A 144179-nucleotide genomic window follows, 5' to 3' on the forward strand; every position below is an offset into this window, starting at 1 on the left:
TAGTTATTATTATGGGTAACTGGGCTTACCTACACTGGCATACTCTGGATCCAACACAGAATGCACACCTTAGAGTCATCCACCAGGTGGATTGACAGCTGGGACTTCATTCCCCATCTTTCAATTGTCACAGGTTGGCAGCTACTCCTGGGAGGTGTTAATTTCCCAACCCTCCTGGCTTCCCCTTCTAGCCTCTGTCCATGGGCAGAGTGGACTCCAATGATCAAAGAGAGCCTTCAAGGAAAGAGACACAGGCACCAGCAGTTGCAAGTTAGGCCAACTTCCAGGGAAATGGTGAGAGCTGATAGGAGATGACTGGCCACCAGCAATACCTGCAAATCAGTGGACCAGGACAGAGATGGGGATGTAGCCCAGCCCTCCAGCCCTCTGGCCATGTTGGATAAATCACGCTTCTGCCTTTAACATCAAGAGAACACCTGGCATGATTTCAGGCAAGATCGGGCACGTTCAGGGTTGTATGGCCATAGACACCTGGCATGATTTTTTTTTAATCATACTTTATATTCTAGCATACATGTGCACAACGTGCAGGTTTGTTACATATGTATACATGTGCCATGTTGGTGTGCTGCACCCATTAACTCATCATTTGCATTAGGTATATCTCCTAACGCTATTCCTCCCCACTGCCCCCACCCCACAACAGGCCCCGGTGTGTGATGTTCCCCTTCCTGTGTCCAAGTGTTCTCATTGTTCAATTCCCACCTATGAGTGAGAACAGACACCTGGCATGATTTCAAAAGTGTGGTGGGTTAGTCCAGCTCCAGGAACCTGCTGGCTGGAAGTCAGCTTGCTGCCTCTCTTTGTGTGGTCCTAGAAAATGACACAGTAGAAAGATGATGAGCCAGTAGGACTGGTTCTGCCACTAGCGATTACCTTAGGAAAGTCACTTGACCTCTCTGAAACTCAGTTTCTTCTATCTGTGATTGATATAGATATAGATGATTGATTGATAGATACATAGATAGATGATAGATAGATAGACAGATAGATAGATAGATAGATAGATAAAACTATCTAAGATGTGATCTCATTAGTACTTACCCTGAATGAAATATAATATTATCTCATCTATAATTAAGAAAGCTACAGTGTCCCCTGTTGCTGAGTCAAATGAGATAACATACTCATCAGGCTCTGTTATGAACTGAATGTTTGTGGTTCCCCAGAATTTGTAGGTTGTAATTCTAATCTTCCATGTGATGGTATTTGGAGGTGGGGTCTTTACCACGTAATTAGTTTTACATGAGGTCATGAGGGTGGTGCTCTCACAATGGGATTAGCATCCTTCTAAGAAGAGGAAGAGACAGAATAACTCTCTCCAAGGACACACACCATGGAAAGGCCATGGGAGGATGCAACAAGAAGGAAACCGTCTAGAAGCCAGGAAGAGGACCCTCAGAAGACACTGAATCTGCAGACGACTTGATCTTGGACTTCTCAGCCACCAGAATCATGAAAAATAAAATCTGTTGTTTAAGTCACTCAGTCTCTGGTATTTTGTTACAGCGGTTCTAGCTGACAAAGATAGCATCCTATAAAAGATAAGGTAGTATTGATAAGAACTCCATACGGGATGCCAAAAATACAGCCCAAAGTAACCCAGGCTGTCCCGGGTTACTAAAGATAGTGTAACCAATGTACGAAAATGGATATGAGATTTCAGGGGTTGTAAGAAACATAAACATCAAATGTAACCCATGATCTTTGTTTGGATCCTGGCTTTTTAAAAAACAGTTATAAATATATATTTGAAACAATGGAGAAATTTGAATATGGAGCAACATATTAGATGATGTTAAGGAATTTGTATTTATTTTGTTAGGTGCAATATGGTACTATGGTTTTGTAGGAAAGCGATCTTTTTTTTTTTTTGAAACGTAGCCTCGCTCTGTCACTCAGGCTGGAGTACAGTGGCGTAATCTCGGCTCATTGCAACCTGCACCTCCTGGGTTTAAGTGATTCTCCTGCCTCAGGCTCCTGAGTAGCTGGGACTACAGGCGCACGCCACCACGCCTGGCTGATTTTTGTATTTTTAGTAGAGATGGGGTTTCGCCATGTTGGCCAGGCTGGTCTGAAACTCCTGACCTCAGGTGATCCACCCGCCTCAGCCTCCCACAGTTCTGGGATTGCAGGCATGGGGCAACACACCCAGCCAATCTCATTATTTTGGAGCTGCGAGTTCATACATGTAGCGGTGAAATGTTATAATGTCTGCATTTAATTTAAAATAATTGGGTAAAATGTGGTAAAAAGCTAACAAATGCTATATGGTAGCTATATTCATTATACTGTTTTCTGTACTTTTTATGTGTTTGAAAAGTTTCATAATAAAAAATTTATTGTGTTTTTAAGGAATTTTAGAATATATTTTTTCAAATATCAAAAAAGTAGACAGCACAATTGGGATTTATTTATGTTGTTGTATTGAACCCTAGTTCATTTATTTTTTATTGAAAATTTTATTGGGATAATTATAGATTCACATGCAGTTGATAGAGTTTCCATGTATACTTTACCCACTGGTAACATTTTGCAAAACTAGAGTATAATATCATGACCAGCATATTGACATTGATCCAACATAATCTTCTTCCAAATTCCCTTGTTTTACTTGTACTCATTGGTATCTGCGTGCATTGTGAATTGTATACAATTTTATCACGTATGTAAGCGCGTGTCACGATACTGAGAAGTTCCATCACTCCAAGGACCCCTCATGCTGTCTTTTTAAAACCATACCCATCTCCCCTTCTTCACCCCTCCCCATCTCTAAACTCTGGCTCCCTTACTTTTAAAATTTTGTCATTTCAAAAATGTTCTATAAATGGAATCATACAGCATGTAGCCTTTAGTGATCGGCTTTTCTTACCTGGCATAATTTCCTGGAGATTTATTCGAGTTATTGCATGCATCAAAAGTGTAGCCCTTTCTCTCATTGAGTTCCGTTCCATGAAATCTCCATATTACAGTTTGCTAAACCATTCACCTGTTGAAGGATGTCTGAGCTGACTCTAGTTTGTGGGCTATTACAAATAAAGCTGTTATAAATATTTGTATACAGGTTTGAGCATACATTTTCATTTCTCTGGCAGAAACATTCAGGAGTATAATTGCTGGGTCATATGTTAACTGTAGGTTTCGTTTTATTTTTAAAAACTGCCAAACTGTTTTCCCAAATGGCTGTATCAATTTACATTCCCCACCAGCACTGTGCCAGGGATCCAGTTTTCCACAACCCTGTCAGCATTTACTGTTGTGACTACTTTTTATTTTAGCCTTCTGATAGACATGTAGTGATTTCTCATTGTCTTAATTTGCCTTCCCCTGATGGCTAAAGATCCTGAGCATCTTTTCCTGTGCTTATCTGCCATCTGTATATCCTGCTCTGTGAAATGCCTGTTCATGCTTTCTCATTTCCTAATTGGATTGTGTTTGTTTTGTTTTTACTGTTGAATCTTGGGAGCTCCTTGTATCTTTAGATCCTAACACCTTGTCGGATACGTGGTTTGTAAACATTATTTCCCAGCCTATCATGTGTCTTCACACGAGCTTTCTCAGAGCAAAAGTTTTTATAGTTTTGATGAGATTCAGTTTAAGCTCATGGATTCTTTACTGTTCTATAGTAATCCACTATGTGACTCTACCACAATGTGTGGGCCAGACCAAGTGACTTCCTTCTAACAAATGGAATATCGCCAACGTGATGAGATGATTGAAGTTAGGCTATTAAAAAAAAAAAAAAAAAACTGTGCCATCAGTCTTGCTCATCCTCTCTCACTCTTTCGCTGGTTCACTCTAAGAGAACACAGCTGCCAAGTTGTGAGCTGCTCAATGGACAAGCCCATGGGGTAAGGAACTGATGTCTCCAGCCAATAGCCAGTGAGGGTCTGAGGCTGCCAATAACCAGGTGAATGGGCTTGGAAGTGGATCCTACCCAGTCAAGCCTTGAGATGATGGCTGTAGCCCAGCCAACACCATGATCACAGCCTATGAGAAGGACTGAACCAGGGGTACCCAGCCAGTTCCCATCCCAAGGAAACAGTAAGAAGATAAATTTTCTAATTTTAAGCTTCTAAGTGTTGGCATAATTTGTTATGCAGCTAATACACACAGTATGTCCTATTTATGGCCATTTAAGATGTTTCCATTTTTTATTATTATAAATAGTGAAGCAATGAGGATTGTTGTAGAGATGTACTTGAGCACATATGGAATAGTTTCTTGGGGTGTATGCCTGGTAGGGAAATGTATTCACTATGGAATATCAAATGCAAAATTTTACTAGATTTTACCAAACCGTTATCTACAGGAGTTGAAACATTCCCAACAAAAGGTATCCCTGTTTTGCCACATTCTACTCAACTTTTGGTACTGCCATAGTGATGGGTGTGGAATGGCATCTTATTTCTCAAAAAAAAATTTTGAGATAGGGTCTTGCTCTGTTGTCCAGGCAGGAGTGCAGTGGCACAACCACTGCTCACTGCAGCCTCAAAACTTCGAGACTCAAGGGATTCTCCCAACTCTTCCTTTCAAGTAGCTGGGCTGAAGGGTGCTCAGTACCATGCCTGGCCAATTTCACTTGTTTTTCTTTTCAGGGAGACAGGGTTTTGCTATGTTGCCTAGGGTGCTCTCAAACCTCTGGGCTCAAGTGATCCTCCTGCCTCGGCTTGGAAAAGAGCTGGGCTTACAGATAGGAGCCACCATGCCTGACCACTTAATTTTCAAATTTAATTGCCCTAATTAATAAAGAAGATATTGGTTCATATTTATCGGTCTTTGGGGTTTTTCTTCTGCAGATTGCCTGTTCTCGTCATTTACCCCTTTTCCCTTTGGTTGTGTTAAATTGCTAAGGTAAATAAGCAGGAAGCCATTGACCTGAGGCTGTCTCTGTACTTTGAGTTCCTATGTAATGAACTAATTTAGCATGTAAACAAACCAAAATATAATTTAGGAGTCTATTTTTTGTAACAGAGAGCCAGGTCTCCACCAATCACAAACAGCCAAGCCTCACCAATCATAGGCAGCCAACTGATCAGACCATGTCCAAATAAGGCAAAACTCAACTGTAACCTATCAAGCTATTTCCGTATTTTACTTCCATTTTCTGTCTATAAATACTCACTGCCCACTCAGAGATGAGCTCTCCAAACTTCTCCTGGTTCTGCATGCTGTGTGATTCCTGTCATTCTTTGCCCAAAAAAAAAAACTCTGCTAGATTTATTTTTGTTGAAAGTTTTTAACAGTTGTTTGTAGTTTTGGAATTGACTTGTAGGAGTTCCTTATGTCTTTAGGAAACTAATTCTCTATATTGCAAATGTATTCTGCCAGTCACTGGTTTGTTGTTACACTTTGCTTATATTGTATTCAACATACAGAAGTTTTAAATTTAGTGTAGCCAAATTTATCAGTTGCTACACTTCAGGGTTCTACTTTCTTCATCTTAATTAAGAAACATGTATTTTCCAAAGATGTAAAGATATTCCACTTCAGTTCCTTCTAAAAGCTGTAAGGCTTTGCTTTTTTTACATTTAGATCTCTGATCCACCTGGAGTTTAGAATATGATGTGACCTAAGGATGTATTATGTAGGGTTTTCTCATTTGATAATCAATAATCCTATTCATTTAATACTTTTTCCCACCAATTTTACTCTTTTCCTGCTGATCTTAAATGCCAACTTTGCCATACAACCAGTTTCTCTCTCTCTCTCTCTCTTTCTGTGTGTGTGTGTATGTTTGTGTGTGTGTGTGTGTGTGTGTGTGAGAGAGACAGAGAGAATGTGTGTGTGTTAGGGTTCTAAACTCTGTTCTGTTGTGTGTTAGGGTTCTAAACTCTGTTCTGTTGTGTGTTAGGGTTCTAGACTCTGTGTGTGAGAGAATGTGTGTGTGTTAGGGGTTCTAGACTCTGTTCTGTTCACTAGTTTATTGTCTATGCCGGTGCTGATACCTCAGTGTTTTAATGAATATATGTTTTGAAGAGGTTTTGATATCAGATAGAAAGAGCCCCACTTCTGTTCTATTTCTAAATTTTCTTCCCTTCTGTTTGTGCATTATTCCTCTGTATGGTTTTCAGAATTGGTTTACCAATTCAAACAATGATTTTGGTGGATAAAATTTATTATTGGGGTGGGGGGGCAAATTTGCATAAAGATAATATTGAGTCCTCCCACAAGACAGAAAACATCCTAAGCAGAGAAAAATCAATTCTTAGGAAACATCTGAAAAGGGTTGTATTTTATGTCCTCATCCCAGCATGTAAAGACTGTCTATAGAGCACCTGCTAAGCTTGAACTTGGCCCTCTGACCTATTATCTTTGTACATTTATAACAACTCCGAGATGTCCATCAGACATTCACATTATATGTTGGAAATGTGGTTCTTAGTGCTGTTTGTCAATATTCTACACAGAAACCCAGGAATGCCCAAACCCTTTCCAACCTTATACAAAGGATAATAGAAGAATAAAAATAAGAATACCACTGTATTAAGATCACAGCAAACACCCAATAATTCCCAGTGTAATAATTATCTGTGTTTAGAAAAGTTTGAACCATGTAGCTTAAGCATTTTACCCAAGCAAGGGCTTCTCCTCCCCTCCATAATCTAAATATTGGAACAACTTAGAGACAAGCAGAAGAGAGATAAAGGAGAAAGAAGACTGGCCTGAAGGGCAAATTCTGGTCTAAGTTGACTAACCAACTTCAAGCTCAGAAGAGGTATTAAAAATAAAAGATGGAGATAAAGGGTGGCCTGACATTAGGTCTGTAACAAGAATCACAAGAGCAGAGAGTAGAGATTAGAATTCTGCCTAAAGTATACAAAATCCACTGCACCTCGTAAAACAGCACTCAATTAATATTATAGCTGCCAACCAAGGAATAGCACATCCTCCTTCCTTGGGTAGAGAGTTAGGAAGATGGCAATGGAGGTGAACTTGGTGTGGGCAGATGGACCAATTCAGACTCCCTCCCTCAAATTTGTTCACAGGCCATTCACTCACTCACTTGTTCAGTCATTAATTTCTCAAACACTGTTAAGTACAGTCAGTCCTCACTACCCACAGATTCCAAATTTATGGGATCACCTGTCTTGATCTATTTTGTGCTGCTATAATAGAATATCACAGACTAGCCAATTTACAATGAACAGAAATGTATTGCCTCATGGCTCTGGAGGCTGGGAAGTCCAAGATTGAAGTGGCTGGCATCAGCAAGGGACTACTTACTGCTTCATCCCACAATGGAAGGGTGAAGAGAGGAGGAGAGAGAGACAAAAGGGAACCAAACTCAACCTTTTATAAAGAACCAGCTCCCAAAATAACAAGCCTACTCCTGTGATAAGAGCATTAATCCATTTATGAGGGCAGAGCCCTCATGGCCTAATAATCTCTTGAAGGTCTCACCTCTTAATACTGTTACAATGGTAATTCAATTTTGATAGGAGATGAGGAAGGGAGTAAATATTCAAATCATAGCATCACCTACTTACTATAATTTATCTATGACCTTTAAATGCCTTTGAGGTCATTTGCAGATAAATGAAGAATAAAAAGTTTGAGGCACTCAACACACACATTCCCAGTAGAGGTTAAAGCAACATTCTGCCTTCTTGCTTCAGCTCTCCTACTACAACCAGTTCTTGCAGTCAACTTAGTCCCATAGTTTTGCGTTGTACACACACACACACATATATGCACACATACATACAGTATATATACTATATATGGTATATATACACCATGGAATACTACTAAGCCATTAAAAAGACTAAAGTAATGTCTTTTGCAGCAACATGGATAGAACCGGAGGCCTTTATCTTAAGTGAAACAACTTAGAAACAATTTAGAAACAGAAAGGCAAATTATAAGTGTGTTCTCACTTCTAAGTGGAGGCCAAATAATATGCACACATGAATGTAGAGAGTGAAATAATAAACACCGCAGACTTGGAAGGGAGGAAGGGTGGGAGGTAGATGAAGGCACAGAAGTTACTTCACGAGTACAATGTATATCCTTTGGGTGATAGTTACACTAAAAGCCCAGACTTCATCACTTTGCAATATATCCATGAGATAAAACTGCATTTGTACCCTTTAAATTTATACAAATTTGTCTATTTATTTTATTATACTTTAAGTTCTGTGCAGAATATGTGTGCAGAACGTGCTGGTTTGTTACATAGGTATACAGGTGCCATGGTGGTTTGCTGCACCCATCAACCTGTCATCTACATGAGGTATTTCTCCTAATGCTATCCCTCCCCTAGCCCCCCACCCCCAGACAGGCCCTGGTGTGTGATGTTCCCCTCCCTGTGTCCACGTGTTCTTATTGTTCAACTCCCACTTATGAGTGAGAACGTGTGGTGTTTGGTTTTCTGTTCTTGTATTAGTTTGCTAAGAAGGATGGTTTCCAGCTTCTTCCATGTCCCTGCAAAGGATATGAACTCATCCTGGGAATACACCCAAAGGATTATAAATCGTTCTACTATAAACACACATGCACACGTATGTTTGCTGCAGCACAATTCATAATACGAAAGACTTGGAACCAACCCAAATGCCCATCAATGACAGGCTGGATACAGAAAATGTGGCACACATACACCATGGAATGCTATGCAGCCACAGTTATTTTTAAACATCATAAGAGGTAAGACTAGATTGGGTGCCAGAAAACCTGGATTTGAGTCCAGGTTCTCCCACAAAATGAATATATTTCTTGGATATGTCATCAACTTTATCTTGACCTTCATTCCTTCATCTATAAGATTGATAGCTTGTCTTCTAAGTTGGAAGACTTCATCCAGGAGACAAAAGGGTCCTTTGCAAGAACTTCTATATGAATAGTAGCTGCTGGGGTTATGTAGGGCACTACCAGGGCGGGTTGATGCAGACACCCTGCCTCCAGCATGCCATATTTCCTCATTTTCAGTGATTATAATGACATTCTGCAAGCTTGATTGGATCAAGCTGTCTCCCCAACGCCTCAGAAGATGTTCTGCATTTCTGTGTTGATGTAGAAGGTTTCTTGACCTGTAAGATCCTGGACCTTGATAAATCCATTCCCAAAGTAAAGGCCACTATGTGGGGTTTCTTGTTAGACAGTTAAAACTCTGCTGATTCCTCCCTGACTTTACTGCCAACTTCTTTTACATTCTAACAGATGATCTGACCTTTTCAGAGTCTCCGTTTCCTCTTCTATAAAAAGAGGATAAGCAACAATTGGAATTCCATATCACCAGGATAGAACAAACAGGGTGGGGATGCTTTCTTTGCACTCTTGGAAAGTTTAAATTCATGACACATGCTCCTGTCTTCAGCCAAAGTGTAACTCCAAAATTGTTTAATTTATATTTAATTATTTATTCTGCTGTTTTGCCTTCTCCAATTACTAATAGATAATTGCATAAGGGGAAATGAAATCCAATACACGATGGTAGTACAAGATCATTTTATAGACAAATTCCTGGCTTGGAAACACTGAAATGGGACACTAGTGATTTAGTAAAAAGCAAGCAGGAAGATGGTACCCTCCCCCCTCAACACACACACAGCTCTTTCATTAGATCCTTAATTTATTTAATGACACCTCTGGGTCTGGAAAGCTGTTATTGTTTAAGCGTTTAATGTGCCATACAATTCAGGGAAAGGAGACCAGCAAGGAAAAAGACAACAAGCATTTAGGACTCCAGTTATTGGTGCGACCTGCCTGGCATCCCCAAGCAATCCTGGTGATGATATTTTGTGTTCTTTCCGCCTTCTGTGTGTCAAATATTGGTGGAAAGATGCTTCTGGAAACACTGTGCAGCAATTTTCCTCAAAAGTTTATTTTACAACCTAGCAACGATGTATATTTCCACTTCCCACCTCAGCACATTTGTAATCAACAAGAAGTGTTGTTTTCTCTGCAGTTATTCTTCACCTTAGGTAAAAAAAAAATCAGAGTCCAAAAACAATGGGCAAGAGATGCAATTATTGGCCGAGCACGGTGGCTGACTCCTGTAATCCCAGCACTTTGGGAGGCTGAGGTGAGTGGATCACCTGAGGTCAGGAGTTCGAGACCAGCCTGGTCAACATGATGAAACCCCATCTCTACTAAACACACAAAAATTAGCCAGGCATGGTGATGCACACCTGTAATCCCAGCAATTTGGGAGGCTGAGGCAGGAGAATCACTTGAACCCAGGAGGCAGAGGGTGCAGTGAGCCGAGATCGTGCCATTGCACTCCAGCCTGATGACAGAGCAAGACTCTGTCTCAAATAAAAAGAAAGAAAAAAGAAATACAATAATTTTTCTAAAACCAAATGCACTTTATTACCAGATTTTATTTTAAGTGGAAGATAGCAGCTTGCTCTCAATAACTTTGAGGTCCCCCTCCCGCTGCGGTTGCCTCGAAGCATACTTGGTTTCAACTCTCCACGCATTCATCAACCTGTTTCCAGTGCTTGTCTTTCTGGGTGAGGGTACAGGAGTAACATGCGACCTTCCTATCAGAGCAAGCATGTATTCTAGGTGAGCAGCGTCTGGATTCAATCATCTTCTTTTTCCTCTTCTTGCTGGGGCTGTTTCTATTGCCGGCAGTGTCTCATTCAATATATTTTTCTGTCTACATTTAGCTTTTCCTTGTATTTCTCCTCTCATTCCAGTTATGCATCCTTTGTGACCTTTTCCACATGAATCAAACACCAGAGATTATAGATAAGAGAGCTGAAAACATGGTAGAGAACTCTGAGATAACTTAATAGAACTCTCAGCTGGTAAAGAAACACCCACAGGTAAAGAAACTGAGGTTCAGGGACATGTTTGGGTCAGAATTGGGACTAGATGCCAGGGCATCCCAGCAGCTGACTAATCCCCCCTCACTAGGAATAAATAGTTCCCATTTTCCTAAGATCTGAGGTTGAGAGGTGGAGCGTGTCAACTGTGACATGTCTGAGCTGCATAGAGGATGGGGTATTGTGTTCAAATGCAGCTTTTTCTCTGATGGAAGACCTGAAATTCTTCAGAGACATGCATAATTAACATAACCACTGTCTTTGGGCAGGTGGCTGTTCCCTGCCTCAATGTTCTCATCTGTAAAATGAAGAAAATAACGGTATTCTTACAAGGATTAAATGATATAATAAAGATAAAGCACTTAGTACAGTTTTTTATTTGTTTGTTTGTTTTTGTTTTTGAGATGGAGTCTCACTGTGTCTCCCAGGCTGGAGTGCAGTGGTGCAATCTCAGCTCACTGCAAGCTCCGTCTCCTGGGTCCACGCCATTCTCCTGCCTCAGTCTCCCAAGAAGCTAGGACTACAGGCGCCTGCCACCACACCCGACTATCTATTTATTTATTTATTTATTTACTGTATTTTTAGTAGGACGGGGTTTCACCATATTAGCCAGAATGGTCTTGATCTCCTGACCTCGTGATCCACTGGCCTAGGCCTCCCAAAGTGCTAGGATTACAGGCGTGAGCCACCGCGCCTAGCCAGTATAGTTTTTGATATAGAGTAAGTGCTCAATGGATGTTAGTTATCATTAAATCATCATTACCATCATCATCATCATTATCATCATCATCATCATCTTATCACTTATTGTTTGGAGACCTCTGCTATACTTTGATGCTTGAATCATTCTGTAAAACAGCAGTACTGCTGGAAGAATTCTTCCAGTCATTCATTACCAGATATTTATGTAAAGGGTAATTGGCAAAATAGCCCTTCCTTCCTCTGTGTGGTGGGAAATGATGCCCTTGTTAGCTTTTCTTTCCTGCTGGGAAAATGCTAGGCCATAAATAAACATCGAAATATGAAATACTCAATGAATGAATGAAAGTAACATGGCGGTATAACTAAAAACAAGTCTGCAAAATGTTATAATCAACTTTGAGTTTCAATATACTATTAACAGTGACAGAAATAACTACAAAGAGGGCTTACAGACCAGACAAATTGCGTCTTTGGATGGTCAAACATCTGCAGTAACTGTTCTTCTTTATTCTTCTCCTTTCCACCCTAAAGGATTTGGTATACCTCTGTTAAGGCCTGAAGATGTGTTTGCCTGGAGTAACTACAGCCCTCTACAAACAAAAAAATGAAAGTCGAAAAGTGAAGAATTAGGGTTGCCAGACAAAATAAAGGAAGCACAACTAAATGCGAATTTCAAATAGATAACAGAATTATTTTAGTATGTCTCAAATACCACATGAGCATCTGTTATTGTTGATACTTGCTTTTGCTTTGTTTTGTTTCTAAATCTGGCTACCCTTTAAATAATACCCATTTTCCCTATTTGGCATATAAAACATAGGTAATTTAGTAGTCTGTCTGGCAATGTCTGGTAAGAGCTTATTTGGATTATGAAGAGATGAAATAAGACCACTGTACATATAATCAGGGATCTCCCTGAGAAGAAATAGAGGTGGCCTCCACAGGCTAATTTATCCATCGCCTGAAATCGTACCACTTACAGAATGGGTTAAGGTTTGTTTTGAAAAAGGAAGAATTAGAAAAGACTTAGATTTTAGAGAATGTAACATATTTATAAAAGCCTATTTTTATGAGGTACTTTTAGACTAGAGCATTACCTGATTCCCATGGGGAATTCTATGTTTTAATAAACTCCAAAGACTCAATAATGGGGTAATATATTTGTGCTAATTTCACTGTCCCAATACACCTTAGTATTTGGGATATGGGGAGAAATATCCTAACCCCCAAAAATTATGTGTCAGACATTTAACACATGTTACTTCAGCTAGTCAACAGAACAGCCCTATGAAATAGAAACTGGGGTTCAGAAAGTTGAAAACGAACTGAAAAATGTGTGCATACCATATGACCCACTAATGCCACGGTTACTTCCCCTCAAGAAATGCAAACTAGTCTGGGCACAGTGGCTCATGGCTGTAATCCCAGCACTTTGGGAGGCCGAGGCGGGTGGATCACTTCAGATCAGGAGTTCTAGACCAGCCTAGGCAACACGGTGAAATCCCGTCTCTACTAAAAATACAAAAATTAGCCAGGCATGGTGACACATGCCTATAATCTCAGGTACTTGGGAGGCTGAGGCAGGAGAATTGCTTGAACCCAGGAGGTGGAGGTTGCAGTGAGCTGAGATCATGCCACTGCACTCCAGCCTGGGTGACAGAGTGAGACTCTGTCTCAAAAAAAAAAAATGAAATACAAACTTATGTTCATACAAACGCCTGTACACATGTGTTGATAGCAGCTTTACTTACACCTACCCCAAAATGGAATCTTTATTCATAATTGCCCCAAATTGTCCCTAAACGCCCTTCAATGGGTAAAAAGCTTTATCTAACTGTGGCACACTCATACTATGAAATGCTATTCGGTAATGAAAAGGAATGAACTACCGATACACACAACAGTGTAGACGAATCTCAAAGACATCGTTTTAAGTGAAAGAAACCAGTCTCAAAATGTTGCCTACTGTGTGATTTCATTTATATGACATTCTTGAAAAGACAAGACCATGGTGACAGAGAACAGACGACAGGGGTTGGCATGGGGATTACAGCATGACTACACTAGCATAGCAGGAGGGAGTTTTCTGGGGTGATGGAACTGTCGTGTATTCTGATTATGGTGATTATATAAATATATGCCTACATAGTCATAGAACTGTACATGAAAAAAATCAGTTTTACTGTATGATAATGTTAAAAAAATAAAATTAACTTAAAATGCAGAACTAGCAAATTTGAGGGCTGACATTCAAATCTTAGTCACTTGAGCCCTATAAGACAACTCCCTAAAAGCAACTATAACTCAGTTGACAACATGTTTCAAGATGGCAAGGATACTGATATGTACATATACATATTATACATATATACACACACACATACACATACATATACATACATACATTACATATATATATATACCTCTTCTAAATGCTTAGCATAGTGTCTGGAAAGTTCTACAGGAATAGCTTGAATTTTTGGCCTCTAATACTCTATTTACTTAATTGCTCAATGTCCCTGCCAGCTGGGAGCTTGACTAATCACCTATGCTAATATAAAGTCAGTGCCAATGGAAGCTCATTTTTCTGTCCTTTAGCTGGAAGACTTTCTTTTTTTTTTTTTTTTGAGATAGAGTCTTGCTCTGTCACCCAGGCGGCTGGAGTGAAAAGGTGCAATCTCAACTCACTGCAACCTCCGCCTCCTGGGTTGAAGTGTTTCTCCTGCTTCAGCCTCCCTAGTAGCTGGGATTACAAGTGCCTGCCACCACGCCTGGCTAATTTTTTGTATTTTTAGTAGAGATGGGGTTTCACCATGTTAGCCAGGATGGTCACAATCTCTTGACCTCATGATCCGCCCACCTCAGCTTCCCAAAGTGCTGGGATCACAGGCATGAACCACTGCGCCCGGCCTCAGTTGGTCACGGTTTTCACCTGACCTCTCCCTTGAGCCCCTGGCTCAATAGCCCCATGTTAATGTCTATTACTCACCTCAAACTCAACATGGCCTAAACAGAACTATTGAGTTCCTGCCCCCTACATAAAACTTCAAACAAAAAATCTTCAATTTACTAAATGCCCACAAGAGAAAACAGGAAAGATCTAAAATGGACACCCTAACATCACAATTAAAAGAACCAGAGAAGCAAGAGCAAACACATTCAAAAGCTAGCAGAAGGCAAGAAATAACTAAGATCAGAGCAGAACTGAAGGAGATAGAGACACAAAAAACCCTCCAAAAAATCAATGAATCCAGGAGCTGGTTTTTTGAAAAGATCAACAAAATTGATAGACTGCTAGCAAGACTAACGAAGAAGAAAAGAGAGAAGAATCAAATAGATGCAATAAAAAATTATAAAGGGGATATCACCACTGACCCCACAGAAATACAAACTACCATCAGAGAATACTGTAAATACTCCTATGCCAATAAACTAGAAAACCTGGAAGAAATGGATAATTTCCTGGACACTTACACTCTCCCAAGACTAAACCAGGAAGAAGTTGAATCCCTGAATAGACCAATAGCAGGCTCTGAATTGAGGCAATAATTAATAGCCTACCAACCAAAAAAAGTCCAGGACCAGACGGATTCACAGCCAAATTCTACCAGAGGTATAAGGAGGAGTTGGTACCATTCCTTCTGAAACTATTCCAATCAATAGAAAAAGAGGGAATCCTCCCTAACTCATTTTACGAGGCCAACATCATCCTGATACCAAAGCCTGACAGAGATAAAGCAAAAAAAGAGAATTTTAGACCAATATCCCTGATGAACATCGATGCAAAACTCCTCAATAAAATACTGGCAAACCGAATCCACCAGCACATCAAAAAGCTTATCCACCATGATCAAGTGGGCTTCATCCCTGGGATGCAAAGCTGGTTCAACATAGGCAAATCAATAAACATAATCCAGCATATAAACAGAACCAAAGACAAAAACCACATGATTATCTCAATAGATGCAGAAAAGGCCTTCGACAAAATTCAACAGCCCTTTATGCTAAAAACTCTCAATAAATTCAGTACTGATGGAACATATCTCAAAATAATAAGAGCTATTCATGATAAACCCACAGCCAATATCATACTGAACGGGGCAAAAACTGGAAGCATTCCCTTTGAAAACTGGCACAAACAGGGATGCCCTCTCTCACCACTCCTATTCAGCATAGTGTTGGAAGTTCTGGCTAGGGCAATCAGGCAAGAGAAAGAAATAAAGGGTATTCAGTTAGGAAAAGAAGAAGTCAAATTGTCCCTGTTTGCAGATGACATGATTGTATATTGAGAAAACCCCATTGTCTCAGCCCAAAATCTCCTAAAGCTGATAAACAACTTCAGCAAAGTCTCAGGATACAAAATCAATGTGCAAAAATCACAAGCATTCTTATACACCAGTAACAGACAAACAGAGAGCCAAATCATGAATGAACTCCCATTCACAATAGCTTCAAAGAGAATAAAATACCTAGGAATCCAACTTACAAGGGATGTAAAGGACCTCTTCAAGGAGAACTGCAAACCACTGCTCAGTGAAATAAAAGAGGACACAAACAAGTGGAAGAACATACCATGCTCGTGGATAGGAAGAATCAATATTGTGAAAATGGCCATACTGCCCAAGGTAATTTACAGATTCAATGCCATCCCCATTAAGCTACCAATGACTTTCTTCACAGAATTGGAAAAAACTGCTTTAAAGCTCATATGGAACCCAAAAAGAGCCCACATTGCCAAGACAATCCTAAGCCAAAAGAACAAAGCTGGTGGCATCACGCTACCTGACTTCAAACTATACTACAAGGCTACAGTAACCGAAACAGCATGATACTGGTACCAAAACAGAGATATAGACCAATGGAACAGAACAGAGTCCTCAGAAATAATACCACACATCTACAGCCATCTGATCTTTGACAAACCTGACAAAAACAAGAAATGGGGAAAGGATTCCCTATTTAATAAATGGTGCTGGGAAAATTGGCTAGCCATAAGTAGAAAGCTGAAACTGGATCCTTTCCTTACTCCTTATATGAAAATTAATTCAAGATTGATTAGAGACTTAAATGTTAGACCTAAAACCATAAAAACCCTAGAAGGAAACCTAGGTAATACCATTCAGGACATAGGCATGGGCAAGGACTTCATGTCTAAAACACCAAAAGCAATGGCAACAAAAGCCAAAATTGACAAATGGGATCTAATTAAACTAAAGAGCTTCTGCACAGTAAAAGAAACTACCATCAGAGTGAACAGGCAACCTACAGAATGGGAGAAAATTTTTGCAATCTACTCATCTGGCAAGGGCTAATATCTAGAACCTACAAAGAACTCAAACAAATTTACAAGAAAAAAACAAACAATCCCATCAAAAAGTGGGCAAAGGATATGAACAGACACTTCTCAAAAGAATGCATGCATACAGCCAACAGACACATTAAAAAAAATGCTCATCATCACTCGCCATCAGAGAAATGCAAACCAAAACCACAATGTGATACCATCTCACACCAGTTAGAATGGCAATCATTAAAAAGTCAGGAAACAACAGTGCTGGAGAGGATGTGGAGAAATAGGAACACTTTTACAGTGTTGGTGGGACTGTAAACTAGTTCAACCATTGTGAAAAACAGTGTGGCGATTCCTCAAGGACCTAGAACTAGAAATACCATTTGACCCAGCCATCCCATTACTGGGGATATACCCAAAGGATTATAAGTTATGCTGTTACAAAGACACATGCACACGTATTGTTTATTGCAGCACTATTCACAATAGCAAAGACTTGGAATCAACCCAAATGTCCATCAGTGACAGACCGGATTAAGAAAATTTGGCACATATACACCATGGAATACTATGCATCCATAAAAAAGGATGAGTTCGTATCCTTTGTAGGGATATGGATGCATCTGGAAACCATCATTCTCAGCAAACTATCACAAGAACAGAAAACCACATACCACATGTTCTCACTCATAGGTGGGAACTGAACAATGAGATCACTTGGACACAGGAAGGGGAGTATCACACACCAGGTCCTATTGTGGGGAGGGGGGAGGGGGGAGGGATAGCATTAGGAGATATGCCTAATGTAAATGACGAGTTAATGGGTGCAGCACACCAACATGGCACATGTATACATATGTAACAAACCTGCACGTTGTGCACATGTACCCTAGAACTTAAAGTATAATTAAAAAAAAAAAAAAGATGAGCAGTACAAAAAAAACCCTCAAATTTAAAGCAATTTTTCTTTCCCATGTCAGTAAATGGCACCAACATTCATCCGGGTGCCCAAGCCAAAAACTGAATATCACTCTTGATTCCTCCATTCCCTCACCTCCCCACTGCCAGCTCATCCACTCCCATCAAATCCGTCATCGTCTCTCCATCTTTATCCCTCTCATCCTAGTCCCCATCTTCTACATGGAAAACTGCAAGAGCCTTGTCTTTGACATCCTGGCTTCCACACTTGCCCTGCTATGGGCCATTTTCAGCAGAATGAGCTGGTGTTTTTTAATTAAAATTGCATCATGCCACTAAAGCCCTACCCTTCTTCCTTTCATGCTTCACGTACCACTCGTTGCCTGGACTGCTATGATTTGACCCTTCCTCATCTCTCTGATCCTCTTTTCAATGTTCCTTTCACATAGGCTTTCAGGCTTTTATACTGTTTATCAAATATGCCAAACTACCTCCTACTCTAGTGCCCCTATCTTCACTGTCCCTTCAGCCTGGACCACTCTTCCCCTAGATCATGGCTGGTTTCTCCATTTCATGAAAGTCTCACCTTAAATCTGACCTCTTTGCATGCAATTTATTTAACCTCCCAATCCAAGGAAGCCTCTTTCAGATCAAAGAGCATTTATTATTTTCATTAAATAACCCGACATTCTTATTTATAAGAATAAGTTGTCTGCTGTTCTCCTCTGGAATATAACCTCTATGAGTATAGAGTTTTCATCTGCTACAGCCTCGGTGCTGAGAATGGTGCCTCGCACCTAGTAGGTGTGCAGTACATGTTTAATGAATGGATTGGAAAGAAAATGCATGCAATGTATGCAAAGAAAAAAGAATTGGGGTATCCTTGGAGAAACTCTAAAAGACTGCATAAGCTGGCCGACAGATTCCAGAGGACACATTTAAAGAAAAAAAAACTCCCTAAGGTACAAAAGATTTCAGCAAAAATCTACAGTCCAGGGGCAAAAAATGTCCTTCACTCTCTGTGTTAAAACTTCAACCCTGAACACTTAGGAGCTTCTTCCCTCAACCAATCAGGTACCTCCTCTGAGGGTAGACAGCATGGCAGATATTCCAAAAATGAATTAGTATGTTTATTGGGTCACATCCCCCGAGACAAACCACTTGTCTCATCAAAGTTACAGCTGTCTCCAAACCATGGAAAAGCCTCTCCAATCAGCAAGTTACATGGGCCGACTTAACATATTGTACAATGTTGATTTATGGTGACAATTAAGAACATATTACCAGAGTCTATTTCACCATTAACACCCCTGGGGACTGGATAACTTTTAAATCTTCCGGCTGCTACCTCCCGAAAGGCTTGGATCTTGGCTAAGGATTTAGAGATTATAAATTTAACAAAGGATGAAAACTGCAAGAGGAGAGTCTTGAACAGCAAATAATGAGTTTAACCAGCTTCTCAACTTCTCAGTGAGATTTATAATGCCTTCCTACCTGAGGGCAAGGAATCTTTTATTTTGAAGTTTATAGCCTCTATCACTTACTGTTTTAGCTCCAGATGTGAGAGTCTGGCATTTGGATGGGATTCTTTTTGGAAGCCAGTATTCATCAGTTCAGCAAATCTTTCCTTCTGACAATCTTTTTGGAGAACAGTACAGTGACCAGAAGGCCATGACTACCACTTCCAAAGATAGGCACCTACTACTTCAACAAGTTGCTGGATGTACAGACCCTGCACTACATATTCATCTGACCAAAAAGCCCAAGGACAAGATTTCTGATAGTCTGACATGAAATTGGTTCCATGGTTCTAGAGTTGGATTCTCACCTCTGGTGCAGCTGGGTCACCTTTGTGACCACCAGTACCAGCAAAGAAACATGAGCCAAACGTTATCTATGTAGGGTTGAACTGGCCAAGTTTGAGAGCCAATCACCTCCAGGTCACATTTTCCCAAAGTACGGATCAGAGACCATCGGAATCACCTGGGGTGCTTTCAAAGGAAGAAAAACCCCCTACACCAAACCTACAGAATCAGAATCTCTGGAATTTGGAGTTAGAAAACTCCATTCTTTTTAAAAATATTATTTGTAGAGGTGGGGTCTTGCTATGTAGACCAGGCTGGTCTCAAACTCCTGGACTCAAGCAATCCTCCTGCCTGGCCTCCCAAAGTGCTGGGATTACAAGCATGAGCCACCACCCCGAGTCGGAGTCTCCATTCTTAACATGTTCTATAGATTGTTCTTATGCGTTCCAGATGTTGGGAAACTCCGACCAAGCTTTGTTGCAATGCACGCAATGCAACCTGGAAGGACAAGTCACCTACTCCAGGTGGAGACCTCAGGTGCCACTAGTAAGCATCTCTCTGCTGTTCGTTATTTTCTTCCGAAAATGTAACCCATCATCAGGGCCCCATGGAGAGAAAGGAAGATGAAATTCCTGCAGAGAGTTCATCTCTTTGAGATATTTACCTTTCACTGGACCACCCACTAGCATAACATTTCTATACAATCATGCTCAACTTTGAGGTGAAATATGTATCTACAAAATACTTGGCACTCTTCTGGTTGTTAGAATATTTTTAGAAATGAAAATAACTTAGAACTCAAGTAATGAATATACAATAGAAGCATTTCAGGTATCATGAGGCTGGTGGAAGAAAATAACTTTACTCTATTTATAGGCAGAACTATCTATCCTTTTTCTGACTCTGCTTCAAAGGAGAGTCATATGAAGTTTGGCTTGGGACATGTATTAGGGACTGGAAATTTGTCCCATATGTGCGTTCAAATTTCCAAAGTTATCCAGTAATGAGAATTTCAGAGTGTGACATTTTGCCACGGGGTGAACTGATCACCAAATGCAATGTGTGCTACGTGCAAGCATGCGTACACATGTACACACAAAGAAATCTGGGAAAGGTACTATTCTCTTTGGCAGGAACTGGCAGAGAATAGTGGTTCAGTGAACACAAAGTGTATATATTGTAGTCACCAGAATCTATCTATCTATCTATCTATCTATCTATCTATCTATCTTTCTTTCACTTTCTTTCTCTTTTTATTTTCTTTCCTTTTTTCTTTTCTTTTCTTTCCTTCCTCCCCTTCCCTTCCCCTTCCCCTTCTTTCCTTCCTTCCTTCCTTCCTTCCTTCCTCCCTCCCTCCCTCTCTCTCTGTCTCTCTCTCTCTTCTTTCTTTTTTTTTCTTTGAGATGGAGTCTCACTCTATTTTCCAGGCTGGAGTGCACTGGTGTGATCTCAGCTCACTGCAACCTCCGCCTCACAAGTTCAAGTGATTCTCCTGCCTCAGCCTCCTGAGTAGCTGGGACTACAGGTATGTACCACCATGCCTAGCTAATTTTTGTATTTTTAGTAGAGACAGGGTTTCATTATGTTGGCCAGGATGGTCTTGAACTCCTGACCTCAAGTGATCCATCTGTCTTGGCCTCCCAAAGTGCTGGGATTATGGGGTGAGCCACGGTGCCCAACCTATTCTGGTTACCAGCGTCTTAACTGTAATAATCAAAAAGCATTAATAAACATCAGATATTCATCGATAACATTTCTCCTACAAGGTAAATTTTCACAATGTGACTTGGATGTGGTATGTCACACTGATGTGACGATTGTGGTGACTAACATTTGTTGGGACTTTTACATGTGTGGTGGGTGATCCTTACTACCATGTATGAGTTGGGTGAACTTTTTAATCTTCATTTTACAGATGAAAAAACAAAACACTAAGTGACCTGCCAAGATTATAAAGCAGAGGAGTGCGGGAGATAGGATTTCAACCCAGATGGTCTCACTCCACAGACAACTTTTTCAGCAAAAGGCCACCTAAGTAAATGTTTTAGGCTTTGTGAGTCACATGGTCTTTGTGGAAAGGACTCAACTCTACCACCATGGCATGAAAGCAACCATAGACAGTAGGTAAACAAGTAAGTGTGGTTGCATCTGTGTGTCAATAAAACTCTATTTATAGGCACCAAAATTTGAATTTCATGTAATTTTCACAGGTCTTAAAATATTACTTTAGGTTGTTGTTTTTTCAAGTATTTGAAAATGTGAAAACTATCATTATCACATGGTCCATACAAAAATGGGTGATGGGATAGATTTTGCCTGCAGGGTGTAGTTTGCAGACCCCGATCTAAAGCATTGACCTTTCCAAGATTTAGGTCCTGCCTTTTCCTACCATTTTGTAGTTGTGATATCATGAGCAAGTCATTTAACTTCTCAGTGTGCTTGCTTTTAGTCACTTAATCTTTTACCTTGATGGTATGCAGTCAGCTCTTCATACATTCATATATTCATTTAACAAATATTTATTGAACCCATGCACTGGGCTAGTTACTGGAGGTGCTAGATTTAGTCCCTGCCCTCCCTGGGCTTACATTTCAGAGGAAATAACAGATAAGGAAGCAAGTACCTTACTTTCAGGACAACCAAATAGGAGAAGGAGCTCTGAACCTGTCAAAGGCATCATGGGGAAATTAGAAACTAAAGAGAATTTATGGACACAGGCAGTTCCATGTCAGGAGGAGGACCTCAAATCATACTTTCACCTCTCCTGTCCTAGTCTGATCCTCTTGGGAGAGCACTGAGTTCTGTGAATCACAGAACCTAGTATACTGCTATCATTCTTTGACAAAAGATGCCTTTGTTTTCATTGCCATGTTACAAGTTATCATACACTTAGCAGCTTAAAATGACATATATTTATTATCTCAAGTTTTCATGGATCAGGAGTCTGGACACAGCTTAGCTGGCTGTTCTGCTCAGAGCCCTATGAGGCTGTCAACGAGGCATCATTTGGGCTGTGTTCTTATCTAGAGGTTTGAATAGAGAAAAATCAGCCTCCAGGTTCATTCGGATTGCTGGCAGAAATCATTTTCTCGTGGCTGTAGAACTCACGGTGGCTTGCTTCTTCGAGGCCAACAGGATCATGAAAATGAGTGTTCTCAGAGTCACATATGTAGTAAGATAGTGAGGGTCGTGACATCCCATCACCTTTGCCATACAATGTAGTTCAATCAAGGCAGTGACACCCTATCCATCACCTTCGCTGTATTCTGTTGGCAAGAGGAAGTCACAGGTCCTACCACGTGGAATGAGAGGGGATCACCAAGACATAACACTAGAAAGCAGAGGTCACTGGGGTTGTCTTGGAATCCTGCCTGCCATAAAATAAGTCATCTGAAACATCGGACTGATAGTGGTGCCTGGGTCAAAGGGTTGTTCTACATTTAAAGAGCTTAGAACAGAGCCCGGCACACAGGAAGAATCCTTTTTTTGTTTTTTTCTTCTTGAGAGAAAGTCTTGCTCTGCCACCCAGGCTGGAGTGCTGTGGCAAGATCCCAGTTCACTGCAACCTCCACCTCCAAGGTTCAAGTGATTCTCCTGCCCCAGCCTCCCAAGTAGCTGGGACTACAGGTGCAGGTGCAGGTCACTAGATTCGGGCTAATTTTTGTATTTTTAGTAGAGAGGAGGTTTCGCCATGTTGGCCAGACTGGTCTTGAACTCCCGGCTGCAAGTGGTCTGCCCACCTCGACCTTCCAAAGTGCTGGGATTACAGGCGTGAGCCACTATGCCTGGCCAGGAAGAACTAATTTTGTTTTCCTTATCATCTGCCACTATCATTATTAGGAAGGTTCCAGCTGTGTCTCACCCAGCTCAGAGCATCATTCAACCTCTTCAAGGTGATTTGGGATACTGGGATACTCCTGTGGGGAGAGCAACTTCCCTTCTATACTGCCAGGGATGTCTATGTATCACCTGCTGAGTCCACATTACCTCTGACATCTTGAACTTCTCACACTGGACCTAACAGCTCTGTGCCATCTCATTTTCTAGGTGGAAATGTTTCCATGAGAGATGGGGGATGTCAACTTTTGCCCATAACCTCTGATCTCCCAAATCCTAATTTTCTTTCATTCAACAAATTCATTTTACAATCTTTTATTAAGTGCCTACTACCTATCAAGTGGTAGGCTTTCTCCTTCTCAGCAGGTCTGCACCAATCCGTAACCTCAGAATTTGTTTCTCATTTTGCCTCTTTAATTTGGATTCTCTGTCGCTTTTTCCCATTCTAGTTAAGATTAGGCTCGTGTTTTAAGAGCAATAGCTCTTAAATAATAATAGCTTTGTGCTGTTAGAGAAATAGTGCATCTTATTGATCTGCTCTCTTATTGTATAGAATGGCAGAGAACTGGCCTGGTGCGGTGGGTGGCTCATGCCTGTAATCCTAGCACTTTGGAAAGCTGAGGTGGGGGGATCACGAGGTCAAGAGTTCGAGACCATCCTGGCCAATATGGTGAAACTCCATCTCTACTAAAAATGCAAAAATTAGCTGGGCGTGGTGGCGCATGCCTGTAGTCCCAGCTACTCAGGGGGCTGAGGTGGGAGAATCGCTTGAACCCGGGCGGTGGAAGTTGCAGTGAGCCAAGATCACGTCACTCTGCTCCAACCTGGGTGACAGAGTGAGACTCCATCTCAAAAAAAAAAAAAAGAAATGCAGAAAACTGAAGTTTCTTCTCTCTCTTCTCTCTCCATATATTTTATATATATATGTGTGTTCTTTTTTTTTTTTTTCCTACTGCCTTATCTGCCTTATCCTGCCATTTAGATTCAAATTGCTCCCTGCCTCCCTTGTAAGTGATTCCCCTCAAAAACCTGGAAACTTAGTTGACTGGTTTTTTTCTTTTTTTGCCTCTGATCTCCTAGAAATTCTTTTAGCAAGATTTCCTTCAAACTAAAAGATTCACATGATCGTCACTATATAATCAGTAATAATAATACTATTAATAATTATGATATTAATAACAACTAATACTGCTAGAGCTCTTCCTATATTACAGGGTCTGCTGTAAGATCTTGGTAAATTTTAACCTATTTAACACTCATGTTGGATATCAGGAAACCGAAGCATAGAGAAGTTAAGTAACTTGTCAAAGGTCACACGACTCAAAAGTGACAGCTGAAATTCATGCTCAAGCTGTCTAATTCCAAGGTCTACACTTTTAACCACTATGTAATTTTGCCTCTTCACATAGACCATGAGAAAAATGTTAGTGGAAACAGAATTCCATATCCAGAAATAGACTATAAGAAAAATGTTAGTGAAAACAGAATCCCATGTCCAGAAATATACTTTGAATCCAAATGACAGGGCAAGGTAGTATGGTAATACGGAGAGAAAAAGGGAAAATTTTAATCTTCATCCCTATGAAATGTGAGTAAGGGTCAGGTCAATAGGTCGGGCTCTATCTCTGACACCTCAGTGCTCTAAATATTGCTTTTACCAAATCATTCTAGCTGAAGTACAACGTGAGAAAAAGTGACACTGAATCCAAGTTAAAACAGCCGCGATTGGAGAGGGTGTGGATTTGCCAAAACTAGGGTCAAATTCTAGTCTAAGACTTAATATCCACTTGAATATTGGGGGGACAAGAAGTTTATGCCCAATTTCATGTAAGAAAATAAATGTCTGTTCCTAAAATGGAGCTAGCAAATTACAAATGGATTCTTTTTTTTTTTTTTTTTTTTTTTTTTTGAGACGGAGTCTCGCTCTGCCGCCCAGGCTGGAGTGCAGTGGCCGGGTCTCAGCTCACTGCAAGCTCCGCCTCCTGGTTCACGCCATTCTCCTGCCTCAGCCTCCCAAGCAGCTGGGACTACAGGCGCCCGCCATGTCGCCCGCTAGTTTTTTGTATTTTTTAGTAGAGACGGGGTTTCACCATGTTAGCCAGGATGGTCTCGATCTCCTGACCTTGTGATCCGCCCGTCTCGGCCTCCCAAAGTGCTGGGATTACAGGCTTGAGCCACCGCGCCCGGCCTACAAATGGATTCTTATCCATTAATTAGAACATGGTGCTATGTCTAAGATATATATTCTAGGTAGTGATGTTATTTATTTTATTTTATTTTATTTTATTTTTAGTTATATGTATTCTAGAAAGGGATGTTATTTATTTTATTTTACTTCTATTACTTTATATTTTTTTCAAGGCAACAAAATCAAGATATACAAAATTATAAATAATATTTAATCATTAAATATTATAATATCAGCACCAGGCGTGGTGGCTCACACCTGTAATCCCAGCACTTTGAGGGGCCGAGACAACCAGATCACTTGAGCTCAGAAGTTTAACATCGGCCTGAGCAACATGGTGAAACCCCATCTCTACAGAAAAAATACAAAAAATTAGCTTGGTATGGTGGTAAGCACCTGTAGTCCCAGCTACTTGGAAGGCTGAAGCAGGAGCATTGCTTGAGCTGTGGAAGTTGTGGCTGCAGTAAGCCATGATCGCACCACTGCACTCCAGCCTGGGTGACAGAGCAAGACTCTGTCTCAAAAAAAAAGTTATAGTATTAGTACTCAACATGGGAAATTTCACTTCATTTCTTTTTTAAAAGAATTAAACCTTTTTATATATTTTTTTGTAATATTTGGTGGGAGAATCCAGTCCATTTATTCAGCAAATAGTTACTTACATTGTATTAGTCCATTTTCACACTACTGATAAAGACATACCCAAGACTGGGAAGAAAAAGAGATTTAATGGGACCTACAGTTCCACATGACGAGGGAGGCCTCAGAATCACCATGGGAGGCAAAAGGCACTTCTTACATGGCAGCGGCAAGAGAAAAAATGAGAAGGAAGCAAAAGTGGAAACCCCGGATAAACCCATCAGATCTTGTGAGACTTATTCACTATCATGAGAATAGCACAGGAAAGACTGGCCCCCATGATTTGATTAACTCCCCCTGGGTCCCTCCCACAACATGTGGGAATTCTGGGAGATACAATTCAAGTTGAGATTTGAGTGGGGACATAGCCACACTATATCATGCATTTACAAGGATAATATTTGTTATGTTTCTACATTAAGCCAGGCTCCATGCTAAAGCCTTGGTCTGGAATGGGTTATCTAGACCAGACCCATTCTTTAAACTTCAGGTGCTTACTCTCTATTGAGTATTGAACCATAGGAGATGGCAAACATTCAATCATTTTTCACTTATAAGAATGGCAATTTCCTATGATGCAACCTTATAATAGGGAAATACATCAAATGATTACACAAATGGAAGTACAATTATAATGTGAGATAGCAGCCTCATAGGAAAAATGTAAGGTTCTACACAAATCAGGAAAAAGACAAAAGGCTAGTTTCGGAATAGTGTTGGAGATTCTTCTTTTCTACCCCACGTTGCTTTCCAAGTGCAGAGAATGCCATTAATCAATCAATCCTAACCTCCCTCCATCCTCCTCCACCAGTAAATCAGGGAGAGAACTGCTGCTGGGCCCCTTCCTTCTCCTTCGTCTTAGGAGCTAACCACTACAGAAAACCTGCTTTGCTCTGTTCCTCTATGCTGTGTTTATGGTTTTGTTTCATTTTGTTTTTATTGTAGTAAATATATACAACACACAACTTACCACTTTAACTATTTTTAATGTACAGCTCAGTGGCATTAAGTACGTTCACGTTGCTGTGCAACCTTTACCACCATCCATCTGCAGAACTTTTACCATCTTCCCCAAACTGAAACTCTGTTGCCACTAACAACTCCCCATTCTCCCTCTCTCCAACCCCTGGCAACTACCATTCTACTTTCTGTCTCCATAAGTTTAACAGCTTTAGATATCTCATATGAGTGAAATCATACAGCATTTGTATTTTTGTGACTGGCTTATTTCACTTAGCATAATGTCCTCCAGGCTTATCCATATTGTAGAATGTGTCAGAATTTCCTTTTGTTTTACGACTGGATAATATTTTATTATGTGGATATATGACATTTTGTTTCATTTAATGATATTCATTATCAATGGACATTGGAATTACTTCTTTCTTTGGCCGTTCTGAAAAATACTGCTATAAATATGGATGCAAAAATATCTGTTCAAGTCCCTGCTTTCAATTGTTTTAGGTATATACTCAGAAATGGAATTGCAGGACCACATGAAAATTTCATTTTTAATTTTTTAAGAAACCACCATACTGTTTTCCATTGGGATCACACCATTTTACCTCCTCACTGGCCACGCACAGGGTTCCAATGTTTCTACATCCTCACTGACACCTATTATTTTCCTTTACAAAAAACAAAACAAAACAAAAAAGCCTTTCTATTCCAAGGGGTGTCAAGTGGTAACTCATTATGGTTTTGATTTATATTTCCTTAATGATTATTGATGTTGAGCATCTTTTCATATGCTTATCAACCAATTGCATACCTTCTTTGGAGAAATGTCTACGCAAGTCTTTCATCCATTTTTAAATCATGTTTTTTGTTTGCTAGTTGTTGAGTTGTAGGAGTCCTTAATATATTCTGGATATCTATCTCTTATCAGGAATATAATCTGCAAATATGTTCTCCAATTCCATGGGTTGCCTTTTAACTGTGTTGATAGTGTGCTTTGATGCACAAACGTTTTAAATTTTGATCTACTCCAATTGATCTATTTTTTCTTTTGTTGCCTATACTTTTGATGTCATATCACGCTGAAGTTTTACAAAGGCAGGCCCACCATGGGGCATCCCGTGGGGTCTGGTGATGCCTGTGACTAAGTGGTAAGTTTAGTTAATTCTGGATTCAGTATAAAAATCTTACCCACAGAAATGAGCCATATTTCCAACATCAGTTTTTCTGATTTAACAAAGATATATTTTGATCTCCATCGGAATCACTCCTTGACTTTTTCTTAATTTGTTTAGTATCAACTTATGCCCCCATCCCAATACCAAAAGGAAGCTGGGCATAAGTGGTTTTTGGAAAGACATCTCAAGAATGCATAGAAGTTAACAATTTAAGGGAAAAGACAAGAGTAGATCGTTCAAGGCAAGGCAACGAAAAGAGAGTATACAAATGCCCTGGAGTAGGAGAAGTATAATATGATTTTACAAAAACACCAAAAACAGCCTTAAAACGGTCAATAAAAAGCAGAGAGAAGAGAGCAAAAATAACGGGGTGACAGATGAGGCTCCAGACAGGAGCAAAGCCAGGGTCCCACACCGGCAGGATCTTGTAGAATATTGTGTCTGTCCTTAACTAGAGAGAGTTAAGCCTGTGATCCTTAAAGGTTTGCCCACCCTCATTCCTGAGTATGAATAATGGAAGCTTCAGATTTCCCCCAGAAGGCGAGGATTCCTATTGAACAATACAGATAAGCATGCCATTTTGCTGCCACCAAAGCCTTAGGTCAGAAACACTTTAATTGGCTAAGAAGATTCCCTTATATCAAAAACAGGAAAACAAAATCATGAAAAAAGGCAACACAAATTAAACTAACAAAACAAAGTGCTTATAGTGGGAAGACATCAACATTATTATTCCCCTAAAATTGTCCAACAATGAAAACAAAAAATAATCTTCCCAAAATGCATCTGGCTATTAAAAACATAAACACCTGGCCAGGCACAGTGGCTCATGCCTGTAATCCCAATTGGGAGGCCAAGGTGGACGGATCACGGGGTCAAGAGATTAAGCCCATCCTGGCCAACATGGTGAAACCTCATCTCTACTAAAAATACAAAAATTAGGCCAGACATGGTGGCTCATGCCTTTAATCCCAGCACTTTGGGAGGCCAAGACATGCGGATCACCTGAGGTCAGGAATTCAAGACCAGCTTGGCCAACATGGTGAAATGCCGTCTCCACTAAAAATATAAAAATTAGCCGGGCGTAGTGGCACATGCCTGTAATCTCAACTACTCGGGAGGCTGAGCCAGGAGAATCACTTGAACCTGAGAGGCAGAGGTTGCTGTGAGCCGAGATAGCGCCACTGCACTCCAGCCTGGCGACAGAGTGAGACTCCACCTCAAAAATAAATAAATACATACATACATACACACATACATACATAAATACATACATAAATAAATAAATACACTTTGTCCTAGTCTTTGGAAAGGGATTAGAAAAAAAAAAAGAAACACATTGATAATACTTTCCTCTGAACACCTCAATCAGCCCACAGTAGCTAGGACTACATAGAGCTACACTACCTTGTTTAACTCTCACAACTTCCCCAAGAGGATAGCTACTACCATTATCCCCATTTTGCAGATTAAAAAATGAAGGCATTAAAGAAGTGAATTCCCAACAGTCATTCTACTAATGCATAATGAATGGATTAAAAATCAGATTTGTCTGTTGCCAGAATTTATGTTTCTAACCATTATAACAGCCTCGTTTGCACGAATTCTGTCCCAGAGGAAAGAACAGGCATCTTTGGCTAGCTTAGAGAAACGACCCTTCCTTAAATATGAGGAGATCATCACATTGAGTTGTCCCTTCATTCAGCCAATTCCAGGCCCTGATGACAGACCTGCAGAGTATAGTGACTGGGAACACTGAGGGGAAAGGGAAGATGGGTAAACTGTAAAGAATGTAGATCCAATGAGAAGAAAAAAGAATAGGAATGAAAGAAAGGGGAAAGGGGTCATCCTCCTTCCAAAAGCGTATCCATTTTAATTAAGCTAGTTACCTGCAGTCGCTTTTTCATCTAAACATTAGCTTCTCCCACCTAAAAATTGAAACGCAGAATTAAAGAGAGATATTTCAAAATAAGAGTAGTCCTTCCTCATTCATTTATTCTCTAACATTAATTTATGGAGCCTCTTCTCCATGCCAGGCACTGGTCTAGGCAGTTGGGATAGGTCAGTGGATGAAATAAAGATCCCTTCCTATGTAAAGCTTACTTCCTACTGAAGGAAGCTAGACAATAATCAAGAAACAAAATAAATAAAGTCTAAAATGTTCAATAGAATTTTTTGAAAAGTTGATTAATAAGGGACACCAAGAGTATTGTAACAGGGAGAGGAAGCGTAGTGGCAGGAGTTAAATGTCCTCATTAAAAAGGTGAGGTGGTGTCCTCATGTGGTGTTCAACTTGCCCCTTTTGGGATCATTCCCTTCAGGTTGTTCTTGGGCAAGTATTACCTCAAATACATTCCCTTTCAAGGTTTCCTTGGCCCTGGCATCAGGTGCAGGAGGACAATGACGTCACCTCGTTCTTGAGACTGGGCCCAAGGGAGACCATGATGTGTGGCAGGACTGCTGAATCCAACCAAGAAGAGGACTCTGTAGCTTCTTTTTTGTGACTTGTCCCCAGATATCCCTGGATGGAAGGGGAGGAGACAAACCCAACCTGAGGAAGCAGCCCATAGATCTCAACGTCAAGGCAGTTATAAAGACAGATGGAAAGAGGGACCCATGCTTCTTTCTACCCACATTTATCTTCACTGGCTCGAAGAGACTTAGCCTAGCCAGCAAGATCCCATGGGCTGGGGCTAAAAAGTGTCTCTTCATCCAAAACCATGGATGAGGATGAGGATGATGATGATGATGCTAAGATGATGGTGGTGATGATGATAAAGGTAGTGATGGTAATGAAAATGACAATGATGGTGATAGTGATTATGATGATATGATGGTGATGACGGTGACGATGATGGTGACGATGATGGTGATGATGATGATGAAGATGGTGATGTGATGATTATGATGATGGTGATGATAATGCAGATGAAGATAAAGATGAAGACGGTGATGATGATAGTGATGATGATGATGAAGATAATGACAGTGATGGTGATGAGGATGATAATGAAGATGATACTAACGGTGATGGTGATGATGATGATGGTGGTAAAGAAACTGATAATGATGACAACAACAACAACTATTACTATGCATCATGTCCTGGGCCAAGCATTTTATGAACATTGAACAATCAGCTTACATGACAAACCAATGAGAAAAATATTACTATTATCCCTATTTTACAGATGAAGACATTGAGGCTTCTGAGTTACTTATCTTTGTCTCATAGAAAATAAGTGGCAAAAGCCATATTTAACTGTATAACATCCAGGTTCCAAAATGGAATCAGGAGAGTATTGATGGGAATGGAGATACACCATCTGGTAAGCCAGAAGACAGAGACAGAGTAGTTGGCCAAACCAAAGAGCCACCAATAAAAGAAAAACTGTAATATTAGATACATGATATAGCTTGGATGTTTGTCCCCTCCAAATCTCATGTTGAAATACAGTCCGCACTGCTGAAAGTTGACCTGGTTGGAGGTGTTTGGGTCATGGAGGTGGAGCCCTCATGAATGGCTTCATGTCCTCCTCATGGTACTGAATGAGTTCTCACTCTATTTGTTCACATCAGAGCTGATTGTTAAAAGGAGGCTGGCACCTCCTCCCTTCTCACTTGCTCCCTCTCTCACCTGTGCCATACCCACACCCCCTTTCACCTTCCACCTTGATTGTGACCTTCCTGACGCCCACACCAGAAGCAGATGCCAGCACTATGGTTTTCATGCGGTCTGCAGAACTGTGAGCCAAATAACTTTCTTTGTAAATTGCCCGGCCTCAGGTATTCCTTTACAGCAACACGAAATGGACTAATACCATGCATATTTGCTGCCTTCCCTTTTTCTCCTGTTTGCTAAGGGTGTACATTTTCTGGGTCTAAGTAGTGGGTGACAGGAGAGGCAGATTACAGAAGTCAGAGGGGCAATGTTAATCTAAAAATATAAACTGAAAGCAAGTAGGTTAGCAAGACCACCATGAACACAGTGGCTGAGTTGAGCGTTAAAAGTTCTGGATTTGAGAAAGTAGAGGAGAAACTATCTCGAGGACCAATGTCTTGAGGGAAACAGGGAGAGGAGGCTGGGATAAAGGTCTGTTCCAGGTTGTAGACAGAATTTCCCATGATGTTTGTTGAGAAACTTCGGTAAAGATGTGAACTGGGTATTCTTCATTCAACTTTTCTTTCACTGTTGGGGCTCCTTCCTGGTGTCATTCATTCAGGGAAGATGGGGCCTCCCAATTAGCTCTCTGCGGTCAGTTCTCCCTTGCCATTTCCCCTGACTCTCTATTTTTCAGTCTGTAGCCAGAATGATCTTTAAGACACATATGAGATTGCATCATTACCCACAACACATACTTCAAAACCTATGCATCACGAGAGATTTAAACTCCTGAACATAACCTATAAAGTTCTCTGTGATCTCACCTCTGCTACCTCACTGACTTCATCTCTTTGTCATTTGATCTCTTACCATTCTTCAACCACTGCCTCCTTTTGAATTCACCTTGCTCCTGGCCACCGCGGGGCCTTTGTATGTGTTATTTCCTTTGCTTTTAATTAATTCCTAGTCACCTTCCACATGTCAACTCAAACATCACCTCCTCAGAAGACTTTTCCTTGAACACCCCCTCATGAACCCCAGACTCCAGCAGGCCTCTCTGTAATATGTCTCATTAGCCTTTATGTTTCTTTTTCATTGCATTGTCATCACAGTTTATGCATGTGATCCATGCTCTCCTCAACCTCGCCCCTGTAACTCTCATTAAAGCAAAAGAGTATTTTATTTACTATTGTATATTCAAAAATTAGCCCAATGCCTAGCCCCCTCCACCCCCAAAAATGAGAAAAATAAAATGGGAAGAGTGGCCTCAGGGTTCCCGTCAGTCTTAATCTGAGCTTTGAGAAATATAGATAGCCATGGGAATGCTCTTGGTTGGTGTGGTCTCTTTGCTGAGAAAGACTATAAGCCAACAATGTAGGGGCTGCTGCAGGGCCATAAGCTAAATATGAATAAAACATACTTTAGAACATGGGAAAATTCATGTCCTATAACAGAGTAACACCTGGTTTCAATACCACTTCAGTCCTCTAACTACCTGTGTTGACCTTGGGCAGGTTACAAAGGTGATCTGAGACTCAATATTCTTTTTCCTTTTTTTTTTTTTCTTTTTTTTTTTTGAGACAGAGTTTCACTCTCGTTGCCCAGGCTGGAGTGCAGTGGCATGATCTCAGCTCATTACAATCTCTGCCTCCCAGGTTCAAGCAATTCTCCTGCCTCAGCCTCCCAAGTAGCTAGAATTACAGGTGCCGGCCACCATGCCTGGTTAATATTTTTTGCATTTTTAATAGAGATGGGGTTTCACCATGTTGGCCAGGCTGGTCTCGAACTCCTGACCTTGGATGATCCACCTGCCTTGGCCTCCCAAAGTGCTGGGATTACAGGCATAAGCCACCGTGCCTGGCCCTGAGATTCAATATTCTCATCTGTAAAGTGAGGTTAATGGTAGCCCAGGCCTTACTGTCTTGTTGCAAGGATTCAATGAGATAACACATACAAAGGGCTTAACACAGCACTTGGCATATGCAAGGCTCCACTATTAATGGTAGCTATGTCAAACCAGATCATCTACATCAGGGCTGTCCAATAGAACTCACTGCAACAATGGAAACATTCTTCTGTGCTGTACAATAAGATAGCCATTAGCTATCTGTAGCTATTAAGTATTTGAAATATGACCAGTGTGACCGAGGAACTTAATTTTTAGTTTATGGTTAGTGGCCACCATATTGAATAGCACACCACTCTAGACTGGGGTCTTCATTCACTGGTTCTGAGGGGTTGGTGCTGTCCCTGGTGCTAAACTTCTTGGTGTTCAGATTACTTGTTCGTTTCATAGGCAAAGGAAGCACTCCTTTGTAAATACCTCTGAGTAGCTTCCGTATCACTAGACAACAGCTGTTCTGCAGCTTCTCACAGAAGCTTGATGTAGCCACAAAGAGTGAGCAATAAGTCTTTCTTACCCCTCTATAATTCCAAATTCTGGTGATGGTAATAGCTAGTACTTATTAAGCTCTCATTCTGTGACAAAGTCCAAAGACAAACAGAGGTTTGTCTCACTTAATCTGCTTGAAATCCTGTGAGGTAGATCCCATTACAATCCCCATTTTGAAGTAGTCTGTTTAGAGGTCCACATCTCGTAAGTGGCAGATCTTGGATTTGAATTCAAGTAGCCCGATTTTGGAATCTGTGCTGTAACCACCAGCTAGACGACCTCCTCATACTAGGTTCCAATTTATAAACAACAGAAATGAACTCTATTTAACTTAAACAGCAAAGGGATTATTAGAAGTTTCCCCAATAGATCACAGAATCAAAGAGAAAATTAGACTTTCAAAGTGGGGAAAAAATCAAAAAATCAAGGGAAACTAAGTAACTGAAATCATCTAAACTCTCCCTGCAAAAAGGGCCCATTAAGAGTGTCTCGGTTGGGCGCAGCGGCTTACGCCTATAATCCCAGCGCTTTGGGAGGCCGAGGCGGGCGGATCACGAGGTCAGGAGATCGAGATCATCCTGGCTAACACAGTGAAACCCTATCTCTACTAAAAATACCAAAAAAATTAGCTGGGCGTGGTGGTGGGCCCCTGTAGTCCCAGCTACTTGGGAGGCTGAGGCAGGAGAATGACGTGAACCCAGGAGGTGGATATTGCAGTGAGCTGAGATCACACTATTATACTCCAGCCTGGGCAACAGAGCAATACTCCATCTCAAAAAAAAAAAAAAAAAAAAAAAAAGAGTGTCTCCACCTCCTCTCAGCTCACCTCTTTATGTCAGTAGCCCCAGATTCAAGGACCTAGGAAGAAACATATTATTAACTGAACTTAGATCTAAAAAGCCGGTACTCTTATCATCCAGAGATCATGGAAAGCAAATTTTGGCCTTTTAGGTTCTATAGCAGAAGCAACCGCCAAGGATATCTTCAAGATCGGCTGTAAATGATTCTCTAAACATAGTAAACGGGTTAAACGTTGAGCAGTCAAAAAATTATCAACATCCACTACCCACTGCCCTTACCTACATCCTTATAAATGTTGTCATTAATAGCGTGTTTTTCTTTCCAGGTTACAAGGTATTGTTTCTAGCCAAGTAAGCATAATCAAAGTCCAGGCTCCTCGTCTGGGTGTCTTCAACACTTAACAGAAAGTATCATTTGAGAATATTTTTCTTTAAGAGGTTATTTTCCATGCTCCAATCATTCAAGTGCTGCCTTCACAATTTTCTGTCATATTGGTGCATCACTGCTCTATTATTTGCTTAATATTTCTCTTCAAACAGACTCTACATTTTACTTGATTCATTTTAAAAGGAAACTTTATATTACTGCTGAGAACATGGGGTTAGCATACTAGCTATATTTCGTCTTCTGATAGTCATTAAAATAAACATAAAACTCTGAATGTTTTTTAAGTTTATTCAGGAACCGTCTAAAAGCATCCTCTGCTCCAGAGACACTGCTCTAATATAAATAGCCACCTTGCAGTTTTCCGTAAGGTTGCAGTGATGTGAGATGGATAGCAATGCCCAGAGAGACCAGGGGAGGCTCAATTTTTACTGCCAGAATTCAGAATCAGGGACCTCTAGGAAATCTACCTTAGCATTCTCTCTTCTTCCTTGTTTGGCCTTCATCAAACACCATGATTCTTTTGTTTCTTGGTCCACTCAGTGCCAGCCCTCGAGCAACGAACGTGTAATATAGCACAGCACACCCTTGCATCGCAGACACATGTGTCCTCTGTACTACCCAAAATGCTCTTTAGGATTAATGTTTATTTCCTTCTAAGAAACAGAAATCAAAGTCTGGTTTCTCTTGCACTTTCTGTGTACTGCCTTTATCCCAGACCCAACGAGCTGACACGCTAACCAAAAAAACACACAATCAAACATGAGTCTTCAAAAAAAAGGAGGCGAGGAGCAAGTGGAAGTGGGGAAAAGAGGCAATTCTGTTCAGGAATAGACTCTTTTCTTTCCAGTTAAAGCAATGAGCACATCTATTTACACAACATAGATCCACCTAGGACTACCTTTGCCCTGCAAGGATATAAATGCTTCTTTAAAACTACTTTCTCTTTGCACAGAAAGTCCTGTAAACAGACCTGCTGTGAATGCAAAGCAAGAAACCCAGCTGGAAGGAGAAAGGCTTTTGGAGGAACCTGAGAAGGAGATGTTAGTCTTCTCTGCCCGGTACACAGATTTGCACTCTCCTCATCTTCCTCTCTTTCTCCCCTGACTCGTCCTCCTCTCCCCTCTTCCCTGCTCTTCTTCTTTTCCTCTTTCTCTTCCTCCTACCTCTCCTTTTCTTCCTCCTTTTCCTCCTTCTTCTCCCTTTCTCTCCTCCTTCTCCATCCTCTTCTCCTTGCTACTTCTTCTGGAGGAGGTGAGTGAGCAGGTGGCCAGAATTCATGGCCTGGAGAATTCTGGATTCCATCAACAAAGACGCTGTCTTGGAAAAAGAGCTGCTATGCTCGTTAACAGAGATGCTGTCTTGGAACAAGAGCTGCTATGCTCATTTTCCTAAACTGAAGGAGATGCTCTCCACATCTCTGATCTTGTACCCAAGAAGTGGGCAGACCACAGAAGTGGAACACACTATACTGTAAAACTCCATGGTTTTACAATATGCTCTTCTGAGCATTTAGCCCTAAGTTCCTCTGTTTAACATAGTTAACTGAATTCATTAATCAATTAATTAGTAAGTCACACTGCTCCAGACGAATACATATGCCAACGCAGCAAGAGACTGGAAAGACACAAGGGAAATGAGAGTGAAGAGGCTTCCTCTGTAATACTGGAGTATTTACTTTGAGTGCAGCATCAGTTCAGCAAACATCTGTTTATTCAGAATACGAGCAACCAGGGAACTCAAAGTAACCAGAAAGGTTTCTCAAAATTTGAAAAGAACAGTTGATGCTCTTAATCATAACACGCTCAGCCCTTATGAGATTTTGAAGTGCTCTCTGAATCAAAAGGAGACTTTTTCCCCACTATGGAGTTTTACAATATAGTGTGTTCCAACTTTCTAAAACTGAGCTGAAAGGATATGTTTTCTGGGGCAGTTCCCAGTTAAGTTGGATATTCTATTCACCAAATAACCCACTTCTCAACCATTCCAGGGCATGTGGGCCAAGGATATGGGAAAAACAAGATGGAAACCATCATGATGGGCTTATGCTAGGAAGGCTGTGTTGTAACTTAAAGAATACTGATCTTTGAGTCTAGAAAACTGCATGGAAACCCTAGCTCTTTGGTTTACCAGAGGGAAGACTATTTGTGCAAGTCTCTCAGAACCTCAGCTCCCAATCTGCATAGTGAGAAAATCACTTTCTCTTTACAAAGTGGCTGTGAGAGTGAAATAAGAAAGGGTACGTATGAATGCTTTCAATACCACAGCACGGTACTCAAATGCAAGGAATAATTACTGTCATTTATAACAACACACTCTCAGCCTTGCGTTATCCTCTCACTCTTTCTTCTCTTTTTTCTTCTCTCTCTCCCTCCTGGGGAGCCTAATAATATCTGTGATAACTATTACTCATGAAAATTACATGTCTCCATTAGTTCTCTTTACAGAATAAATTTCATTGAAATCCATTAAAATATTTTAGACAACACGTCTACCTTGAAAGTGTTGTTAATCACTATTTTATTTTGAGATGTTAGTCCAAGGGAAAAAAGGGGGGATGGACTTTAGACATTTGGTACTAAGGTGGATTTTGTTAGACTGCTCCTTTCAAACTGTCACCAAACAGAAAGATAGGGAAAGAAAGCCAGACAATCAGCAAATACCTAGCAATTCATCCAAATCTCTAATTTGTTTATAAAGGTGGTAATGAGTTGGGAAGGGAATGTTTTGCCTGGAATTCAGTATCCACCCAAATGGCAAGTTTACACCCTGCTTAGTCTCTAGGTATGGAAATGTTTTAAAACTTTTTCATATTATTCCTTGAGTGTTTAGGGAAGGAGACTATGGATGGATGGAGGGATGGAAGGAGGGATGGAGGGATGGAGGGATGGAGGGATGAGTAGATAGAAGGATGATTATACAGATAGATTAGTGGGCGGATCACACAAGGTCAAGAGTTTGAGACCAGCCTGGCAAACATGGGAAAACCCCATCTCCACTAAAATACAAAAATTAGCTGGGTGTGGTGGTGCATGCCTGTAATCCCAGCTACTCGGGAGGCTGAGGCATGAGAATCACTTGAACCTGGGAGGCAGAGGTTGCAGAGGTTACAGTGAACCAAGATTGTGCCACTGCATTCCAGCCTGGGTGACAAAGTGAGACTCCGTCTCAACGAAAAAAAGATAGATAGATAGATAGACAATAGATACCAATAGATAGATGCAGAGATAAATTCAGATGTAGAGATGAATACACAGATGAATTAAATTCAGATAGACTATTTCTCCTGTCCATGAGGGCATGTAAAACAAAGAGACCTAAGAAAAATAGGCAATATGGCTGAAGGAAACCAAAAAATCATCTTACCCCACCTTCTCATTTTTAAAAAGTAAAGCACTTGAAAAGAGGATTAACTTACCCCAGGTCACAAAGCCAGTACTGCCACTGTTATTACTAATAGCTGATAGGCATTAGACACTTACTTGCATCAGGTTTTGGACTAAGCTGTCTAAGTGTGATATCTTATTTAATCTTCCCAGGACAATCAGAATGCCGGCCTTACTGATTGGAAAGCTGAAACTCAGAAGGGTGAAGCCGTTTGTCCAAGGTCACTCAACTGGTGAGATGCAGAGACAGACTTGGAACCAGAGGAATACACTGAGCTACACTGAACCCAAGACTCCTGGTTTCCAATCTAGTACAAGGTCCCTTTGTATATTTCAACCTGAAATTTTAACATAAAATATTTCTTTCCTTCCACTGGTAACTGGAAAATTCATTTTTGTAAATGAACTTACAAAAAAAAAATTACCTTCCCAAATTGCACATTCCCTTTTTTCTGGTGAAATCTATTGCATGCACTGAGGGCTCGTTCAGCAGGGGCTGGGCTGCCCCATAAATAAGTCATGCCTAGGTTGATCTGTGTGGCTGTCACTGCATATATAATAAAAGAGACAGTGTCAGGGAGCAACCAACATTCACCTCCTTGAGCACATGTTTCCAAATTGCCCTTGACAGGTTATGAGCAGAGCATTTCAAAGGGATGCATTAAATACAGCACAAGTGCTTTGAGAGTCTGCCTTTCTACATCCTGGGGCTGGCACTTTGATTTCTTCCAATTCCATTTGGTTCTCCCCTTCCTACCAGAAGGAAGGAAGCTGAGAGCAACCCCTAGGGCAGTTGGTCTGGCTGCAGGGTTACTCCCCCAGCCTCTGAATATTAGAACAGAACTATGAGTCGATGAGGTACATGGTATCCGAGGCTAAAAAACATGGGTTGAAATCCTGGCTCTACAATTTACTAGCCACATGGCCTTCAGAAAGTTATTTAGCCTCTCACCTTTTCAACTACAGAATAGAAATAATAACCCTCTCCTCCAGAAGGTTATAGTGAGGATAAAAAGAGCATGTTAGTAATAGCTAATATTTACTGAGTTCTCATTATGTATCAAACACTTCACTAAGCACTGAACATGTGTGGATTACTTATGTCATTCTCATACAGAAATAGGTAAGATTGTTATCTCCCAAGTCACAGATGAGGAAACAGAGGCACCAAGAGTGTCTATAACTGCCCCATTGTCTCATAGCAGGCTTTGCACCAGGCTGTCTGGCTCCAAACTAAAACTGCTTAGTGACCACACTGGGAGCAGGGAGTGCCTGGCACATAGAAGGTGGTCAATAAATTGTAAGGTTGTTTTTTTTTTTTTTCTTTTGTCGTTGAGTTGCCTTGTAATTGCTCACCTATTCAGAAGGAACAATTGTCAGTGTCTTGGGAAAGAATAACAGAATTTTCATTTTCTGAACCTCAGATGTGTGCCAAATGCTTTACTTGTATGTTCTTATTTAATCCTCACAGCAAAACTGCATGCTGATCCTATTACTCCCATCGCCTGGATGGGAAAGCTGAGACACTAGAAGGCCAAGGACTCCCCCAAGGCAAATAGGAGAGCCAGGATTAAAGTCCAAGTCTCTCCAACTTCCAAGTTCACACCACACAGACAACCTAGATAAACCCTCGATGCTTGTATCATCTAAATCAAACAGACCATTTCTGCCTCCCCACTTTCACCACGGTCATGTAAGTCAGAGCTTCTTAAAGTTTGCTGTGCCCACAGATCATCGGGGCATCTTGTTAAATGCAGGTACTCATTCAGCAGGTCTGGGAGGGAGCTAAGATTCTGCATTTCTAAGAAGTACCAAGGTAGACAACACTTTGAATAGCGAGGATGTTAGCGAGTCCTTCAACCCTTTCCATGTTTTCTCACTCTTTGCCACTTAAGACTCAAGAGGCTTGTGAGGTTGGTGACTGAGAGTGGAAATTAGTTCCACCTTCTTCAGCTCTATGGAGTCAGATTTTCCAAAGCACCCCCTTCCCCACCAATACCATCCTCACCGCCAATATCACCATCACACCTGCACACATACACACACAGGTACCCCCTTGACCTCTCTTGAATTTTTATGTCTTTTTGACATGTGGTTGTTGTGCACATGTCATATTAAATCACTCCAATGTCAAAAGAAAATTCAAATTGTTACTAAGCATATTTAACTCCAAAGAAGAATTCTACCATAAGGCTAAATGCAGCAATACAGCAATTTACAACTGAATAATGCTTTAAGTAATGATAATGAGCCTGATGACATTTGGTTGTACATGGTTAAATCTTTTGTAAGATAGTCCCTTTCCGCTCTCAAATTTAAACCTAGTGAAGTATTTAAAAGGTTCTTCATAAAGCGCTTTCTCTTGCCAGCCCACAGTTTTAAGCTGTGATTTTTTCCTGTCCAACCTCATCTCCTGATTCTTTCCCACAATACCCTGCTTTCCCAGTTGTGCTGGACTTTCAGATCTTTGATCCCCATGATCATTCCTTCTCAGGGCCTTGGACCATGTTCTTCCCTCTTCCTGCACTCTCTTCTCGCATCTGTAATTCCCTGGAGATCTGTCTCCAAACCCAGAGTGTCCTTCCATAGAGAAGGTTTTGTTGTCAAGATGCACTCAAAGGCTCTGCTCACCACTCCAAGATGTTGACTTCATATTCCTTCATATCCTACTCTCACTAGTACATCAACCCCTGGGTAGAATAAAAATAATAACCGTCTCTGCCAGAAGATTACAGTGAGGATGCTAATCATAGGTCATGTTTATTCAGTACTCATTATGCACCCAATACTTCACTAAGCACTGCATGTCTGTATCAGTCATCTAATTCTCACCAATTATAGGAGAATACATCATTCTCATATAACCCACATGTGTAACATGATTCCATATAGTATATGTAATATATGTAATATATGTACATATGTATATCCATCCATATACATACACACATATGTGTACATATACACAAATGTATGTATATGTGTGCACACATGTACATGCATTGTGTATACACATGTACACATGTAAACGGGGGTATATGTGCACGTATGTGCACATGTGTACATGTGTATATATGAATACATATGTACAAATACATGTTTACATGTACATACATATGTATACATGCATATATGTATACATGCACATATTTATATGTAGACATATATATGCCTCCATGTACATGGACATGTCTACAGATTTACATATGTGTGAGCATTACATATATGTATATGTGTGTAATATATGTAGTATATGTATATATGTAATATACATGTAAAATATATAGCCCTATATATGTATGATACTCTCATAATAACCCCATGTCACAGATGAGGAAACTGAGGCATAGAAAGGTTATACAACTGGCCTATTGTCTCCTAGCAGGCTTTGCGGAGAGAGGGCAGTGGAGAAGTTGGGAGGGACCCATTTGGGCGTATGTTTCAGAAGTGGAGGAAGCACCAGTTGATGTGGTCCTTGAGGGAGATTTGCCAGCACGAGAGAAAACCAGAATGAAGAGCAGAATAATAGTGAGAAGGGAAGAAGGAAAATGAGGGAATCCCTGACCTTAACACCAAGCCTGCTATTCTCCCTAGATCTTCCCACCTACTCCTTCCGTCACTCATGATGGAAGTCCTTTGGATGATAAAATCACAGAGTAGCAAAGTGGCTCATCTGGCAGATGAAGAAATGAAGGACCAGAGTGGGTGAGTAACACAGCCAGATGGCTCTGTGTTTGCCTGTCCCTGCCCTTGTATCCGACTCCACCATCCAGAGGACACTCTGAAGGACTGTGAGGCAGAGAAGCACCATGGATTTCGCCACAGAGCCTCAATTCACTCCAATCCCTTTAATAGGTCTTGTTCAGACAACCTTGTAAAGCTACAGAATATGGTTTCTCTCTCTTTGACACTAGAAGTGTCAGGAGCCTCTCTGGCCATTTGTTTGATGGAGAGGTTGCTAAATGTTACGGCAAATGGCCGTATCAATCTGGTTAATGGTTGAGCATTGGTGTTGGCTGAAACCCTAAGACCTCACCAACCAGAGAGGAAAGTTTTCCTCGTCTCCAGACCATGCTGTACATGAATATCTGGAACAGGAAAGTCATGTGATGTGATGAACTCTGTTCCTGGAGCTAAGGGGTGTTCTATCTTAGCCTTGATTCTGCTGCCAACTTGTGTGGCCTTGAGGAAATCAGCTACTCTCTCTGGGAAGCTTTTACAAAAAGGAAAAAGAGGCTAGTATAAATAGCCCAGAACTTGTACATACAGACTTTAGAAGCAAATGTACCCTTTCAGAATTTGCTGATGCCCATGAATTCCTTTGCTCCTCTCTCAGTTTACTGTGGCTACAGGTCTCATGCTTACTGCTGTGTAACAACCGTAAAATCCCAATGGGTGCAACAATAAGAATTTATGTAGCTCATGCATCTGCAGTTGTGCTAATGCAGGCTCAGCTGGCCTGGCTGATTCGTCTAGGCTTGGCTGGAGTGGCTGGCTCTGCTTCAGATGTGTCTCATTCTCTTCCAGCTCTAAAAGACAGTCCCAGGTAGATGCATCACGTGATAATGACATTCACACAGTGACACAGAGTAGGCAGAAATGTGTGAGGCCCCTTAAGGCTTAGCTCAGAACTGGAATGCTGTAACTCTCACCTTATTCTACCGGCCAAAGCAGTACACACGGCCAAGCCCAAAGGGAAAGTTGGGGAAATATATTATACTCCAGTATGTTGGCACAAGGAGCTATAAAGTCATGTAGGATGGGGCATGCAGAGAGCCAATGAATTAATCCACCTGCCCTCTTTAACAGGAAACATGGGTCTCCATTGGGAGTTTTCTCACTGATCTGCACACTGTTTTTCTTATGTTGTGCCTCCAATTCGTCACCTGGAATCACTCCCGCATCCACCTATCTAAAATCTGTTTATTCCACAAGACCCAGGCCAACAGCACCCTCCACTGTGAAAGCTTCTCTAGACCCAGAGCTGGCCACTTGAACTGTTCCAATCCTCTGGCTTGTGGGTAGGTGTCTCCTCTCTCTCTGGCCAACTAGCAGCTGACTCGTAGAAGACCATATGTAATATGTCTCATTAAGTGGTGCTCACTGGTGGGTTAGGCTGTCTGTGAAGGGGGTGTGGCATTGGCAATTAGGTTTCCTAAGAAGGAAGGGAAACGTTGACTATCTCTTCTGTAACTGCCCTGCCTAGGTAAAAACCTTGGGAAGCAGGATGATGGCATTTTCCCTTCTGGGTTCACTGAGTCAGTACCACCCCCTTTTGTTCACTGGTAAGGGCGCTACACTTTGTCATGTTGGCCCCAGGGCAGCCCTACTTGTATGCAAATCTCACATGCCAGCTGGGCGTGGTGGCTCACGCCTGTAATCCCAGCACTTTGGGAGGCTGAGGCGGGCAGATCATGAGGTCAGGAGTTCGAGACCAGCCTGGCCAACATGGTGAAACCCCATCTCTACTAAAAATACAAAAATTAGCTAGGCGTGGTGGCACATGCCTGTAATCCCAACTACTTGGGAGGCTGAGGCAGGAGAATGGCTTGAATCCAGGAGATGGAGGTTGCAGTGAGCCAAGATCACGCCAGTGCACTCCAGCCTGAGTGACAGCGCGAGAGTCCGTCTCAAAAAAGAAAAGAAAAAAAAAATCTCACATGCCCCCTTCAGCTTGTACAAAGACCCTTGATTCTTCGTAGAGCCCACACCTAGCCCATGTACTAGGGCAGAAAAGCAGATATCACAGTGAAAGAGGAGAGTTCCCCTATCCGTCTTCACAAGGCATGTGATAGAGTGTGGCTCGCTCCTTTGGTTGACCCGCTGCTCAAACCCCTAGGGGGAGCCTGCAGATGGGCAGGTGCAGAGGCCATAGGGAGTGCTTTTAGGTGATTTTCTTTACTCAGTCATCAGATTCTAATGCTAATCTCTTTGCAAATGCCCTTAGAGACACAGCCAGAAATAATGTTTTATCAGTTATCTGGGTACCCCTTAGCCCAGGGATGTGATAAATCAATCCCATCAATTGATTTATAGGTCCATGTATTAAGTTGACACATATTACAGCTGCCTTTAGGGTTATTAAAGTCAATAATAAAATACATGTCAATGGACAAATTTTCTGCCATAGTGCTCAATGGATGAGCTTTCTTTCTACACCCTTCTGCATCTCCCTTAGCCTCTTGGATTTTCAAGGTCTCACTGACCTCTAGCTACAGGACCAGGCCTGGCGGGTCACAAAATAAACAGTCAGAACCTATGTGGGTTCCTTCCCATCCTCCAGGGCCAATCTCTCAAAGTCCAGTCCTAACCATTTTTTTTTTTTCTCCAAAGTCAGAAGCAGCCCCGCCCAGCCTCCTGCATGCCAGGCTATAGATCCTTTCCTCCTCTTCGTGTTAAGTGCCCCAGGACCATTTTGCACACACTTTTCAGCAGCGGCTGCAGCAGAGACTGTAAACCTGTACGCAGAATTCATTAGCTCTGCCACAGGTCCTTGTGCTCACCCTCCTCAGCACTCTTGTTTCTAAGACGCATCTGTGGGCTCTGGCCGAGTAAAGAGAGAAGGAGTCCAGCATCCCGATACCCAGCCATGGCTCCAGTGGCCACCTGGAGCACATCAAAGTGGGCTCCTGACTTTGCAGGCACGAACTAGAGAGCCTGGCAGATGCGTTTGAGGCCTGGCCGTGCCACCTCTGCTCAGAGTACAATTTAACAGATTTTTTCCATACTGCTCTGGGAAGTGGGGACCTATAGAGATTTTTTAATTGGCATCCGAAGTCCTAGCATGCTCTGATCTCTGCAGCACCTTGTTGCTCTAATTGCTTAGAGATTCATTTTCCTAACCCAAGACCAGGAGCCAGAGACTCTGCAATCACCTGAAGGCAACAGATATTAAACTGTCTCATTGCCTCTGCTCTGAACATAATGAAGTTTTCAATTTCAGCCATAGTGGCAGGGCAGGACAATTCTAGGGATACCTAGGATCTAAGAAGTTTCTTCTGATAAATAGGGGCCATGAGGAGAAGGGATTCAACAGGTACCCCCCATGTGGAATGGGCTGGCTTGGGAGGTCGTACAAATTAGCGGGATTCAAACTCATCATCTGTCAAGTCAGAAACCTGGGCATTATCCATAGTTCTCTTTCTCTCCCACACACCCCATCAATCAGCAAGTCCTGACAATGTCACCTGCTAAGTAGCTCTTGAATCTGTCGCACCCTCTCTCCTCATTCCCATGACCACAGCTTCAGTCCATCTCTTACCTATTTTCTGAACACCTCTTTCCAGTTTGAGCCTCCAGCCCTCTAAACCAGGGACCAGCAAGTATAGCCCATGGAAGGATGGGACCAAATCTGGCCCATCATCTGCTTGTCTTGTAAATAAAGTTTATGGGAATGCAACCATGCCATTTGGTTATGCATTGTCTACAGCGGTTCCGTGCCACAACAGCAGAACTGAGTAGCTGCAAAAGAGATGAAGCTCATGGAGCCCGTGCAGTCAAAAAATACGTCTACTCTCTGGCCCTTTAAGAAAATGTTCACTGTCTCCTGCTCTAAACCACCACCAGTTAAGTTCATGTCTTTTTCTCTCCTTCAGAATTCATCAACCATTCCTCCTGCCAACTAATAACATTTGAAATTCCTTGCCACACATGCCTCATTCTTTATGAATGGATTCTTAGCTAGTTCAGGAATTACAACTTAGCAGGCAACAGACTTTGTCTGCTGCGTATATTTCTACTATGGCCTAAATCGAATTTGAAATATTAAACTAGTGGCCAACTTTTTACAGAATGGTAAGACTATATATCAAAATTCATATTTATGACTTATCTCAAGGAATAGGAAATTCTAGCAACACCTGGCCTTCATTGACAATAAGCAGCTGGAATCAATACATATCCACCCTCTTTAGGTAAAGCCACAGACTCTACCTCTCCCTATTGTCCGACACCTGTCCTGATTCACTTGTACAAGCGTATGAGTTTGAAAAGCCCTGCTCTTCCTTCTTTCTCTGCCAATCGGCCCTCTTCCTAGAACTGTTTTCCTACAGTTATACTGCAAGACAGAGTTCCCAAAGAAGCCACACTCCATCCCACCTCCACATTTTCATGCGTGCTACCTTCTTGTATCAGTTTGCTGGGGCTGCTATCACAAGCACCAAAGCCTTGGCAACAGTAATGTATTTTCTCACAGTTCTAGAAGCTGGAAGTCCAAGATTAAGGTGACAGTAGGGTTGTCTCTTCTGAGGCCACTCTCCTGGGCTTGTAGATGGCCGTCTTCTCCTTGTGTCTTCTTGTGCCCTTCCCTCTGTGTGTGTGTGTGTGGTGTGTGTGTGTGTGTGTATGTATGTGTTTGTATGCGTACATCTAATCTCCCCTTCTTACAAGAACACCAATCCTATGCAGTTAGGGTCCACCCCAATGATCTCATTCAACTCTAATAAACTCTTCAAGGACCTGTCTCCGAAGACAGTCACAATCTTAAATACTAGAGGTTAGAGTTAGAACTTCAATATTTGGTGGGGAGCACAATTCAGCTCATAACATCCCCCTTCCATGAGTGCCTTTCCCTACTGTATTTACCTAAAAAAACACACACTCTGACTCTAAGAACCAGACCATGCACAACCTTCTCCAACAGCCCCTGCAGGGTTGGTTTTCTATCCTATGTTTCTTTGCAACTTACATACACCTTTACTAGAGAACTATCATCTTGCCCTTTAATGATTTATATTCCCCTTTTCTCCCAATAAAGGAAGTTTCTTCACTTCCACTAGTGAACTTCTAGGTAGTAGTAACTATACATTTTTTCACCCACTGGGGGCCTACCATGTGCCAGGCACTGCTAAAGCCACTGAAGATTCAGCAATGAACAAGACAGGCAAGGTCCCTGTCTATATGGGGCTCATATTCTAGTAAGGGAAAGGAATGGTAAATAAGTCAAAAAGCAGTAGTGATAAATAGCAAACACTATGCTTAGTCCATTGTAGGTGTTCAAAAAGCTTTGAACTGAATGCCATGGGGAGGATGCATTCATCTGGGAAGGATGGGAGAAGAGGGGTCTAAAACCCTGACAACATTTTCAAACCTGAAATCTCGTGATTTTTTTTTTACTCTGAGTTGCTGAGGGAGTTATTATGTAGAAGGTCAAAGAAGGCTCCCCTTGTCCTGAAAACTCATGTCACTTAACAATGCAGAACCCTGGGTTGCTGCATCATGAGACCTCACAGCATCCCTAAGAAGAGAGGTGACAACCAAGACAAAGCCCACCAAATGTCTCCCATCTCACGGTCTCAAAATTCCCAGAGCCAAGGATCTGTTTGCCAGTGGCCAGACCTAGAGATGAGGTGTATTTTCCTGCATTCAATTTTTGGATAAATGCATGGGGGAGTGGGGAATGCGGTAAGGGCAGGTGACTAGGCCTAAGGGGACTCGCACTGTGTAAATGATGCCCATTTCAGGTGCATCAGAGCCCATATCAGCCTTTAAGGAAGAGAAGGACCATTTCTAGAAATTCTCTAGTAATGAGGCATGGTATCAGCCATACTGGGACTCGTGCTCTGCTAAAAGCACAAAGCCTGTGTTAGCTCAGCATGTCCACAATCATGTCCATCCCCTTCCTATCTGCTGTCCACAATTTTTTTAAATTAAGTGCTTTTTGGGTAACAATGTATAAATTTCATTTTACAGAAAGCATTACATGGATTAAAATGTAGAAACAAAATTCATCCATGGAACTCGGGGTCCTCACATATTTATTCATGCAAAATTTAGAATCATTTTTGTCACATTAAAAATTTACATTAAGTTTGTAACTTAATGTTAAATTTATAGATTAATCTAGTGGGAGGTGGCTTAGGAATCCCAAGAATATCATTCTAAAATACATCTTTTAAAACACTGAGTACACTGTATAAATATATTCCATTATGTCTTGCATATCAATTATCTACTGCTAGGTGGTTTCTATTACTTGGTAACTACACTCAATGAAATCTTTTTAAATAATATTTTCTACCTGATGATTGTTGGTTTTAAAAAAAGGTAAAATTCAGCCAAATGACTAAACTCTTTTATTACTTCTGTACGTTTTTAGTTGATTCTACGATATTTTCTACATAGATATTCTCAACATTTTAAGTAATGATTATTTTTCCATGTTGATTCCAAGACTTATTCCTAGTTCATTTTCTTCATCATTGCCTTGGTGAGCAAATGTAAATAAACAATGACTGAGAGAGCAGTTTGTTTCCACATTTGGTAGAAATGTCTTTAGTGGGGCCAGGCGTGGGGGCTCATGCCTGTAATCGCAGCACTTTGGGAGGTAGAGGTGGGTGGATCATCTGAGGTCAAGAGTTTGAGACCAGCCTGACCAACATGGTGAAACGCTGTCTCTACTAAAAAGACAAAAATAGCCAGGTGTAGTGGCGCAGGCCTGTAGACCCAGCTACTCAGGATGCTGAGGCTGAAGAATCGCTTGAAACACCTTCTCAAAAGAAACTCTGAAGAAAGAAAAGAAAAAGAAAAAGAAAAGAGAGGGAGGGAGGGAGAGAGGGAGGGAGAGAGGGAGGGAGAGGGAGGGAGGGAGGGAGGGGGAAAGAGAGAGAGAGAGAAGAGAAGAGAAGAGAGGAGAGGAGAGGAGAGGAGAGGAGAGGAGAGGAGAGGAGAGGAGAAGAGAAGAAAAAGAAAAGAAAAAGAAAAGCCTTTAGAGTCCTCCTGTATTAACAGGTATAACATTGGTTGGCCTTGGTTGATTGTATTTTGGTTATGTTTTTAAAAATGCATTTTCAGATTCAAGCCTTTATTATCAGTGAGAGATGTCAGATTTTATCAAATATTTTTCGCAGCCTTCTGAGATGATCTTAAGATTTATATAATCCTTTCTTCTATGCTACAGATTTTCATAATCCTTTATTTTCCAACATGTTACAGGACGAATGGTGGAGTTATTTGATCGAAGATATGCACATTTGAAAGTCTGTATGTGTTTTGTTAAACTGCATCCCCAAAAGATTAGGTCGATTGACACCTCACCCCCAGCAGTAGATGAAAATGCCTGTTATACTGAACTCTCACTAGCAATGTGTTTTTACAACTAAAATCTCTCTTAATTTATAAGACTATTGAATGTTAGATACAAAATACACAAGGTATATTGCCTCTTTCCTATCCTCTTACCGCACTCCTTAAAAAGTAATTGTTGGTTCTCACGTTTATGTTATCTGCTGACATTTCATAAAGATTTTAACACAGTTCCTCCAGAAGAGTTCTAATGGAATATCTGGAAACATGTTGGGGTCACATAGCTCTAATATTCTGAAAAAGCTATTGGATTAGGGCCCACTGCAATGACCTCATTTAACCTTTCAGAGGTCTGTAAGGACCCTGAAGACAGATTCTTAGATATTAGGGGTTAGGACTTCAACACAGGAATTTGTTGAGTTTTTTTGTTTTGTTTTGTTTTGCTGTTGTTCGTTTTTTTTGAGACAGAGTATCACTCTGTCACCAGGCTGGAGTGCAGTGGCGCAATCTCAGTTCACTGCAACCTCCACCTCCTGGGTTTAAGCGATCCTTCTGCCTCAGCCTCCCGAGTGGCAGGGACTACAGGAGTGCACCATCATGCCCAGGTAATTTTTTGTGTTTTTAGTAGAGACGGGGTTTCACCATGTTGGCCAGGATGGTCCGATTTCTTGACCTTATCAACACAGGAATTTGAAGGGGAGAAAAACAATTCAGTCCATAACACCCCTTTTCTAGGAATGTCCTTCCCTCCCTTATTCACCTGTCAAATCCTCATTCACTCTTACTTTAAACATCAGATCGAGCACAGCCTTCTCTGATAGCCAGAGAAGCCACACTTTCTCTGACAGCCACATTTTCTTCCCAGAAAAATGTACATACATGCAAATTTTTTTTCATTAGTTTCAGATCTAACAAGAGTGTCACAGACCCACAAAGAAGAAATCTGACCTGTTTTATTATCCCTGTTTTACAGATAAGAAAGCTAAAGCCAAAAAAAAAAATCTGCTTTTCCTAAAAACTAAAACATTTTTTTTCTCATTTTAAAGGCCTTCCCCCACCCCCAAAAAAACCAAGTAGAAAAGCATATATTGCTTTCTACTTAAAAATAGATATTTTGATTTTGAAAAAGAAAAATGCTTTGAGAAACAGTGGCATGATCTGAGTAAACACAGTGTGTCCCAAGGCGAACACTTTAAGGGGGTTCACGTCCAGTCTCGTGGGGTAAGATGGGAAAAGTGCTGATCAGGGAACATAAAACCCAAAATGTGGTCCTCATAGACCACAGACTGAATGTAAATCCTCGAATAACTCACAAGCCCCATGAGCCTCACTTTCCACACCGATAAAGTCGGGTACTAATGTTAGCCATGTTCTAAGGAATAAATTAAATTTCTGGACACATAAGGAAATGCCATGTAGGTAGGTTGCCACTATATATTGTTAAAGACTATTTTTCAAATGAATTCAGCAAATACGTATGGGGCACCTATGATACGCCAGGCACTGTTCTAGATGCTAAGGGAAAAGGCCTAGATGGGAGAGTTGGGAGGGCTGCTCCTCTAGAGTTTGCCATCTGGCAGGCACAGCCAACCTTAAAGTGGGGATTTGTATTAGGCCCTTGTTGCACTGCTATAAAGAAATGCCTGAGGCTGGGTAGTTAATAAAGAGAAGAAGTTTAATCGGCTCATGGTTCTGTAAGCTGTACAGGAAGCAGAGCAGCATCTGTTTCTGGAGAGGCATCAGGACGCTTCCAATCATGGCAGAAGATGAAGAGAGAGCAGGCACATCACATGGCGAGAACAGGAGCAAGAGAGAGAGACTGGGACATGCGGAGGGGGAGATGCCATATGCTTTTTTAATATTTATTTTTTACTTTTTAAGACAGAGTCTTGCTCTGTTGCCCAGGCTGGAATGCAGTGGCATAATCTCGGCTCACTGCAACCTCCGCCTCCCAGGTTCAAGCAATTCTCCTGCCTCAGCCTCCTGAGTAGCTGGGCGTGTGTCACCAGGCCTGGCTAATTTTTTGTTTTTTAGTAGAGACGAGTTTTCACTGTGTTAGCTGAGATGGTCTCGATCTCCTGACCCCGTGATCTGCCCACCTCGGCCTCCCAAAATGCTGGGATTACAGGCGTAAGCCACAGAGCCCGGTCTAAACCACTAGACCTTGTGTGAACTCAGAGTAAGAGATGTCTCACTTATCACCAAGGTGATGACCCAAGCCATTCTTGAGGGATCCATGCCCATGAGCCAATCACCTCCCATCAGGCCCCACCTCCAACACTGGGGACTACAATTCAATTTGAGATTTGAGCAGAGACAAGTCCAAACTATCTGAGGATTCAAATGGGATAATTATCAGGAGCAAAGAAGTGCAAGGTGCTGAGGGTGCTTATAGGGACAGGAACCAACCCCACCGAAACTGGTCAAGATGTCCCGTCTAAGGAGATCTGAGTTTACCTGAAACCTGGAAGGGGAAGAGGGGTTTGTCCGTAAAAGGAAGAGGGTATTCTAAGGATCAGGAATTAAGAGAGAGCTTTGCATGTTAAATGAACTTTCAAAAGTCCAGGGTGTGTAGGGTGCCTGTGTGTGTGTGTGTGACACACACAGAGAGTGTTGTAGTTGTGTGTGCTGTGAGTGTGTGCAGGTTGTAGGTTTATGTGTCTGTTAATAGGTTGCATGTGTGTTTGAGGGTATGTGGGAGTGGTTGTGAGTTGTGTTTGTGTATGTTGTGGTTGTGTGTGTTGTGAGTTGTGTGTGGTGTGGGTTATGTACCTTGTAGGTCACATACATGTGGGTGTATGGCTTTATATTCTGGGTTATGTGGGTGGGTTTTAGGTTGTGCGGAGTTGTGTATGAAGTGTGGTTATGTGGGGGTGGTGTGTTATGCTTATGTTGCAGGTTGTATGTGTGTATGCTGTGGGTTGCGTGTGTGTGAGTATGAGTTTTAGGTTATATGGGAGGGGCTCTGTGTGTGTATGGGCTGTGGGCTGTATGGGTGTGTGGTGGGTTGTGTGTGCTATATGTTGTATGTATGTAAGCCTGTGGCAGATTGTATGTTGTTAGTGGCACTCATTGGGTGTGTATTTTGGGTTATGTGGTGGGGCTATAGGGTGTGAGGGGTTGTGTGTATTTGTTGTGCATCAGTGTGGATTATGGGGTTTGCAAGTTGTGTATGTGGGTTGTGGGGTGTGAGAGGTATGTGTGTGTGGGATGGGGGGTGATAAGGCTCAAGGGGTAGGCTGAGTCAGACTCCAGAGGATATAGCAGACACTGTTGGTTCCCCTTCTTCAATGAAACATGCCTAACTTCCAAATACCAGAACCTGCTCTGCTTTGCCTGGGGGCTTTTTCTGGGTCTGGGTCCCACCTTGTTCCCACTCTTGGCAGTGCCAGCGAATTCACGCTCCCCACTCCCAGAATCCTCCAATCAATGGCTGAGCAGGGGTGGGTGGATAAATACCCCAGCTCCCTCACCCCTCGGGGGAGATAATGCTGACATGTGTGTTCTGTGCTACTCTTCATCCTTGCCTGGCAGGATTTAGCTCTAGATGCACACAGTGGTCCCTTGCTTGGTAGTGACCTTTTATTGGTTCTTTTCCTTCCTTGTTTCACTTTCACACCCCTATCTGGGTGTTTCCTGAGCCCTTTCTCAAAAGAAAGACCTGGTCTCACATCCATTACCTCATTGGTATACCTCTAGGCCAACCCAAGCTGAGACAGCCTTGTAAGCCATCCTGGACTTCACTCTGAGGGCAGTGGGCAGCCATGAGGGTTATTGACAGAGGCATCCCAAAATCCATTGTTTTAAAAAATTAAATGAATAAAACAAGGTTCCAGCAACTTTCTATCATCCACACTTCATGCCTCGGAAAAGGGTGCCTATATTGTCCATGCGCAACAGCCCGCCAGTCAAGGAAGGGTATTTGCCCACCTGCCAGGCCAAGGTGGTCCCACCCTCCAGCAGGTCCTTGAGATTCCAGAGCATTCAGGTGACTCATCTGAGGCCACAAAGCTAAGGAACCATCAAGCCCAGAGTGCAGTCCCAGCCACCTGCACACCTGCATCTCAGCCCCATTCTCACCAGGATGCTTCTGCAGTAAAACCTTCAAAGGCATTTCATCCAAACCAGTTAAGATCAGGACCCTGGGCCAACTCAAAACCTCTCAGTCACAACTGTCATTTCAAGAGGACACTGTCACTTTCACTTAGCCTCCACTGGGAAAATGAGAACCAAAGCCACATCCCTCCCTGGAACAGGAGCCAGGGGCCTGTTTCTTTTGCAAGTCAGGCAGCTGCTCGCAGGCCTACTTGAAAGGAGGGGATCTGGGCAGTTGTAAGCGCCCGATCCTGTCTGGCACAGCTCTCCTGGGGAGCACTGTCCCTGTCATGCGGGTGAAGCCTGCCAAGATCGTCAGTCTCTAAGCGTGATAGACGGACAGTGCAGCCCAGCTGGCTGGGGGTCCTTTGAAATTTTTCTGTGTCAGGCTCATCCTTCAGTGTGGATGAAAAAGGACAGAGCTGGAGCCTCGGAAGGTCTGGGAAGAGGATATCAGAATGGTGTGCACACACGCGGAAAGAAAAAGGAAATTGACTAGGTGATGAGTGACCCTTGGTCTGATGGGATGGACAGGAACACCCCCCTCCATGCTGTGGGGGCTGTCAGTCCCACCAAGACACCTGCTTCCTGGCAGTCCCAGGAGGGCAGGCATTGCCAGAAAAACAGAGTGTGGTGCAACCCTACACGTTTTTCCTGTATATGCATTCTTACATCACTTACCCTCTCTGTGCCTCGGTTTCCTCCCTTATAAAATAGGGCTAATAATACCTATTTCAAAGCATTGCTGGGAGACTTATATGAGACAGTGTGTATAGACACCCTCAGGCAGATGCTGTTAGATATGCCTTACTTTCCCCATCATAACTAACATTTGGAGAGTACTCACTACACACCAGGTGCCGTCAAAACATCTTTACTGCTCAATCACCCTGGGAAGCAGATCCTACAATTCATCCCATTTTAGAGATTAGGAAACTGAGAGAGGTTCCATAACATTCGCAAGATCTAGTACTCGCAGGGAATGGCAAAAGTTGCAACCCAAGAGCCCGACCTCTGAGCCCTTCCAATTTCTCCCCTATTTACAAGGGAAACAGAAAGCCCACTTTTCCCAGGAGGAGCACTTCTGTGTCATCAGGCATGGGTCATGTTCATCGCCCACGTGTGATGTCTTTTAAGGATATAAAGCTATAGTGTCATTGGTAGTGTATTTCATAGCTCTGGCTTGAAAATCCCATAAATCAAAATCATGATGCTGTACAGCAGTGGTTCTCAAAGCGTGGTCCACGGACCTCAGCATCAACAGTACCTGGGAAGGTGTGAGAAATGCAAATCCTGAGTCCCAGCCCACGCCTACTGTGTCAGAAACTCTGGGAGTGGAGCCCAGCGATCTGTGTCTCACCAAGCCTTCCTGGTGACACTGATGGACACTATAGTTTGGGCACCACTGCCATCGTAGGGTACATATTTTCACTCTCCAGTAACTACAGGTTGTGAAGGAGACTGTAAATAAAATAAATAAATAATAAATTGTTACTGTTTTATTTCCAGGTGGGGTTGGTAGGAAATAGGAGCAGGGGCCATGTTCATTGAGGGTTAACAAGTTCATTCATTCATTCATTCATTCATTCACTCGATATTTATTTCTTGGGAACTATACACCAGGCACTACCCTAGGAATAATAAAATGTACTTAAAAGGACACAGGTGTGTGTGGTTCCTACTTTTGTCATCTAACAGTTCAGTGAGGGGCGGGGGCAGTCATGTAACAAAAGTGACACAATTATTAAATTGTGTTTGTAGCAAGGACTATGAATGGGGAAAGGCATGAATCTGGAAAGCAGAATGGGAGCCCCTGATCGAATCTTGGAAAACGTCTCAGAGGAAATGACACTGGAGTCAAGACACTCGCCAGTGAAGCCAGTCGGGGGCTGGAGGGAGGTAATGACCGTGATGGGGAGAGGGAGCCAGCCCTCTAGCAGAGGAAGCAGCCTACACAAAGGCTCCCAGGGCAGCACAGGCAGCTGCCCTGGGGCGGGGAGTGGCTCCGCGGGTGATCTCAGGTGTGCCTCCAGTTTCTGCGTGAATCCCTCCACTTCCAGTTCCCTCACCTTGTAATGGGCAAAGTCAGAACCTCCACCTACAGGGCCCCACGTGATTTCAGCTGCTCAAAGAGGACACTCTTCCCAGCTAAGGCCCAGACAGCAGTTCAGCTTCCGCGCTGCACTCTTCAGCCAGCAGATGGAGGGTTTTGAGTTCCCGTTTCCCTGGTGGGTAAGTTCCGCGTGAAGCCAGGAGCTGCGCACACACAGGACACGCCTGGGACTGCTAAGCTGCAGCTCCTGTTCGTCACGGGAGCTTTTCGTTTCCTCTTTTTTTCTGCTGCTTGAATCTCTCCCTTCTTTTTTCCGAGCTCAGCTACACTTCTTTTACTTGTTATATTTTACCCAGCACCTCTTTATAATTAAAGAGAAGCAGTGAGAATTCATTTGCCACATCAGCGCACTTCACTGTATTGATTTTTTAAATCCTGCCTCCCAAACCAAATCAGATATCATTGCGATGCACTTCCAGAGTATCTTGGGCCTCCCATCAAAACCTGGACCACACAGGATTGTAATCTGTGCTTTAAGCATGTCCTATCTGCACCCCCATCCCCCACCCCACCAAGCTGCAAATTCCATACAGGTATGAACCTTCTGGCTTCTGCTTACCCATATTCCCAGCACCTAACCCAGTGCATGGCACATAATAGGTGCTCAATAAATATTTTTGAATGAATGAATGAGTTCATTGTTAACCTTCACACAATTCTGTGAGGTAGACTGCCGCTCGGTTCCCCTTTTTGAAGGTGAGAAAATGGAGGCTTGGCATGTTTAGCAACTCTCTGAAAGTCAAACATCAAGTTGCAGATCTTAGATTCAAAATCTGGGCTGCTACATGCCAAAGATCACTCTCTTCTCCATCCATCACACTATCTCTTCAACAACCGTTAAACTCCAGAAGGGGTAAGTGTGTAGATGAGTGCGACTGGACAGAAAATAGGACTGTTTCTTTCTGCCCTGAGTCAAGACACTGTTTGTATGATTGGAAATGAAGGGTAGGAGCCTTGGGACGTCGAAGGAAAATTGGGCTAGTGACAGAATGGGGTGAATGCGGACATCCTGCACAGTGGCAACAGAGAGGAGACGCCCTTATCCCTGTAAAGTTTAATCCCTTATAAAAATAGCACCATATTTGGTGGATTGCATCCCTCCTGTAATGTAAAGAGCAGCAGGATTTTCCAGATGAAAAGTCAGCTTAGACTGGTGCACACTTCCCTCGGGGCTGATCCCTGAACACAGAGCTCCGGAGCATGCAAAGACGGCCTCTTAGGGACCAAACTGTCACCAGGAAAATCACAAGAAGAGAGGCCAACAATTCTCTGTGACTCTCAATCCAGGAGCTCTAACTTAATTTTGTAAGACATTCAGGATTCTGAAACCGTAGCAAATCTGAAATTATGATTATTACCTCATCAACATAACAGCTGAGTGAAGAAAAGCAGGGTATAAATTGCATTTCACGATGATTTCCACCTTGGTTAAAAGCAAAATAAAAATATATGCAGCATGAAAAAGCCCCAAAATTAAGGGCAATACATGAAAAGTTTCAGGAGTAGAACTTAGAGTGTTTTTTTTCTCTCTCTCATTTTCTATATTGCCCTAATTTTCATTAATGAAACTACCACTCATCAATTTAAAAAAAATCCATTTTAAAGGAATATAATGATGTTCAGTACATGCTTGTTATATGGCCATTTCATTCTATTTTACATAACCTGGGATAGTGCATATTATGAGCCTTATTTTACAAGTGAGGACATTAGGTTCAAACAGACTGAGTAGCTTGACCAAGCTGTAGCTCCTAAGTGCAAAGCCAAGGTTTAAAAATAAATTTTGAGCTACTCTAAAGCAGCACTTTCTAACTTTGCATGTTAGAATCATGAGAAGCTCTTTAAAATCCTGATGTCCAGGCCATGCCCCAAACCAATTAAATTTGAATCCTTGAGTGTGGGACTCAGGCATCCAATATTTCTTAAATGTTCTCAGCAAGGCTGGGCGCGGTGGCTCAAGCCTGTAATCCCAGCACTTTGGGAGGCCGAGACGGGCGGATCACGAGGTCAGGAGATCGAGACCATCCTGGCTAACATGGTGAAACCCCGTCTCTACTAAAAAATACAAAAAATTAGCCGGGCGAGGTGGTGGGCGCCTGTAGTCCCAGCTACTCGGGAGGCTAAGGCGGGAGAATGGCGTAAACCCAGGAGGCGGAGCTTGCAGTGAGCTGAGATCCGGCCACTGCACTCCAGCCTGGGCGACAGAGCGAGACTCCGTCTCAAAAAAAAAAAAAAAATGTTCTCAGCAATTATAAGGTGTAGCCAAGATTGAGAACTAATTCTCACAAGCCTATGTGCTCAAACACAGTGCTATATTGCTTCTCTATATACAGAAATCTATTCTTTATCATTTGTTGGGAATATAGATAATTATTATTGAAAACTCTTAATACCATCAAATATTGCCTAAGAACCCTGTTGATTTCCAAGTCTGGTCCACATGGCCAGATCAATTCATGGAAAGAGGGTAGCCACCCTACAGAAGAATAGTTCAACAATCAGAGCAAGGAAAAGAATAATGATGACAAGAATTGATTTCTGAAGGTTGAACCCACTCAGAAAGGTTTCCTGAGAAATCCAAAATCTGAACAGACCAATAACAAGTAACGAGATCAAAGCCTTAATAAAAAGTCCCCCGCTAAAGAAAAGCCCGGGTCTGATGGCTTAACTGCTGAATTCTATCAGACATTTAAAGAGCTAACACCAATCCTGATCCCAAAAACAGACAAAGACACATCAAAAAAGAAAACTACAGGCCAATATCTCTGATAGATATTGATGCAAAAATCCTCAACAAAATACTATCAAACTAAATTAAACAATACCTTAGAAAGATCATGCATCATGACCAAGTGGGATTTACCCCTGGGATGCAAGGATGGTTCAACAAATGCAAATCAATCAATATGATACATCATATCAAAAGAATGAAGGATAAAAACCATATGATCATTTCAACTGATGCTGAGAAAAGCTTTTGATAAAACTCAACATCATGTCATAATTAAAAACCCTCAAAAAACTGGGTATAGAAGAAATATACCTCAACATAATAAAAGCCATATATGACAGACCCACAGCTAGTATCAAAATGAACGTGGAAAAACATAAAACCTTTTCTGTAAGATCTGGAGCATGACAAGGATGCCTACTTTCACCACTGTTATTTAATACAGTACTGGAAGTCCTAGCTAGAGCAATCAGACAAGGAAAGGATATGAAGGACATTCAAAGTGGAAAGGAAGAAGTCAAACTATCCTTGTTTGCAGATGATATGATCTTACACTTAAAAAAAACTCAAGACTCTACAAAAAAAAAAAACTATCAGAACTGATCAACAAATTCAGTAACATTGCAGGACACAAAATCAACAAACAAAAATCATAGCATTTCTATATGCCAATAGTGACCAATGTAAAAAATAAATTTTAAAAAGTAATCCCATTTACAATAGATACACATAAAATTAAATACCAGGAATTGACTAAACCAAAGAAGTGAAAGATATCTATAATAAAAACTATAAAACACTGATGAAAGAAATTGTAGAGTACACCAAAAAATGAAAACATATCCCATGTTCATGGACTGGAAGAATTAATGTTGTTAACATATTTATACTACCAAAAGCAATCTACAGATTCAACGTAATCATTATCAGAGTACCAACAATATTATTCACAAAAATAGAAAAAGCTATGCTAAAATTTATATGGAACCACAAAAGACCCAGAATAGCCAAAGTTATCCTAAACAAAAACAAACAACCAACAACAACAACAAAAAAAAAAACTGGGGAAATCACATTATCTGACTTCAAATTTTACTACAGAGCTACAGTAACCAAAATAGTATGGTACTGGCACAAAAACAGACACATAGACCAGTGGAACAGAATAGAGAACCCAGAAACAAATTCATACCTACAGAAAACTGATTTTTTACAAAGGTGGCAATAACGTACACCGGCAAAAAGACAGTCTCTTCAATAAATGGCGCTGGGAAAACTGGATATCCATATGCAGGGAAATGAAACTAGATCCCTATCTCTTGCCACATACAAAAATCAAATCCAAATGGATTAAAGATTTAAATCTAAGACCTCAAACTATGAAACTACTACAAGAAAACATTGGGGAAAATCTTCAGGACATTGGTCTGGGAAAAAAAATTCTTGAAAAATACCCCACAAGCACAGGCAACCAAAGCAAAAACACACAAATGGAACCACATCAAGTTAAAAAGCTTCTGCAGAGCAAAGGATACAATCAACAAAGTGAAAGACAACTCACAGAATGGGAAAAAGTATTTGCAAACTACCCATCTGACAAGGGATTAATAACCAGAATATATAAGGAGCTCAAACAGTTCTACAGGAAAAAATCTAGTAATCTGATCCAAAAAAATGAGCAGAAGATTTGAATAGCCGTTTCTCGAAAGAATACCTGCAAATGGCAAACAGGCATATGAAAACGTACTCGATCTCACTGATCATCAGAGAAATGAAAATCAAAATTTCAATGACATATTACCTTATCCCAATCAAAACGACTTATATCCACAAGACAGGCAATAACAAATGCTGGCGAGGGTGTGGAGAAAAGAGAACCATTGTACACTGTTGGTGGGAATGTAAATTTGTACAAGCACTGTGGAGAACAGTTTGGAGATCCCTCAAAAAAACTAAAAATTGAGCTACCACATGATCCAGCAAACCCACTGCTGGGTATATACCCAAAAGGAAGGAAATCAGTATATCAAAGAGATATCTGCACTCCTGTGTTTGTTGCAGCACTGTTTACAATAGCCAGATTTGGAAGCAATCTAAGGGTCTATCAGCAGATCACTGGATATAGAAAATGTGGTACATATACAGAATGGAGTACTATATCGTCATAAAAAAGAATGAGATCCAGTCATTTGCAACAACTTGGATGGAACCGAAGATCATTATGTTAAGTGAAATAAGCCAGACACAGAAAGACAAACATCACATGTTCTCATTTATTTGTGGGATCTAAAAATTAGAACAATTGAACTCATGGACATAGAGAGTAGAGGCATAGTCACCAGAGGCTGGTAAGGGTATTGAGGGTCTAGGAGGGAAGTGGGGATGGTTAATGGGTACAAAAAGAAATAACTAGAAAGAATGAATAAGACCTACTATTTGATAGCACAATAGGGTAACTATAGTCAACAAAAACTTAATTGTACATTATAAAATAACTTAAAGAGTATAATCAGATTGTTTGTAACTCAGAGAATAAGTACTTCAGGGGATACATACCCCATTCTCCACGATGTGCTTATTTCACATTGCATGCCTGTATCAAAACATCTCAAGTACTGCATAAATATATAAACACCTAGTATGTGTTCACAATAATTAAAAATTTTAAAAATTTAAGAAAATAAATAGAAAGGTTTTCTGGTTGACCAGTTCCTAGAAAGACAAGAAGAACTTAAGTAAAATACAGAGTAAGTGACTGTGGAGAAGTTTCAATAAACCAAGTCCAGAGTGAATTCAAATCGACTGTACCCACTGGTGATAGGGTACCAGGTAGCAGCAGAGGATGAGCTGCTTATTTACACAACTCAATAAGAAGGTGCAGAAGAGGAAACTGAGACCCCTGGAAGGACCAGAGGAATAGATGTGAGACTGGTTCACAGGGAAAAGGGTGAAGCTGATGCATACATGGATCAAGACAGAGGTTAGAGCACCAGGTTAGGGAAGAACAAAGACTAAGCTAGCTCAAAGTAATGACTTCCAGCATTAAGGACAACAGAAAATATTTCTAGAACCTTCATTATACATGAGTAATTTAGAGTATTGTTCCTCTCTCCTTCTTACTGTAGGCAAGGTATACTTTCTAGTCCCATCAATCTGAGTTTTGGCCATTGGGATAATGTGTGACTTTGGCCAGTGGGATAAAAGCAAATGTTGTGAATGAAAGTTTGACATGTGCTTATTTGCTCGGGCTTGCCCTCTTGAGCTTCTTCCTTTTGCTCTATAAAGAATAAGTGTTGGGTAGTGGCTGGTCCAAGAAGTGTGAGAGATATGTAGAACAGACCTTCACCAATCCACAGGGCTAGAGGCAAGCCCAGCCTAGGTCAGCCGAACTATAGCCAACCTGCCGATACATGCACAGGAAATAGATAGTTATTGTGGTATGCCATTGAAATTCTGAGGATGATTGCTACATGGTGTTATTGCAGCAAGAGCTGACTGAGACATGTGATTCTCTCCTTGCATCCACACCACAGTCCAGGTAAGTAAGCATTGTCACCGTTTCCATTTTATAGAGGAGGAAACAGTCTTGGGGAGGTTAAATAACTTCCCCAAGAGTGGTGAGAGGCACAGCTGGGTTTCTAACTCAGATCTTCCTTTAAAGCCCATGCTTAAAACCACTACCCTATGCCACCTCCCTGAAGCTTTATTATCAAGAGGGCTGCGGACTGCAACAGCAGAGACACTTTTCCAGGGCTTTTGTCAGATACTGAGTCATAGTGAGAGCAGGTGGAATTTAAGAGCCAGAGAACAGAGGATACCAAGTGGTCACAGTGACACTGCTCTGAAAACTTTTCTCTCTACGAAATGACACAGGAACACTGGGGTTATGTTTCAAATGGTCAAGATTTAAAGGGACTGGCATCTCCTAAGCTCTTACAAGCCATTCTGTCTTAACGGGAGCACAACACCTCTGGGGAGAATAATACTATGAGGTCTCAGCAAAATCGAGCACGCTGTAATACAGGGTTTCTGAGCATTCACTCTATTGATATGTGGAGTTGAATAATTCTGTGTTTTGGCAGTATGTCCCTGTGCACAGTATGTCCCTGTAGGATGTTTAAGAGTATCTCTGGGCTGGGCGCGGTGGTTCATGCCTATAACCCAAGCACTCTGCGAGGCCAAGGTGGGTGGATCACGAGGTCAGGAGTTCAAGACTAGCCTGGCCAATATGGCGAAACCCTGTCTCTACTAAAAATACAAAAATTAGCTGGGTGTGGTGGTATGTGCCTGTAGTCCCAACTGCTCGGGAGACTGAATCACTTGAACCCAGGAGGCAGAGGTTGCAGTGAACCGAGATCGTGCCACTGTACTCCAACAAGTGTCCCCCTAAGGAAGGGGGTGAAAATTGTCCCCAGCTGAGAACTACAGCCTTAGTATATAAAGCATATTTTGGAATTAAGAAAAGTATCATTGAGAATATCATGCAATGTCTTGACTCCTAAGCCTGGCTACACATTAAAATGGTTGGAAGGGTTTTGGGAAATGCAAATCCCCAGACCTTGATTGGACTCACTGAATCAGAATCTCTAGAGGAGAGGCCTGGGACCCTGTGTTTTTAATAAACTTCCCAGGTGATTCTCTTTTAGCCAGCCCAACCTCAGACCAGGGACTATTATTTGCAAGCCATGGTATAATCACTATAAGCATGGTCCCTGGAACCGGACTGACTCAGGCCTGGAGGCCAGCTCGAGTATTTATTAACATTATGGAAAAAATGTCATGTTTCCCAGTTGCATGGCACATCTTGGACAATAGCTTTCCTATGTCAGGGGCATTTCCCACTGATGAATCCTGCCTCCCCACTAGGGCAGACCCAAAACTTGTTTGTCTAATTCTCTGAGAATCAGGTGTGCTTATGTGAAATATCAATTCAGAAGCCCAACACGTGAGGAAGATGGCACCAGGTAGTGCCCATCTGTCTGGCAATGGTGGCAATGGAGACAGGTGGCTCTCAGGGCATCAGAACTGTGCTTAGAGTCAGTAAGAAGAGCTTGGTGCCCATGCCCAGAGGTGGCAAGAGTGGGATGTGCAAAGAACCAGCCCTGCAGTGGGGTTTCTGGCAAGGCCAACTTTCAACCCTTTGAAAGAGTCTGTGTGTTCCCTTGTAGCATTTAATAAATTTCTTTCTGTTTAAACTAGCTTGAGTGGGTTCTGTGGTCTGCAACCAAGAAGAGCTAACTTCCTCCCTGTGGGTTTTTTTTTTTTTTTTTTTTTCTCATCTGGAAAATGTGAGGTAATATTAGGAATATAACATAACTTGGAGGGTGACATTGGACTGCCCAGGTTCAAATTCCACCTCTGTCATTACACTGCTGCTTGAGGCAAGTTACATCAGCTTTCTAAGACTCAGTTTCCACAAAGTACAATGAAGATACCACAAACTTTATTAAGTGTCTTGAGGATCAAAATGAAGAGTTGAAATGGTGCTTTGCACATTTCAAGCCCTTGAATATGAGCTATTGTTATTGTCAAAGTAGTCCTGAAGGCTTTTTATCATCTATACACCACTAAAAGCCTTCACTCCAGGAAATCCAATCTCCTTCTTGATTTTTAGAACTCAAGCCATTCTGTGACCACTGTGCTTTTGCCTTTGCAGGACTCTTGCCTGAAATGTCCTCCCTTTTTACTTCCACCTATCCATATCTTTCAAAACCTAGCTCACCTCTCTCCTTCCAGAAATCCATGCTGTCATTTCCCCTCTTTGAACCTGCGCAGCGTCTGGCAATCCCATAGCTCGCTATAGATTTAGTACTTAATTATGCATTGCTGTATTTCACCGGTATTTCATCCTGGGTACATCTTGTCTCCATGGCTAGACTGCAGACTTCTCGAAGGCAGATTCCTTGCTTCTTATCCTTTCGGCACCCACACTGTGTTGGGCACTTAGGAAGAAAGAAAAGAAAAGCATGTCATATTAAACCGAACCACTGAACAGATGCCAAATCAACATTTCAGGTCACAGGAGCAGGGACGGTCAGTGATGAAGCTAGGAGTGCGTCTCCCTGGACCCCTGATTTCCATGCAGCGGAATGACTACTTGGCTATTTGGAAATTTGCATACAGATGACATTCTAGAAAATGCAGGTGCCTGCCTTTTCACCACAGAGGCCAATTAAGTGCTCTACATTTTAAAAAGCAGACTGTTTGAGAAATGCCTGTGAGAACAATTAAGAGTACAAAACGTGGTAAATGAAACTGGAAGTTATCAAAAGCTATTGAAGGAACTTGAGAGAAATGGCAAGTGACCTCCATATGGGAGGCTACAGAGCCCAGTGGATCAGAAGCCAACAGCCACCAGCCCCTACACCCAGCCTCTCTCCAATGTGCATGAGGCACAACTTCTCCAAACAAAAGCATTCTCTATTGTGAATCAGAGATAATAATAGTACTCGCCTCATAGGGTAGTTGCTAAGATTGAATGTATTAATATACGTAAAGTAATTAAAACAGTGTCTAGCACTTAAGTGCTGAATGACTGTTGGTTGCTATGATAATGATTATTAATAGAGTATTACATATGCTCCAAAATAGCAGGGACCTTTGCTGCCTTGTTTTCTCAGCACCCGGCATCTCCAGCACACAGGAGGGACTCAATCAACGCTTGGGGAATGATTGCATTAAATGGCAAGCTTAACTGGTGACAAATTATGACCCGGATCAGCTTGCAGACCTGCTGCCCAAGTGACGTAGGCTGCTCTTTCCTTCCCACAGGCAGAGGCTCAGGAGGCTTTTTTTTTTTTTTGAGTTGGAGTCTCGCTCTGTCGCCCAGGCTGGAGTGCAGTGGCACGATCTCCGCTCACTGCCAGCTCCATCTCCCAGGTTCATGCCATTCCCCTGCCTCAGCCTCCCGAGTAGCTGGGACTACAGGCGCCCGCCACCATGCCCAGCTAACTTTGTTTTTGTATTTTTAGTAGAGACGGGGTTTCGTCGCGTTAGTCAGGATGGTCTTGATCTCCTGACCTCATGATCCACCCACCTCGGCCTCCCAAAGTGCTGGGATTATAGGAGTGAGCCACCGCGTCCGGCCTCTGGAGCCCTTTTATAAGTTTCTTTCAATCCTCAGCCAGACCCTCCCAGCTCATCCGCTCAGTCCCTCCTGGCCAAGGGTCCATCCCCCCACGTCAGATCTAGTTCCAACATCTTGTCCAACTCCCTTTGAACTTGATGCTTTGAGCCATTCCTACAATGCCTGCTTCTACCTTCTGAAACTGAATTTTTCTTTCTTTGGCATTTGATAGCTGCTGGTCAGCCCACCCTACTGACCGGGCCTGCCTAGAATCCTGATCCTGATGCTCCCCAGTCTCCCATGGTCTGTGTGCAAACACCTCTACATCCCAAGCCCTCTCAGGCTCCACACTGGGACTCTGCAATTTTACAAACCTGGCTTTAAATCCTGATATTCAGGGTGTTTGCTTAATCTCTCTGACATCAGTTTTTTCACCAGAAAAGTGGGATAACAATACCCACTCGTTGGCATAAAAATTAAATGCCTGTAGCATGCCTACCACAAGAGTCTTCCATAAAAGGGGGTGATCCAATGCTAATTCCTTCTCCAGCTGCTACTTCTACAATATGGTGTATGGTGGACTCTCTAGAGCCCCATAAAAACACGGAATGAGCCATTTGGCCAGCAAGGACCTAGTGATTGAAAGTGTGAGCATCAAGTCTATTTCTCCAAAAGAGAGCAGAACTTTGTAATAAAACTGAGTTGTGGTGGAAAGCAAGGAAAAGTTGCTTGCTGCAGCCTTAATGGGCAAGATAAAGGGCACATCTTCGGAGGCCAGGGGACAGGTTTATTAATAGGATTAAAGCCAGGGGCAGCTGCTGGAGAGTCAGGGTGGCTTATCAGTGTGAAATAGTGTGTACTCACAGATAAGATCACCCACAGAGCAGCCAAGAGGCCACTTCAGAAATTTAAAAAAAAAAAAGTTACAATGGGATCCTGGGATAGGATAGGAAAACCAGTGGTCCTCAAGTTCTGTACCATAATCATCTGTAAGGGTGGTTACATCAGAATCATCGGCCAGGGGTGAAGGATTGGGGGTTAAAATAGAGAATTTGGAACCCATCCCTAGAGTTTATAGTCCAGTAAGTCTAAGGTGGTGCCTGGGAATCCACCAGCAATTTTTTTTTTTTAAGACAGCGTCTTGCTCTGTCACCCAGGCTATAGTGCAATGGTACAATCACAGCTCACTGCAGCCTTGACCTCCCGGGCTCAAGCCAACCTCCTGCTTTAGTCCCCCAAGTAGCTGGGACTACAAGGCATGCCACCACAACTGGCTAATTTTTTAAAAAGTGAAGATAGGGTCTTGCTATGTGGTCCAGACTGGTCTCAAATTCCTGGGCTCAAGTAATCCTCTCACCTTGGCCTCCCAAAATGCTGGGATCACTGGCATGAACCACCACATCCAGCCCATTAGCTTTATTATTATTATTATTATTATTATTTGAGACAGAGTCTCGCTCTGTCGCCCAGGCTGGAGTGCAGTGGCACGATCTTGGCTCACTGCAAGCTCCACCTCCTGGGTTCACGCCATTCTCCTGCCTCAGCCTCCCAAGTAGCTGGGACTACAGGCACCTGCTACCACGCCCAACTAATTTTTTGCATTTTTAGTAGAGACGGGGTTTCACCGTGTTAGCCAGGATGGTCTCGATCTCCTGAACCTGTGATCCACCCGCCTTGGCCTCCCAAAGTGCTGGGATTACAGGCATGAGCCACCGCGCCCAGCCTTATTATTTTTTTAATCTTAGATGATGTTGCTGAAGAAGCAGCCAAGTTTTGGACTGTTTGAAGATTATTTTATAATGAGTTTTGTAGCAATTCAGATACCTGGATACATGCATTCATTTGTTTAACAAGTATCTGTTATGTGTTTATGACATTTTTGGTGAGCAAGAAATAAGAAGAAAAGATGGTCATGTTCCTTATCAAGCTTCCAGTTAGCTACTCAAGAGATCGGTCAAAGAGTGCAACAATCAATCATTCATTCATTCAAAACTTAAGTGCCTCCTATATGCCAGGCTCTGTGTCATGGAAATGGGATTCTGATTAGACCTTTAAAAATGGGAAGCGACAAGAAAAGGTCTTATCTGAGATTTCAGCCTAGCCAAGGGAGATATCCCTGTTTCCTTCTTCTTTTTTCTTTTTCAGAATTACATCTTATATCACTCCCTGACGGGGAGACGGGTGTTTCCTAAAGTTCACAGAAAAGATTATGCATCTACGTTCCAGTCCCTGGGCTTGGAAGAGGGGTCTGCCTAATTGAGATACAGTTTGGTATGCTCTCCAGTGATACTGAGATAGAAAAGAGTGAGGAGAGTCGAAAGGAAAAATAATAATGGCGGCAGTTGTAAAACGTAGCACATTAAACACTTATGATGTGCCGAGCACTGATCTCAGTGCTGAATGAGAATAAACAAACAAACAGAGCCCTTTGATTTTCTCCTGGAGGAAGTAGCAAAAACAGAAGCCCTATGGAGAGATAATTTCAGAACGGTATCAATGGCCTCCAAAACATCCCTGCCATTTGACTATATTCTTTGTTTTCAGAGAATCCATCCTTTGGAACTAGCACCAAGGCTTCATGCAAAAAGATGTGAAGCATTGGTTATAATGACCTAAAACCTGGAAGCAAACTATGTTTCCAATAGTACGGGTTGGCTTAAATGATCTCTGGTACATACATAGAAAAGAAGAATGAGGAGACCCTCTACTGACATAGAACCATTTCCAAGATTAACCGTTAAGTGAATAATGCAAGGTACAATCTTGAAATACACATTATTATTAACTATAGTCACCATTGTGTGCAATAGATCACTAAAACTTATCCCTTTGGCTAACATCTCCCTTTCCCCATTTACCACGTCCTCACCTTCTGATCACCACCACTGCTAAAAGTAGATTTTAAATGTTCTCACCACAAAGAAATGTTAAGTATGTGAGGGGATGGGTATGTTAATTGACCTGATTTGATTATTCCACAATGTATGCACATAACATCCCATTATACCCCATAAATATATATACTTATTATTTGTCAATTGAAAATGTTTTTAAATGTAAGCGGCAGAAGAATGTGGGCTATCTTTTAAATTTTATGGCATATGGATGTATTAAGTTTAAAAATTTTTAAAGCAGTATGTCAAACTATTTATAGAGTAGAACCCAATGATCTACGTGGGAATAAGAAAGTTTGGGAAAGAATTTCTGGGAAATGTTCACTAGTTTTGTTTGGATAGAAGATCACTGGGTAATTCTTTCCTCACATTTTTCTATATTTCTAAATTTAGATGTGTGGTACAATGAAATACTTTTATCATTAAAAAAAGGCAATTTAAAATGAAAGAAATCCTGGATCCAAGCTAGGGGCTTGCTTAGATATTTAAAATCCCAGAACACATGTAAAAAGGGACTCGTGATCACAAGAGGACATCAAAGAATGACAAAAATACCAAAGATGTGGTCAGGAAGGCATAAATCCTAGAATAATTTGCCAAAACCCAAAAAGCCAATGGGCTTTCAAAGTCGAGCCTTAAAGCATCATTCAGAGATTTGCTATTTTAAATATATTGGTTAGAACTTTGCTGCAATTAACAAGAACCCCAAATCAAACTGGTTAAGCAAAAGAAGGAATTTATTGGCAATTGAAAAATTGCCAGGGGAAAGAAAAGACTGACTTTAGAACAGCTTGGTCCTGTTCACTCATACTTTTTCTTTTTTTTTTTTTTTCTTAGAGATGGGGTCTTGCTCTGTAACCCAGACTAGAGTTCAGAGGCATGATCGTAGCTCACTGCAGCCCTGAACCACTGGGATGAAGCAATCTTTTTACTTCAGCCTTCCAAGTAGCTGGGACTACAGATATGTGCCACCATGCCCAGCTAATTTTTTTTTTTTTTTTTTTTTTTTTTTTTTTTTAATCTACAGACAGGGTCTCATCATGTTGCCCAGGCTGGTCTTGAACTCCTGGCCCCAAGCAACACTCTCATGTGAGCCTCCCAAAGTGTTGTGATTACAGGCATGAGCCAATGGGCCTAGCCTCACTTACATCTTGACTTTTTCCCTCTTGACTCAGCTCTCCACCTGGGGCACCATACTGGGGCATTCTAAATATCAGGCCCTAGGTAGTGGCTCCTAGAAGGCCATGTCCACTGTAGCATTTTTTTTTTAATGCAGTTCTAGAAGAAAAGAATCTGTGCCTCTTCCCCAGCAGAGACAACAGTATCCAATGGATACTAACTGAGTCACATGCTCATTTCTGAAACAATCCCTAGAGACCTGAGAATGCAATGCCCTGACTGGTGGGGTGGAACCAACACCATCAGAAGCACACTATTCTAAAGGAAAGCAGGTACCAGGAAAAGAGACTGAGCATTCGGCAGCAAAACGACAGGCAGCAGAGAAAATTGCAAATTCATGTGTGTCCATCTCTTCAAGTGAAATGAATAAATAAGCAAAATGAAAAAATATATATACATAGACCATTAAGAAGAACTTGAAATCTGAAATAGATGGACAGCAAGTAAGAGAACGTTGCTTTAAATGAGTTCAAATTTCCAGGCCACATGCACAAGTCTCAGAACCCAAGTTCACATCCATGGAGCTACCTCCAAAGACCTGAACTGTGACGCCTTCCAGAGAAACCAAACGAACTGGAGAGAGGCCACTGGGGTCTCTCTTTTCACAAAGGGGATGGGTTGGAAGTTGACATCCAAGAACCAGACACAGGCATTGACTTCTGAGGAAACTTTTTTATTAATCAGTTTTATAATTGACAAATAAAAATTGTGTATATTCATTATGTGCAACGTATTTTAAAATACATATACATTGTAAAATGGCAGATCTAGCTAATTAACATGCATGACCTCACACATTACTCTCTTAGCAAATTTCAAGAATACAATACATTATTGTTAACTGTAGTCACCACGTTGAACCATAGATCTCTTGAACTTATTATCTGAGGAAATTACTGAACAAATTCTAAAATAGCAGATTTATGAAGGCTTAGAGAAGATCGATCAATAAAACTTACTGTAAACTTACCAAGATCGTATGGTCCCAAAACACACTCCATAGGATTACCAGATTGGGAGCTCTAGGGAAGCCCAATAAAACCCAATTTTAAAATAGCACAAAAACTAACTAACTATTGGGTACTAAGCTTAGTGTCTGGGTGATGGGATCAGTAGAGCCCCAAACCTCAACATCAGAGAACGTACCTAGGTAAAAAATCTGCACAAATACCCCCTGAATCTAAAAATATTTTTAAGGAAAAAAATACTTAAACAATCTGTTGGCAAGTTGAAATGGCTCATGCCTATAATCTCAGCACTTCGGAGGGCTGAGGTGGGAAGATCACTGGAGACCAGGAATTCAATACCAGCCTGAGCAATATAGTGAGACCCTATCTCTACAAAAACTACAAAAATTAGCCAGATACAGTGGTGTACACCGGTAGTCCCAGCTACCTGGGAGGCTGAAGCAGGAGGATCGTTTCAGCCCAGGAGGTCAAGGCTGCAGTGAGCCATGATCCCACCACTGCACTCCAGCCTGAGCAACAGAGTGAGAGCTTATCACTTAAAAAAAAAAGAAGACACAAAAGCACATGCTATTCTCTGAAAAACATTTTAAAATTTGAAAACATCCATGTTTGTGCTCTCAGGATAAAGACAGGTAGAAGAAACATGGGTGTGAATTAGTAGCTGATTGGCTATCCATATCAACTAAATGCCATCACCATCATCATCATCATCACCATCACCATCATTGGTATCTGAAGGCTTTTACTACCTTACTTAGTCCTCTAAGGCTCCAGTGCTAGAAGATAGATATTTATTAGTCCCCTTTTAGAGATTAAAACACTGATCTCAAGAGGTGAAATAACTTGTCCAGTTAGCAGATACTGGAGCTGGCATCCTGACCCAGATCTGTCCAGCTGCAAAAATCTTTCCTCTCATGAGTTGTTAGCATTATTCCAAACAAAACACTGCCCTAAAAGTGTGAAAATGTCCTCAGTTCACCCCTTCTCTGCAGTGGGACCCTGACATTTAAAGGCACACCAAGAGGAGAAAGCACTTCCTGCAGGGCTGGAAGGTAATATCTGAGGTCTGGGAGGGACAAAATTCAGGACCAAGGGTTACTCCCTCTCACCTGTACCTGACATTTTTCTTTCTAAAAAATCTACCCATTTCTGTTCTTCTCTCTTCTTCATCTTCCCCCTCTCCTTTTTCAGTATTTTATTTCTTTATCTTATTTGGTGTTTTAATTGCCAAAGTCATTCATGCTTAGTATAAAAGCCTCAAGCAACAGGCAAGTGTATAGTAAAAAGCAAGAGGTCCAATCTTCAGGAAACTGCTGGGGACAGTTTGGTAGCTATCCTTCCACAATGTTTACTGTACACACATCAGTAAATCAGACTTAATACAATGTTACATGTCATATAGAAGTGCTGAAATGTACACCTAAGAACCCAGCAGTCTTGGCTATAGTCTCTGGTGCATACATGTGGCATGCATGTGGCATGATTGCACATGGCTCTCAGAAACTTTGTTTGCTGCTCCTATCATTTATTCCTCTACTGGTCCACAGATGTTTAACTGCCTACCATGTGCCAGGTGCCATGCTCCGTGCTCAGAACACAGCTGTGAACCAGATGGACGTGGTGCCCTTCCTAGAAACAAAATCTAGAATGGTGGCTTTAACTCACTTCAAGAAACGCACTCACCAAGCACCTTCTCTGTGCCAGCTTTTGCAGGGGATGAGGAGACGTCACAGACATATCAGACACAACACTGCTCTGAAATGCTTACGGAATAATAGAAGAGAGAAGCTAGAAAATGAGGTCCATTATTTGTGTTTTAAAATTAGGCCAGGCGCACTGTTCACAATAGCAAAGACTTGGAACCAACCCAAATGCCCATCAATGGTAGACTGGATAAAGAAAATGTGGCACCTATACACCATGGAATCCTATGTAGCCATAAAAAAGGATGAGTTCACGTCCTTTGCAGGGACATAGATGAAGCTGGAAACCATCAGTCTCAGCAAACTATCACAAGGACAGAAAACTAGACACCGCATGTTCTCACTCATAAGTGGGAGTTGAACAATGAGAACACACGGACACAGGGATGTGAACATCACACACCAGGGCCTGTCAGTGGGTGGGGGGCTAGGGGAGGGATAGCATTAGGAGAAATACCTAATGTAGATGGTGGGTTGATGGGTGCAGCAAACCACCATGGCACAAACCTGCACGTTCTGCACATGGATCCCAGAACTTAAAGTATAATTTTAAAAATAAATAAATAAATAATAAAATAAAATCAGACAAAGTGCAGTGGCTCACTCACGTCTTTAATCCCTTTGCACTGTAATCCCTAAGTAATTTGGTAAGCTAAGGCAGGAGGACCGCATGAGGTCAGAAGTTCAAGACCAGCCTGGGCAACATAGCAAGTTGAATTTAAGAAAAAAATTAAATTAAAAAATAGCCAGGTACAGTGATGCACACCTGTAGCCCCAGCTACTTGGGGCTGAGGCAGGAGGATCACTTGAGCCCAGGAGTTTGAGGCTGCAGCAACCTGTGATTGTGCCACTGCACTGCAGCCTGAGTGACAGAGCAAGACCCTGTCTCTAAGTGATAATGATGATAAATTAAAAAATAATAATTTTTATTATGTTGCTGTTATTAACAAAATGTATTGAGCCCTTCCTAGATGTCATCCACTATACTAAGCACTTTATAAGTATTAAGTAATTTCACCCTTGTAAGGACCGTTTGAGGTAACTCTGATTATTCCCACCTCATAGATGCAGACACTAAAGCTCAAAGAAGACAAGTACCTTGCCTGAGGTCTCACAGCTGGTGAATGAATGGGCTCTGTGACTCGGGCCAACAGCTGTTTGTCTCCAAGACTCTTTTTCTTTAAACCACCATTTCATGGTATTCTCTTTTGGTCCCTCTTTAGCAGATTCCTACAGAATCCACATGACTCTACTGTTCATGCCCCAATTTATTTGTGCCTGAGTCTACCCACTTTGGGCAAAAGCTTCGCTTGAACTATATTGATAGCTACAATGACTGAAAATTGTATCACATATCACATAGAATTTCTGTTCCCAAGGTACCCAGAGAGACTGAAATAGGTCCGTTAACAATCGTGTGTTTTACATTCCCCTTGGAGGGTTAACGTTCGGGGTCAACCTTCTTTTGAGCCTTAAAAACCAGGGGTATCAAAGTAATGAGGGAGTGTGAGCATTCCACAGAGTCTGGATTAATGATCTGTGAGCCTCTGTTCAGCCCTGAACTCGTGTCGTTTTTAGAGTTCATCCAGGCAAGAAAACTTAACAAGAATCCTGGTCCAAAGAAGTCTCGGTCATTTAATGACAAAGGGTAACTCATCAACGTACCACCAGCAATTTATTTTTAGACCAAGCTAAGTCATACTTCTATCCATGACTCACCCCCATGACTCCTCTGCCCTACACCCAGTTACTGTCCTCAGCCCTACGATGCAAACATTCTGCAGATGTCTCTCTGCCCTGCAAGATTCCCCAGACAGTTTTACATTGACTACAGATATGTCAATGTCTGCCACCATAGAAAGGTCTTTCTGCAGAGTGAACCGATGCTAGCTTGTTCTATCAGAACCCATTCTTTCACTATGCAAACTGTCCCCCAAGCTCCTGAGCTCCAGTCAGACCTTTCTGTTCATTTCAGTAATGTTCTACTGAGCTTCCACTCTGGGTTGGGTACCAGGCTAGGCTAGGGACAGAAAGATGAATGAGACCCATGCCTTTTGAGACACATGATAGTCACAGTGAGGAGGAGAGAGCAGATGGCTTATACCAAACAAAAAATAATAATGTTTTACATTCAATAATATAAGAATAAGCAAGACACAGAGGAAGGGGTTATTTCTTCTCTTTGGAGAGAGTAGGAAACAACAAAGATACATTTCTACAAAGAAGGGCTTTAAAGGATGAATAGGAGTTTTCCAGGGAGAAAAGGAGGAAAGGTCATTTCTGGCAGAGGCAAATGAACACAGAAAATTCTGAAAGTGAATATTTGACAGGAGCTGCAGAGAGGGAAGAAGCGGGTGACACATAATTCAGTAAAGTGATGGTGTTGAACATGGGACAGCAGAGGGATGGGAGATGAGCATACGAAGTTGCAATGGTTCCCTGACCACCTTGCTAATTTTTGTAATTTTTTTTTAAGATTTTGAAATAATTTGATCCTAACAGGAAAGTTGTAAGCTTGCTATAAAGAGCTCTAATATACAGGCTGAGTGTTGTGGCTCACGCCTGTAGTCCCAGCATTTTGGGAGGCTGAGGTGAGAGCATTGCTTGAGGTCAGGAGGTTGAAACCAGCCTGGGTGACATATCAAGACCCCATCTCTACAAAGATAATAATTTAAAAATTAGCCAAGCATGGTGGTGCTCACCTGTAGTCCCAGTAACTTGGGAGGCTGAAGTGGGAGGATGGCTTGAGTCCAGGAGGTCGAGGCTGCAGTGAGCTGTGACTATGCCACTGCACTCCAATCTGGGCAACAGAGTGAGACACCGTCTTAAAAAAAAATTCTCATAAACCCATTTTACCTAGTCTTCCCAAAATATTCAATATTTTACCACACTTGCTTTATCTTCTTTTCTTGATACATGCATATTGCATTTGTATTTTTTTAATGAATTATTTGAGAGTGAGTTGGGGTCATGATATTCTTTTACCCCTAAACACTTCAGTGTGTATTTCCTAAGACCATGGTCATTTTCTTAGGTAACTACTATATAAAGTCAGGAAATTGACATTGACTTAATACCATTATCTAATCCACAAACTTTATGTCTATGTCACCAATTTTCCCCATAAATTTCTTTTATAGTAACAAAAAGAAAATGTTGACCACTTGAATTAGTCCATTTTCACACTGCTATAAAGAACTGCCTGAGACTGGGTGATTTATAAAGAAAAGAGATTTAATTGGCCCACAGTTCTACACGGCTGGGGAGGTCTCAGGGAATTTACAATCATGGCAGAAGGGGAAACAGGTATGTCTTACATGGCGGCAGGCGAGAGAATAGAGCAGGGGAAACAGCCACTTATAACGCCATCAGCTTTCATGAAAACTCACTATCACGAGAACAGCATGGAGGAAAGCGCCCCCATGACCCAGTCATCTTCCACTCGGTCCCTCCCTTGACATGTGGGGATTACAGTTAGAGATGAGATTTACATGGGGACACAGAGTCAAACCATATCACCACCCTATTTACAATTGGGACTCACCCCTCTCAACATGCCCTGGGCCCTGGCTCTGCTTTTCCTTTATAGCATTTTCTGCCCTCTAACATGTAGCATTATTCCTATTTCTAAAATGTCTCTCCCTTCCCGCCATCCCACTAGAATGTAGATCTATGAGGTCAAGAACTTTTGTCTATTTTGCTCTCTATTATATCCTCAACACCCAGGAGAGTGACTGCCACATGGAAGTTATTCAATAAATAGTCTGAAGGAGTGAATGGCCAAACCTGAGGGTATCTCTTCCCAACCTCCTCTTATTTTCTTTTTTTTTTTTTTTTTTTTTGAGACAGAGTCTCGCTCTGTCGCCCAGGCTGGAGTGCAGTGGCCGGGTCTCAGCTCACTGCAAGCTCCGCCTCACGGGTTTAGGCCATTCTCCTGCCTCAGCCTCCCAAGTAGCTGGGACTACAGGCGCCCGCCACCTCGCCCGGCTAGTTTTTTGTATTTCTTAGTAGAGACGGGGTTTCACTGTGTTAGCCAGGATGGTCTCGATCTCCTGACCTCGTGATCCGCCCGTCTCGGCCTCCCAAAGTGCTGGGATTACAGGCTTGAGCCACCGCGCCCGGCCTTCATCTTATTTTCTTAAGCAAAAAACTATAGGATATTGTTTCATGTCCAGACAACTGAGGCTCCGTGTTTGTGTTTTTCTTCCTCTTAAGTTCTTACTTGGGGGTTTCTTATTTTGCCTCCCTATAGGTATGCAGGGTATATTGCAAGGGAGAAGGCTATCCCCAGAACAGCTAAGGCTTCTCCTTAGCCCAAGTCAACTGAATCTCCCTTGGGACTTCTATACAGATGTGAAAGTCCTTGACGTGCAATGGTATCTAACCCTCTGCAAACAGAGTGAGCATCTTTAGATCTAATTGAAAGATTAAAAAGAAGATCCCCAGCAGGAAGGTCAATTTATAGATTCCACAGTTAAATCAAACCATATTCTTAAGCACGTAGGACACAAACCTTGCATTAAATCAAAGACTTAATCCAAGTTAAGCCACCCTGGATGAGGAACTAGAGCTGCAGACATGTAATTAACACCAGTCAGTCAGCGCCAACTGCTCCAGCTGACAGGTCCACAGCCTGGACAACCTTGTTGCAATTTTCAGGAGGGCTCTGGGGATGCTTGCTCTCAAGTTGCAGAGATGGTGGGCTTTGCTTCTTTCCATCTGATGTCATCTCCTGATCCCCAGACTCCCTGCACTCCAGCCCCACCAACCTCCTTGCTGCTTCTCAAACATGTCAAGAGCACTTCCACTTCAAGGTCATTTGCACCTGCTCTCTCCCCAAGCTCCCTTTGGACTTTGCTCAAATGTCACCTCTCTCTCACTCTATTTCTGTAAGCCTCTCTCCTCCTTGTCATCTGCTATTCCCTTCCCTGCTTTATCCCTTCCCACCACTCTTATCCCACCTGACACACTGCATGTTATACTTATCCATTTACTCTTTCTCCCCTGAGAAACCCCATGAAAGCAGGACTTGTGCTTTTTCATTCAATGTTTCCTCATCAATCACCTAGAACAGTATGTAGCGTATATCAGGCACTCAGTGCCTAATTGCTGAGTTAATTTGTTGGCTAGTTATCTGAATGATTGATTGATTGATTAGGTGGTTAATTAAACGGTTAATTAATTCACCTCCTGAGGCTGGGCCTCTGTATGGGCACCTAGCTAAGAAACACCATCAAACCTGGGGCTGGGTATTTCGGTTACAAAGGCAAATAAAAGCTACCTAGAAATGCCCTAACTCCAGATGTCTTCAATATTCTGAGACCTGAGTCTCTGTTATAGGTTGGTGTCCTTGGGATAAAGTTCAAGTTCTCTGTCCCTTTGGTTCTTATCTTGAGGAACTCCATCTTCCACCCCTAAACTGCTCATCTACCCTCCAGTGAACTAGAATTTTGTCAGCTCCTCAAAGTCACCAGGTTCTTGTCACATACGATGTCTCTTCCTAGAACAGTTCTTTCCATCATGCCTTAGTCTTCAACCCTGTCCAGCGCCTACTCCCCAGGTGTCCCCTATCTGCACTCACCACATTCTTCTTGCAAGTCAATCACCAGACTGTGGGTTCCAGAAAGCCAGAGCCCCTGCCTTCTTCCTCCCCATGGTATCCCAGTGTCTAGGGCATTGCCAGACTCGTGTTTGAATATTTACTAATTTGGATAAGAGTTATTATTTCACAGATGGAAGTTATGAACTTTTTACATACCTAATGTATGGGATTTTTCACACTAAGCAATCCTCCGGTTCTCTGTGGATACCAACTGGGTATTCTATAATTAAATTAAAATTTGGCACGATCTACTCAGAGTTAGCATCAGACCCCACGAGTGAAGGGCTCCATCCCACAAGACTGCCCCCCACTTCTGATGCCAGTTGCAAATCCCAGGCTGCTACCTGTACTTCTGAGCAACCAGCTATAAATCGGGGGTTCCTGAAACCCCCTGTCAGGTTTGATAATTTATTAAAATGACTCACATAACTCAGAAAAGTGTTTTAATTACTACTAGTAGTTTATTATAAGGATGAAAGTCAGTAACAGCCCAATGGAAGGGAAGCATAGAGAAAGGTATGGGAGAAGGGCCCCGAGCACAACAGCCTCCCAGCTCCATGTACTCACCAACTCAGAAGCTCTCTGAACCCCATCCTTTAGTATTATGGAGGTTCTACCACATAGGTATGATTAAACCATTGACTATTTGGTGATCAGGCCAATGGTTGTCGACTTCAGCCTCTCCTCTCCTTGTGGTGGGAAGTAAGAGTTGGGGTGGGCTGTGAGCCTAAAAGCTCTAACCTTTTAACCATGGGGTTGGTTTCTGTATAGCCAGCCCCATCCTGCAGCTATCTAGAGCTCAGCAAGAGTCCCCTCATTTGCAGAAACTCAGGAATGGTTGAAAGGGACTTGTTATGAACAAAAGATGCTCTCCTAAAACCATCATTCAGGAAATTCCAAGGGTTTTAGAAGTTCTGTGTCAGGAACTAGGACAAAGACTAAATATATACTTCTTCCTTTATCACAGAGGTTAAATATATTATAGTGGTAAGACCACAGCTTTGAAGACCATGAGTTCAAATCCCAACTCTTCTACTTAATGGCTATGTGACCTTAAACGAGTTATTTCAGCTCTCTAAATCTTGTTCTCATTTATAAAATGATGATCATGGTAAATTTATAACTCATTCAACACCGTTCTCAGGACTGGGAATATGGCAGTAAACAATCGGTTGGCCCAAAGTGACATTTGAGCCAAAACCCAAATGGTGAGAAGGATTTTGCCACCTTGAGCCTAAAAGGAAGAACCTTCAAGTCAGAGGGAATATTATGCCCGAAGGTGCTGAGGCAGGAACAACCTCATAGTATTCAGGAAAGATAAAAGAAGGCCAGACCACCAGGCATGGTGGCTCACACCTGTAATCCCAGCACTTTAGGAGGCTGAGGAAGGTGGATCGCCTGATGTTGGGAGTTCAAGACCAGCCCGACGAATATAAAGAAGAACTGTCTCTATTTTAAAAAATACAAAATTAACCAAGCATGGTGGCACATGCCTGTAATCCTAGCTACTTGGGAGGCTGAGGCAGGAGAATCGCTTGAACCTGGGAGGCAGAGATTGCGATGAGCTGAGATTGTGCCATTGCACTTCAGCCTGGACAACAAGAGCAAAACTCTGTCAAAAAAAAAAAAAAAAAGGAAGGCCAGTGGTGCTTCTGGCATCACCAAAAGCAAGCCTCCAACACCACGAAGGTACACAGGGCCACTTGCCCTGCACCTCATCGGTTCCTGATCTACCCAACTCCAGACCCCAAGGTCCACCTCTAGCTCTGAAAAACAGCAGAGCTTCTCCAGCCACATCTGCCTCATTTTGCTTCAACTGCAATTGGTATCTTTCTCTGATTGGCTCCCCTGGGTATGTCCCCTAGCCTGACTTTCTCAATTCCCCACTTCTGTGCCCTACCATCCCCTTAAGTGACATTGTCAGCCAGGTTTGCCTGGCTCTCAAGCTGCAAATCTCTAAGACAGAAGTCAATGGGTAATTAGAATAAGAAAATGTGAAAGACTAGAACTCCAGATCTTGATGCTACTGGTATTAGTTAGGTCAGAGAAGATAATAATTTGATATCCTAGGAACACAAATTTCCATCCCCCTGTAACTCCACTCTCCAGTGCTAAATTCAATGGCTTATACCAACACTATTTTATTCTTAATCAGTGTCTGCTTCATCTGGTCCCTTTACAGTACTGATTCTCAACCAGGGGCAATTTTGCTCCCTAAGGACATTTGGCAATATCGGGAGACACTTTTGGTTGTCACAATTAGGGGTGGAGGGTGCTACTGGCATTAGTGCGTAGAGGCCAGGGATGCTGCTAAACATACTGCAGTGCACAGGACAGCCTGCCCCTGCCCCCAACAACAAATTTTCCTGCCCAAAATGCCAACAGTGCCAAGGTTGAAAAATGCTGCTTTTAAGAAACACAGCTCACCCTGCATAAACATTAAACATACATATAAAAGATGTTAAAATGTATTCGTATGCAGATAAATGCAAATTAAAACATTAATGAGCTATTTCACACCTCGCACGCAGACAAAGTTCAAAAAGAACAAATATTGGCAAAAAAAAGTGGGGACACAGGAACCCTCAGGCACAGCTGGTGGAGGGTACGCTGGTGTGACCTGTTACTATTTAGTCAAAGGAAGAGCCACAGATGCAAGGACCAGCAGTTCGATAAGGAACTCTTACAAAGCTCCTTAGAAAGACACACACAGAAATAATCATTGCAAGGTTATTTGTGGAAGGTGGAGGTAATGAGGTCATCTATCATCGGGAAAGTAGGCAGATAAAAGTGGATGAGCAAATACCATGGGGTATTAGAAGTGACTTTTTTTTTCTTTTTTGAGATGGAGTTTCACTCTTGTTGCCCAGGCTGGAGTGCAGTGGTACGATTTCAGCCCATTGCAACCTCCACCTTCCGAGTTCAAGTGATTCTCCTGCCTCAGTCTCCTGAATAGCTGGAATTACAGGTGCCCACCACTACGCCCAGCTAATTTTTTGTATTTTTAGTAGAGAGGGGGTTTCACCATGTTGGCCAGGCTGGTCTTGAACTCCTGACCTCAGGTGATCCATCCACCTCTGCCTCCCAAAGTGCTGGGATTACAGGAGTGACCCACCGTGCCTGGCCAAAAGTGACATTTTAGATGTACAAACAGCAATAGAGATGGACCTTACAGCTTTAATGAGAGTGAGGAGGGGAAGTTAAAAAAAAAAAAAAAAACAGCATGAGATGATTAGTACAATTCCACATGCATCAGTCTTTTTCAAAGTGTACGCATTGGGAGAATAAATTGGCACATGTACTTTGGAAATTTATTTGATAGTATTTACTAAAGCTCAATATAAATACTTTGTTTTTTTTGTTTTGTTTTGTTTTGTTTTTTGAGATGGAGTCTCACTCTGTCGCCCAGGCTGGAGTGCAGTGGTGCAATCTCGGTTCACTGCAAGCTCCACCTCCCAGGTTTACACCATTCTCCTGCCTCAGCCTCCCGAGTAGCTGGGACTACAGGCGCCCACCACCACGCCCGGCTAATTTTTTGTATTTTTTTAGTAGAGACGGGGTTTCACCGTGTTACCCAGGATGGCCTCGATCTCCTGACCTCATGATCCACCCACCTCTGCTTTCCAAAGTGCTGGGATTACAGGTGTGAGCCACCGCACCCGGCAATACAAATACTTTGAACCAGCAATTCCACTCCTGGAATTATACTCAAGAGATATGAGTGTTTGTGTTCACCAAAAGACACGTACACATTTAATCCATAATAGCCCCAAACCGGAAACAGTCAGTTGTTAATAAAGAAATTGAGGTATATCCATACAACAGAATACAACAATGAAAATATGGATGCACTTCATAGACATTCCATTAGACATAGAAGCCAGGCACAAATAATAGACACAGAATGCTTCCTTTCATGAAGTTCAAAACCAGGCAAAACTAATCAACAGCATTAGAGGTCATTACACTGGTTTCCTTTGGAAAGGATAGACTTTAAGGACTGACAGGGAGATTCCTGCAGTGCTAGAAACATTCTATATGTTCATCTAGGTGGTGATTACACAAGATCTATACATATGTAAGAAAACATCAAGCAGTCCACATAAGGTCTGTGTTCTTTGTGTTAATTATACCTTAACTACAAATAAAACTTAGGATGGAGGACTTTCAAAAGATATGGATTCAATTGACAATACCAAGCACTGGCAAGCATGCAGAGTAATTAGGAATTTTCATATACTGCCAGTAGGAAAGCAAAATGACAAAGTCCCTCTAGAAAACAGTTTGGTGGTTTTTTTATAAAGTTAAATATACGCTTATAATGTGACCCTGTAATCCCACCCCTGAGTACCCTAAAGAGATAAAAACATGTTTGTACAAAAACCCATACGCAGGGCCGGGTGCGGGTGGCTTACGCCTGTAATCCTAGAACTTTGGGAGGCTAAGGCAAGCAGATCACCTGAGGTCAGGAGCTCGAGACCAGCCTGGCCAACATGGTGAAACCCCATCTCTACTAAAATTACAAAAATTAGCCGAGCGTGGTGGCGGGTGTCTGTAAGCCCACCTACTCAGGATCCTGAGACAGGAGAATCGCTTGAACTTGGGAGGTGGAGGTTGCAGTGAGCCAAGATGGTGCCACTGCACTCCAGCCTGGGTGACAGAGCTGAATCCATCAAAAAGAAAAGAAACGGAGAAGGGAGGAAGGGAGGAAAAGGAAAGGAAAGGAAAGGGGAAAGGAAAGGGGAAAAGAAGGGGAAAGGAAAGGTGAAAGGAAAGGGAAAGGAAAGTAAAAAGAGGGAGGGAGGAAGGTAAGGAAAGGAAGGAAGGAAGGAGGGAAGGAGGGAGGGAGGGAGGGAGGGAGGGAGGGAGGGAGGGAGGAAGGAAGGAAGGAAGGAAGGAAGGAAGGAAAGAAACCTATACACAGATACACAAATGTATAGAAGCTCTATTCATAATGACCAAAAACTGGAGAAAATCCAAATATTCCCCAAAGAGGAAGTACATGAACAAACATCCACACCATGGAATATATTCAGCAATTAAACAACAAACAAACTCCAGATACATAATAACCAGAATGAATCTCACAGACATTATCCAGAGTGAAATAAGTCGGCCTCAAAAGGTTATTATCTTAGTCCATTCAGGTTGCTATATAACAAAATACCATAAACTTGGTGGCTTATAAGCAACAGAAATTTATTTCACACAGAGGCTAGAAGTTCAAGAGAGGGTGCCAGCATGGTCAGGGCCAGTATGGTGAGGGCCTTCCTCTAGATTGAGGGACCTCCTCCAAGGGCCAACTTCCGATTATATCTTCAAGTGGTAGAAAGAGCATGAGAGACCTCTCTGGGGTCCCTATTCTAAGGGCACTAATCCCATTCGTGAGGGCTTCACCCTCATGATCTGATTATCTCCCAAAAGCCTCACTTCTAAATAGTATCTTATTGGGGATATTTCAGCATAGAAATTTGCAGGAGGACACGGACATTCAGTCCACAACATGACTTTCTTGAAAAGACAAAAGCATAATGATGGAGACAGATCAGTGGTTGCCAGGGGCTATGGGTGCAACTATAAGGAATAATATGAAGGACTTCTTTGGGATGATGAAAGTGTTCAGTATCTTGATTGTGGTCATAGTGGTTACATGAATCTATATATGTATTAAAATTCATAGAACCATGCATCAAAAAAAGGGTCAACTTTACTATATGTACTTAAAGTATAAAATAAATGAGATATTGATTTGCAGTCATATTCCACAATTAATAAAGAACTATATTAGGAATAAACACGTATGAACACAAAATATATATTCTTCAAAAATACACACAAACAAAAGATATACATTAAGTACACACGGTGGCCTATTAAGGGTAGGAAATGTAAGTAACTGGAGTGAGGTGATGGGGATGAAAGGAAACGAACCTAGAGACAAATCAGTGAGAGACACATTTGATAATGCAACTAGGAAGATTTACAGGACTGAGAAGCAATGGTACTCACAGCTATGGTTTATTATAGGATCGACACACAGCAGGTGGAGTCTGGAAGAATCCATGCACAGACTCCCAGTGTTCTCCTCACCTCTCTCTAGCCCTAGGGATCACAGTGAATATGTTCTTTTAGCAACACCTTTGCAGTGTTTCTGCCTAGAGAAGTCCACATTTAGGCTCAGAGTTTCGGTGTTTTATTGAGAGCTAGTCACATAAGCACAAAAACTAGATACAACTATTGAAATTCCAGGCTCCCAGAAAGGAAACAGGTATTCCATGCGCTAAGCAGGCAAAACAGTGTTTTACATAGTTAAAGAACAATGCAAAAGCCAAGTTCCCAGACGCCAGTGAAGAGCCAAGCCTGAAAGCAAGTCTTTCTAAAGATGGCAATCTCATGCCAGCTATGTTAATTCTCCTTTGCTGTGGGGCCTTGCACAGACCCATGTGAATGTGCCATGAGTCTGTGATCCAAAAAAATAAAATAAAGTACATTTTTTTAAAACCAGGATCTGCTTCTAGTTTTTAATTCTTCTATTATTTAAGTCATGCAACAGTGTTAGCCAGGCAGGCTCACCAGTATGATGGATGGATAAATGAGTGGGTGGGTAGGCCGATGGATGAATGGATGGATGGATAGACAAATGGATGGATGGATGAATGGACAGATGGATGGATGGAAGCAAAATAAAATCAATACTGTATGAGCCGAACAAAACAATGGCTTGAGCATTCTGTTTCTAATGATTCTCTCAGGAATGCAGACACAGGGAAGCTTTGCCCTCACTTCCACCCCATGAGGCAGATACTGGCCCCCAGTGACAGGGAGACAAAGTGGATTCCTCAAATTTCCTTGTTATTAAAACAAAACTAGTCCCAGAAAACTGACCTGAATGTATTTTTTCTCTCACCTTTGGCCTGACTGTCTCACAACCAAATGTCACCGAAAACAAACAAACAAACAAACAAAACATTTCTCAGCAAATGCTTAAAAACAGAGAAGATCCCCAAAGTACACAGGGCAGAGAACAACTCACAAATCTCAAGAATAAAATAAAGATGGAATGATTCTCACCCTACTGCAATGACCCTCCCAGCCCACTGCCACCAAAGCTTCTGAGATTAAAAAGAGAAATTCTTTAATATGTGCAATTTCAATTTTTTAAAGTTTCAGGCATGAAAGGGCTTTTGCTCCCTAATGATGTCCCTCAGATGTAGCAAGACCTGGTCTCTGTTTCACTGAAGAATTGCCTTCATTTTCACCACAGACTTCCCTTGCCTCAAAGACAGATGCTCAGTCACAGCAAGGAGCCTGAGGATCCATAGAAACTCTGATATTAATTGATATGCTCCTAGTTTTCAGTTCTTCTATTATCTAAAACATGCAACAGTGTTAACCAGGCAGGTTCACTAGCATGATGGATGGTTGAGTGAGTGGTGGGTAGATCGATGGATGAATGGATGGACAGATGGATGGACGGACAGACGGACGGATGGATGGATGGATGGATGTAAAAATAGATGGATAGATGTGTTGATGGAGATAGATGGATATAGACAGAACTAGATACAGACAAATAGAGACATCATTAGAGAGAGAGGTAATTATCTATTTTTGCTACAAGTATTTATTATCTACTTTAGGTCAGGCACTATTCTAGCTGTTGAGAGTATAACAGTAACCAAAACAAACAAACATCCACTACCTTCCCAGAGCTTACATTCTAGAGAGCGACGGAGGGAGAGAGAGACAGAGACTATAAAAAATAAAAATAATATATAGAATTATAGATGGTGTTAAGCGCTATGGGGAGAGAAACATCAAGTAAAGGGGCTTGGGACCAGCTGGGAAAAGTTCCAATTCTTAAAGAATAGGGTCAGGAAAGGACTCACCAGAAAAGTGACTTTTGAATGAAGACCTAAAGGAGATGAGAGTGTTCAGGTTCAATACTACTTTTTAAATAGACAGACTTAACTACTTGAGAAAAAACAGGCATATCCCAAAAATACTAGGACAAGGGAAAATTATAAAAGTTGATTTAACACCAAAAAGTATGTAAAGGAGATGATGACATATAAATACTTAGATCCTTGCAAGATTTAGATTGGAGAAAAATAGCATGCCATGGGCACACTTGGAAGAAACCAATGGGCTACCACCAAGAAGGACCTGCTTGGGCTCAAGATAACCAGGAGACAAAACTACCCCTTATGTTATAATAATGTGGTAACACAAAAAGGTAGGAGGGCATGTCGCACATTGACTCTGAAGTAGGCAAAAATGTGAGACCAACTTGAGTTTAGATACACATACCCGGGAATATAATAGGTGAAGTCAAAGACAGCAGGAGATTGGTATTCTACATAAATATGGAAATGCACATTATGAGTTCTTGAGAATCTCTGGGGATTTTTCATAGGTCTCACCCATCACTGGTCGTGTAACTATGTCATTTTTGGCAGAATCACATTCTCTGTACTTCTATCTGTTCTGTATTGCTGCAAGCACTGCTTTTTGAACTAGGGTATGACAATAATCTGTCTTGATAGTGCTTGTGAGTCAATTCAGAATTACAGTGATTACTAAAGTTGGTCACATATTCCTCCCATCCCTATATGCATACCTCTTTGTGATGTCACTTTGCTGTCCTTTCCACTAAATAGTAAGTAGAACCAATTTCTCTACCCTCTTGAGTCTTACCTTGTCATGTGATTTGCCTTGACCAAGAAAATCTCAAAGAAGTGATGTTATGGTAACTCACAGCCTACACTGCAACAGGCCAGAAACGTCTACCTTATCCCTCTTGAAATGTTACCCTGAGACTGACATATGGGGAGTGTGGGCTAGGCTCCTCAAGGGTGAGAAACCACGTGGAGCAAGTTCTGGCCAACAGAGAGCCCTAAATGCCAGAATTGGGAGTGAAGTCATTGTAGACAATCTGTCTCTAATGGAGTCCCCAGATGAGTGCAGAACAGGAATAGCCCCAGGAAAGACCAACAGAAGAACCACTCACCTGAGCTCAGCCCAAATTGTTGACTCACAGAATTGTAAGTAAACCAACAAGGTGGCTGTGTTAAGCCACAAAGCCTTCGATAATTTGTTATGCAGAAATAAATAACTAACACAGATGGTAGCTACAAGTCTTTTCCTACGCCTTATGGTTGTCAAGAAGATAGGTGAAGCAATTAGTAGTGGAAACTATCCATTCACTAAACAAGTACTTATGGAGCTCCTACTATATGCACACACAGCCTAGTAGCTCACAATAAGCAAGCTTTTCAGTCACTGCTTGATGAAATATCTCCAGACAAAAGTATTCCTCCACCATAGCATAAGGTGATGGTCTGCCCTTGTGTATCCATCCTTGTTTAAGAAACAAACTAATGTCCCCTCACTAAAGATTCTCCTTCCAGTGAGGACAAACCCAGCTCCTTGTGACCACTGTTTCTCCTCTGATGACCTTCCAATAACTCACAAAATCTAGACTTTTCATTGTTTATGACTTCACTGGACAGTACCTCTTTTGTCATCAGGCCTTCAGGAGGTTGGGTCTTCTGAGAAATGCCGGCCCCTCACCCTGCCCTAGCAGGCCAATCCATTCCTCTGTGTGCGGCAGACTCACTCCAGCTAAGCAGATGAGGAGTAGGATGGGAGTCAGAAAACTTATGCTCCATTTGTGTATTCTCAGACTTGTGGGAAGATACTTCACCAGCCCCAGCCTTAGAAATGAGAGTAACAGAGCTGTACAATCTCAGACTTGTTATGTGTTCTTAAGGGTACACTTACTGGCAGGGAGGAACTGCTCTAAGCCATTTACATACATTACCTACATCTTCTCTTTTAACCCTCCAGGCATCAGTCATCTCCACGGGGTAGGCACTCCCACCATCCTGATTTTACAAATGGGAGTCTGAGGCTCAGAGGAATTAGGTGACTTGCTCAATGTCACACAGCTAGTTGCAGGAGTCAATCTTTTAACTCAGGCCCATCCAGTCTTAAAAACATGGACTGAACCAGTGCACATCCTCCTGACAGATGAGTTTAGAAGCTGTCTAGTCCAGACAAACTTGAACTCAACTAGTCTAGCCTTTCATGCACCCCACCTATTTAGTGACAGGGAAGTCATTACTTCTCCAAGCAGCTTACATTACATTAGGCTGAAAATTGCCTGCCTGAAATTCCTGCTCACCAATCCCTCTTGGCCAACTGTTAACATCAATAATTCCACCGATAATTACAAAGCACCTACTATACACCAGACGTTATCCTAAGTGCTTGGGATACACGTATGAAATTGCTCATTCCAACTTGGTTTGGCCCAGTTTTCAAGGGTTTCCTGCTCAAACTCACACCTCAGCCTGAATTCCCACTCCTGAAGAATTTCTTACCTCTCTGTAGTAAGCTCTGTTGATGGCCCCTATCCATCCTGCTGTAACTCACAATGGAACCTGTCTCTTCCTTCATTTCTCCCAAGGATCTCTAAGACAGAGCTGTCTCATGCAGCTGACTTTACTGAAGCTCTCAAGAAATGGACGGGGATTACAGCATGCAATAAGCAATGACTTCCACAAAGTTTAGTCATCTCTGTCTTGAAGTTCTTCACTCACCCCTGCCGTAGGGAATTCCATATTCCCTAGCCTTTCCTCAAAGCCCAACTGCTGTCATGTTGGGGAGGATCCTCTACTAAGTCTCTTTAATCCTATATTCCCTAGCCTTTCCTTACAACCCAACTGCTGTCATTCTTGGAGGGGTGGGGGGTCCTCTACCAAGTCTCTTCTCTATTTCCTTTTAATTTTTTGCAATGGTTAATACACCCAAGACCCTCTTTCCCTGAGCTGGGAGAAGACCTCAGATTACTATATTTTTTGTCATGCTTCCCAATGCAACTCTTCTTAATCTAAGCTTTTCTCATCTCTACTGTACCCCAGGGGAAACCTCCCTGCAAATAAGCAAACCACACCAATTAAAGTATTTTTTTCTGGGAAAAGAAAATACGCAGTTGTCTCAGAAGGATTCCTCATGATCCTCCTAGGTCAACTAATTCAAATAGCAGCCAACTTTTAAAATAGAATTTTTCTATTAAATAATAGTAATGTCAATTATTAAACCTGCCCCTTGGCATATGATATGCTACATTCATTTCTTCATCTTCCAGATGAAGAAACTGAGGCTCAGAGAGAAACATTATCACTAGCTTTAAATCACTGAACTAGAAAGTGGGAAAGTGAAGATTCAAACAGTCTCTCCCCAAACCAACACGCCTTGCCCATGCTTGAACTATGACCAGGCAAGAAAGTGCAACACTTAAGGTGGCATTCACTCTCAGGGGCTGACTCTGCACAAGCATGACCCTGAGAATGGGTGCTTCCTTAAGAGCAGGATACCTAGAATGCAAGTTCAGGCAAGTGCAGCGTGAATGTAGCTTTAATTTGCATCCTAAGCACCTCACTTGCCTCACCACCTATGCAGGGAAAGCCAGATACCAATTGCCTCACCACGGCTGGGGCCCTGAACCTTCTCTTTCACAACCCTGAAAAGCGGGACAGTGACCATCCTGACTGGGACATTAGCCTGGCCCTCTGGGCTTGCCTATCAATTGGTGGCTGGCTTTCCCTGCACAGGTGGTGCTGATTAATGGTGCTGTTAAGAAGAGATCCAGCTGCTACTTTCGGTTTCCCCTTCCTGCAGAGATCCTTAATTACTGGGCTTCACCTGTTGAGTTTCCTTAAATGACATGAGTGTGTATTTTAAAGTGGGAAAACAATTCATTAGGAAGTGCCAACATCTCAGAGGAGGTAAATCCTCCAGTTAATTTCAGAACCACACTGCTTCAACCACGTAAGAGAGCAGTCCAGGGAGGTGCTGCTTTTACCTGAATGCCAGCAAGCCAAACAACCAACCTTCAGCAGATGGCAGGGAGCGGCCTTGAGAGACCACAGGGAGGGGCCATGAGATCAAACCACCCTGAGCCATCAACCTTTAGCATTCTCCCTGGTTGCCCTTTTAGCTCAGCACCCTGGGAATGACGGGACCACACAGGCATTTAGGTACTGCTTCCACATGGCCAAAACTGCATTTGCATTTTATTAAATAAAAAGCCATCGGTGCAAAAGGCTAACCTAAAGTTGTTAACAGATATTTGAGTCTGAGATAATACAGTAATAGAATTAGTATTCTTATACTATGAGAATTCAGGTTCTAAGACAATCATTCTCAACCATTGTCAATCTTCACATTAAGGTAAGATTTTTGAAACTTCAGGCCCCTACACTCCAGATTCTGATTTAATTAGTCTAGGGTGGGGCCCTGGCCATTAGCATTTTTTAAAAGCTCCAGCCTTCAGTGGTGACTCTGGTGTGCAGCCAGGATTGGAAACAACTCTAGTGTGTACTTTTCTTTTTTTTTTTTTTTTTTTTTTTTGGTTTTTTGAAACAGGGTCTCACTCTCTCACCCAGGGTAGAGTACAGTGGCATGATCTCGGCTCACTGCAGCCTCTGCCTCCCGGATTCAAGTGATGCTCATGCCTCAGCCTCCCCAGTAGCTAGAATTACAGGCACGTGCCACCATACTTGGCTAATTTTTTTGCATTTTTAGTAGAGATGGGGTTTAGCCATGTTGGCCAGGATGGTCTCGAACTCCTGGCCTCAAGTGATCCACCCACCTCGGCCTCCCAAAGTGCTAGGATTAGAGGCGTGACCCCACTAGTTTTTGTTTTGTTTTGTTTTGTTTTTTTATAGATTACAAAATACTTTCTCAAGGATAGGTCCTGGATCTTATATCTGTATTGCCCACACCAAGCAAAATGCCTGGCACAGAGTGTGCCATTGATACATGTTTTGTGAGTAAAAATAAGTAATGTCACTTGATGGTTACTAGAGGCAGGAGAAGGGAGCGAGAAGGAGCAATGGGGAGAGGTCGGCCAAGGGGTACAAAGTTAGTCAGGAAGAATAAGTTCCTGTATTCTATTACACAGTAAAGCAACTGGAGCTAATGACCATACATTGCTTATTTCAAGATAGAGAAGAGGAGCTTGACAATTATCACCACAAAGAAACAGTAAACATTTGAAATGATGGACATGCTGACTACCCTGTTTGGTCATTGTACAATGTTTATACATATCAAAATATTACACTATACTTATAAACACATACAATTATGTATGTCAATTATAAATGAAATGCTAAGATGTCCCTTGATTCTTTTGTTTATTCCTTTTTCCAGTTATTTAGCCTTACATACATATCCATGTATATATAAATTTTACATAAATGCATAAAAAGTGAGCATTCCTTTGTGTGTGTGTGTGTGTGTGTGTGTGTATGAGAAAAAGAGACAGACAAGCAGAGAGAGAGAGAGAGAGAGGCAGAAAGAGAGAGAGAGGAGGAGACAGGGAGAGAGACAGCCAACTTTTTTTGCTACCAATTTTGGCTCAGTTGCCCCACCCCCTCTATTCTCACCTTCATTGCCGTCTCCCCACCTGCTCCACCACCCGCCCTACCAGAAAAACCTGTACTGACTGTCCAGTCAGTGGTCTTCTATATAGTGTCCATCCTCATTTAATTCTAGAAAGACATATAGACACACATAAGTGTGGGCATTGTTTTATAGAAATGGGGTCATATTCTACCCACTCTTCCCATGTAGCTTTCCTCGTTCAACAATTCCTTGTTGCAAGCCCTCCAAGTTGATTTCTCAAAGAACTAACAATGGAACTTCCACTGGACCCAGCAAGCCCATCATTGATATGTACCCAAAGGAAAATAAGTCATTCTACCAAAAAGACACCTGCACTCATATCTTTATAGCAGTGCTATTCACAGTAGCCAAGACCTGGAATCAACCCAGCTGTCCACCAGTGGTGGACTGGATAAAGAAAATATGGTACATATATACTACAGAATCCTAGACAGCCACAAAAAAAAGAATAACATGATGTTCTTTATAGCACTATGGATGCAGCTGGAGGCTGTTATACTAAGCAAATTAATGCAGAAAGAGAAAACCAGATACTGCACGTTCTCACTGATATACGGGAGCTATGGGTACACACAGACAAAGATGGGAATGAGAGACACTGGGGATTCCAAAAGGGAGAAGTGAAGGAAGAGGCAAGGGCTGAAATATTACGTATTAAGTATCAAGTTTGCTACTTGGGCAACGAGATCGTCAGAAGCCCGAACCTCAGCATCACGTAACAAACCTGCACGTATACCCCATTAAACTAAAAGAAAAAAGTAAAAGGAAAGACAGCCCCCAATTCACCTGATATCACTCGCCTTCACTGTCCTTAATGGGCACATACCAGTCCATGGGTGGAAACGCCATTGCTTAGTCAGCCATCCCCCTGTGGATGAACACTCACTTTGCTTCCCACTTCTGCCCATCAGAAACAACTCAGCTACAAACAGGAGGTCATCTGATGCTTGCAACCACCCTATAAAGCACAAATATATATGCGAATCTTTCTTCCCATCCCCAGACACATAGCCAAACACCTGGCAGGACTTACCTGACCCCACTAAAACACTCTCTCCGGCCAGGGAAAATTATAATGAATTATATGAGATCACACATACAAAAAAAAAAAAAGCCTTCACAGTCTGCAGAAGGCTTTGTGTCAAAGTCGAGCTCGCACGTGGCCGTGGCCGGGCTCTCTGTGGCTGGCCTCATTCACAACACAGCTCTGGCAGAGCACTCTTCAATAGCATCATTAACAGCCCATTGATCCAATTACATTTCTTTCTGTTCCACTTCAGAATTACAATCTCCCGTTCCCCCTGAAAGAGCCCAGATAGATTCCCGATGAGTATCGGAAGAGGTAGCCGCCATCAGGACTTGCTTGATGGACCCAAGCACTCATCTAATAGTGGCACTGGAGGAATTAACCTGGCTGTCACATCAGACCTGTCTCCTCCGTGGGAACTTGCCATTTTCTCCAGCCTCTGAGTTTTTCTAGTAAGACTCAGGGATACAGCCAATTGTGAGTTAACCCAGGGGCATCCTAACACTGCCCTCATTGTGTGTTCCTGGCATGGGGTAGGCACTCCATAAATAATTGTTGAATTGAAAAATGCCTAAGGGGTGGTATATCGGGGCTCCAAGCAGACCAGGTTGGCTGAAGAAATGGGCTTTATCCAGATTGTGTCTTTGCAGGTTGGGCCAGAATGAGAGCTTGAATCTGATTCCATAGGTAATACATAAAATGAAAATATTTACTATAAAAAGGCAAAGTCAAGACCTTGAATGATAGCTGAGAAAAAAGTAGAGAGAGCTAAATACATATTCTAAGTTTAATGGGCAGGATAATGAGGGACAGAGGTAGGCAGCAATAGGACCAAAATAGCATTCAATCCACTTAGTAACTGTATACCGAAGACCTACCATACGCTGGGCACCACGCTAAGCACTGGGGAGGCAGTGGTGTAGAAGTCAGGATCCCAGCCCTCAACTGCTCATGGCCTTGGGGAGGAGGCCAATACACAATCATATTAGAGCCATGACCAAGACAGGACAGGGCTAAAGCCTATGACAAACATAAGCCCAGGGAAATTAAAGAGTATACAGGGAGGCGCCTAAACCAACCTGGGGAAGTATGGAAGGCTTCCTGGAGGAGGAGGAGGAGGAGAAGGAGGAGGAAGAATTAGCAACGCTGAATACTGGCAGGTAAATAATTCATACTGCGAGAGGCTGTGGCCCCGGTACCCTTGCATCTGCTTTAGCCTTTGACTTCCACAGTGAGACTCCTGGTCAATGAGGATCTATGGCCACAGTCTCTGAGGGGTCACCAGCCCTGCACTCTCCCACCTCCACGTCTTTGTCCATGTTTTTTCCTCTGTCCGGATGGCACTCTCCTGTTCCCTCTCCCCAGTCTGTAAAACCATCACCTTCACCTCCCACCAAGGCACAGCCCAAATGCTACCTCTTGTACACAGCTTTTCCAACTTCCTCTACCTGGAATTAATCTCTGCCTCTTTCTCTCTCTCTCTGAATTCAGTAACACTTTGCTTGTTCCTCTCTTATAGTACACAGCACTCTTGACATTGTATTATAATCATTTGTGTATTTGTCTTATCTCCTCTGCTAAACTATGAACTCCACAGGGACAGAAAAAAACTTGTCTTAACCACCCTTGTATTCCCCGCAGCGCCTTATACCAGGCAGGTGTTTGATACAGGTTGAATGAAGATTATGTTTACCAGGTTCCAGGTAAATGGAAGGAAATTAACAGACAGCCCAGCTGGAAACAGTGGGCAGGCGTTACGGGCAGTCCCAACTTTCTAACAGCTATCATAGAACTGGCTGCTTGCTGGAGTTGTGAATTTCCCATCACTGCTTAGAGAAATTCTTTAAAAGGGAGAGTCTGTTAAAAATGGCTGTCCTAGATGATGTCTAAGCTCCTCTAATTTTCACTAGGTTACTACAATGGAGAATGGTTGATGAGTAAGCTAAGACAGCAGAAACCTGCCTACAAAGTGAGATAGGAATAGACGTGTGTCATTGTCAATGTGATTGCTCCTGGTTGAATGAAGAGATCAAGGGTATTTATTATATTATTAAATTTTTAATCAATTAAACTAAAAGATCCATTCTCAGAGAAATGACAGTATGTCATGAGCAAGGATTATAACTAACCTAATTCTAAACAGTCCAGGATTTTTTTCTTTTTTTGTAGAGATGGGGGTCTCACCATGTTGCCCACATTGGTCTCAATCTCCTGGGCTCACGCCATCCTCCTATCTCAGACTCCCGAAGTACTGGGAATACAGGTGTGAGCCACTGTGTCTGGCTGAGAATTATTTTTAAAGTTTGATTTAAACAATAGCTGATCCCCAGATCTGATGTCGGGCATCAGTGGGGCCAAGTGGCATGGACTTTCTAGAGAACAAATCTCATGATGTCATACAGATACTTAAAACCTTCAATGGCTCCCCATTTCCCTACAACACATTCCTAGTCCTCAGCTTGATGTTTGAGGTCTTTAATAATAGAGCTCTTGCCAGCTGCACCTTACAGAACCCCAGACACACTCAGACCAGAGGTTTCAATCTCAAGGGCATATAGGGACTCAGTGGAGTGTGCTGGGCCAGGACAAAACCACAAGAACATGCCCCAACTCAACAAATGAGCAACTTCACAGGTCCAGCCCCTCTTCCCAGCAGAAATGCAGGCTCAGCATTGCAAGCTCTTCTGAGTTTTCAAAAGAATCAGGAAATTCAGATTTTTTTTTGTAGAACCTGCCATTTTTCAATGTTAGCTTAAAAATGCTTAAACACTGTGTGAAAAATGCTCATCTGTGGCTCATAGATCTCTATGCTTTACTTAGACTCTATTTTTTAATTACTTAGATAAACTGAAAGGTGCTATGCTCACACCCCTTCAAATATCCCTCCCTGATGTTTCCTCTCTCTAGGTTACTCTCCATCTCCTTTCCTGGATATATTCCTGCCCAACCTTTAAGACTAGCTTCTAGTTGCAGTCATTCCTGCAGAATTACCTATTTCTTTATACTCGTCCATATCATCACAATGTTTTACAATGAACCTGAGCAGCAGATGCTGTCAGTGCCCTCCCACATCCCCTCAGATCCCTTGATGATTTTGTGCACACCAGTTTCCCACGTGCTTTCACTCCCCACAGCCTCAAAATATTGGAATCCACTTTCTCTGAATGCATGGAGAGCAAGAAGCACCTGGGAATTTATGTTGCCCAAGAGCAGCCCTTAGCCAGTGATTGACAGGTGGACTAGCTTAAATACTCCACCTCCCTTGCTTCTTAATGGGAATTACTTCAAAATATGCTGCCTCCAGATCTCCCATGCAGATTGAGCCAACGTTACCTTTTGCTAGACTTTGTTTGCTATCACATACTTGCTTGGGTTTTTCCTGGAAACACTTCCTATTAAATTGGTTTAAAATGACCCCTCATTTCAGGATCTGCTTCTAGGACATTTGATAGACAGCTTTTGGCCAGTGATCTCCAGCACCTTGTATTAATGTCCTTATACAATCCCCTCACCATGAGTGTGACATATTTCTAAATTCAAAGGTGATGAGTGTCACTTCCATGATTGGGATAGAAGAGATTGACTTCCATCTTGCTACCAGACTCTCCAGATTGTCTTCTCTCCTTGCATGCTTTAATAATGCAAGCTGCCACATTGAAGAGACCTACATGGCAAAGAAAGGAAGGTCATCTCTAGTCAACAGCCAACAAAGAGCTCAACGCTGCCAATAACTACTGAGTGAGCTTGGAAATGGATACTTCCTCAGTCAGACCTTCACGTGAGACCACAACCTTGCACCAACACTTGATTACAGCCTTGTGCAAAACCATGAAGCAGAGGACCTAGCTAACTCACATCCAGATTCCAGGCCCATAACTATAAGACTATAAATGTGGGTCAAGCTGCTAAGTGATGGGGTCACATGGTATATAGCAATATATAACTAATACCAGATCCCAACATAAGACAATGTATACTATTTCTATAATTAGAAAATATTCCATCCTAGATATCTCCTCCTGAAAGCTATTCCTGAGCTCCCAGACCAGAGCGTGTTTGTCACCTTTGTCATGGTCTTTATCACCTTGAATTTAATAATTAATATGCCCTGCTTCCCCATCTTTTTCTCCCCTGCTGATCACCTTGAAGGCAGAGCTTTCAGAGAGAAAAGGTCTGATATATTTCTTTATTCATCACCTAAGCATAGTATCATATAGTAGATGCTTAATAAATGTCTATTAAAGTAATTGATTTCTTTGTTAATTTTCCGCATGAGATTTTGGCCAAGTGCCTCCCTATACACCATTATTCTCCAGATGCCAAATCAAGGGTAAGGGAGGACTTCAATATTCAGCAAAATCTCTACTCCATGCATCCCCCACATCGTTTTCTAAGCAGTTTCTTCTTTTCCATCACCAGGGTGCTTATCAATTGTACATTGACACTTCCTCCCATCTGTTCAATTCATCTGTCGGACGGTCACTCTCTGCCACTTCAGAGCAACAGAGTTCACTCTGCCTTTCATACCCCTCTGGGAAGCACAGGAAAATTATCTCTGATTAATGTCATTTCTTCTTTGGGGCCTAATGACAAAATTACAGCAAAATCCAGCCCTACTTTGCACCACACTTGGAAAAAAATCTGCTCAGCTTTTGTCTGCCAACCGCAGCAAAAACTTGATTAACCAGGACTCAGTGCACATGGGTGGAGAGTTCTTTTCCCCCTGGTTAGCAGAGGAATGAGACTGAAAATCCCATTTATTTCCTCCCTTGTTAACTGAAAAAAAGAATCAATAGGTTAGCCCACACTGCTACCCACTGTCAATAAATTCCCCCAAAGAAATTGAGTCTCTCTTGGAAAGATGAGCATTCTTGCAGACCTAAGAACTGTGTATTCTGAGACTGAAGAGGGTGTTAGAAATTAGACTGAATCACCAGAGATCTTTGGCATGTGGAATTTTTATTTAAAACACTGTTTGCTATCACTTGTATTCCTGTCTTTGCCCTTCTCCCAGAAGCAAAGTATAAAAAATGTGTGTTCTGGTTTTTCAAGTGTTCCAGATTCCTAAAGTCCAGCTCATATAAATTATAGCATATTCTTATTTATATGACAGAGACTCTCACGGACATCTAAGCTCAAGCTGATTAAACTGAAGTCTCCTGTCTACTCAATGGGTACTCATAGTCTCCTAGGCAGCTCATCCTTTTCTCCCTCTGAGACATGAAACTCCTACTTGGAACCTTTTCAAGGTCTATGGCATTGTGCAAAGAGAAAAAGCTTCCTTGTTATGTAACTAACAGATCCTTTCAGTTCCAGGGGAGGAAGGAGCCGCCAGAATGGTAACTCAATAACTTAGCCAAGTTTCAACTCTGTTTTAAGGGAAAGGAATTGCAAAGAAAGGAAACATTCGATTATTGAGCACTGACTATGCCAGGCACTGAATTGAGAATGCATTTTTTACACCTAATCATAGCCTGAGGCCCTGCATGATCTGGACCCTGCCTGCCTTTTTCACTACACCTTTGGCCATGCCCCCACATCACTTAATACACTATACCCACACTGGCCCTTTTTATTCTCTAGAGCATGCCAAGCTCTTCCTACCCCAGGGCCTTTGCACTTGCTGGTCTCTCTACTGAGAATGCTGTTCCCCGATATGTGCATGGCTCACTCCTTGTCATTCCTTATTCTTTAATTCAAGGTCACCTCCAAAAGGTAATCCCAAACTAAGCTGTCCACCTCCCATGCTGAGCAATTCTTTTATCTTGTTCCTTTATTGTATTTTCTCCATAACACATCACCATTTTAAATTAACTTAATTATTGCCTGCCTCTCCATGAATATATAAGCTTCAGGAAAGCAAAGGGTGTTCCTGTCTTACTCACTATTGTGAAACCAACATGCCAGCACGCACATGCCTGCCGTGTAATAGAAGCTCAAAACATTTCTGGAGTGGATGAATAAATAACTTTCTCTCTGAATCCTGCCAAGATAAATATTGTTATTATCCCCGTTAGCAGATAAGGAAGTTGAGGTTCCAAGCAGATTAGGAAATTTCACAAGTTAGCACAGCTAGAAGGTGCTAGAGCAAAGCTTACAACCATGGAACTGTCTAACTCCAGTGCGTGCATTCTCCATCACTCCTAGACACTGTGTGGGAAGACAGGAGATTACACCTTAATCAATTGTTTTCTAACTTCTGTTAATGAAAAATGTCTGGGCAGCTGTGACAAGGAAAAAAAGTCTTTTATCAGCCCACAGTTGTGAGTGTGACATAGCAGGGATGTATCTTCTGCATCAAACATTGCCGGCTTGTCAAATATCAGAATAGAATGGAATTTTAGGAAGCCACTATTTCTGATGCACCTGTTTCTTTGGCATCTTCTCAATGGGCAGAGAAGGTCCTAGCAATAGAATGGGTGAGGCAGGCATCTGTCTATCTAGGATGGTTGGAGTGCATGAATTTGATAAGCCCTATATTTGGTGAGGGATGTCTTTCCTCATCCCAAACCTTCTCACCGTGGTGACCTCCCGCCAGCATGGAAGCCAGTGTCGCAACATTGTAAGAAGTGGGCCCTGCAACTGTGCTGGTGGCCATTTTTCTAGAACCCTCTTCTTTTACTGATACCTTTGTGTGTACTCCCATCTTCATTTCCGTTAGGCATCTCATTTGTTGCTGTAATTCTTGTCTTCAGTTCAAAGCTCAAAAGCCTCACAATAAAGTACTGGGTTTTACTTTTTGGATCTTGATCCTTGGGGATACCCCCTAAAAAAGTCTGTATCTACTATATCCACTCCCCATCTTCCAGTCATCTCTGAGCATGGCTGCTTTAGGGAATTGCTCAACACAGTTTCAAAGCCCCAAACAAGCTAGCTAGCTCTGGACATGCCTACCTGCTATGGTTTGAGTGTTTGTGTCCCTCCCCAAAATTCATCTTTTAAAATCCTAATCTCCAAGGTGATGATATTAGGAGGTGAGGCCTTTAGGAGGTGATTTGGTCATAAGACAGGAGCCCTCATGCATGGGATTAGTGACTTTATAAAAGAGATCCCAGAGAGATCTTCGTCCTTCCTATCAAGTGAGATTATAGTGAAAAGTCAGCCATGTATGAATCAGGAAGCAGGTCCTCGGCAGACACTGAATCTGCAGACACCTTGATCTTGAACTTCCCAGACCTCAAAACAGTGAGAAATAAATTCCTGTTGTTTATAAGCTACCCAGTTTATGGTATTTTGTTGTAGCAGTCCAAATGGACTAAGACACTACCCCCGTTCTATTTAAAAGAAAATAATCTATTAGCTTACCACATTTACTGTGCTGAAAATGTCCAATCAGAAGAAAAAGCTTTATGGAGGTGACCCAACAATATGAAGGTGCTTACCACCCCATGGGTGGCTACAAGAATCAAAGAGAGAAATTATAGTTCAAAGGCAAAACTTGTACTATCTCTTCATCCCTACTTTTTCTTACTTTAAGTCATTTTTATTAAGAGAGTCATAATGTTCTCTATCTACATGACACTTTCCATCTTTAAACATTAACTAATTAATTGACTGAAATGGTATCTCGGGAGCATTTATCATCTATCGCATTAGCCAGAGAGCCAGGGAACCGTCTATAAAAGCTGTCGAACACTCAATGGAGGCTTCATCTTTCCGCTTCCTTTCCCAGAAACGTTTTTTTGTGTGTCTGCATATGAATGTGCAATGGGGAAAAAATAAAAAGAGAGAATTTGACTTCCACCAATTGCTATAAAAATGTACCTCTGGGAGACATGGAATTTCAATTGTGAAATAATCAGTCTTGGAAATTGTCCTGTCCTCCAGGAAAAGAAAAAATAAGTAGTTTAACAGCAATTGCCCTTCAAAACAATTACTAATTATAATGTCCGTAAAGAAAAACACTCTTGATACCATTACTCCTAATAAAGCCAGGCGAATCTGTAGAAAGGAATTAGCTGGCATGTCTAAAATCTGACAGGAGAGCTCTTGGAGATGGGTCAGAAGAGGAGTGAGCTCCAACCAGCTTAAAAACCTGGATCCAAGGCTTTAGGAAGCTTACCACCTGCAGCAAGCCTCTCTCAGCAAATTGGCAAGATTAGCACAAGAAATCAGGCCAGGACAATTACAAATTGAGAACCCAAGTTATTTTTCCTGACCTTTCTTCCACTCTATCCCATCTCAGCTTTCTCCATGAACCTCTTAACTTCCTCTTCAAGCAGGTGTCATGGTCCCTGGAACTCATGCCTTAGAGCTTACCATCTTCCCTTCACCACAGTCCTCTTAAAGACATGTGCCCAGGTAGGGTTACACCAAGCACCTAAGCCCTTCGAATTAATTCGACTGTCAGATCCTATCTGTTTGAAACAAAATGTGTCATGGAGGAAGGATATTGAAGGAAAGAAAGAGAGAAAAGGGCCACAGAAAAGAGAACTTGGTGGCAGTGCTGAAGATAGACAAATGGAAAAAGTCAGTCTGGTTTCAAATTCTCTACCACTTCCCTGCTGTGAAGCCTGTGTCAAGTTGATTTGAACTCTCTGATCCTCTGACCTCAGATTCTCAAAGTGAGGGGAAAATATACCTGAAAGCCTACTGTTTAAATGAGTGTTCAGTTGCAGACAATGGAAACCACTCCAGCTACTTTACAGAGAAGGGAAGTGATTACCAGATGTAAGCTGACTTAGAAAACCACTGGTAGGGCCCAAAGAGTTGGAGCTTCCAAGAACAATTCCCTGGTCCCGCAAATCACTCTGCCTCTGCTATGATGGGGCACACTGCTACCAGCACAGTGAGAAGTCACCAAATCAGGAAGTTAATGGCTGCAGAACTACCCAGACTCTGCAGAGATCCACAGGAGCAAAGTGAATGGCATTATGCCATTTTCCCCTTCTAACTCAGTTATAAATTCAAGACTCACAGAAGAGTATCTGATTTGCAGAACCTGAGTCATAGCCAGAATCCTAGCTGCAAGGGAGTCTGGTATATTGACCTTCTAGAAACCCAGCCTCTGCAATACAGAATGACACAGTTGACAGAGGCTGGAATGGAAACTGAAGGAGCCCATGCACAAAGGGCACCATCCACATGCAGGGCTGTCAAGAGAATTAAATGAGATGGTGTTTACAAAGCACCTGATATGCTGCCTGATCATTAGTAGCTTCTCAATAAACACTAGTTTTCCTTCACTTTCCCAGAATTTTGCTATAGGTTGGCCCTCTGAATCACCCTAAAAGAATAGAAGAAAAAACCTGGAAGCAGCCAAATGACCTTCCTAACTTAAATGTGAGGGTTTTTCGGGCATCTTTCATTTAGCAACCTTATCAAACATCAGTTATCTCTATTTAAGGCATTCCTCTACCTCCACAGAAAGAATGAATCATTTTAAGCAGTAGTTTAAGCTTTTACTCTATTCAAACAAAATTGGCAAAATTGGCTCCCTGGCTAATTATATTTACAGTATTTATCTAACCACTATTTTTTTTTTGAAATGGGGTCTCGTTCTATTGCTCAGGCTGGAGTGAAGTGGTGTGATATCAGCTCACTGCAGCCTCTGCCTCCCTGGCTCAAGCAACCCTCCCACCTCAGCCTGCTGAGTAGCTGGGACCACAGGCACGCAACACCACGTTCAGTTAATTTTTTGTATTTTTGGAAGAGATAGGGTTTGTCCATCTGCCCAGGCAGGTCTTGAACTCCTGACCTCAAACAATCCACGCACCTCTGCCTCCCAAAATGCTGCAATTACAGGTGTAAGCCACCACACCTGGCCAATCTAATCACTAGTTATTAAGCACATACTAGTTGCCTGGCAGATGTGATTGCTCTCCTTCAAGAAGTTAACAGTCTAGGCAGGATAATTGTGCAAAACTTGTAAGATTACAAATTCTGATAAACTGTTAAGAGAAAAGATCAGAGTCCCATAAGCCAGAATAAAGAGGATGAAACTGATTCTATTCAGGGAGTCAGAAAAAGTCTCCCTGAGGAAATAATGTCTACACTAAAACCTGAAGGATGAGGAAAAGTTAACCTAGTAAAGAGTGGGAGGGAAGAGCATTTCTGGCAAAGAAAACAACACATGCAAAGGCTATGTATTTAGGAAACCAGAAGAATACCCGTGTGGCTGGAGTATGTTCAGTGAGAAGGAGAGAGGAGTGATAATTACCTTGGCTATGAAACTCCAGGCTATTATCTGGGGTGACATTTTCCCTCAGGTTGGAATCCAGATATGTGAGACAATTAACATTTCATAAAAATAACAGTTGAAGCAATGTTTGTCCACCTTTCTGTATCTCAGTTGTCTCCTCTGTAGAAGAGAATAGTGTTAACCCTTCACTGGATGATCATGAGTGCTAAACAGGATAACAAGTATACAATTATTACAAGAAGGCTGGACCCTTTTGACCACAGCAGCCACATCCTCATCATCTTCTTCAGTGTTTAGCCATACCACTCCAGAGAGCTCCACCAAGAACAAGAGAGGTGCTTTCCTGCCTGCATAACTTCTCTGAGATGCTCTCTAGCCCATACACAGCAGAAGCACCCACAGGACACCTTCACCTGGCCACATCTGATTGGACCAGAGTGTACACCTCCTACTACCTGGACCTATCATATTCCTACACCTGGGAAACTCTTACATTCAGATAGAGGCACAATTGATCAGAGCGCATTAGAAGCTGGAACTGTAAGGTCAGGAAGAAGTCCCAGGGCCCTGGGCAAGTAGAAACTGGGAAACAGCAAACCCTGAGATTCCAGTGGCAGGCGCCAGTCTGCAGAGAGGAGAATGGAGCAGATGAGCAGAGGTAAGCTCCAGAGAGTGAAATGGAGAAAGCAGCTGATTAAAAACATTCCAGGTCCCAAGAGGTCCAGCTGCATACTTTGGATTTCCAGAGAGTCTTCTGTGTCCAGACAGTAAAACTTCCTATTCACTTTAATTTCTTTGAATGGGCTTCTGTTCCTTGCAATTGAATTATCACTGTCTCAGAGGCCCATCGAAGTGGAGAGCTGAGGCCACCCTTCCTTAAATCAGACCTAAAATGTAACCCTATCAAGCTAAGAGGTCGTAACACCAGGATCGAGGGCCCCACCACCATCTCAAGGCCTTCACACAGGCTGTTCCCTTTGTATAGAAAGCTCTTCCACCCACTCTTTTTGCAAAACTAAATCTCACTTATCTTCCAGGCTGCCCTCTTTGAGCATCACTTCTAAAGACTCCCACTCCAAGGTGGATCCTTGCTGTGATTTCCATAGCTTTCAGGACTTCCCTTTGCATTGTGTAACTCACTTTGGATCACTTGTATGTCACCATGTGTGACACCCCACACTTGCATCCCTGTTTCTTGCTTATTCCCCAGGGTTTGAATGGGGGACACTTAGTAGCTGCACAATAAACATTTGACTAATGCATGATCAATAGTCTAAAAGGATCAAATTGACATTCTACTGAAAAAGAAGTTTCACTTTAACCTAGTAGGTGCTCTACTCTGTGCAAGGTATTGGAAACACAAAGATGAATTAGACATAATCCCTGTGTTTAGGTCTTGAAAAGCCTAACGGAACAGGTGGATAGGTAGATAAATACATTACAATGTAACAACATGAGTGTCAGGAGAGAGAGAAACTATAATAGGTGTACTTTTGAAGGTTTCTTAGATGACAGGGGAAGAGAGAGAGATGGAGTAGAGGGTCCTAGTGGCCCCTATATGACCACTCCCCAGAATTTTTGCAGAAAACAAATGTAGTGAACATGTGATTTTTGATTGCTCAGCATCTACTCTCTAATTCTGAATACAGAATTAGATACTCTCTAATTCTGAATCATTTTTCCTTTTGGAAAAACACCTTCCTGCCCTCTCAGTCCACCAGCACCCTGGTGTAAATGGTACCGACTCAACAGAGTCAAGGATGGATGTGTGCCCCAAGCCTAGTCAATCAGAATATTCCATCCTCACAAGGAGTGGTTCAGGGATGATCATGTGACAGTTAAGTGAGAGTCAATCTGGGAGTGTAAATTAGTTCAACCATTGTGGAAGACAGTGTGGTGATTCCTCAAAGACCTAGAGGCAGAAATACCATTAGACCCAGCAATCCCATTACTGGGTATATACCCAAAGGAATATAAATCATTATATTATAAAGATACATGCACTCGTATGTTCACTGCAGCACTATTCACAACAGCAAAGACATGGAATCCACCTAAATGCCCATCAATGATAGACTGGATAAAGAAAATGTGGTACATATATACCATGAAATACTAGGCAGCCATAAAAAGGGATGAGATCACACTCTTTGCAGGGACATGAATGAAGCTGAAAGCCACTATCCTTAGCAAACTAATGTAGGAACAGAATACCAAACACTGCATTTTCTCACTTATAAGTAGGAGCTGAACAATGAGAACACATGGATACCTGGGGGGAACAACGCACACTGGGGCCTGTCAGTCAGAGTGGTGGGGAACAGAGAGAATCAAGAATAGCTAAGGGATGCTGGGCTTAATACCTAGGTGATAGGATGATCTGTACAGCAAACCACCTATGTAACAAACCTGCACATCCTGCACGTGTACCCCTGAACTTAAAAGGTGAAAAAAAGATGAGAGTATATCTCAGAATTCCTGGGGAGCAGCAAGGAGAAAGACAAGCTCTTCTTTCACGAGAGCCCCTAACCTGGCAGCAGCCTTGAGCTGCTGAAGCCTGTCTTGGGACTACAAGGGGAAAAAATCTCCCCAGAAACAAAGCTTACAAGGAAAGGAGGAGGTCTGAGAGAAAAAGCCACTTCTGATGTCAGTTTGAACATCTGGATCCAGATGGACTCATCCTGGATTTTTCAGTTGTGAGTCAATAAATTCCACTTTCTCTGTTTAAGCAAGAGTTACCGAACCTCAGCACTATTGATAGCGTTTGACTGGATGGGGGCTGGCTTGTGCATTGCAGGATGTTTAGCAATGTTCCTGGCCTCTAGAGCCATTCTCACCCCCAAGTCATGGCCACCAAAAACAGCTGTAATCATTGCCAACTGTCCCAGGGGGCAAAATTGCCTCCTATTGAGAACCACTGGTTTAAACCAGTTTTCAGGTTTCTATTGCTTACAACCAAAAGTCACGAGTATACAGTAACCTCTCAAATAATTCCCTACCCAATTTCCAGGAATAATTCTAACTCCTACATGCTTTTACTTTCCGTGGTACCTGGAACATCTTTCTACGGGCTTTGCTTTCCAAAGCCAGTCTGTTGATTTTACATTTTTTAAATATTGGTGTCAATGAAAGTAAGTCAATCAGATCAAGAACAGCTTAGCTCTCAGTTCCAGCAGTACTTGTACAAGTGACATATTTGGGTCCATTGATTATACTTTTTCTTCCTCTTAAAAATTTAAACATCTTCCCTCAATTACTTTCTTTATTTTAGAATTTTCAGCAGTCAATTTTCTTTTATCTACAGGCCTTCCCTTCTATGGGAAACTAATCGATAAGAAATTATATTTTTGCTAAGGTATTTTAAAGTAATGTAACCAGTATATTTTTCTCTCATTCATGACTTTATTGATTGTGAAATGAAAACAGAAATACCACATCCTTGAAACTCTCATTGTATTAAGCTCCATCACAGCTACCTTCGTTCATCAGAGCCATCTCTTCCGATGTCATTGTTTTGGGTGAAGCTTGTGTTTGACCACCAACCTCATATTTTAAATTGAAGATCAGCTGGAGTAGAGCTCTTCCCTCCAAATGAAGGATAGCAGTCTGGTAATTAGTAGCAAAGCTCAAGCAGACAGACTGCATCCACTAATTCTATCTGAGATTCTTTTCTTTTCTGCCAGTAATTACTCTTATCTTGGTGAAGCTGACCCACCTCTTGGCCCCTAAATTGGAGTCTCTCTTTCAAGAAAATGTCACATTTTGTTGAATAAGAAAATCAAAATGGAAATGAAGCTTCAAGAGGAGTCTAGCTACCATCTTTTCAATTGCCTTTTGAAACATCAGCCGGGAGAACTTTCAAGACACAGGCACAGTTAGATATGTGGATCTGTTTAGTAGATTGCACTTGGGTATCTGAAGACATCCATGATGCCTAAGAGGGAAGGAAATGGGCAATGACTTCCCAATGCATACAGGTGCTTCATAACACCTGGTGAGCTTGTTACTGAAACACCAGAGGTTCAGTGTAGGTTCTACTGCTCGCTGCACAGAAAGCCAATCACTGAGACATTGAGTATTGCCAGGGAAGATGACTTCAATTGGGTCCTGCAGCCAAGAAGATGGGAGATCAGTCTCAAATCCATTCCCCTAGCTGACTAAAATTAGGTATTTTTATATCAGGGAAGAAATGTAACCATTTGTAGGAAAACAGGAATTAGGGAAAGGAAAGGAAGAGGAGTTGGTCAACAGGAAGCAGGTGGTTGCTTAGGCAGTCATGATGGTTGAAGGATCTGGTGCTTTCTTTGTCCAGATTCAGGGATCTGGTGAGTTTCAGTTCCTTGACTCTATCCGGGAAGCCTGATGGTTGCAGACCTGAGAAAGGAACTCAGATAAGACAAATGTAGCTTTTGCAAGTTTCAGGACTGGGGTGGCTAATTTCTACGTTTATTCAAAAGAAACCACAAACACCAGTTCTATGGGACAATTGGGCCAGTTTCAGTTTGGCCCAGTTTTTTTGGCATGGAAAGGAGGAAGGGACTATCAATAATATTAACAGTAAAGCTATATTGATCCTCTATTAGAGGGAGAGAAATCTATTTACTAAAATCTTTTTAAAATCTATTTTAAAAAGAAATTTATTTATTTTACTACTGTAAAATCTATTTACAGTAGCTTCAAAGTGTGCCAAGTCAGTGAATCAAAGGCACATTGGGAACAAGCTGACCAAACATCAACCAGCACGAACAGTCTTGAGCCCACAAGACCAAGATGAGCCAAGAACCCAGTTCAAGTTTGACCAAAGCAGAGAGTAAATAAGACCTCCCTGTAGGAACCCCACTCTTGTTGCCTAGGCTACATTCCACCCTCCACACTGATAATTTTATCACAAAAACAAGCAAACGCAAAGAAAGAAAGTAGTGACAGGATAGGATGACACATGACCTAGCCAATTCCATCTAGAAGCAAATAAAGGACAGAAGCTTGGTGGGATTTGTGCATTTATTCTTTCCACAAAATTATAGAACCCTTACTCTTTGTCTGGTACTGTTCTAGGCTTGGAATACAAACAAAAGATCCCTGAAGCTGTGGGGTATACATTGTAACTGGTGAAGGGTGACATATCAGAGGAAGGTCAATGACTACAGATGAAAGGGATTGCATTGAGCCTGGACATTTCCCATGTCCTACAAGCCTCCTCCTGCCTTGGGCAGAGGTGAGTGTAAATGAACAAAATGTTTCCTGCACCCACATGTCCTCCTCTCTTTTATTTGTTATGGGAGCAAATTTCCACCTCCAGGACAAGAGAGGGTAGAGCAACTTCTGGTGTGGTAGCTGTAGTGAGTTAGCTTGAGCTGAAGCCAATTTGGGCAATTGTCTACTTCGATAACTCACCTATTCACCTATTCCTGGCTGCCATCAACAAAGTTGGAACCTCCAAGAAGGAGTTGGGATTAACACAGAGGGCAGTGTCTTAGTCCATCTTGCATCACCATAAACAAATACCTGAGGTTGGGTAATTTATAAACAAACAAAGGTTTATTTAGCTCCCGGTTCTTCAGGCTGTCCATGAAACATGGTGCCAATATCTGCATCTGGTGAGGGCCTCAGGCTGCTTCCACTCAGGGTGGAAGGTGAAGGGGAGCCAGCATGTACAGAGATCACATGGCAAGAGGGAAAGCAAGAGAAAGAGGGGGAGGTATCAAGCCTTTTCAACCATCAGCTCTTATAGGAACTAATACAGCAGTAACTCACTTGTAAACATGAGTATGGCACCAAGCCATTCATGAAGGATCTGCCTCCATGACCCAAACCCCTCCCATGAGTCTCCCACCTCCAATATTGGGATCAAACTTCAACATGAGCTTTAGGGGAACAAATATTGAGATGATAGCAGGCAGTCTGCAAAAACAAGAACTAGCATGTATTGAGTCTGCTTGATGCATCCCTTCACATATATCATGTCTCGTTTCATTTTCACAACAATTCTATGCGGTATGTATGTATTAGCCCCATCTCACAGATGAAGAAACTGAGGCTCAGAGAGACTAAGTGGCTTGCATAAGATCTGTCTCCAAATGCTATAGCCTTTCTGCATTGTTGTGTTGCCTATTTTGCCCAATAAAATCCAACTTATCAGCATGAGTGTTAATAAATCAGTAACCTGAGTACTTCCTGGGGCTGGCTCTGTGTCCATCCCTAGATTGGGCACTGTGAGGGGTATGAAATTAAGGTACAGTCTTTATTCTCCTGAGACTAAGTTAGCTAAGGAAACAAGGGGAAAAGCATTCATTCAATATTTAACGAACCATACCAACCCTCCACCCACATTCACCCTATCTTGCACAAATACTCGTGTATCCCAAAATGTACCAAGCCTTTGCACAAGTCTACAATGCCCTTTCCTCTCTCCTCTCTGCTTCAACCTACATCGTCTTCATCTTGCAAGAGTTAGATCCTCCAGAAAGCCCCTCTAAACCCATGCTAGTCAGTGGACTTTCTTCTATGAATTCCATAGACCCTGGTGCTCCTCTCCACCATAAAACTCTCTGGAAAAAAATCAGCGAGAGCTTCAGAAGTTAGGCAACCCTGTAAGTGAGATGACTGGGGAGAAAACAAAAGCCTGAGATGGGGAAATGGCTAAAGACAAAAGAGAGGAAGGAATGCGTACATGGCCCAAGGTGGTACCATCTACAACAGAAAATGACAGCCAGGTAAGGGACTGTATAGAGCTAGGGAGGCTGTCACAGTAAGAAATAGAAGACACCATTACTCAAAACCAAGTTAATTACGATGTTCTGCTTTCACTTATTTTTTCTAAGTGCTTCCACCTCTGGAAATATTTCTGTTCAAAATAACTTGAGGTCAGTAGTAGGTATTGTCATTCCCATTTAGTGGAAGGAGAAACTGAGATGCTCAGAGAGGTTAGGCGAGCTGCCCAAGGACACACAGCATGAAGATACTAACGCAGGACAGTGGTTAAGATCAGACCCTCTGGTATCAGGCAAACAACAGCTCTCAACCACCAGGCCATGTGACCTTGGACAAGAGACAACGTCTCCAAGACTCAGTTTCCACACCTAATAAAAGGGGACTAAAAAAACCTCTACTCTGTAGACATGTTGTACGGTGACATAATCAAACAAGACGTTTGTCAGTCCTTGACATCTGTGAAAATAAACCTTTGTTCCATTCATCGCCACTGCTTTTGTTTCGCTAGGGTCATCTGCAAAACTGCTTGTGTGAAACTCTGGTCCCAGTTGCTCTCCAGGGACACCAGGGCTTCCTTTTAAAATATAGCAGCCAAGATGGCTTTGGGCTCCCAAATTTCTGGGCTCTTGTTTCACTGCACATCCCCTTCCTTAAAAAGCCAGCAGCTTCATGTTTCCTTTCGAAGCTGCCAGGAAATAAATGCCAGGTTCTGGCTTTATGAAACAGTTTGGGAAATAATTAGTTTGCCTTCCACAGAGGCCAGAGTTCACTTCCAAGATATTTAAAACTCCACTGATGGCTTAAAATAAATATCACCGTGGAGATGTCAAAATATCTATGTGTTCTTACATGTCACATTTGGGGGGGAGTAGGGGACTAAAAAATGTAAATGGATTTATCAAAATAATCTTGAGGTAAGACCTTTGAGGCTTGATACCACAGAAATGACATATTGCTTTTAAGTTTCTTTCTTTTTTTTTTTTTTTTCTTTTGTAAGTTTATTTTTCTCCTTGGAGGGCATTGAAAGTTTTGCTGTGAGAAGCAGTAAAGGTCTGTTTTCAAAAAGAAAATAAAAGCATGATTGTATTTTCAAAAATCAATCTTAATAATTTCCAGCCATTACTTTATGAGCTGAATGCAATCCCCAAACACTGATAACTGATGTCTCCAGCTGGAAGATGTGAAGTGTACCCAATGGATGCCAAGTTCCGGGCTGAGTATTTTAAATATTTCTTTAATTATTAATCTTCATAAGTGCTCAATGAGGCAGGAATGATATTCCTCATTCTGTAGAGGAGGTAATGGAGACCCTCAGGTACTTGCTTAAAAACATGGGGTTAACAAAGCAGAAAGCCAGGATTGAAGCCTGAGTGTCTTTATCCTGACTCCATGCTCTTTCCATGGAGTTCTTCGCCCCATCCAGATCTAGGAGTGCTGAATACTCAACATTATCAGGCAAGACAACAAACATACCCGTGTCAACTGGAGTTTGTGGCCAGTATAGCAATATAGAGTAAATCTCAAAGAGAAGTAGGTCTAAGAAATACCCACAACCTCAAGAATACGTCCTTTTCTGGCTGGGAGCAGTGCCTCATGCCTGTAATCCCAGCACTTTGGGAGGCCAAGGCAGGAAGATCACTTGAACCCAGGAGTTCGAGACCAGCCTGGGCAGCACCGTGAGGTCTCGTCTCTATTATTTTTTAAAAAATAGAATATGTCCTTTCCCCCTTGCCTACCTGGACAAAACCTTCTTCTTTATCTCTTGCTGCTTCCCACTTTGCACTTTCTGCTCTGTTAAACATCAAATCGCTTCTGTTGCCCAAAACTATGTCTCTAGTTCCATGTAACTATGCCTTTGCAATGCTGTGCCTTTTTCCCAAATGCTGTTCCTCCACAATCCACTTAGTGAACTCCTGTTCATCCATCAAAACCCTGATGAAATATGACCTTTTAAGAGAAGTCTTCTTCATCCCTCTCCCACTTCTGGACCCAATGGAATTCACATGTTCCTCTTAGTCTTCTCTCCATAGCATGTACATGCTTACATTTTTATAATTATTGCAATGTCTCGGATTTGGGTCTCTAGGTTAGTTGATTGGTTTGGCTGATATATCGGTCTCCCTCACCCGAGTGGCTTTCCTGCAGGCAGAGGCTATACCTGAATCCACCTTTGTATCCTCTATGCCCAGCCCTGTGCCCGAGTCAAAACAAGCATCTAACTGAATTGAATCAAAATTGAAAATGAAAACAAATATCTTAGAGAACTAGAAGATAGGGAAACAAGTGTTAATGTTGTAAGAGTCTATTACAGAGCAATCAACCAGACTATGTTTCCCTAATACAGATTACAAAGCTGGCACAGAGGCGAGATGGAGCAGCAGTGGGAATTTATGCTCTCTGGACATCTGTTGGGCGTCTCTTCTAATAAATCCTCGCCTGGCCTTTCTGACGATTTCATCTTTCAGAAGACAGAGAGAGCGACACAGGACATGGTTACTTGCCACTAAATCCTGGCAATGAGGAAACACTATTTAATGAGAAAAGTGGAATCCTTAGGAGAAAAAAAAATGGGCACATAATCCTAGAGTTAATGACGGTGCAAGAAAGGAAGAAAGAAAATAAGCACCCATTAAAAACCTACAGTATGCCGCCTACTTTACATGTGTTACTACATTTAATTCTCACAACAACCCTGGGAGGTGGGTTTCAGTCACTTCCATTTACAGAAAACAAAGCCAGAAAATGGAGAAAGTAATTTGCCCAAGGTCATAAAAGGTAAGTTTATCTGCCTGCAAACCCCCAGTTCTAACCTCACATTAGGCTGCTGAGCAAAAAAGCAAGGCATTGCCCGACTTCAAACCTAGAGTCGATGAATAAAGCAGCGTCAATCTGTATAGGCTAGGTAATGCTACAGTAACAAAACACACACACACACACCACACACACTGAAATCAAAATCATGGTCATGTGACATGATCAAGCTATGTCTTCCAGCCTTGGCAGCTTTCTGGACAGGCAGCCAACCTCCTTTGTGTGCTGGCTCAGTTCTCCAGTCTGCTTCCAGCTCATGAGCCTCCATCTCAACAGATGCTTCAGACCTTACCTCATTCAGGGGGGAAAAAAGCCCTGGGGGATCTCACCCCAGTAACTAAATGCTGCCACCCAGAAGTCACATGTGCCACTTCTGCTCGCATGGCACAATCCAAGGCCAAGGGGCAGAAAAGCGCAATTCTCCACCCAGAAGGAGAACAAGCCAGAAACGGTTGTGCAATGAAAATTCCAACCACAGTAGCTTTTTTAAAGATGAGAAAAAAGCTTCCATATGCAGCAATAAACACTTGCCAAGCCTGGTCTCTGTATACTACCAGGGGAGAGAGGAGAAACATGAAAACAAAAATTAATAACTAGATGGCAATGATCAAAAAGGGGCGGGGGGAGTGATATTGACAGGAGAACTGGGTTATGGAAAAGGATTTCACAAGAATCACCAAGTACATGTGGAAAGTCAATGCCATACACAAGGTCCCTGGACACAACCCAAGAAGGAAATACTGTGCAAAAGAAAGTACAAAACTGCCTTCGTCAGTTCAGGCTCCTATAACAAAATACCATAGCCTGGGGCTTAAACAATACAAGTTTCTTTCTGGGAGTTTTGGAAGCTGGAAGTTCAAGATCAGGGTGCCAACACAGAAGGTTCCAGTGAGGGTTCATTTTATGGTTTGTAGACAGCAACGTTCTTGCTGTGTCCTCACTTGGCAGAGAGGGAGAGAGCACCAGCCTCTTTCTCTTCTTATAGGGACACTAATCCCATTCATAAGGGCTCCACCCTCATGATTTAATTATCTCCCAAAGGCCCCACCTAATATCATCCCAAGGAGATATCATCCCGTTGGAGGTTAGGGTTTCAACATAGGAATTTATGTGGGGGACACAAACACGGCTCCACAGAAAAGAGGCTCAGAAATTGTGTCTACCCACTCAATTTTTACCATTCAATTCCATTCCCGGGAATTAGGAAGAAGCAATTAATAGGACTAATAAGAGCTGTTTGGAGGCTCTTATTGACAAGGCTGTGAGCAAAGGATAGAAGGCGGGACACAAATAAAAACTGCTTTGAAAATGGAAGCAAGATAGCCTGACAGAAAAGGCACTGGACCTTTGCCCCTATGCTGTAACTGTATGGCCTTATAAAGTTATTTAACCTCTCTGAGCCTTGGTTGGCTTCTGTGTGCAATGGGAATAATATACCATTTGCCTCAAAAGGTAGTTGTGAGGATTGAGAAGATCCTGCAGGTACTATACTTGTCAAAGTGCCCAGGAAAATGTTAGAGCAAGGAAAACAGTCATAAGAATGAGAAGGATGAACATGATAAGAAACCCTCCAACTGGATAAATTCAAGCTGGTTGTCCCAGGAACCATCTGTCTTGTAACTCCGGCTTCACTTCCCACAACCCTATTCTTACCTGAATTTGCTGCATTGATCTTTTTTGTTCTTATTTGATCATTCCAGGAATGCTCATGCCTTAGTGCCTAGTCACTTTGGGGTTCTCTCTTCCTAGAACACTTCTCAGAACAGGAGAGCATGTCTTGTTCCAGTGCTATTATATTTACTCACTGAAACCTTCCATAATTACCTACTTGAAATTATAACATCCACCCCGCTCCCCACACTCTCTATCCTCTTTCCTTCCTAGATTTTCACACTGGCAACTATCATTTCCTAATATGCAAAATAATATATACTTTTTTATTGTCTAACCCCCCTTCATTAGAATATATTCTGAAATTTAGATGAATTCTCCAGCCAAGAAAAACATCTGACACATAGCATACATTTATCATGATAAGTTGCTTTTGCTGTTGTTATTACAGCAGCTCTGCATTTCTCTACTCTGATCCATTACACTTTAATTTCATATTTCAGCAACAGGAAATGCCTTATTTCTTTGTGGTTTTGTTTTGTTTTGCTTTGTTTGTTTTTTGAGACGGAGTCTCGCTCCGTCGCCCAGGCTGGAGTGCAGTGGCACAATCTCAGCTCATTGCAAGCTCCGCCTCCCGGGTCCAGCCATTCTCCTGCCTCAGCCTCCGGAGTAGCTGGGACTACAGGCACCTGCCACCACTCCTGGCTAATTGTTTGTATTTTTAGTAGAGATGGAGTTTCACTGTGTTAGCCAGGATGGTCTAGATCTCCTGACCTCATGATCTGCCTACCTTGGCCTCCCAAAGTGCTGGCATTACAGGCTTGAGCCACCGTGCCAGGCCCAAGGCATACCTTATTTCTATAAACTCCTTCTACACCTTTTTCTCTGGCATTGCAAGTTCCTAGCAAAGTATCCTGAAGAATTCAGGCTCAAAGGGCAACCTACTCTTCCCATACTATTTTACTGAAACTTGTTCTTAGTTCAGTCTTGGAGCTACCCATCACATCACACTTACTGAGCCTTGCAGTGGCCTGGACACCAACCTGTGAGAAGTCACCAGCATCTAAAATATCTGAGACTCACAGAATAGGCAGCATAAGCTCCGGCAATGATTGTTATTTCCTCAACTGCAGGATCAAGATGTGGCTGTGAATGTCACTCTCATAGTTAATACTCATTTTGTACTGCTTATGATTTTTTTTTCTTCAAGGAAATGAGGTTGAGATCAAAACCAGGATCCAGCTCATGTGATTCTGTATCATAAAGAATATGGAAGTACATGCATGGGGCTCCAGCAAAATTTGCTTGGACTCAGTTAAGATGCAATGGTTTGCAAGTAGTTATGATGCCTGAATTCCTGGGACAATTTCTGATTATTTTTACAACACAGAGACACAATATGGGCATCATTTCAATATCAGATCTTATCTGTCTGAAAATACCAAGATCACTATGGCAATGAAATAAATAACCAGCTATAAACCAGCTACAAATTATCTAGAGGGTACAGCCTCCATTCTCTACAGGAAAAGAGATTTCACATTCATAGTACCAGGCCCAGCAATAAACACCTTAAATATTAATGTTATTCCATTTCATATCCACTATAAGCATTATGGCAAGATAAATTCTATTGGCTCCATTTTATTTTTAATTGCCCAGACTGGAATGCAGTAGTGCAATCACAACTCACTGCAGCCTCAACCTCCCAGGCTCAAGCAATCCTCCCGCCTCTCAGCCTCCCAAGTAGCTGGGATGACAGGTCCATGCCACCACACCCAGTTAACCTTTTTATTTTTTGTAGAGACAGGGTTTCACCATGTTGCCCAGTCTGCTCTCGAACTCCTAGGCTCAAGCAGTCCTCCCGCCTCAGCCTCCCAAAGTGCTAAGATTACAGGCGTGAGTCACTGTGCCCAGAGGCCCCATTTTTCAGACAAGGAAATTAAGTCTCAGAAGCGCTAAGATCATTGCCTAACTCCATGCATATAGCAAAACACAGCGTTAGAAGTCATAGCTATGTCTGCCCGACTCCAGACTGTGGTTTTTCCACTACAAGGGATGAAATTGGGGAAAATAAACTGCTCAAATGAATATATAAATAAAAACAAACCAATGAACAGGAGTGCTGGTAGACCTGCTTCTTTGTGACTGTTTAATGGCTTAAAGGAGCTATTTATTTGGTTTTGGAGCCATCAAAGCCAGGGCAAGGTGATACGTTTAGTCCAGATGGGTCCCTCACCCCATCTGGGAACCAATCACTGTCCCCTATAAACCTAGTTCATTGAAGGCACTTAATTGAACCCAATCATCCACGTTACTAATTGGCCTCCACAAGCCAACAAAAGAAAAGATCGGTTCATCCAATTAACCTTAGGACTAGCTCACCCTTGATCTCAATGCTCATCCAGATGGAGAGAAGTCCTCTGGGCCAAGATTGGGAGACTGAGCCCCCCTCTCTCAAAGCTGGCAGCTTTTTAAAGGCCAACTACTCAATTTCACAAGAGATGGGGAGAGGCAGATGGCGAACAGAGTACCTGCAAAAACTCAAAGATACACAGGGCCAGTGTAGCAACTTGCAAACTTGCAAGTTGTATTCCTTACTTTTCCTCCCAAGTAGTCTTAGTCTCCCAACCTGATTGTCTTATAAGCCAAAACAGCTTTCGCGCAGCTTGATATCCTCAGCCTTGATTTTTAAATGACTAGAAATTCAGGAGGCAGAAGAGCGATAGTCTTAGCTCAAAAGTCAGCTGGACCTGGGTTTGAGTCCCAGAGCCACAGCACACAGCACAACAGCTGCAAAACCTTGAGCAATTAGTGATATCTCTAAGCCTCGGTTTCTTCATCTCTAGAAAGGGAATAAAAACATAGTGTCTCCCTTTCCTTAGGTTGCAGCTGTGAAGTGAAGAAATACAGATAAAGCCTTTGACATAGGACTCAGCACAGAGCAAGTACTCAATAAATGTTGGCTATTTATCCTAAAAAGGAAAAAGGTTAGCTAGCGTATAAATTTTATAGGTCAACATCAGTACTGAAAATGACACTTCACCATACTCTGAATCTTCTCTTGATCTGTGTGCTTATAATTTCTGAATTTTAAGCTTCTCTTAAGTCCTTATTTGGGGGTCCCTTGGGATAATGTTCCCCCAAAACTATCTGCATTGCACCCTGCTCATGTTCCTTCTAGAAACATAACTGGGATGAGCCTGGAACATCCCATCCACATCATGGTTTTAGCCATCAAATCATTCCCTCAATCAATAGGCATTAATCATGTATTGATCACCAATTACCATGCTCTATACACAGCACTGGGCACTGCACATCCAGCTCTTCTCCCCCACTTTGGTGGCCAAGATCCTGGAAACTCAAAATGTCCAAAGCTTGATGCCGTGGGTTAAACCGTATCTCTAAAAATTCATATGTTGAAGCACTAACACATTTAAGAATGTGATAGTATTTGGAGATGGGGCTTTTGGGAGGTACGTAGGTTTAAATGAGGCCATAAGGATGGGATCCTTGTGATGGGATTAGTGCCCTTATAAGAAAGCACTAGACAGCTTGCTCACACTCTCTTCACCACGTGAGGACACAGGAGAAAACCATCATCTGCACTTCAGGAAGAACGCCCTCCCCAAGAACCGAACCAGCTGGCACCATGATCTCAGACTTTCCAGTCTCTAGAACTGTGAGAAATAAATGCTTGCTGTTTAAGCCATTTGATCCACGGTATTTTGTTAAAGCAGCCAGAACTCAAACACTTGGTTCCCAACTTTCTCTTAAAACATGCTTCTCCCTTGTCTCCTGTCTTGGCGACCGGCTCCACTGACCAACCCAAATTGAAATCATTTGAGATTTTTTCCTCCCTTACTCTCATATCCAATCAGTCCCCGATTCTTAATCGTGGGTTCTAGATTTGGGGGGGGCGGGAAGCTCTTCCATCTTTATAAACAGACCTTTTTCTCCATTCATAGCTGATTTCTACTCATCCTCAGGGCTTATGGTGTCTCCTCTAAATCGTCCAGCAGCCTTCCAGGTGGTCTTATTACTTTCACTCTTCCCCAGTAGAGTCCCTGCCCAAAAGCCATCTTCTGAAACACAATCCTGAATCTGCCCCTTTTCTGCTTAAAAACCTTCAAGAACTCACACAGCCTCCAGGATACAGTCTCTGCTCCTCAGCTGGGAAATCCCACTGTGGGCCCCGGCCCCCGCCCAGCCATTTCTCAACAAGCCCCCTTCACTTTAATCAACCTACTTGCAACATCCCCAAATGGGCCAGGTGCTTTCAAACCTCCCCACCTTTGCAGGTGCTGTTACTTCTGCTCCAATCCCCTCTCCCTTCCTTGACTGCCGAGCCTACACTTAATCCTCATCTTTCATAGGTTCAAATCCCCTCATGGGCCATTACTGAGCTCCCTTCCCAGGCTGTATAAGGCTACTACTTTCCTCTCTGTTCCAATATATTCCCACTATAATAAGTATGACACTGTCTATTGTAACTTGTTCTTTCCCTCTTTCTCTGTCCCTCTTCCACATAACGAGATGGTCATTCCTTTGAGGACAGAGAGATCCTGTCTTATTTATTTTCAATGCTATGCAGGTTTTAAGGATAAAAATCAAGAAAAAATAAAGTTTTGGCAACTGTGCTAAAGCCAGAAATTTCTGAAAACAACTGTTTAATGTATACCATGGGGATAATTATAACGATAACAATATCAACTTTTTTTTTTTTTTTTTTTTTTTGAGATGGAGTCTCGCTCTGTCGCCCAGACTGGAGTGCAGTGGCCGGATCTCAGCTCACTGCAAGCTCCGCCTCCCGGGTTCACGCCATTCTCCCGCCTCAGCCTCCCGAGTAGCTGGGACTACAGGCGCCCGCCACCACGCCCGGCTAGTTTTTTGTATTTTTTTAGTAGAGGCGGGGTTTCACCGTGTTAGCCAGGATGGTCTCCATCTCCTGACCTCGTGATCCGCCCGTCTCAGCCTCCCAAAGTGCTGGGATTATAGGCTTGAGCCACCGCGCCCGGCCCAATATCAACTATTTTAAATGCTAAATATGACTAAACATTTTATAGGCATAGCTCATTTAATCCTTTCAACCACCCTAGGAAGAAGTATTACTTTTGCTCTCTTGTTTTTTGGATGGGGTAAATGAAGCACAGATCTCTCTCTCCCACACACAAACACACACACACAGTAGGTTTGGGATTCAGAAAGGCACAGTTCCTAAAGTGGCTTTGTCATTTATCATCTGTGTGACCTGAAGGCAATTCACTTAATCTCCATTTGTTTCCTCATCTCTGGAATAAGAAAAGACTTGTTGTGGTAATTTTAAAAGACTATTTACAAAACAGTATTGAACCAGGATCTGTGGCATGTACTTGTAGTCCCAGCTACTCTGGAGGCTAAGGCAGGAGGATCGCCTGAGCCCAGGAGTTTGAATCCTGCCTGAGCAACATAATGAAACTCTCATGAAAAATAAAATTTAAAAACATAAAATTAAATTGACGCATAGTAGGTACTCAATGATATTGTCTCTTTCTCCAAACACTTACCCAGACCTGTATGCTTCAGGAATAGTATTAATGTATCAAACTGAGTAACTAGTCCGCAGATTGGCTGAGATTCCGGCATGTCAATACCATTTGGTACCAACTTACCTAATAATAGACCAGCTCTGAGTCCCTCTCCATCCATGTCTCCCACTCACACAACTCTAGCCTCATGGATAAGGTGAGGCTCAGGGAGTGTGACCTGCGACGAGGTTAGAATGAGCATGACTGCCATGCAGTTTGCTTGATAACCTTTAAAAAGCTGAAAGCTTAGCAGTTTGGTTCTGAGGCTGTAACGCAAATGTGAAAGCGTTTGACGTGTATTTCCATCAACCACACCTGAAAGGCCGTGTGCAACACCACGTGCCCAGGTGCGGAAGCTCAGAGACTTGAGGTAGGTGGGAATTGGCCGTGATAGGATTGAAGCAGCCATCTGTTTGCCGGCAGATTCTGGAGCCCACCTTCTCCATTAAGCCCCCCTTTCCCGTCCTCTTGCACCCCCAGCTCCTCAGGAATACATTGAGATTTCCAGATGTATTGATTACAGGGGCAGACTAGCTTTGGGCAGAAGAATGGGGAGAAATTGATTGACTTTATTATTTGTGGGTGGAAAAAAAAAGAAGAATAAACAAGGTGCTTTTGTTTGAAGGACAAAACCAAAATTATTGGTTGAATGGGGCTGAATTAAGCACTTAAAGTTCAATCCTTCCAGAGTGCTGACAGTGCACAGGCGGAGATCAATACAGAAACAATTTGGGCCGTGGGGAACCTGGGCCCTGCTTATTAACGGCTAATTATACCACGTTTTCTGCCGAATTGGGTTAGTTCCCTTAAAGATTATGAAACAGCAGAACTGGTTGGCATTGTCGGACCCAGGTCTGGGATCCAACCCCCGGAGCAGGAAGTCCAAGGTTCAGGATAAACTCCCAAAGACCTTTTATTTATAGAGCCCACTTCCCAGTTTGCCACTTGCAAATCAGGGTATAGAAAGCCCACCACATTTTTACTGGAATTTTGAAATATGACTGCCAACGGCAAGATGGATATTTCACTAGGGCTTTCAGTAGGGCCACACCCGTTGTTCAAAACAGGGACACTCTTCCACGCCAGCAGCACAGCAACCTCCCCCGCTACTTCCCATGCCCCTCCCTCTCATTATCCGGGCTTCACACCTGGCCCAGCAAGGGCATGCGTGGCTCGCTCTGGCATCCACTCTGGTGAGTCTGTGCTCATGCCCTCCCAGTGCTCAAACATTTTCTGTACGACCCTGACGACAGGCAGTAACTTTCCATAATCCGTTAGTCACCAGCCACTCTACAAACGCAGATGCCTTCCTGTGGGGAGGGGGATGTTTATTTTACATACACAATGTCACACACATATACACATGCTGTATTAATACACAACTGCATGTATATGTATGTAGTTATATATAACCATATAGAATATGGAAATATTTATATTTTATATTACATTCCATTAACTATTAAATATGTATATATACTATATATAGTTATATATACTTAATATTCAACATACTAAACATTTAGGACTAAAACTAAATATGTACTATATGTACGTAACTATGTTTAGTACTAAATATACTATATATAATAAGTATTTACATATCTAGTATATATAAATACTATATATGGTATATATACCATATATACAAAATATACCATGTATACTATATATGGTATGTGTAGTATTTATATACACTAAATATATTATATATATTTTATATTTTATATAATATATAATATATATTTAGCATATATAATATATATTATATATTTTATTATATACAAATATATAAATATTATATATTATATTATATAAATATTATATATTATATTATATATTATATATTGTATAAATATTTATATAGTTACATATATTTAGCACTAAATATACTATATATGTATAGAGACGTGTATATATAATATATACTATACATAATACTATATATACTATAGTATATACTAAATTTACTAAACATGTATTAGTAATAATATATATTTAGTATATTTTGTATATATAAATATTTAAAGTTACATATAGTACCTATTTAGTACTAAATATATACTATATATATTTAGTAAATATATAAATGAACATGTACTATGTGTAAATACATCTAAATATATAAATGTGTATATTAAATATATAAATATATAGTTGCATATAGTACATGCTATACATGTAGTTATGTAGAGTATATATAGAATATAAGCTATAGCTATATATGTATAAACTATACACAGTCATCCCTCGGTATGCATGGGCGACTGGTTCCAGGGCCCCCAAGTGTACCAAAATCTGTGCCTACCTGAGACCTGCAGTCAACCTTGCAGAACTCGAGGACAGGAAAAGTCACCCTTCATATACACAGGGGGTTTGAAGCAGTTCAAACCTGTACTGTTCAAGAGTCCAATATAGATAGATCGATATACACACACATATATAGATGCACACAGACAGTTTATGTAAACTTGGTGTGTTTGGGAGATATTTCCACGTTACCGCATATAAATTTATCTGATCTTTTGAACAGCTGCATGGCGCCCAATAGTATGGATATACCGTAATTTAGCCATGCCCTAACTGATGAACATTTAGGTTATCCCACATTTTCTCTATCACAAAACATGCTGCAATGAACACCTCGAACATATATTATTCTGCACATACGTGAATATTTCCACAGGATAGATTCCAAGAAGTGGAATTGTTGTGTGTTTTAAATGTTGGTAGATCTTGACAAACTGTTCATACTTTCTCTCACACAAAAATGATGGTGACGTGTGCCCCCATTTATCTGGATGGTCTGCAGAAATGAGCTCCCTCAAAGTGGTCTCTGGTCAACACAACGGGTCCCTGTGATGGGCCCATCTGCATTTAGCAATCAGAGCTCACAGAGCTCTTTCCAGTCTGCTTGGCACACGTTTGCTCACAAAGAAGCTGAGGGAAGCTTCATTGCTGTTTCTAAAAATCAGATTATTCCAGATCTCCGCAAAGCTTCCAGTCTGTTGAGCTACCTGAGAATGGCAAACAGTAACTTCCCCTGCAGAGTCCTGGAGTCAGAGTTTGGTCATCAATTGCTACCCAGATCCTGAAGCCACTGTGCTTGTCTCTAGGGCAATGTGAACTCCTGGCCATCATGCCTTGCTTAGGAAGTCACCAAGTGTCCCATGAAAAACAACTGTCAGTCTGTCCCTCTAATCATAGGACCTCAAACGTGGCACAGACAGCCAAATAGAAAGTAGATCCTATTCCATTCCGTTTATCTCCCTGTTTCCATTAAAAATAAAAGCCTCAGAGCATGGAAGCAGGCAGAGGAGAGGGAAGTATTGTCCATAGTCAAAGCATCTCCACCCCAGATCAGTCAGCCAGAATGTCCTGCTGCATAAGCATTTTTATTCATTCCTGGATGTTCTTGAGGCAGCTTCCAAAAATGTACACAACACAATAGAATTGGAAAGTGCAATTAACAGACAAAGTCAGAAAAATGAAAAATATGTATGAGACAAGATATAAAGACCCAACCTAAATGCCCACCAATAATAGATTGGATTTTAAAAAAAAAAAAAAAAGCGTTATATATACACCATGGAATACTGTGCAGCCGTAAGACAGAACAAGCTCACATCCTTTGCAGGGACATAGATGGAGCTGGAGACCATTATCCTTAGCAAACTAACACAGGAACAGAAGAGCAAATACTGCATATTTTCACTTAGAAGTGGAAGCTAAATGATGAGGATATATATAGGGGAACAACACACAGTGGGGCCTATCAGAGGGTGGAGGGTGGGAGGAGGAAGAGGATCAGGAAAAATAACTAATGGGTACTAGGTTTAATACCTGGATGATGAAATAATTTGTACAACAAACCCCCATGACACAAGTTTACCTGTGTAACAGACCTGCACATGTACCCCCGAACTAAAAATAAAAGTTAAAAAAGAAGACGAAGAAGAAGAAAGACCAAGGAGAAACAAACCTGTGTGAGGCATTAAGTTCTGCACAAGTTTTAGGCATCTGGACGCCAACTGGGTTCTAAGCTCTCTGTGGTCAAAGCCAAACAACAACAACAAAGGCGGGGTAGAAGGTTAGGGAGATGGAATTACATTTAGTGTCCACATCTACAATGTGCAGGAAAAGAATTCCCACACTTTGACTTTAAGAATAATCACAGAGCCCGGGCGTGGTGGCTCATGCCTGTAATCCCAACACTTTGAGAGGCCGAAGGGGGTGGATCACCTGAGGACAGGAGTTCGAGACCAGCCTGACCAACATGATGAAACTCCGTCTCTACCCAAAAAAAAAAAAAAATTAGCCGGGCGTGGTGGTGCATGCATGCCTGTAATTCCAGCTACTTGGGAGGCTATGGCAGGAGAATCACTTGAACCTGGGAAGCAGAGGTTGCAATGAGCTGAGATTGTGTCACTGCACTCCAGCCTGGGCAACAAGAGTGAGACTCTGTCTTAAAAAAAAAAAAAAATCACAGAGTGGAAAATAGGAAATAAACATGGCACCACTTTCAATTTCTCAGAATAGGTTTGTTTCTCATTTGAACAGCATAACATCCAGCCAGGCCCCCTCTCCAACCAGCAGGCTAAGACCCTTCCAAACTGACCTGACACCCCGCCATACCCAGTCTTGGCACCCTACACCCTTCCCCCTCCTCAGGGTGCTGCCCAAACCAGACAAAAAGCAGGCACCAAGAGGCTCCCACAGGACTCTCTAAGGCTCCTAGTGACCTTCTTTCTGTTTAGTTCTTTAAAAAAAAACAAAAACAAAAAAACTTAGTTGGCAACTGTTAAACATTAGGAAATTGCACATGAAAAATCCTGAGCTCTCACTTTCTAAAAAAAACAGGTGGAAAAGAAAAATAGGCAGCATAACATCTCCCCACCGCTGGAGCTGGGGCCTCCTTGGAGCAGGAAAGTCACTTCCCATTTTGTGCACCCAGCCCACTTCCCTGACTCATGCCCATGCAAACCCCAGCTAGGCAACAAATACTTAAACATTTTTCTTTTTATTTTATTTTATTTTATTTATTTTATTTTATTTTAGTAGAAACGGGGTTTCGCCATGTTAGCCAGGCTGATCTCGAACTCCTCGCCTCAAACCATCCTCCCACCTCGGCTTCCAAAAGTGCTGGGATGACAGACGTGAACCACCACCCCTGGCCTAACTTTTCAGTTTTTTTTTTTTAACGGAGAGAAAACATGAATGTGGTGAGTAAAATGGCACCAAAAGACCTGAATTTGGACCCATGACCTGGCCGTCCGTTTTCTGAATCCACCAAATGAGGGGTCAGACACCGAATGACTACTCTTTGCACCTCTGACAATGTTCTTTCTTTTCACTGACGGGGGTCCCACTTTCCAGGGTAGGGGATTTTGCTGATATCTACAAACCATACCAACTTTGCTTAAACAGTCAAGAAAGGCAGGGTCTCCATAATGGGGCCATTTCACTTTATTTTTTTCTTGTAATGCTTACCCGACTGGTCTCCTCCCTCACCCCTTACCTACCCCTTTCCTCTCTAGGGTTTTGCTAGGATGTTAGACTGATGCAAGCTACAGGGACGAACTGCAAGCTTAGAGGTAGTGATTGGCTTTACAAGCAGAAACAAAAGCAAAACAATGACCCAAAAAACCCTGCAAAACCAACAAAATAAAACAAAACACCTCTTCCTTTCCTTAAAATACATTTTGCGGAAAACCAGTAGCCTGTTTACCAAAGGATCAGCCTGGAGCGCTAGGTGTGTCCTGGTAGCCGAGCCTCGAGCGCCATCTGGGAGCAGAGGGTGGCACTGCAGACTCCCGCCCTGGAGATTCGACTCCAGGTCCTTGCAGACTTTCCCTTCACGATCCATCTCTTCTCTCGTTGCCCGAAGGTCTCAGAAGAGGGGATGTGCTATAATGGGGAGTTATAGGTTACGCAACCGGACCCTGACACTTCACCAGCTGTGGGGTCTTGGGCAATTCATTTCCTTTCTGCAACATGAGGACAATCACACCCACCTTACTGGGAGACTGGAAGATTAAAAAAGAAAAATGACGTAAATGGGCTTATAGCATGCAGTCAGTAAATGTATCCCCTTCCCCCACAGCGCCATAAGTTGACTCAGTTTACAGACGAGTAAACTCGGGGAGGAGACCTTGTTTGGCTCATCTGTAAAACAGGGCTGCTGGAAGCAGACATGGCATAACCCATATACACGACAACTGGCACACAGTGAGTGTTCAGCTGTTAATAACGGGAAGGAAAAGAAACTGTAAATCTGGCTCTGTTATAGGTCCTGAGGTTAAGCAAATAGAGAGACGGTTATAAAGATAAGTAAGACAAGAGAGCCAAATGTAAATAATAATATCAGGTAATTAATTAGATGTATGAACAAAGTTCAAATCGTATAGCTTCCAGGCTACATTAATTACCTCGCGTAAGCCCTCTACGCCCTTTACAACACAGGATTGTCATCCCTGCCCAATTTACGGGCCAGCCAAGGCGGGTTCAGAAACACCAGGGAATGTGCCTTGGGCTCACGCTGTTTGTGACCCTGCTTCTTCTCGGATCCTAGTCCTCATCTCATCCTCATCTTGAGGTCTCATGAGGAGACCCATCCTCATCTTTTTTTTTTTTTTTTCCAGAATGGCTTTCTCATTTCTGGCACTGAAGTCAAACAAATTCTGATTTTTGCTTTCCCTGTCTCCCCTCTGCCCACCCCCTCCCCCAGTACTTCATCCTCCTGAAGTCGGCTTGATCCCAATTTCATGTCTGCCCCATCCAGCCCTCTTCAATTCCACTCTCCTCTCTCCACTTATGACCCCTCCACTTCACACCTGGATGCCTGAAGAAGCCTTCTAACTGTCCAGCTCTGCTCCCTCCAATCCACCCTGCATGAGCCCCTGAAGGATCTCACCCTTTCAGCAGGTCCACCTACAAGTATAACCCCTCTAGGTGACATACCTTCCTTTGAGAAGCTTCTCCCAACAACTACGAACCCACAAGAATCTCTGCTTTCCCCAAACACAAGTAGAATTCACAAGTCTGCCTACATGTTAGAATAACCTGAAGAAGCTTCATACCACACTTTTCACCAAAAAGCACACAAAAAGATGCTCGATGTCATTAGCCATCAGGGAAATGCAAATTCAATCCACAATGAGAGACCACTTCACACCCACAAGGATAGCTATAATTAAAAAGATGAACAACAACAAGTGTTGATGAAAATATGGAGAAATTGGAACCTTTATAATACTGCTGGTAGAAATGTAAAATGGTGCAGCCACTTGGGAAACAAGGCTGGCAGTTAGTTCCTCAAAGGGTTAAACATAGAGTTAACATATGACCCAGCAACTCCACTCCTAGGTATACATATGTAAGAGAATTGACAGTTTCTGTATCCACACAAAAAACCTTATATACAAATGTTCATAATAGCAGTATTCACGGATATCCAAAAAGTGGAAACCACCCAAGTATCCATCAACTGATGAATGGATGAACAGAATGTGGTCTAGGAATGACGTGTTGATACACAGATGGGTCTTTAAAACTATGTAAGTGAAAGAAGCCAGTCACAAAGAACCATGTGTTATTTCATTCCATTTATATGAAATGTCAAGACTAGGCAAATCCATAGACACATAAAGTCGATTAATGGTTGCCAGGGGTTGGGGGAGGGGAAATGGCAGGGTATGGGAAGTTTCTGGTAGTGACTACAGGGTTTTTGAGGTGATGAAAATGTTCAGACTGTAGGCTGAGTAAGGTGGCTCATGCCTGTAATCCCAGCACTTTGGGAGGCTTAGGTGGAAGGATCACTTGAGCCCAGGAGTTCAAGATCAGCCTGGGCAATGTAGCTAGATCCCATCTCTAAAAAAAAAAAAAAAAATTAATTAGTTGGGTGTGATAGTTCATGCCTGTGGTCCCAGCTACTCGGGAGGCTGAGGGAGGAGGATCCTTTGAGCCTAGGAATTCAAGGTGGCAGTGAGCCATGATCTCATCACTGCACTACAGCCTGGGTGACAATGTGGGACCCTATCTCTAAAGAAATAAAAAAAGTCGATTGTGGTGATGGTCACACAATTCTGTGGATATATGACAAACTACTAAATTGTGTACTTCAAATGGGTGGATTGTATGGAATGTGAATTATGTATCTGAATAAAACTGTTACTTTTTTAAAAAAATAAACCTCTTATTCGTATCACTTCATCACTGTTCAATATGGCTTCATATATTTCTTCATAAATAAATATATTGATTTAATACGTGTATATTCGCTTATTGTCTACCACAACCGTAAAGGTAATTTCAATGAGAGCAGAATCTGTGGCTCATTCACTTCTATCTCTGCAGTGCTTTGAGCCTGGCACAAAGTGCTACTGAATAAGTAAGCGCCAGTGTGTGAATATATGAGTACCTGTAAGAATCAGCAAAAATAAAATACTGTTTCCAGGGCCCCATCCCCAGAGATTCAGGTGCAATTGATCTGAGGGAAAGCCTGACATAGGTCATGGCTCAAGACTCCTCGGGTGATGCCATTGTACAAACCAAGACTGACAGCCCTGACCCACGGCGGGTGTAATCTATAAACCCAACCCCGTGTCATCCCTGCAGATGAGGCTTCAGTAGCTCGCCATTACCTCTAGAGACATTCTGAATTCAAGTTAAATAACCCAGATGAGGGACTCAGGTGAGGCTGGGACTTTCTGTATCAGAATCGTCAAAGAGGCCTCAACAAATCAGATTCCTGGACCCCGTTGGAGACATTCAGATTCTTGCAGACCCCTTCCAGGGAATTAATGAATTCAGCTTCATTCCACATGCAAATTCTCAGGACTCTCTCCAGGAAATTAAATTCAGATTCCTGGATTTAATCCCCTGGAAGGACTCCCAAGAATTCACGTATAGAACACTGTCCTTTCTCAGACACGCTGAAGGTAGGGAAATACTGATCTACAGAGTCAGATTCATGCAAGGTCTGTGGCACAAGGCCTGGCTCTGCCTGCATCTCTGGCTTCATCTCTCAACGTTCATGCCCCCACCCTGTGCAGGTCCACCAACCCCGGCTACTCCACATAACGGAAATGGCCTTTCCCTATTCCTTCTCTTGGCTCCTGCAAAGCGCCTCCCAGCCTCTACTCAGTTATCAAAGTGGCCAGCTTTTCTGGATTCCGTGTCTATTCTGAGCTCCCAAGCCTCCTACAGTTGCATTTAACCAGGGATGATTGTGCTTTTCAGGGGACATGCGGCAATTCTGGAGATTTTATGACATTGAGGGGTCACTACCGCCACCTACTGGGTGGAGGCTAGGAATGCTGCTAAACATCCTACAATGCGCAGGACAGCCCCCACCGCCCCCAACAAGAATTATCTGGCCCAAAATATCAATGTAGCTGAACTTGAAAAACTCTGCTATAGTCTATTATCACGTGAGTTCCTCGAAGGCAGGGAATGTGTAAGACTTACCTGCATAACCTCAGATACCACATACAGAGCCTGACACACAGTATTTGGTAAATATTAGTGGAATGAATTATCTGTAGCTTGCACCTGGCATTTAGGTGTGTTCATTTCTACCCTATTTTATTCCAGAAAAGACGTGTAGATACTAAAAAAAGTATGCAATGCAACAGGATAAAATCAGTGAAGGTATCATAGAAGAAGCAGCTACGATGAAGCTATAGGTGGGTTGAGAGCAGCTATAAGAATGATTTTTATAGCCATAAGGTAGAGATAAGCTGAAATTTGATTCTGGGCTTCTGATTGGCCACAGCAAGGAGAAAAACATGAGACTCATGGTATCCATGCAATAAAAATGTCCCAGTTGCTTAAAGGAAGCACAGCTTTCTCTACTCTGAAGTTGAGAGGTGTGGGGCACTGGGCCATGGTGAGAGTGAAGTGGACAACCCTTTCTTTCTTTCCTTTTTTTTTTTTTTTTTTTGAGATATAGTCTTATTCTGTTGCCCAGGCTGGAGTGCAGTGGCGCAATCTCAACTCACTGCTCCCTCCGCCTCCCTGGTTCAAGTAATTCTCCTGCTTCAGCCTTCCAAGTAGCTGGGACCACAGGCTTGTGCCACCACACCTGGCTAATTTTCATATTTTTAGTAGAGACGGGGGTTTCACCATGTTGGTCAGGCTGGTCTTGAACTCCTGACCTCAAATGATCCAACTGCCTCGGCTTCCCAAAGTGATAGAATTACAGGCATGAACCACTGCACCGGGCCGGACAACCCTTTCAACAGCATCAATACACCAGCAGTCTTTCACGACTAGTTGTTATAACTTCCTCTGAGTTCTTTTCCCCTCCCATAACTCATTCTCTTTCTCTTTCCCATGTAACTTGATAGTTTCTCTCTACCTCTTAAGTTTGAGCTTGGCCACATGACTTGTTTTTTGTTTGTTTGTTTGTTTGATTTTATTATTATTATACTTTAAGTTCTAGGGTACATGTGCATAACGTGCAGGTTTGTTACATATGTATACTTGTTTTGGTGAATGAAATGATGATAGACATGATACAAGTAGGAGCTTTAGATGTGTTTGTGCAGCTGGATGTGAATTTCTGAATCTCTCCCATCACCATGAGAAGAGCATGCCCTGGCTAGGCCTCTGGTTAAAAGAGGGTAAAAAAAATATCTGGAGTCAAGTTCATTCAACTTAACCCACAGACCTGTAGCCTACAGCAGAACCACACGGCTGAGCCCAATCTAGCTCAGCACATCCCCCACTGACCTGCAGTTGCATAAGCAAGCCCAGCTGGGTTCAGCCACTCCCTAATTGCAGATGCATGAGCTAAATACATGTTCATTGTTGCATGCCACAGAGTTTGGGGAAGATTTGCTATGCCCCATTATTGACAATGGGTAACCAAAACATCTCCCAAAACCAAGTTAAAGAATTACACCAAAGCATGGCTAAATAAATGAAAGCAATCTTTTGGGGGACTAAGATAGACCAAATTGTTCCACGTTACTTAAGATTCCTCTATAACTAAGTAGTAACTGCTTGATGACAGATCATATTCTTCCACCAAGTGACTACCACTGAGCTGGGCACACAAAAATGCTTCACGCCAATGCGTCAATCAGTATTTGATTGGGAATATAGCCAACCCATTTCAAGAGAAATGCTGTGAACTAAAGTCAAAATGTTGGCAACACTGAACAATCAATCGATTGAATTGGACAGCTGATAGATTCAGATGTTCTAAATGCCTTCTGTTATGTCAGATCTGCCAGAGGTCCAAAAACCGATGATGCAGTGGCAGATTTCCTGGTCTTATCTCCCACACGGCATCCACTCTCCCTGAGATGGTTGAGTTCTTTCTGGTCATCTTAGACCCCTCCAGAATGGATTTTTTTATGTCTCATGCTTGCACAAGGCTCAACTTCCAATTCGAAGAGACCCTTCCCATACTTCCTTCTGTGAAATTACAAGCCTAGGATCCCTACCTGGTCTGCTCAGAAATAAAAAAGACTCAGCCCCATCTACACTCGTGTTACAGTGGAGAGTTGCATACTCTAAACTCCTCATGTGGCTGAGTTGCTAAAGGTGTCGTATTAGTTCTTGCACTGCTATGAAGAAATATCTGAAGCTGGAAAATTTACAAATAAAAGAGGTTTAATTGGCTCACGATTCTGCAGCCTGTACAGGAAGCATGGCTGGGGAGGCCTCAGGAAACTTACAATCATGGCAGAAGGCAAAGGAGAAGCAGGCATGTCTCACATCACCAGAGCAGGAGGAAGAGAGAGAAGGGGAAAGCGCTACACACTTTTAAACAACCAGATCTTGTGAGAACTCACTCACTATCACAAGAACAGCAAGGGAGAAATCGGCCCCCACGATCCAATCACTTCCCACCTGACCCCTTTTTCAACATTGGGAATTACAATTCGACATGAGATTTAGGCGGGGACACAAATCCAAACCACGCCAGGTGTGAACCATGGAGTCAAGCAGTCCTGGTTTCTATCGCAGCTCTGCCACGTATATGCTGTGTGACCTTGGGAAAGCACTTAGCTTCTCTGAGCCTCGGTTGTTCTAACTATGCAATGGACATAATAATATTTACTTACTTTAAGATTGTTGTTAGGACTGACAAAGGTAAGGCCTATAAAGTACTTAGCACGGCTCCTGGCACATAGTTGGTGCTTAATTAATTCTCTTATCGTTTGATTTTGAATTCAGAGAGTAGACCCGTCACAACAGAGCTTCAGTGGGGTGGAAAGCGGAGGTAACGGAGGTAACAGGACCCTATGAGCACCTACTGTACTATGAGCGCCTACTGTGTGCTAGCAGATGTGCTAAGCACTTTAACTACACTCTCTCATTTAATCCTCACCACCACCTACTTTATCACCATTGCTCCTATAACAGGACATCAAATAGGAATTTTCCAGTTGTTCTGGATCAATGACTACAGCAGACAGTTGGTACCTAGCTCAGGGTGAGAGATCCCCAAGAGAAATTGCTCCAAAAGAGGGTGATCACACATCCCCACTTTGCCCTGCATGATCCCAATTTATACCTGTTGTCTTAACATATCTATTAATAACTTCTCATTCCCTTTCATACTCAGAACAGTCCAAATTTGAGCAACAAATTACATGGTCACCTGTCATGGTCACCAGCCAATTATATGGTCACCTGCCATGGAACCATGGGGACGGATTGCAAGGAGGAAGGGCTAGCGTCTCTATCCCTGAGCTGCAGAACTGTGAGCCCCTCTAGTGCTATCATCTGACTGAGGTGGAGTAAGAACATTCTTGGAAAAGCTGACTCTAAGCAAAGCTTAATGTAGGGAAAGGATGGGAGCAGGCATCCCCCTCTCATTCCCTGTGCCCTAAGAGTGCATCACAGGTGCCTGTGATTTCATGGTAGAATGGAGCCACTAAGTGAGGGGTTTGGGGCCACAGATGATTGAAAGGGGCCAAAGGGAGGCAAGGCTGGCCTTGCCCTAAGAGTCTCAGTGACAGATGGGGCATAGATGACACTGAAACCAAGGATGCCACCTACACCAGAACCATCTCATTTGCAAAGGTTTTGAACAGCAAAACCAGCATTACACAGAGCAAGGTCAGAAATGCCACCCACAGCTACAACCTTGCCAAGTTAAGTAGAAATAAGTCTAAACTCCCCGGCCCACTTTCCTTCCCTTCTCTGCACACAAAGAGAGGGATGGGAGATGCATAAAGAGCTAACCATGCCCCTCTCACGAGCCTCTTCAGGTCCCTGCCATGGGGAAGGGACATAACGTTTGTTTGATCGTTTGTTTGTTTTTGAGACAGAGTTTCGTTCCTTTTGCCCAGGCTGGAGTGCAATGGCCTGATCTTGGCTCACTGCAACCTCCACCTCCCGGGTTCAAGTGATTCTCCTGCCTTGGCTTCCCAAGTAGCTGGGATTACAGGTGCCCGCCACCACGCCCAGCTAATTTTGTACTTTTAGTAGAGACGGGGTTTCACCATGTTGGCCAGGCTGGTCTCCAACTCCTGACCTCAGATGATCTGCCTGCCTCAGCCTCCCAAAATGCTGGGATGACAAGCATGAGCCACAGCACCTGGCTGGAAGAGAACTGTTAATTGGATCTGAAATTGGAGATTTAAGTCAGACTGAACTAAGTTTTTTAATAGCTGAAAGTGGTCAGAAAGCTAAGGGACCTGGCACCCACTGGGATAGAGAGACTGAACACACAACTGATAATAAGACTGAAAAAAAAAAAAAAAAAAAAAAACTGGTTCATGCTTGTACCCTACGGAGTTGAAACTTCTCCCCAACTAATTACTGTAGTTTAATAGACACTTGGTGCTGAGTGCTTTACATATTTTCCTTTTGGGGAAAACTCTGACATACATGGGCTCAGGGGAAATATTTGTTGACTTGGATGGAAAAGGCCCACCCTCAGCTTTTGTTTTGCCCTGTCCTGCTGCCTGTCAGTGTTAGGTTCAATGCTTGAGGCTTTACCAACTTGTATTCCCTGTAAGGGCAGAAATTTAGCTCATTTAAACCTCAAAACAATCCTTATCCCCATCTAACAGAGGTAGAAATGGAGACTCAAAGAGGTAAAGAAACTCCCCCCAAAGAACCCCAGCTAAAAAATTCAGCACAGCAGGGATTTGAACCCAGTCCTGTCCACCTGCACATCCCTTGCTCGTTCACCTTACTGAGCTGTCTGTTCAGTTTCATCTTCACCCGCCCCAAATCTCAGATGTCTCCTGGGCCTCCTCAATACCATGTTGCAGGCTGTAGCCCCAGGCTGCTAAATGGCATGCAGCCTCTGTGGGAGAAGACGCTAATTGTGCCTGACTACAAGGTCTGCAGGGAGTTAATAAATTATTCCAAGAGAATATTTGCACTGAAGGCCTTATTGACTGGAGTCCATTTCCTGAGTTGGCATAATTTTTTTCTCCAGCAGTTGTTATAAAGCAAGTGCAAGTCTTGAAGCCTCAATTGTAGAATCCCTCAATTATCACCAAGAATAGGGCCTTCCAAGCCTACCTACCTTCAAAGTCAAGGTCATCACAAAGGGATAATCCCTCAGGCAGAAAGAAAGATGTCCTGGTTTCCATAGAAAAGGCACTCCAGGCCAGGTGCCATGGCTCACACTCATAGTCCCAGCACTTTGGGAGGCTGAAGCAGGAGGACAGTTTGAGCCCGGGAGTTCAAGACTAGCCTGGGCAATATGGTGAGATCCCAACTCCACAAATAATACAAAAGAAAATTCGTAAGCATAGTGGCACACACCTGTAATCCCAGCTATTCAGGAGACTGAGCTGGGAGGATAACTTGAGCCAAGAAAGTTGAGGCTGCAGTGAACTGAGATCACGCCATGGCACTCCAGCCTGGGCAGAGTGAGACCCTATCAGAAGAAAGGAGGGAAGGAGGAAAGAAAAAGAAAAGAAAAGAAAAGAGAGAGAGAGAGAGAGAGAGAGAAGAAAGAAAGAAAGAAAGAAAGAAGAAAGAAAGAAGAAAGAAAGAAAGAAAGAAAGAAAGAAAAGAGAGAGAGGAAGGAAGGAAGGAGGGAGGGAGGGAGGAAGGGAGGGAGGGAGGAAAGAAGGAAGGAAGGAAGGAAGGAAGGAAGGAGGAAGGGAGGAAGGAAGGAAGGTGGGAGGGAGGGAGGGAAGGAAGGAAGGGAGAAAAGGCACTCCAGTTCCATTCTATTATTTATGAAACTATTCAGAATTTACAGATTAATGTCACTTTTCTCCCTCCCACCCTCATCTTTCTCCCTAAGAAAACCACGAGTGATTTGTTGCAGTATTATAACACCCAATGAGTAGAAATAACCCAAATGTCCACCAATAGGGGAATGGTTGACTAAAGCATGATATAGCTGCCCAGCAGAGTACTATGAAACATACTAGAAGAATGTTTCTTCTAACAATACTACATCCCTGTATGGAGGAGTTTCCAGTTCATTCAAATGAAATTAGCAAAGTTTCAGAAAAGAGTACGCTGTTTTTTATAAGGAAGCGAAAGGGATTAGAACATATATTTGCTTATATTAGCAAAATAAAATAATAGAAGGCTAAAACCACACACAAAAAAAAATAATTTCCTTGGGTGGAGAGAGAAGAATAAGGGTAATAGGAATGAAAATGGGACTTCTCTAAGGCTGAGAAGAGGGGAGAACCAAGAAAGAGGAAGTGAGGGAGTGCTTTGTTCTGCCAGGTGCAGTCAATAGGTGCCTTGTCTGTAATAAAAAACAGTAATACAATCAACTATTAAACGCAATTTGTTGTCTAAATCAAACTTTGGATCCAGGAAAAAAAGGACATTGGTGGAAAAACTGATGAAATTTGAGTAAAGTCTACAGTTAATAGCATTATAATAACACGAATTTATTTTGACAAAGGTACCATGGTGATGTAAGATGCTAACGTTAGGGGGAACTGGATGAAGGGTAACAACAAGAATTATCTGTGCTATTTTTGCAACTTTTCTGCAAATCTAAAATTATTCCAAAACAACATGGTTATTTGTAAAAATACATGAATTTCATATGCATGAGTAAGTATTAGGACATGAACAAAAAGCAATTAAAGGTCATCCATTTTTATTATTACTGGCAATTCTAAACAATATTAATGATACAACTCTCCCACTCCTCCAACCAGGGCAACTACCCACTCTACCTTCTCTGAGGATAGCTTTTTAATTTAGTTCTTAGTTTGGAACAATGTAAATGTTCTGTAAAGACAAATATAACACAAAATTTGAAAACAAAAAAAGAAAGAGCCACAATACCGGGCATGTATAACCCAAAGCTGAGCACTGTCACCATATGTTCCTCTCAAATTCAGGGTTTTCATTGTTTATTCTTTATTAGAGACAGGGTCTCGCTATGTTGCCTAGCCTGGCCATGAACTCCTAAGCTCAAATGATCCTTCTGTCTCGGCCTCCCAAAGTGCTGAGATTACAGTCATGAACAACTATGCCCAGCCTCAAGTTCAGGTTTGAGCAGCTCTCACCAAAATCCCACCGCAGTAAAATTCACAGTGGGCTTCAAATTCAGGTCCATCTGAGTCCAGATCCCAAAAGCTTTGTGACAGATCTTCTTAAGAGTGACAAAACAGAAATAAAAGATCAGAATGGGAACTTGCAGTTCCTCTTCTGTCCTTTATAGAAGTGTCAACAGGGATGCAAAGATTTTATTATCAACAGGACTGGCACCATGCCCTTCTATCAGGCGTCTGCTCTCACAGGGAAATCAACTTGGCAAAGCCTCAAGCATTGAGCCTAACACTGAGAGGCATCCAGGCAGAGCAGAACGAAAGCTAAAGACAGGCCCTTTCCATCCAAGTCAACAAATATTTCCTTTGAGTACATGTACATCAGGGTTTTTCCCAAAAAGAAAAATCCCTCCTCACATAAATCCCCTACAAAGAAGTCATCGCTGCCTCAAACGCATGACCTTTGTATTTGGCCGCAAGGCTTCTATTGCTACATATTTTCTGATTATAGCCACCATTTCTAAGCCCTGCAGGTATTTGATCATCTTGGATCCTCTGAAACAGCTCCTTCCCCTGCCCCATTTGCTTCCAGATATCTGCATGGCTCAGCCCCTCCATTTAATTGGGCGTTTGCTCAAAGCCACCTTTTCAGAGAGGCCTTCACTCACGGCCGTATCAAAACGGGGTCACCCTTCCCACCTCTCTCCATTCTCTATACCTTACTTTATCTCTTTAATGCTCACTACCTCTTAACATTTATTCATGTGTTGACTTGTCTTCCCTCTCTGAAAGCTCCATAAAGCAGGGCCTGTTGCATCTCCAGAGCCTAGTATTTTTTTTCGGTGTGAACAGTAGGTGCGGCCGGGCGCGGTGTCTCACGCCTGTAATCCCAGCACTTTGGGAGGCCGAGGTGGGCGGATCACGAGGTCAGGAGATCGAGACCATCTTGGCTAACACGGTGAAACCCTGTCTCTACTAAAAAATACAAAAAAATTAGCTGGGCATGGTGGCGGGCGCTTGTAGTCCCAGCTAATCGGGAGGCTGAGGCAGGAGAATGGCGTGAACCCCGAAGGCAGAGCTTGCAGTGAGCCGAGATTGCGCCACTGTACTCCAGCCTGGGCCACAGAGCAAGGCTCCCTCTAAAGAAAAAAAAAAAAAAAACACTGGGTGCAAATGTCCATGCATGCTAACGGGAAGAAAGAAGGCCACTGTGGGCAGTGTGGCTACAGATGAGCTAAGGGAGGAGAGGAGGGCAGGGCCTTTGTAGATCACAGCAAGTGGTCTTATAAGGGTCTTATTCTGAATACAACAGGTAACTTCTAGAGAGTCATAAGCTGTAGGGTCCGGGTGGTGGGGAGGTTGACATCCTCTGATTATATTTATTTTAAATATCATTCTGGTTTCTATATGAAGAATAGACTGAATAAGGCAAGAGGTAAAGCAGGGGACCAATTATAAAGGCTACCAGAATAGTTCAAGAGAGACGGGATGGTGGCTTGGATTATGGGGGTAGTGCTGAAGACAGGGGGCTTGTGGGTGTTTCTTGGTAATTTGCGGATAAACTAGATGAGGGCCATGAGAGAAAGAAAAATGTCAAGGATGACTCCAAGTTTAAGGAGCTGAGCAAGGGAGTGGATGGTAATGGCATTTCCTGAGAATGGGGGGTCTGCAGAAAACACACCTTGCAAGGGGGATAAAAAGTTGTTTATGTTTTGCCCCAGAATCATAGCAATAATAAATTAGTCTTAATGCATTAAGTTTTGGGGTGGTTTTAATATGCAAAAATCGATCACTGAAACATTCTAATAAGTACTGTTTCCTTGATTTCAGGATGCTTTGGATGGAGTAATGAGTGTCAATTAAATGCACACATCAAATGAAAAACACATCATGATTTTAGAAACCCAGTTAATATCTTCTTTAGAGAAATGTCTATTAAAGTTGTTAGCCCACTTTTTAATCAGATTTTTTTTTTGCTATTGAGTTGTAGAAATCCTTATATATTTTAGAGATTAACTCCTTATTTTATAGTCTACAAATAATTTTTCCCATTTTGTGGGATGCCTTTTAACTGTCATTTCATTTGCTGTGCAGACACTTTTTAGTTTTATGTAGTTCTCATCATTTATTTTTGTTGTTGTTGTCCATGCTTTTGGTGTCATATTCATGAAATCATTGCCAAGACCAACATCATGAAGTGTTTCCCCTGTGTTTTCTTCTAGGAGTTTTACAGTTTCAGGTTTTAGTTGTAAGTGTTTAATCCATTTTGAGCTGATTTTCACGTATGGTGTTAGATAAGGATCCTATTTCATTCTTTTGCATATGGTTATCCAGTCTTCCCAGCATCACTTATTAAATAATGAGACAATCATTCCCCTATTATATATTCTTGGCACCCTTGTTGAAGATCATTTGATCATATATGTGTAGATTTACTTCTGGACTTTCTATTGATTGTATTCCTTTGGCCTATATGACTGTATATGTCTGTCTTTATGCCAGTACCATATTGTTTTAATTACTGTAGCTTTGTAGTATATTTTGAAATCAGGAAGTATGAGGCTTCCAACACTGTTCTTCTTTCTTAACGTTAATTTGGCTATTTGTGGTCTTTTGTGGTTCTATACAACTTTTAGACTCATTTTTTCTTTATCTGTGAAAAATGCCTTTGGGATTTTGATAGGGATTGCATTGAATCTGTATATTGCTTTGGATAGTATGGACACTTGAACAATACTAAGTCTTCCAATCCATGAATTTGGAATGTCTTTCCATTTGTTTATACCTTCTTTCATTTATTTCTTTTAAGACAAACTCTAGCTCTGTTGCCAGGCCGGAGTGCAGTGGCATGATCTTGGCTCACTGCAACCTCCACCTCCCAGGTTCAAGCAAATTCCCCTGCCTCAGCCTCCCGAATAGCTGGGACTGCAGGCACACACCACCACGCCTAATTTTTTTTGTATTTTAGTAGAGATGGGTTTTCACCATATTGGCCAGAATGGTCTCAAACTCCTGACCTCATGATCCGCCCACCTTGGCCTCCCAAAGTGCTGGGATTACAGGCATGAGCCACCATGCCCAGCCACCTTCTTTCATTTCTTTCATCAAGGTTTTATAATTTTTAGTATACAAGTCTTTCACCTCCTTAGTTAAGCCAATAAGTTTATGAAAAAATGTCTAATAAAATAATAATCAATATTATTAATTGCAAATCAAAACCACAGTGAGAAATCATCTCACACCTGTCAGATTGGCTACTGTCAAAAAGACAAAAGACAACAAATGTTGGTGAAGATGTAGAAAAATTGAAACCTTTGCACACTATTATTGGCAATGCAAAATGGTACAACCACTAAGAAAAACAGTATGGAGGTTCCTCAGAAAATTGAAATAGAACTAGCATATGATCCAGCAATCCTACTTCTGGATTTTTACCCATGAAAATTAAAATCAGAATGTGGAAGAAATATTAGCACTCACATGTTCATTGCAGCACTATTCACAACAGCAAGATGGGGAGAAAACCTAAATGACAGATTAATGGGTAAAGAAAATGTGGTATATACATGCATTGGAATATTATTCAGCCTTTAAATGAAGAAAATTCAGGACGGGCACAGGGGCTCACGCCTGTAATCCCAGCACTTTGGGAGGCCGAAGCAGGTGGATCACCTGAGGTCAGGAGTTGGCTTGACCAACATGGAGAAATCCCGCCTCTACTAAAAATACAAAATTAGCCAGGCATGGTGGTGCATGCCTGTAATCTCAGCTACTTGGGAGGCTGACGCAGGAGAATTGCTTGAACCCAGGAGGCAGAGGTTGCGGTGAGCCGAGATTGCGCCATTGCACTCCAGCCTGGGCAACAAGAGTGAAACTCCATCTCAAAAAAATAAAAGAAGAAGAAGAAGAAGAAAATTCTGCAATATGTGAGAACAAGAATTAAATCTTCAGGACTTTATGGTAAATTAAATGTCAATCACACTAAGACAAATATTGCATATTTTCACTTACAGGGGTCATGTAAAATAGTCAAATGTGTAGAACAAAAGAGTATAATGGTGGTTGCTGGGGCTGTGGGGAGGAGAAAATGAGGAGTTACTCATCAATGGGCATGATGAATGTGTTCTAGAGCTGTGCTGCACAATATGTACCTAGAATCCACAAGGTATTGTGCACTTAAAATTTGTTAAGGGGTACATCTCATGTGAAGTGTTCTTATTACAATAATTTTTTTAAAACAAATCTGTTTACTATATGCCTTGGTCTGAAGAATATAGGTACCAGATGAGATATCTACGCAATCCACACTCTGTGTCTCACATTTATTTCAATCACATGTAGATAACAGCAAGAATCTTTAGACAACTCAGATTGCATCTGGCTTATCACCTGGTTTGTCCCTAAATTTATTGTTTCTACAGAGTGAGCAGACATGTCCCTCTTTCTCTCTCTCTCTCCCTCTCAGGGCATATTTCAGTAACACTCCTTTTTGATGAAGTCATACAAGATGCAGAAGCAGTCCTGAAACTCAATTTATGGAAGTCAGTTGAGATCAGATTCTGGATTGAACCTCCCAAACCTGCCTAATTAATGACACACATTATTACCCCTGCTCCCCTAACTGAATGCACCTTCCAAACCTTGACGTGTTTTCCCAATGATAAAATGCCGTAAATGAATGAATGTCCTGAGGGACCGTGGCGGGAATAAAGGGAAAGCCATGAAAGATAGATGATGTCTCAACTAATTTTATGATTTATCGATCTCCACTTTGCTCATTTTGCAATGTGGGAGAGCTCATTTTTCTGCCAGGCCCACAGTGGTGTCACCCTTGCTAATAGATATGATTACCATCCTCAAAACTGTGTTTGTGAAAATAAAAAGTGTGGCTTCTCTGCTGCTGCTGACCTCAGCAGTTTTCTTTTATTATGTGCTGGATCTGCTAAGAACCAAAATTGATGTACTTATCCGGGGACTCTGTTGGACGGGCACAAGCATTTTCCTCATTTTTCTTCCAAACAAGTTCATCTTTAAGCAAGTACAGATTCATGGTTTAAATTACAGCATTGACACATCATCTGTTTTGAGTGTGTGTATTCTTACAAGGAGGATCTTTTATGTGATCAGAGAGAGCAAGAGAGGGGATACAGGTGTCACCCGCGTGCCAAGTTGAGTTTAAAGATATACGTGTTAGGACACAATACAGGCTACTTTGGATGGTCCACCAACTGCATTCAGCAAATATTGACTGGGCACAGGTATTGTGCTAAGCATTCCAGGGTTATTCAGTCACTTAATAACTATTTATTGGCAGGCTGGGCGCGGTGGCTCAGGCCTGTAATCCCAGCACTTTGGGAGGCCGAGCCTGGCAAATCACATGGTCAGGAGATCGAGACCATCCTGGCTAACACGGTGAAACCCCGTTTCTACAAAAAATACAAAAAATTAACCAGGTGTGGTGGTGGGCGCCTGTAGTCCCAGATACTTAGGAGGATGACGCAGGAGAATCACTTGAACTAGGAAGGTGAAGGTTGCAGTGAGCCGAGATCGCGCCACTGTATTCCAGCCTGGGCGACAGAGTAAGACTCTGTCTCATAAATAAATAAATAAATAAATATTTACTGGCAATTTCATACATATATAGCTGGAATTATAGAATGAGCAAAATAGGCAATGTCTCTTTTCTCATAGAAACTGTGTCCTGATTAGAAAAGACAGAAATTTCAAAATAATAATTATGAAGTGCATAAAATAGGGTGTGTTAGTCAACTATGCCACAGCAGTGCTGGGTAACATACAGCCAGTAACTCACAACAGCAAGCATTTGTACCTCATTTATGCAACCGTGGTTTGCCCTGGGTTTGGCTGATCTAGGCTGGGCTTGGCTCCAGGCCACAGGTTTACTTCATGTCTGTTCCATTTGTCTCTCACTCTTCTGGGAATAACAGGTTACCCAGTGCACGTTGCCCTCATGGCTATGGCAGAACTAAAGTAGGTAAGCCCAACCAGTCTATCACATTTCAAATCTCTGTTCACTTCTACCCACTAATCCTTTTAACCCAAACAAGTCATATGGCCAAGCCCAAAATCATGTGGTAGGGAAGTAAATACCATCCACAATTGGAGAGGGGAGGCCATGAACACTTGCTGGGCAATAATCCAAACTGTCACGCAGAATGACACGATAAAAGGGATCAGAGAGAGAGAAGTGTTGTGAGGAATGGGGAAGAGTTCACTGGGATGATGTCAGAGAGGTAGGCGAGGGCCAGATCTTGCTGAGCTATGGAAACAAACGGCACATTTGATTTGTGATTTCAAATAATCCCTTTCACTGCTATGGGAAAATTGGATTGTAAGGGGCACAAGAGCAGATGCAGGGAGGCCCAGCAGGTAGGACACTGGTTCAGTGTTCTAGGTGGGTGGTGATAGAAGGTGTGCACTTGAATAGTAGCAATGGAGATGGAGGCAAGTGCTAGACTGAGAAACAAAAGCAAATGGACAGTGGTTAACATGTGGTCCCTGACCTTAAAGAGCTAATAACCTACTTGATGAGAAAAAGATGTACAGACATCGCCCCATGGTTTGGAGACAGATGTTTTTTAAATAAGGCCTTACACAAAATACTAAAAAAAAAAAAGAAAAAAAAAATACAAAAAGAGCTGTGAATTTCATCTGAGAGTATCCGGGTAATTTCAGGGAGGAGGTGACATCTGAGGTGGGCTTCCAATGTGTCATCTCAAATAGCACCAAACTGATAAGCAAGAACCATCTTAATCAGACTGATTGGGTGCCACAAAGCCACACCTATGATGGACACACAGGAAAGTATAGCAGCCAAGCAGAGGGAGGATGACTTTCCACAGAGACAAGTATTTGTGCTGTAAGACTACACGCTTTGACCCATCTGCAAGATGGGTGCATCTGCAAGAAGGAGACCACCAGGCAATAGGCTGGGGGCCAGGTAGGTACTTCTTGAGTAGTGCCACACACTATTCAAGGAGATCTGTGATTCAGTACACCCAAGAGAACCTCCAATTTGCCACCCTTCTGCCAAAGGAAGACTAGAGGTTTGAGGAAAGCAGTCTAGCAAAGATAAACACTCAGAATTGAAAGACCTAAAAGAACAGACCCATCAACGTCCCCAACTAACTTGGTGATTTCTTTGCTCTTCAGTTTCCACAAAAGTCAAATATGATTTGCATAACATATGCAGATATATGCACCAAGATACATGGCATGCCATAGACTCTCAAATATTTGTTGAACAGATAAATGAATATTTAATGTAGCATTATTTATAATTCTAAAAATTTCAAAACTACCCAAAGGCCCTCAATAGGCCAATAAGCAAATAAACAATGGTATATTCATACTTTGGACTCTTATGTAGTCATGTAACATTTTCTCATTAGAAAAATTCATTATTAATATGTGAGAAAAATATGGAAAACACGGAAAGATGAAAGAACAAAATATAACACATCCCCTAGAGATAACCTCTATTAACATTTTGTAGTCTCTCCTTCCCTCCTGTGTGGTAGTTTTGTAGTGTGTGGGCATTGTGTACCCATGTGTTTTGAGCTAACAAAACTGAAATTATATCAGACGCATGAATTCAAATTCTGCTTTTTTTCCCTTTAATATTGTTTTATGGTGTTTGTTTGTTTTGAGTCAGAGTCTTGCTCTGTCACCAGGCTGGAGTGCAGTGGACACGATCTCAGTTCACTGCAACCTCCGCCTCCCAGGTTCAAGCGATTCCCCTGCCTCAGCCTCCCAAGTAGCTACGATTACAAGCACACGCCACCACGCCCGGCTAATTTTTATACTTTTAATAGAGGCAGGGTTTCACCATGTTGGCCAAGATGGTCTCGATCTTTTGACTTCATGATCCACCCACCTCGGCCTCCCAAAGCGCTGAGATTACAGGTGTGAGCCACTGTGCCTGGCCTACAGTGTTTTTCTATGTAAGTTTTTACAAAGAAGTTTAGCAATGTAAAAAAATTGCACTGATTTTATAAGAATGGAAACCTGGAATGCAAAATCAAATATTCGTGATGAGTTTAAGAACATAAGCATTTCGTACAGACAGACATGTGTGTTTTGTATACGTCTGTATGAATGACCATAAGAA

This window comes from Trachypithecus francoisi, unplaced genomic scaffold (assembly GCF_009764315.1).
Source record: "Trachypithecus francoisi isolate TF-2019V2 unplaced genomic scaffold, Tfra_2.0 Lachesis_group15, whole genome shotgun sequence".
NCBI classification, from domain to species: Eukaryota; Metazoa; Chordata; class Mammalia; order Primates; family Cercopithecidae; genus Trachypithecus; species Trachypithecus francoisi.